General features: G+C 45.8%; 3 protein-coding genes across 8 annotated transcripts in view; 1 reads left to right on the plus strand and 2 right to left on the minus strand.

Annotated features, from left to right (window-relative positions):
- The window catches only part of tars1 (threonyl-tRNA synthetase 1), a 155,328-nt gene extending 138,261 nt beyond the window's left edge, over positions 1-17,067 (minus strand). The window contains exons 1-4 of the mRNA XM_055918669.1: positions 16,898-17,067; positions 15,561-15,632; positions 15,031-15,221; positions 683-806 (exon numbers count right to left, since the gene is read on the minus strand). Of these exons, the coding sequence (XP_055774644.1) occupies positions 683-806; positions 15,031-15,221; positions 15,561-15,632; positions 16,898-16,957 (447 nt within the window). The 5' untranslated portion in view covers positions 16,958-17,067. The remainder of the gene's footprint in view (positions 1-682; positions 807-15,030; positions 15,222-15,560; positions 15,633-16,897) is intronic.
- An 8,589-nt stretch (positions 17,068-25,656) lies between these two features.
- Positions 25,657-105,894, minus strand: LOC129853033 (protein RUFY3-like). 6 transcript variants are annotated; one of them, XM_055918672.1, is made up of 13 exons: positions 97,435-98,019; positions 94,867-94,890; positions 90,570-90,743; positions 84,273-84,390; positions 78,106-78,331; positions 77,457-77,518; positions 73,864-73,999; positions 73,447-73,539; positions 71,569-71,655; positions 69,167-69,334; positions 44,236-44,333; positions 27,075-27,194; positions 25,657-26,292 (listed from the first exon to the last, which is right to left on the minus strand). In XM_055918672.1, the coding sequence occupies exons 1-13, from the start codon at positions 97,610-97,612 to the stop codon at positions 26,181-26,183; spliced, it is 1,596 nt and encodes a 531-aa protein (XP_055774647.1). In that variant the 5' UTR covers positions 97,613-98,019; the 3' UTR covers positions 25,657-26,180. The 6 variants fall into 6 exon arrangements, with proteins under 6 accessions (XP_055774647.1, XP_055774645.1, XP_055774649.1 ...); XM_055918670.1 differs by lacking the exons at positions 94,867-94,890; positions 97,435-98,019 and adding an exon at positions 105,390-105,894; XM_055918674.1 differs by lacking the exon at positions 94,867-94,890 and having other exon boundaries at positions 97,435-98,017.
- Positions 105,895-127,761: 21,867 nt separating this feature from the next.
- Positions 127,762-144,179, plus strand: part of LOC129853034 (mitogen-activated protein kinase 1) — a 115,178-nt gene continuing 98,760 nt past the window's right edge. The window contains exon 1 of the mRNA XM_055918677.1: positions 127,762-128,335. Coding sequence (XP_055774652.1) covers positions 128,190-128,335 — 146 coding nt within the window. The 5' untranslated portion in view covers positions 127,762-128,189. The remainder of the gene's footprint in view (positions 128,336-144,179) is intronic.

The following is a 144,179-nucleotide window of genomic DNA, read 5'->3' on the forward strand; positions in this document are numbered from 1 at the left end:
GGGAGGATGGCGAGGGGAAGAGAGCGGGGGAGGATGGCGAGGGGAAGAGAGCGGGGGAGGATGGCGAGGGGGAGAGCGGGGGAGGATGGCGAGGGAAGAGAGTGGGGAGGATGACGAGGGGAAGAGAGCGGGGAGGATGGCGAGGGAAGAGAGTGGAGAGGATGGCGAGGGAAGAGAGTGGGGAGGATGGCGAGGGAGGATGGCGGGGGAAGAGAGTGGGGAGGATGGCGAGGGAAGAGAGTGGGGAGGATGGCGAGGGAGGATGGCGAGGGAGGATGGCGAGGGAAGAGAGTGGGGAGGATGGCGAGGGAGGATGGCGAGGGAGGATGGCGAGGGAAGAGAGTGGGGAGGATGGCGAGGGAGGATGGCGAGGGAAGAGAGTGGGGAGGATGGCGAGGGAGGATGGCGAGGAAAGATATATTGGTTTCAAAGTTCTACTGTGTAGGACTTAAAACATAGTTTGTCATTATTTGCAAATGAACAAACTTGGCTCTAACTAACTACATTTTATAATCTCAGTTACAAATCACTAGCTAGGTTAGCTAAATTAGCATCTTTATCTAGAAGGTTTAATCCATATAGCGTTATTTTAGAGACTTATAGGGCCAGTTTCCCAGACATTGATTAAACCCAGGAGAAACTGTCCGTGTAAGTCTTTAAAAGACCTGGAGGTTGTACTTACAGCTTTAGCCTCGTCGTCATCAAACTTGAGTAGCTGCAGACTGCAGTTTTCCTCTAGAGGTCGGTCCAGGTCCCACACAGAGCTGTTCACCTTCGCTATCACCGTGGCGTCAGCTAGACCCTGACTATGAGACACACATTATAAAGTTATAACTACTCAAATTAATCTGTTATAATAGAGGCCTGTCCAGGTTGTCTGCAAGAGCCTAAATACAGGGATAGCTGTGTTATTAGAGTCATCATTAGAATATAGGGATAGCTGTGTTATTACAGAATCATTAGAATACAGGGATAGCTGTGTTATTACAGAGTCATCATTAGAATACAGAGAGAGCTGTGTTATTACAGAGTCATTAGAATATAGGGATAGCTGTGTTATTACAGAGTCATTAGAATATAGGGATAGCTGTGTTATTAGAGTCATCATTAGAATACAGAGAGAGCTGTGTTATTACAGAGTCATCATTAGAATATAGGGATAGCTGTGTTATTAGAGTCATCATTAGAATACAGAGAGAGCTGTGTTATTACAGAGTCATTAGAATATAGGGATAGCTGTGTTATTACAGAGTCATTAGAATATAGGGATAGCTGTGTTATTACAGAGTCATTAGAATATAGGGATAGCTGTGTTATTACAGAGTCATTAGAATACAGGGATAGCTGTGTTATTACAGAGTCATTAGAATACAGGGATAGCTGTGTTATTACAGAGTCATCATTAGAATATAGGGATAGCTGTGTTATTACAGAGTCATCATTAGAATACAGGGATAGCTGTGTTATTACAGAGTCATCATTAGAATACAGAGATAGCTGTGTTATTACAGAGTCATTAGAATACAGGGATAGCTGTGTTATTACAGAGTCATCATTAGAATATAGGGATAGCTGTGTTATTACAGAGTCATCATTAGAATACAGGGATAGCTGTGTTATTACAGAGTCATCATTAGAATACAGAGATAGCTGTGTTATTACAGAGTCATTAGAATACAGGGATAGCTGTGTTATTACAGAGTCATCATTAGAATATAGGGATAGCTGTGTTATTACAGAGTCATCATTAGAATATAGGGATAGCTGTGTTATTACAGAGTCATCATTAGAATACAGAGAGAGCTGTGTTATTAGAGTCATCATTAGAATATAGGGATAGCTGTGTTATTACAGAGTCATTAGAATACAGGGATAGCTGTGTTATTACAGAGTCATCATTAGAATACAGAGAGAGCTGTGTTATTACAGAGTCATCATTAGAATATAGGGATAGCTGTGTTATTACAGAGTCATCATTAGAATATAGGGATAGCTGTGTTATTACAGAGTCATCATTAGAATACAGGGATAGCTGTGTTATCATTAGAATACAGAGATAGCTGTGTTATTACAGAGTCATCATTAGAATACAGAGATAGCTGTGTTATTACAGAGTCATCATTAGAATACAGAGATAGCTGTGTTATTACAGAGTCATCATTAGAATACAGTGATAGCTGTGTTATTACAGAGTCATCATTAGAATACAGTGATAGCTGTGTTATTACAGAGTCATCATTAGAATACAGGGATAGCTTAGTGATCCTTCAGGATCGGTGGGTACCCCACGGGGCGGTTGAGCTAACGTAGGCTAATGCGATTAGCATGAGGTTGTAAGTAACAAAAACATTTCCCAGGACATAGACATATCTGATGTTGGCAGAAAGATTAAATTCTTGTTAATCTAACTGCACTGTCCAATTTACAGTAGCTATTACAGTGAAATAATACCATGCTATTGTTTGAGGAGAGTGCACAGTTATGAACTTGAAAATGTATTAATGAACCAATTAGGCACATTTGGGCAGTCTTGATACAACATTTTTGAACAGAAATACAATGGTTCATGGATCAGTCTAAAACTTTGCACATACACTGCTGCCACCTAGTGGCCAAAATTTAAATTGCACCTGGAATAATAATTTATGGCATCTTGCATTTCAATGATGGTACATTTGTTTTTACCGAGGAACGGTTGGTTTTGTATCATCTTTTACCAGATCTATTGTGTTATATTCTCCCACATTAACTGAACATTTCCACAAACTTCAAAGTGTTTCCTTTCAAATGGTATCAAGAATATGCATATCCTTGCTTCAGGTCCTGAGCTACAGGCAGTTAGATTTGGGTATGTCATATTAGAAAACAGAGACAGCTTCGTGTTATTACAGTGGCAGTATTATAAACAGATGCATCAGACACGCACATTTAAATTGACACCCCAACACACACACACACACACACAATATGCCAGTCCTTAAAGATTACAAGCAGACCCATCACATGATGCAGTCACCACAATGCTTGGAATATTGGAGAATGGTACTCAGTAATGTGTTGTATTTGTCCCAAACATAACACTGTGTATTCAGGACATAAAGTGAATTGCTTTGCCACATTTTGTGGAGTATTACTTAAGTGTCTTGTATGCCTCTGTGGAGGGCGTGGCGTCCAGATGTTATTGGATAGCCATTTGAAAGGAAATGATTGGCTGAACACCGTCATTTTTACTTTAGACCCTCCACAGGGGCCGTTCTGGACGCCACGCCGTCCACAGAGGCCGTTCTGGACGTCACGCCCTCAACAGAGGCATAAATCCCAGGACGAGAAGGATGGTATGAACATTGAGTACCGCCCAGCCTACTGAATAGCATACCATGCCAGTCACAACACGAACTTCTGGGTACCGCCCATCCTACTGAATTGCATACCAGGCCAGTCACCACACCCTATATTTTTTTCACATTATATCAAAATGAACTTTTACCAGTTGAATGTAGACAAACATAATATTTTTCTATTATAAACAACTTTGCAAATGAGTCCTGTTGCGTATTAAAGTATGTTGAGTAATGTCGCGCAACTGATTACGGATAGAAGTAGTAGGCTACCTGGCTCAACTGATTACAGATAGTAGTAGTAGGCTACCTGGCCCGCGCTCAACTGATTACAGATAGAAGTAGTAGGCTACCTGGCCCAACTGATTACAGATAGAAGTAGTAGGCTACCTGGCCCAACTGATTACAGATAGAAGTAGTAGGCTACCTGGCCCAACTGATTACGGATAGTAGTAGTAGGCTACCTGGCCCAACTGATTACAGATAGAAGTAGTAGGCTACCTGGCCCAACTGATTACAGATAGTAGTAGTAGGCTACCTGGCCCAACTGATTACGGATAGTAGTAGTAGGCTACCTGGCCCAACTGATTACAGATAGAAGTAGTAGGCTACCTGGCCCAACTGATTACAGATAGTAGTAGTAGGCTACCTGGCCCAACTGATTACAGATAGTAGTAGTAGGCTACCTGGCCCAACTGATTACAGATAGAAGTAGTAGGCTACCTGGCCCAACTGATTACGGATAGTAGTAGTAGGCTACCTGGCCCAACTGATTACAGATAGTAGTAGTAGGCTACCTGGCCCAACTGATTACAGATAGAAGTAGTAGGCTACCTGGCCCAACTGATTACGGATAGTAGTAGTAGGCTACCTGGCCCAACTGATTACAGATAGAAGTAGTAGGCTACCTGGCCCAACTGATTACAGATAGTAGTAGTAGGCTACCTGGCCCAACTGATTACGGATAGTAGTAGTAGACTACCTGGCTCAACTGATTACAGATAGAAGTAGTAGGCTACCTAGCCCAACTGATTACAGATAGTAGTAGTAGGCTACCTGGCCCAACTGATTACGAATAGTAGTAGTAGGCTACCTGGCCCAACTGATTACAGATAGTAGTAGTAGGCTACCTGGCCCACGCTCAACTGATTACAGATAGTAGTAGTAGGCTACCTGGCTCAACTGATTACAGATAGTAGTAGTAGGCTACCTGGCCCGTGCTCAACTGATTACAGATAGAAGTAGTAGGCTACCTGGCTCAACTGATTACAGATAGAAGTAGTAGGCTACCTGGCCCAACTGATTACAGATAGAAGTAGTAGGCTACCTGGCCCAACTGATTACAGATAGAAGTAGTAGGCTACCTGGCCCAACTGATTACAGATAGTAGTAGTAGGCTACCTAGCCCAACTGATTACAGATAGTAGTAGTAGGCTACCTGGCCCAACTGATTACAGATAGTAGTAGTAGGCTACCTGGCCCAACTGATTACAGATAGTAGTAGTAGGCTAACTTGCCCAACTGATTACAGATAGAAGTAGTAGGCTACCTGGGTCAACTGATTACGGATAGAAGTAGTAGGCTACCTGACTCAACTGATTACAGATAGTAGTAGTAGGCTACCTGGCCCAACTGATTACAGATAGAAGTAGTAGGCTACCTGGCCCGCGCTCAACTGATTACAGATAGTAGTAGTAGGCTACCTGGCCCAACTGATTACAGATAGAAGTAGTAGGCTACCTGGCCCGCGCTCAACTGATTACAGATAGTAGTAGTAGGCTACCTGGCCCGCGCTCAACTGATTACAGATAGAAGTAGTAGGCTACCTGGCTCAACTGATTACAGATAGTAGTAGTAGGCTACCTGGCCCGCGCTCAACTGATTACAGATAGAAGTAGTAGGCTACCTGGCTCAACTGATTACAGATAGTAGTAGTAGGCTACCTGGCCCACGCTCAACTGATTACAGATAGTAGTAGTAGGCTACCTGGCTCAACTGATTACAGATAGTAGTAGTAGGCTACCTGGCCCGCGCTCAACTGATTACAGATAGAAGTAGTAGGCTACCTGGCTCAACTGATTACAGATAGAAGTAGTAGGCTACCTGGCCCAACTGATTACAGATAGAAGTAGTAGGCTACCTGGCCCAACTGATTACAGATAGAAGTAGTAGGCTACCTGGCCCAACTGATTACAGATAGTAGTAGTAGGCTACCTAGCCCAACTGATTACAGATAGTAGTAGTAGGCTACCTGGCCCAACTGATTACAGATAGTAGTAGTAGGCTACCTGGCCCAACTGATTACAGATAGTAGTAGTAGGCTAACTTGCCCAACTGATTACAGATAGAAGTAGTAGGCTACCTGGCTCAACTGATTACGGATAGAAGTAGTAGGCTACCTGACTCAACTGATTACAGATAGTAGTAGTAGGCTACCTGGCCCAACTGATTACAGATAGAAGTAGTAGGCTACCTGGCCCGCGCTCAACTGATTACAGATAGTAGTAGTAGGCTACCTGGCCCAACTGATTACAGATAGAAGTAGTAGGCTACCTGGCCCGCGCTCAACTGATTACAGATAGTAGTAGTAGGCTACCTGGCCCGCGCTCAACTGATTACAGATAGAAGTAGTAGGCTACCTGGCTCAACTGATTACAGATAGTAGTAGTAGGCTACCTGGCCCGCGCTCAACTGATTACAGATAGAAGTAGTAGGCTACCTGGCTCAACTGATTACAGATAGTAGTAGTAGGCTACCTGGCCCGCACGCAACTGATTACAGATAGAAGTAGTAGGCTACCTGACCCGCGCTCAACTGATTACAGATAGTAGTAGTAGGCTACCTAGCCCAACTGATTACAGATAGTAGTAGTAGGCTACCTGGCCCAACTCAAATCAAATTTATTAGTCACATACACATGGTTAGCAGCTGTTAATGCGAGTGTAGTGAAATGCTTGTGCTTCTAGTTCCGACAATGCAGTAATAACAACAAGTAATCTAACCTAACAATTCCACAACTACTACCTTATACACGCAAGTGTAAAGGGATAAAGAATATGTACATAAAGATATATGAATGAGTGATGGTACAGGACGGCATAGGCAAGATGCAGTAGATGGTATAGAGTACAGTATATACATATGAGATGAGTACTGTAGGGTATGTAAACATAAAGTGGCATAGTATAAAGTGGCTAGTGGTCCATGTATTACATAAGATGGCAAGATGCAGTAGATGATATAGAGTACAGTATATACATATACATAAGAGATGTGTAATGTAGGGTATGTAAACATTATATTAGGTGGCATTGTTTAAAGTGGCTGGTGGTACGTTTTTACATAATTTCCATCAACTCCCATTTTTAAAGTGGCTGGAGTTGAGTCAGTATGTTGGCAGCGGCCGCTAAATGTTAGTGGTGGCTGTTCAACAGTCTGATGGCCTTGAGATAGAAGCTGTTTTTCAGTCTCTCGGTCCCTGCTTGGATGCACCTGTACTGACCTCGCCTTCTGGATGATAGCGGGGTGAACAGGCAGTGGCTTGGGTGGTTGTTGTCCTTGATGATCTTTATGGCCTTCCTGTGACATCGGGTGGTGTAGGTGTCCTGGAGGGCAGGTAGTTTGCCCCGGGTGATGCGTTCTGCAGACCTCACTACCCTCTGGAGAGCCTTACGGTTGTGGGCGGAGCAGTTGCCGTACCAGGCGGTGATACAGCCCGACAGGATGCTCTCGATTGTGCATCTGTAGAAGTTTGTGAGTGCTTTTGGTGACAAGCCGAATTTCTTCAGCCTCCTGAGGTTGAAGAGGCGCTGCTGCGCCTACTTCACAACGCTGTCTGTGTGGGTGGACCAATTCAGTTTGTCCGTGATGTGTACACCGAGGAACTTAAAACTTTCCACCTTCTCCACTACTGACCCGTCGATGTGGATAGGGGGGTGCTCCCTCTGCTGTTTCCTGAAGTCCACAATCATCTCCTTTGTTTTGTTGACGTTGAGTGTGAGGTTATTTTCCTGACACCACACTCCGAGGGCCCTCACCTCCTCCCTGTAGGCCGTCTCGTCGTTGTTGGTAATCAAGCCTACCACTGTAGTGTCGTCCGCAAACTTGATGATTGAGTTGGAGGCGTGCATGGCCACGCAGTCGTGGGTGAACAGGGAGTACAGGAGAGGGCTCAGAACGCACCCTTGTGGGGCCCCAGTGTTGAGGATCAGCGGGGTGGAGATGTTGTTACCTACCCTCACCACCTGGGGGCGGCCCGTCAGGAAGTCCAGGACCCAGTTGCACAGGGCGGGGTCGAGACCCAGGGTCTCGAGCTTGATGACGAGTTTGGAGGGTACTATGGTGTTAAATGCTGAGCTGTAGTCGATGAACAGCATTCTCACATAGGTATTCCTCTTGTCCAGATGGGTTAGGGCAGTGTGCAGTGTGGTTGCGATTGCGTCGTCTGTGGACCTATTGGGTCGGTAAGCAAATTGGAGTGGGTCTAGGGTGTCCGGTAGGGTGGAGGTGATATGGTCCTTGACTAGTCTCTCAAAGCACTTCATGATGACGGAAGTGAGTGCTACGGGGCGGTAGTCGTTTAGCTCAGTTACCTTAGCTTTCTTGGGAACAGGAACAATGGTGGCCCTCTTGAAGCATGTGGGAACAGCAGACTGGGATAAGGATTGATTGAATATGTCCGTAAACACACCAGCCAGCTGGTCTGCGCATGCTCTGAGGACGCGGCTGGGAATGCCGTCTGGGCCTGCAGCCTTGCGAGGGTTAACACGTATAAATGTTTTACTCACCTCGGCTGCAGTGAAGGAGAGCCCGCAGGTTTTGGTAGCGGGCCGTGTCAGTGGCACTGTATTGTCCTCAAAGCGGGCAAAAAAGATATTTAGCCTGTCTGGGAGCAAGACATCCTGGTCCGCAACGGGGCTGGTTTTCTTTTTGTAATCCGTGATAGACTGTAGACCCTGCCACATACCTCTTGTGTCTGAGCTGTTGAATTGCGATTCTATTTTGTCTCTGTACTGGGACTTTGCCTGTTTGATAGCCTTGCGGAGAGAATAGCTACACTGTGTGTATTCGGTCATGTTTCCGGTCACCTTGCCCTGGTTAAAAGCAGTGGTTCGCGCTTTCAGTTTCACGCGAATGCTGCCGTCAATCCACGGTTTCTGGTTTGGGAATGTTTTAATCGTTGCTGTGGGTACGACATCGTCAATGCACTTCCTAATGAACTCGCTCACCGAATCAGCATATTCTTCAATGTTGTTGTTGGACGCAATGCGGAACATATTCCAATCCGCGTGATCGAAGCAGTCTTGAAGCGTGGAATCAGATTGGTCGGACCAGCGTTGAACAGACCTGAGTGCGGGAGCTTGTTGTTTTAATTTCTGTTTGTAGGCTGGAATCAACAAAATGGAGTCGTGGTCAGTTTTTCCGAAAGGGGGGCGGGGGAGGGCCTTATATGCGTCGCGGAAGTTAGTATAACAGTGATCCAGAGTTTTGCCAGCCCTGGTAGGACAATCGATGTGCTGATAGAATTTAGGGAGTTTTGTTTTTAGATTAGCCTTGTTAAAATCCCCAGCTACGATGAATGCAGCCTCAACTGATTACAGATAGTAGTAGTAGGCTACCTGGCGCGCGCTCAATTAATTACAGATAGTAGTAGTAGGCTACCTGGCCCGCGCTCAACTGATTACAGATAGAAGTAGCAGGCTACCTAGCCCAACTGATTACAGATAGTAGTAGTAGCCTACCTAGCCCAACTGATTACACATAGTAGTAGTAGGCTACCTGGCCCGCGCTCAACTGATTACAGATAGAAGTAGTAGGCTACCTGGCCCACGCTCAACTGATTAAAGATAGTAGTAGTAGGCTACCTGGCTCAACTGATTACAGATAGAAGTAGTAGGTTACCTGGCCCGCACACAACTGATTACAGATAGTAGTAGTAGGCTACCTGGCTCAACTGATTACAGATAGTAGTAGTAGGCTACCTGGCTCAACTGATTACAGATAGAAGTAGTAGGCTACCTGGCCCAACTGATTACAGATAGTAGTAGTAGGCTACCCGGCCCGCGCTCAACTGATTACAGATAGAAGTAGTAGGCTACCTGGCCCGCGCTCAACTGATTAAAGGTAGTAGTAGTAGGCTACCTGGCTCAACTGATTACAGATAGTAGTAGTAGACTACCTGGCCCGTGCTCAACTGATTACAGATAGAAGTAGTAGGCTACCTAGCCCAAATGATTACAGATAGAAGTAGTAGGCTACCTGTCCCGCGCTCAACTGATTACAGATAGTAGTAGTAGGCTACCTGGCCCGCGCTCAACTGATTACAGATAGTAGTATTAGGCTACCTGGCCCGCGCTCAACTTATTACAGATAGAAGTAGTAGGCTACCTGGCCCGCGCTCAACTGATTACAGATAGAAGTAGTAGGCTACCTGTCCCGCTCAACTGATTACAGGTAGTAGTAGTAGGCTACCTGGCTAAACTGATTACAGATATGAGTAGCAGGCTACCTGGCCCAACTGATTACAGATAGAAGTAGTAGGCTACCTGGCCCGCGCTCAACTGATTACAGATAGTAGTAGTAGGCTACCTGGCCCGCGCTCAACTGATTACAGATAGAAGTAGTAGGCTACCTGGCCCGCTCAACTGATTACAGGTAGTAGTAGTAGGCTGCCTGGCTCAACTGATTAGAGATAGTAGTAGTAGGCTACCTGGCTAAACTGATTACAGATAGAAGTAGTAGGCTACCTAGCCCAACTGATTACAGATAGTAGTAGTAGGCTACCTGGCCTGCGCTCAACTGATTACAGATAGTAGTAGAAGGCTACCTGGCCCGCACTCAACTGATTACAGATAGTAGTAGTAGGCTACCTGGCCCGCGCTCAACTGATTACAGATAGTAGTAGTAGGCTACCTGGCTCAACTGATTACAGATAGTAGTAGTAGGCTACCTGGCCCGCGCTCAATTAATTACAGATAGTAGTAGTAGGCTACCTGGCCCGCGCTCAACTGATTACAGATAGAAGTAGCAGGCTACCTAGCCCAACTGATTACAGATAGTAGTAGTAGCCTACCTAGCCCAACTGATTACACATAGTAGTAGTAGGCTACCTGGCCCGCGCTCAACTGATTACAGATAGAAGTAGTAGGCTACCTGGCCCACGCTCAACTGATTAAAGATAGTAGTAGTAGGCTACCTGGCTCAACTGATTACAGATAGAAGTAGTAGATTACCTGGCCCGCACACAACTGATTACAGATAGTAGTAGTAGGCTACCTGGCTCAACTGATTACAGATAGTAGTAGTAGGCTACCTGGCTCAACTGATTACAGATAGAAGTAGTAGGCTACCTGGCCCAACTGATTACAGATAGAAGTAGTAGGCTACCTGGCCCGCGCTCAACTGATTAAAGATAGTAGTAGTAGGCTACCTGGCTCAACTGATTACAGATAGTAGTAGTAGGCTACCTGGCCCGTGCTCAACTGATTACAGATAGAAGTAGTAGGCTACCTGGCCCGCGCTCAACTGATTACAGATAGAAGTAGTAGGCTACCTGGCTCAACTGATTACAGATAGAAGTAGTAGGCTACCTGGCCCAACTGATTACAGATAGAAGTAGTAGGCTACCTGGCCCAACTGATTACAGATAGTAGTAGTAGGCTACCTGGCCCGCGCTCAACTGATTACAGATAGTAGTATTAGGCTACCTGGCCCGCGCTCAACTGATTACAGATAGACATAGTAGGCTACCTGGCCCGCGCTCAACTGATTACAGATAGAAGTAGTAGGCTACCTGGTTCAACTGATTACAGATAGTAGTAGTAGGCTACCTGGCTCAACTGATTACAGATAGTAGTAGTAGGCTACCTGGCTCAACTGATTACAGATAGAAGTAGTAGGCTACCTGGCCCAACCGATTACAGATAGTAGTAGTAGGCTACATGGCCCAACTGATTACAGATAGTAGTAGTAGGCTACCTGGCCCAACTGATTACACATAGTAGTAGTAGGCTACCTAGCCCAACTGATTACAGATAGAAGTAGTAGGCTACCTGGCTCAACTGATTACAGATAGAAGTAGTAGGCTACCTGGCTCAACTGATTACAGATAGAAGTAGTAGGCTACCTGGCCCAACTGATTACAGATAGCAGTAGTAGGCTACATGGCCCGCGCTAAACTGATTACGGATAGAAGTAGTACGCTACCTGGCCCAACTGATTACAGATAGTAGTAGTAGCCTACCTGGCCTGCGCTCAACTGATTACAGATAGTAGTAGTAGGCTACCTGGCCCGCGCTCAACTGATTACAGATAGTAGTAGTAGGCTACCTGGCTCAACTGATTACAGATAGTAGTAGTAGGCTACCTGGCCCGCGCTCAATTAATTACAGATAGTAGTAGTAGGCTACCTGGCCCGCGCTCAACTGATTACAGATAGAAGTAGCAGGCTCCCTAGCCCAACTGATTACAGATAGTAGTAGTAGGCTACCTGGCCCAACTGATTACAGATAGTAGTAGTAGGCTACCTGGCCCAACTGATTACAGATAGTAGTAGTAGGCTACCTGGCCCAACTGATTACAGATAGAAGTAGTAGGCTACCTGGACCAACTGATTACAGATAGTAGTAGTAGGCTACCTGGCCCAACTGATTACAGATAGAAGTAGTAAGCTACCTGGCCCAACTGATTACAGATAGAAGTAGTAGACTACCTGGCCCGCTCAACTGATTACAGATAGAAGTAGTAGGCTACCTGGCTCAACTGATTACAGATAGAAGTAGTAGGCTACCTGGCTCAACTGATTACAGATAGTAGGAGTAGGCTACCTGACCCGCGCGTAACCGATTACAGACAGTAGTAGTAGGCTACCTGGCCCACGCTCAACTGATTACAGATAGTAGTAGTATGCTACCTAGCCCAACTGATTACAGATAGAAGTAGTAGGCTACCTGGCCCAACTGATTACAGATAGTAGTAGTAGGCTACCTGGCCCAACTGATTACAGATAGTAGTAGTAGGCTACCTGGCCCAACTGATTACAGATAGAAGTAGTAGGCTACATGGCCCAACTGATTACAGATAGTAGTAGGCTACCTGGCCCAACTGATTACAGATAGTAGTAGTAGGCTACCTGACCCGCGCGTAACCGATTACAGACAGTAGTAGTAGGCTACCTGGCCCACGCTCAACTGATTACAGATAGTAGTAGTATGCTACCTAGCCCAACTGATTACAGATAGAAGTAGTAGGCTACCTGGCCCAACTGATTACAGATAGTAGTAGTAGGCTACCTGGCCCAACTGATTACAGATAGTAGTAGTAGGCTACCTGGCCCAACTGATTACAGATAGAAGTAGTAGGCTACCTGGCCCAACTGATTACAGATAGAAGTAGTAGGCTACCTGGCCCAACTGATTACAGATAGTAGTAGTAGGCTACCTGGCCCAACTGATTACAGATAGTAGTAGTAGGCTACCTGGCCCAACTGATTACAGATAGAAGTAGTAGGCTACCTGGCCCAACTGATTACAGATAGAAGTAGTAGGCTACCTGGCCCAACTGATTACAGATAGTAGTAGTAGGCTACCTGGCTCAACTGATTACAGATAGTAGTAGTAGGCTACCTGGCTCAACTGATTACAGATAGTAGTAGTAGGCTACCTGGCCCAACTGATTACAGATAGTAGTAGTAGGCTACCTGGCCCAACTGATTACAGATAGTAGTAGTAGGCTACCTGACCCAACTGATTACAGATAGTAGTAGTAGGCTACCTGACCCAACTGATTACAGATAGTAGTAGTAGGCTACCTGGCCCAACTGATTACAGATAGTAGTAGTAGGCTACCTGGCCCAACTGATTACAGATAGAAGTAGTAGGCTACCTGGCCCAACTGATTACAGATAGTAGTAGTAGGCTACCTGGCCCAACTGATTACAGATAGAAGTAGGCCTAGGCTACCTGGCCCGCGCGCAAATGAATGTGTCCATTTGGGATGTCTGATCGGTAAGACAATCAAATAATCACCACCACTAATGAACCGTGGAGCTTCTCAATGTATTTTATTCTTCACCTCAAATCAAGTAAACAAAGTCTATTTTTTTTTTTTTTTTTTACATCCAATGAGAATGACAATAGTTACTCAATGAAGTTGAAAAATTGTTCAAGCTCTCTCCCTTTTGATAACCACCGATACCACCGAGGCTCATAAAATACCCGATTCATTTGTATCCCTTGTGGAAATCCAGCTGTTTCTGTCCAGAGCTCACTGGTGCCTGAGGGGCCAGAACAGTTGGTACAATGCTGCAAGTTTGTTGGCAAGTTTTATTTGTTGGCAAGTTTTATTTGTTGGCAAGTTTTATTTGTTGGCAAGTTTTATTTGTTGGCTATATGTTGGATATTTTTACCTAGTTGGCAATAGAACAATAGCACGTTATAATTTAAATGAAATTGTAAGAAATGGTAAATTGGCACTCCACATTTAAAAGGTTGCAGACCCTGGTTGTAGCCTATTACCGGCAACGTCAGGAGCATAATAACAGAATCGGCGAAGGCCAGCAGGTGAAAGATTATTTCAACAAACACTGTGCTTAAAGCATTAGACAAGCTCAGTGCATATAGCTGATTTTATTCAAACACATTCATTAAAATGTTTTAGCAGGATGTTCCAAATACCTGTATAGCAAGAATCAAGTTACTTTTTTGGGGTCTCGTCGCCTTGGCTCCTCCTGCCACTCACAGACAAACCCCAAGCCCCTCCTCCTGCCACTCACAGACAGACCCCAAGCCCCTCCTGCCACTCACAGACAGGCCCCTCCTCCTGCCACTCACAGACAGACCCCAGGCCCCTCCTCCTGCCACTCACAGACCCCAGGCCCCTCCTCCTGCCACTCACAGACCCCAGGCCCCTCCTCCTGCCACTCACAGACCCCAGGCCCCTCCTCCTGCCACTCACAGACACCAGACCCCTCCTCCTGCCACTCACAGACACCAGACCCCTCCTCCTGCCACTCACAGACAGACCCCAGGCCCCTCCTCCTGCCACTCACAGACAGACCCCAGGCCCCTCCTCCTGCCACTCACAGACAGACCCCAGGCCCCTCCTCCTGCCACTCAGACAGACCCCAGGCCCCTCCTCCTGCCACTCACAGACAGACCCCAGGCCCCTCCTCCTGCCACTCACAGACAGACCCCAGGCCCCTCCTGCCACCCTCAGACAGACCCCAAGCCCCTCCTCCTGCCACTCACAGAGATTAAATATCACTTCACAGCAAGCAGTTTCAACTCGCTTTATGCAGTTGAGGTTTGAACCAACAGAATCAGTCGATGTGCATGGATCTGGTTAAATTTGTATCCAAAAAGGGCATTTTGATATACAGACTTGAAAACCACATCAGTGATTGCAAAAATACAGGTCAACTATTTTGATCAAATAATTAGATTATTTATGGGTCTTGTGGTTGTGGAAGGAGTATATTTATACAGGTATGAATACAAGCGCTCAATTCACTGGATTATTTGTGACTATATTTGTGTATTGATCTTTAATTGTGCAACAAAATGTATTTAGAGACATTTTCAAAAACTTGAGATATCAAGAAAAGCCCATAGGTTTGAAGAAATGGAGATATCATTTTTAGGCCATATAGCCCTGCCCTATGGTAGGGTTTAGGTAGGTAAGGGGACTGTCTCACCTGATGCCAGCAGCCACCTGGTAGGGTGTGGTCTTCCAGGACTCAGCCTCCACCACCTTCCCATCTGGCAGAGTCACCTTGATGGCTTTACTGTCCTTCTCTGCCCTCTCGGCCATCAGAGCATCATGCTCCTCCTTCAGTTTAGTGTACAGGGACAGACGCTCCTCCATGTACCCAGGAGGAGGGGACAGCTAGAGGGGGAAGAATGAAGAGAGTGAATCCTTCAGTCTGGTGAACACAGAGAGATGCTCCGCTATCCACAGGAGAGGAGGGGAGAGCTAGAGGGGGAGAGTGAGAACGGACAGGGGGGGTGGAGAGAAGTGAGAGACCGTAAGTGAACGGACGGACGGGAATGATAAGAGTGTAAGTGAACACACGGGTGGGGGGAGAGAGTATAAGTGAGTGAACAGACAGCTAGAGGGGAAAGGAGAGAAGTCTTGAGCTGTGTCTATCAAGACAGCTAGAGGAAGGAGGAGAGATGGACAGAAGGAGAGATTGAGACAGTGACTGCCATCTACTCCGCCACTTACCTCTGTCTTCCCACCAGCGTCTCCCGCTGCAGCCTTCCTCTTCTTCTTCTCTCCATCTTTGCCTCCTCCTCCCTGAACAAAAGTCAGATAATGGGTGTGGTTAACTTCTGAATAAACATTGACCATAACTGCATTAGTCATAAGTAACCAATTATATTTATTTCACCTTTATTTAACCAGGTAGACCAGTTGAGAACAAGTTCTCATTTACAACTGCGACCTGGCCAAGATAAAGCAGTGCGACACAAACAACACAGAGTTACAGTGCATTTAACTAATGATCTAGGCCACACAGAGCAGCCAAACCTGCTGTGCAAACAAGGTTGAGACTGTTGTTGACACAACTAGTTAGGATGGCGAGCATTATAGAACATAGCGCCCAAACTCTAGGCCGCATTCTAACAAAGGTACGTTCATTATGAACGTCGCCAAAGGCATGGAGCCGAGATCAGGCTTTGTGGAAACTACCTCCGACTACAACGACTAGCCAAAGGTCAATACTTCAAAACATTTAAATTATGAAATGCCCACGTTGCACCTGTGTTTGTCCTTTGTAGTTGCGGATCTTTCTTTGCTGAAATCTCTAGTTTTTCAATCAACGTTAATCAAATACAACCACCGACCGTTTTCTCATTGCTGTTACGCTAAAACGGCAACTCAGCGCATGTGCCCGTTTAATTCAACAAGGAAAGTCGGTAGTGGTATTTGATCAACGTTTATTGAATAACTCTGTTTCAGCAAACAGATAAAAATACACGCAACTAGAGGTCAAACATAGGTAAAAGGTGGGCCTTTCGTAATTATATATATTTGAAGTATTGATGTAGTAGGAGCTAGATTCCACAATGCCTGGTCTCGGCTCCACGCCGTTAGTGAAGTTCATCAGAAACTACTTTCACCAAGACGCCTTCGTCCAACAACTTAGCTATGTGTAACGGAAATGTGTCATGATCAAGGGCTAAATAGAGTATACATAGAACAAATGGAATTAGGGCATCAATACAGAATACGATACAATAATAGTAAAACAATTAAATTCACACGAGACATTAGACAGTACTATAGCTAGCTACTGTAACTAACGCTGCAATCAATAGCCTAACAAAGTATAGCTAGCTAATTCGAAGAGAGTATTACATACCTAACTGGAATGTTTAAGATAAAGAATATTATTTGAAAAGTCGTTATTATATATTGAGGAGTAAAGCCCTTGCTAACGATAGCTAGCTGTCATATGTATCAGATTGGCTATCTAGTTAGCTTAGCATCAGGTCAACAATGATGACAGCATGCATGCGTGATGGTACGCAAAGGGACTTAGCCAATAGCCACGCTACCTTTTTCCCTTCGTCAACTTTCAACTCCTTCATTTGCTCCGCCATGCTCTTTTCCGACATTATACGATTACTATACCCGTAAATATATATTGTATATGGTGTTAACTGAATCAGTTCAGCCAGCTCACCGGCAAGATCGTGTCCCGGATATTGCGTGATACTGTCGTCACTAACTGATGCAATCATTGCTGATTTGATTGACAGCAGCGTTGAGCCAATTATGGCTCGCGTCGTGGATTTGTGGCGGTCGTCAGAAGTTAACCACAGCCACAAAGTCATACACCCCGCCTATTTCTACCATTTCGCTTTGTCTAAAATCTGTTTCTAAACTTAACCACACTGCTAAAATTATGCCTAACCCGAACCTTTAATGAAGACCAAAAAACACATTTTGTGTAAATGAATTTTTACCATAAATTCCATTTCGACTTTGTGGCTGTGGTAACTAATGGAAACAGTTGGTTGCAGTAATTTTATGCTGTGGTGGGGAGAAGAAAAAAAAATCTGTAAAACATGATTCACAAATTTCAGAAGAAATTTGAATGCTGTTCATAGACTAAGGCTCAGCATTTAACACCATAATGCCCTCTAAGCTAAGGTCCCTAGGACTGAACACCTCCCTCTGTATCTGTATCCTGGACTTCCTGACGGGCCGCCCCAGATGGTGAGGGTAGGCAACAACACATCCGCAACGCTGACCCTCAACACTGGAGTCCCTCAAATGTTTTTAAATTATGCACAATTTCTTCCAGAAAACTGTTGAAATGAAAAGACATTTTTGTATCCACATATGTATGTCCTCAGGGCTCGCGAGTGGCGCAGCGGTCTAAGGCACTGCATCTCAGTGTAAGAGGCGTCACTGCAGTCCCTGGTTCGTATCCAAGCTGCATCACATCTGGCCGTGATTGGGGGTCCCATAGAGTGGTGCACAATTGGCCCAGTGTCGGCCGGGGTAGGCCGCCATTATCAATAAAAAAATAAAATAAATGTCTTCAGTGTACCGTTGAACAAAACAAAAATCTGAATAATTTACTAAATGTTAGCTTATTCCACAAAGAAATCCTAAAATGGCCTGGCTGATATTATTGGCACCTTCTAGAAGTAGCTTTAAACCTCTTATGGCTGAGATCGGCTAAGATCCCGTTAACGGGAACAATTTGACAACAGCCAGTGAAAGTGCAGGGCGCCAAATTCAAAACAACAGAAATCCCATAATTAAAATTTCTCAAACATAGAAGTATTTTACACCATTTTAAAGATAAACTTGTTATTAATCCCACCACAGTGTCCGATTTCAAAAAGGCTTTACGACGAAAGCACACCAAAAGATGATGTTAGGTCAGCACCTATTCACAGAAAAACACAGCCATTTTCTAGCCAAAGAGAGGAGTCACAAAAAGCAGAAAGAGATAAAATTAATCACTAACCTTTGATGATCTTCATCAGATGACACTCATAGGACTTCATGTAAGATAAAGTGCATATTTATATCCAAAAATATCAGTTTACATTGGCGCGTTACGTTCAGTAATGTTTTGCTTCCAAAACATCCGGTGATTTTGCAGAGAGCCACATCAATTTACAGAAATAGTCATCATAAACTTCAATATAAGATACAAGTGTTATGCACAGAATTAGAGATATACTTCTCCTTAATGCAACCGCTGTATCAGATTACAAAAAAAATTACGGAAAAAGCAAACCATGCAATAATCTGGGTACAGCGCTCAGACAACAAAACCAGCCATACAGATATCCGCCATGTTGGAGTCAACAGAAGTCAGAACTAGCGTTATAAATATTCACTTACCTTTGATGATCTTCATCAGAATGCACTCCCAGGAATCCCAGTTCCACAATAAATGTTTGATTTGTTCCATAAAGTCCATCATTTATGTCCAAATTGCGCGTTTAGCCCAGTAATCCAAATTCATGAGGCGCGAGCAGACAAAAAGTCCAAAAGTTCCGTTACAGTCCGTAGAAACATGTCAAACGATGTATAGAATCAATCTTTAGGATGTTTTTTATCATAAATCTACAATAATGTTTCAACCGGAGAATTCCTTTGTCTTCAGAAATGCAATGGAACGCAAGCTAACTCTCATGTGAATGCGCTTGGTCAGCTCGTGGCACTCTGCCAGACCCCTGACACAAAGAGCCCTCATTCCCCCCTCCTTCACAGTAGAAGCATCAACCAAGGTTCTAAAGACTGTTGACATCTAGTGGAAGCCCTAGGAAGTGCAATATGACCCCATCTCCACTGTATCTTGGATAAGCAAAGAGTTGAAAAACTAAAAACCTCAGATTTCCCACTTCCTGGTTGGATTTTTTTCTCAGGTTTTCGCCTGCCATATGAGTTCTGTTATACTCACAGACATCATTCAAACAGTTTTAGAAACTTCAGAGTGTTTTCTATCTACATATATCAATAATATGCATATCTTAGCTTCTGGGACTGAGTAGCAGGAAGTTTACTCTGGGCACCTTATTCATCCAAGCTACTCAATACTGCCCCCAGCCATAAGAAGTTTTAACACGCTTTTTATCCATTAAAACACTTCTTCATTTCCTGCACTGTGTTATCATTTACACACTGTCATTTTTCTTTTGTCTTAGCCTCTATTTAAAAAATAATCACTTTTCCTTGACTGAATAATAATTCTCCCTTGACTGTGCATTTTTCCGTCAGTTCTTACTTTCACCACTATCGGCTGATTGTTGACTGTTTTTGTGCTTGCCAGTTAGCTAGCAGTTCTCAGCTATTAGCAGCCAATGGCTAGCAGTTCTCAGCTATTAGCAGCCAATGGCTAGCAGTTCTCAGCTATTAGCAGACAATGGCTAGCAGTTCTCAGCTATTAGCAGCCAATGGCTAGCAGTTCTCAGCTATTAGCAGCCAATGGCTAGCAGTTTCTCTTCTGCCGATTAAAAACGGATGATTGCCATTATTCTTTCAATTCGTTACTGAATTATTTAATGTAACAAATCAAACATTAAACCTTGTAAACGATTCATGGTAATTCTTGGTTACCTCGTAAACAATTAATTTAGACCTGCCGTTTATTTAAAACAGCCATTTATTTACTGAAATGTGTGCTGTTGCCTGGCTATTAAAAGGGACAGGTAGCTATTTGAGAAGTTTTACTATATGCATTTATATACGAGACCACGCCCACATGAATGTTTATTGGTCCGTATTGTTTGATGTTGTTTGAGATGCTGTCGTGGAAAAACTATTTGAGAGCTTGGTCCATAGACGCCATGTATCAAGTTTTGTGCAGACGGGTAATTCTGTGCCAGAGGAGTAGTGTTTGAAGTGTAGCAAGTCCCAACCTTATGGGTTCTTGAGGGAAATGTGTTCCTTGTGAGGAGAGGGACCTTATCACCCAGGAATCAGATGGGGTGCGGGGGCTGATCTTTCAAAGTTAGCATTTTCAATTGCTTGTTATAGTGCCACAATGTGGCCAATTGGCATGGTATTGCATGAGAGGGTGTGGCCCTTGGTCCTTAACCATTATGCATGAGAGGGTGTGGCCCTTGGCCCTTAACCATCATGCATGGGAGGGTGTGGCCCTTAACCATCATGAGGGTGTGGCCCTTGGCCCTTTACCATCATGAGAGGGTGTGGCCCTTGGCCCTTAACCATCATGAGAGGGTGTGGCCCTTGGCCCTTAACCATCATGCATGAGAGGGCGTGGCCCTTATCCATCATGAGGGTGTGGCCCTTGGCCCTTTACCATCATGCATGAGAGGGTGTGGCCCTTGGCCCTTTACCATCATGCATGAGAGGGTGTGGCCCTTGGCCCTTTACCATCATGCATGAGAGGGTGTGGCCCTTGACCCTTAACCATCATGAGAGGGTGTGGCCCTTAACCATCATGAGAGGGTGTGGCCCTTGACCCTTAACCATCAAGCATGAGAGGGTGTGGCCCTTGACCCTTAACCATCATGAGAGGGTGTGGCCCTTAACCATCATGAGAGGGTGTGGCCCTTGACCCTTAACCATCATGCATGAGAGGGTGTGGCCCTTGACCCTTAACCATCATGCATGAGAGGGTGTGGCCCTTGACCCTTAACCATCATGCATGAGAGGGTGTGGCCCTTGACCCTTAACCATCATGCATGAGAGGGTGTGGCCCTTGACCCTTAACCATCATGCACGAGAGGGTGTGGCCCTTGACCCTTAACCATCATGCATGAGAGGGTGTGGCCCTTAACCTTCATGAGAGGGTGTGGCCCTTGACCCTTAACCATCATGCATGAGAGGGTGTGGCCCTTGACCCTTAACCATCATGAGAGGGTGTGGCCCTTGACCCTTAACCATCATGCATGAGAGGGTGTGGCCCTTGACCCTTAACCATCATGCACGAGAGGGTGTGGCCCTTGACCCTTAACCATCATGAGAGGGTGTGGCCCTTGACCCTTAACCATCATGAGAGGGTGTGGCCCTTGACCCTTAGCCATCATGCATGAGAGGGTGTGGCCCTTGACCCTTTACCATCATGCATGAGAGGGCGTGGCCCTTATCCATCATGAGGGTGTGGCCCTTGGCCCTTTACCATCATGCATGAGAGGGTGTGGCCCTTATCCATCATGCATGAGAGGGTGTGGCCCTTGGCTTTTAACCATCATGCATGAGAGGGTGTGGCCCTTGGCTTTTAACCATCATGCATGAGAGGGTGTGACCCTTGGCTTTTAACCATCATGCATGAGAGGGTGTGGCCCTTGGCCCTTAACCATCATGCATGAGAGGGTGTGGCCCTTGACCATCATGCATGAGAGGGTGTGGCCCTTATCCATCATGCATGAGAGGGTGTGGCCCTTGGCTTTTAACCATCATGCATGAGAGGGTGTGGCCCTTGGCTTTTAACCATCATGCATGAGAGGGTGTGACCCTTGGCTTTTAACCATCATGCATGAGAGGGTGTGGCCCTTGGCCCTTAACCATCATGCATGAGAGGGTGTGGCCCTTGACCATCATGCATGAGAGGGTGTGGCCCTTATCCATCATGCATGAGAGGGTGTGGCCCTTGGCTTTTAACCATCATGCATGAGAGGGTGTGGCCCTTGGCTTTTAACCATCATGCATGAGAGGGTGTGGCCCTTGGCCCTTAACCATCATGCATGAGAGGGTGTGGCCCTTGACCATCATGCATGAGAGGGTGTGGCCCTTATCCATCATGCATGAGAGGGTGTGGCCCTTATCCATCATGCATGAGAGGGTGTGGCCCTTGGCTTTTAACCATCATGCATGAGAGGGTGTGGCCCTTGGCTTTTAACCATCATGCATGAGAGGGTGTGACCCTTGGCTTTTAACCATCATGCATGAGAGGGTGTGGCCCTTGGCCCTTAACCATCATGCATGAGAGGGTGTGGCCCTTGGCCATCATGCATGAGAGGGTGTGGCCCTTGACCCTTTATCATCATGCATGAGAGGGTGTGGCCCTTGGCCCTTAACCATCATGCATGAGAGGGTGTGGCCCTTGACCATCATGCATGAGAGAGTGTGGCCCTTATCCATCATGCATGAGAGGGTGTGGCCCTTGGCTTTTAACCATCATGCATGAGAGGGTGTGGCCCTTGGCTTTTAACCATCATGCATGAGAGGGTGTGACCCTTGGCTTTTAACCATCATGCATGAGAGGGTGTGGCCCTTGGCCCTTAACCATCATGCATGAGAGGGTGTGGCCCTTGGCCCTTTACCATCATGAGAGGGTGTGGCCCTTGGCCCTTAACCATCATGAGAGGGTGTGGCCCTTGGCCCTTAACCATCATGCATGAGAGGGTGTGGCCCTTATCCATCATGCATGAGAGGGTGTGGCCCTTGGCTTTTAACCATCATGCATGAGAGGGTGTGGCCCTTGGCTTTTAACCATCATGCATGAGAGGGTGTGACCCTTGGCTTTTAACCATCATGCATGAGAGGGTGTGGCCCTTGGCCCTTAACCATCATGCATGAGAGGGTGTGGCCCTTGACCCTTTATCATCATGCATGAGAGGGTGTGGCCCTTGGCCCTTTATCATCATGCATGAGAGGGTGTGGCCCTTGGCCCTTAACCTTCATGAGAGGGTGTGGCCCTTGACCCTTAACCTTCATGAGAGGGTGTGGCCCTTAACCGTCATGAGAGGGTGTGGCCCTTGGCCCTTTACCATCATGCAGCCTGCTCTTTACCATCTCAAGGGAATTTACATTTATTCATTTATTCACTAATCAGCAGGAGAAGGAAATTAATAACCAACTGCAACAAATACAATAGCATTTGGCTGCTGAACCCCTAATGATAATAAATATACAGTAGCTGAAAGCAGCGATGAGGTCCAAGCCTTTTCGCCCATTCCACCTTTCAAATATTATTTTACAAGTCGTAACATTTTGTTCCACTTCACTGGGCAGCAAGTAGCCTGGCGGTTAAGCACATTGGGCCAGTAACCGTAAGGTCGCTGGTTCAAATCCCCAAGCCGACTATGTGAAAAATCTGCTGATGTGCCCTTGTTGAACCAATAATTGCTCCTTTAAGTGGCTCTGGATCAGAGAGTCTGCTGAATGACTCACTACTGTAGTGGCTGGATAAGAGAATCTGCTGAATGACTCACTACTGTAGTCTCTCTGGATAAGAGAGTCTGCTGAATGACTCACTACTGTAGTGGCTCTGGATCAGAGAGTCTGCTAAATGACTCACTACTGTAGTGGCTCTGGATCAGAGAGTCTGCTAAATGACTCACTACTGTAGTGGCTCTGGATCAGAGAGTCTGCTAAATGACTCACTACTGTATTGACTCTGGATCAGAGAGTCTGTTAAATGACTCACTAATGTAATGGCTCTGGATCAGAGAGTCTGCTAAATGACTCACTACTGTAGTGGCTCTGGATCAGAGAGTCTGCTAAATGACTCACTACTGTAGTGGCTCTGGATCAGAGAGTCTGCTAAATGACTCACTACTGTAGTGGCTCTGGACCAGTCTGTTTAATGACTCTGAGTATAGATCCTATGTAGATGTATAGATCCTATGTAGATGTATAGATCCTATGTAGATGTATAGATCTGAGTATAGATCCTATGTAGATGTATAGATCTGAGTATAGATCCTATGTAGATGTATAGATCTGAGTATAGATCCTATGTAGATGTATATATCCTATATAGATGTATAGATCTGAGTATAGATCCTATGTAGATGTATATATCCTATATAGATGTATAGATCTGAGTATAGATCCTATGTAGGTGTATAGATCTGAGTATAGATCCTATATAGGTGTATAGATCTGAGTATAGATCCTATATAGATGTATAGATCTGAGTATAGATCCTATGTAGATGTATAGATCCTATGTAGATGTATATATCCTATATAGATGTATAGATCTGAGTATAGATCCTATGTAGGTGTATAGATCTAATTATAGATCCTATATAGATGTATAGATCTGAGTATAGATCCTATGTAGATGTATAGATCCTATGTAGATGTATAGATCTGAGTATAGATCCTATGTAGATGTATAGATCTGAGTATAGATCCTATGTAGATGTATAGATCCTATGTAGATGTATAGATCCTATGTAGATGTATAGATCCTATGTAGATGTATAGATCCTATGTAGATGTATAGATCCTATGTAGATGTATAGATCTGAGTATAGATCCTATGTAGATGTATAGATCTGAGTATAGATCCTATGTAGATGTATAGATCCTATGTAGATGTATAGATCTGAGTATAGATCCTATGTAGATGTATAGATCTGAGTATAGATCCTATGTAGATGTATAGATCTGAGTATAGATCCTATGTAGATGTATAGATCCTATGTAGATGTATAGATCTGAGTATAGATCCTATGTAGATGTATAGATCTGAGTATAGATCCTATGTAGATGTATAGATCTGAGTATAGATCCTATGTAGATGTATAGATCCTATGTAGATGTATAGATCCTATGTAGATGTATAGATCTGAGTATAGATCCTATGTAGATGTATAGATCCTATGTAGATGTATAGATCTGAGTATAGATCCTATGTAGGTGTATAGATTTGAGTATAGATCCTATGTAGGTGTATAGATCTGAGTATAGATCCTATGTAGGTGTATAGATCTGAGTATAGATCCTATGTAGATGTATAGATCCTATGTAGATGTATAGATCTGAGTATAGATCCTATGTAGATGTATAGATCCTATGTAGATGTATAGATCTGAGTATAGATCCTATGTAGATGTATAGATCCTATGTAGATGTATAGATCTGAGTATAGATCCTATGTAGGTGTATAGATTTGAGTATAGATCCTATGTAGGTGTATAGATCTGAGTATAGATCCTATGTAGGTGTATAGATCTGAGTATAGATCCTATGTAGGTGTATAGATCTGAGTATAGATCCTATATAGATGTATAGATCTGAGTATAGATCCTATGTAGATGTATAGATCCTATGTAGATGTATAGATCCTATGTAGATGTATAGATCTGAGTATAGATCCTATATAGATGTATAGATCTGAGTATAGATCCTATGTAGATGTATAGATCCTATGTAGATGTATAGATCTGAGTATAGATCCTATGTAGATGTATAGATCCTATGTAGATGTATAGATCTGAGTATAGATCCTATGTAGATGTATAGATCTGAGTATAGATCCTATGTAGATGTATAGATCCTATGTAGATGTATAGATCTGAGTATAGATCCTATGTAGATGTATTAAGACTTTTACACTGATTAACTGTTATTTAGCAAGGCAATGAGACTTTTACACTGATTAAACTTTTATTGAGCAAGGCAATGAGACTTTTACACAGCAAGGCAATGAGACTTTTACACAGCAAGGCAATGATACTTTTACACTGATTAACTGTTATTTAGCAAGGCAATGAGACTTTTACACTGATTAACTGTTATTTAGCAAGGCAATGATACTTTTACACTGATTAACTGTTATTGAGCAAGGCAATGAGACTTTTACACTGATTAACTGGACTAAACTTTACTCAACCGTGCACTAATACATTGTACAAGTTAAACCTAACTAAACCATTACCTACATGTTGGACCCTGGCCTGCTCGTGTCATCTACCACAGTACATAGTTGATGATTCTCCTTCTTCGCTGCCTCCACTTCCGATAACAAACATCATTATTAGTGAGGGGGACTTCGAACATGTTCAGACCAGCTTGAAAACATGATTGTTCCAGATGTTTTTTTTACAGTTTAAATTCCCTGTGAAGGAGCTAGGAGCAGGGTGCTGTACCTTCTGGATGTCGCCCAGGTGTTTCAGGTCTCTCTGGGGGGGGCTGAGGTCATCTTCTCCCCAGACACAGGGTCTATGTACTGGCTACCTCCACCACCACCCCTCCCTCTCCTCAGCTCCAGCTCCAAACATGACCTGACACCACACACAATAAGAGAGTTGCTATAGCGATAGCCTGGAGGATACAGAACTGCACACACAATAAGAGTTGCTATGGCGATAGCCTGGAGGATACAGAACAGCACACACAATAAGAGTTGCTATAGCGATAGCCTGGAGGATACATAACTGCACACACAATAAGAGTTGCTATGGCGATAGCCTGGAGGATACAGAACTGCACACACAATAAGAGTTGCTATAGCGATAGCCTGGAGGATACAGAACTGCACACACAATAAGAGTTGCTATGGCGATAGCCTGGAGGATACAGAACTGCACACACAATAAGAGTTGCTATAGCGATAGCCTGGAGGATACAGAACAGCACACACAATAAGAGTTGCTATAGCGATAGCCTGGAGGATACAGAACAGCACACACAATAAGAGTTGCTATGGCGATAGCCTGGAGGATACAGAACTGCACACACAATAAGAGTTGCTATGGCGATAGCCTGGAGGATACAGAACTGCACACACAATAAGAGTTGCTATGGCGATAGCCTGGAGGATACAGAACTGCACACACAATAAGAGTTGCTATGGCGATAGCCTGGAGGATACAGAACAGCACACACAATAAGAGTTGCTATGGCAATAGCCTGGAGGATACAGAACAGCACACACAATAAGAGTTGCTATGGCGATAGCCTGGAGGATACAGAACAGCACACACAATAAGAGTTGCTATAGCGATAGCCTGGAGGATACAGAACACCAGAGTGGGCCAGTCTTGTGTCACCCCCCCTTAGTTACCTGTGTTTCCTGAGCTGTTCCACCTCCAGCTGTAGAGCGTCCATCTTGTCTCCAAACTCCTGTTTGAACATTCTGTTGTCCTCCCCTGCCTGGTCCCTCTCCGTCTCCGCCTGACGGGATCTGAACCGGGGGGGAGGGGTGGGGGGATGAAAACTACAGAAGACTTGAATGAACTAAAGATAAAATGAACAGTAAAGGACAGGGAGAGACCTTTTTTTCAACAGAAGATAAACAGGGAAAACAAAGCTAGGATGAACATAAAAAGAATGAAAGACGCTCCCCTCCAATCATCCAGGAGAACGACAGACGCTCCCCCTCCAATCATCCAGGAGAACGACAGACGCTCCCCCTCCATTCATCCAGGAGAACGACAGACGCTCCCCCTCCAATCATCCAGGAGAACGACAGACGCTCCCCCTCCAATCATCCAGGAGAACGACAGACGCTCCCCCTCCAATCATCCAGGAGAACGACAGACGCTCCCCCTCCATTCATCCAGGAGAACGACAGACGCTCCCCCTCCAATCATCCAGGAGAACGACAGACGCTCCCCCTCCATTCATCCAGGAGAACGACAGACGCTCCCCCTCCAATCACCCAGGAGAACGACAGACGCTCCCCCTCCAATCACCCAGGAGAACGACAGACGCTCCCCCTCCAATCATCCAGGAGAACGACAGACGCTCCCCCTCCAATCATCCAGGAGAACGACAGACGCTCCCCCTCCAATCATCCAGGAGAACGACAGACGCTCCCCCTCCAATCATCCAGGAGAACGACAGACGCTCCCCTCCAATCATCCAGGAGAACGACAGACGCTCCCCCTCCAATCATCCAGGAGAAGCAGACCAGTAGAAGAAGTTTGATTTAATAGTTTTTATTATGCTAGTATTGACTACAGGTGACGTCCACAGACAGGTCATGTTATTTAGCCTTGCTATGCTCTGGGACTGCTTTATTGTCATGCTGACCTGGACTGACTCTTCACATTTTCAGTAAAAAGCATCTAGACATTATCTCCCATTTCTTTTAAACTAGCAATTGGTTTTCAACAGTGCAACATTGTTTCAATATTGAAATTCCATCTCCAGCTGTCCCATTGTAATGAAAGTGTAGGGGTTGGGACTCATGAATCAGCTGTCCCATTGTAATGAAAGTGTAGGGGTTGGGACTCATGAATCAGCTGTCCCATTGTAATGAAAGTGTAGGGGTCGGGACTCATGAATCAGCTGTCCCATTGTAATGAAAGTGTAGGGGTTGGGACTCATGAATCAGCTGTCCCATTGTAATGAAAGTGTAGGGGTCGGGACTCATGAATCAGCTGTCCCATTGTAATGAAAGTGTAGGGGTCGGGACTCAGCCAGTCCAAGTCATGAATCAGCTGTCCCATTGTGATGAAAGTGTAGGGGTCGGGACTCATGAATCAGCAGTCCCATTGTAATGAAAGTGTAGGGGTTGGGACTCATGAATCAGCTGTCCCATTGTAATGAAAGTGTAGGGGTTGGGACTCAGCCAGTCCAAGTCATGAATCAGCTGTCCCATTGTAATGAAAGTGTAGGGGTCGGGACTCATGAATCAGCTGTCCCATTGTAATGAAAGTGTAGGGGTTGGGACTCAGCCAGTCCAAGTCATGAATCAGCTGTCCCGTTGTAATGAAAGTGTAGGGGTCGGGACTCATGAATCAGCTGTCCCATTGTAATGAAAGTGTAGGGGTTGGGACTCATGAATCAGCTGTCCCATTGTAATGAAAGTGTAGGGGTTGGGACTCAGCCAGTCCAAGTCATGAATCAGCTGTCCCGTTGTAATGAAAGTGTAGGGGTCGGGACTCAGCCAGTCCAAGTCATGAATCAGCTGTCCCATTGTAATGAAAGTGTAGGGGTTGGGACTCATGAATCAGCTGTCCCATTGTAATGAAAGTGTAGGGGTTGGGACTCAGCCAGTCCAAGTCATGAATCAGCTGTCCCATTGTAATGAAAGTGTAGGGGTCGGGACTCAGCCAGTCCAAGTCATGAATCAGCTGTCCCGTTGTAATGAAAGTGTAGGGGTCGGGACTCATGAATCAGCTGTCCCATTGTAATGAAAGTGTAGGGGTCGGGACTCAGCCAGTCCAAGTCATGAATCAGCTGTCCCATTGTGATGAAAGTGTAGGGGTCGGGACTCAGCCAGTCCAAGTCATGAATCAGCTGTCCCGTTGTAATGAAAGTGTAGGGGTCGGGACTCAGCCAGTCCAAGTCATGAATCAGCTGTCCCATTGTAATGAAAGTGTAGGGGTTGGGACACAGCCAGTCCAAGTCATGAATCAGCTGTCCCATTGTGATGAAAGTGTAGGGGTCGGGACTCAGCCAGTCCAAGTCATGAATTAGCTGTCCCATTGTAATGAAAGTGTAGGGGTTGGGACTCAGCCAGTCCAAGTCATGAATCAGCTGTCCCATTGTAATGAAAGTGTAGGGGTTGGGACTCAGCCAGTCCAAGTCATGAATCAGCTGTCCCGTTGTAATGAAAGTGTAGGGGTTGGGACTCAGCCAGTCCAAGTCATGAATCAGCTGTCCCGTTGTAATGAAAGTGTAGGGGTTGGGACTCAGCCAGTCCAAGTCATGAATCAGCTGTCCCGTTGTAATGAAAGTGTAGGGGTTGGGACTCAGCCAGTCCAAGTCATGAATCAGCTGTCCCATTGTAATGAAAGTGTAGGGGTTGGGACTCAGCCAGTCCAAGACATGAATCAGCTGTCCCATTGTAATGAAAGTGTAGGGGTCGGGACTCAGCCAGTCCAAGTCATGAATCAGCTGTCCCATTGTAATGAAAGTGTAGGGGTCGGGACTCAGCCAGTCCAAGTCATGAATCAGCTGTCCCATTGTAATGAAAGTGTAGGGGTCGGGACTCAGCCAGTCCAAGTCATGAATCAGCTGTCCCATTGTAATGAAAGTGTAGGGGTCGGGACTCGGCCAGTCCAAGTCATGAATCAGCTGTCCCATTGTAATGAAAGTGTAGGGGTCGGGACTCGGCCAGTCCAAGTCATGAATCAGCTGTCCCATTGTAATGAAAGTGTAGGGGTCGGGACTCGGCCAGTCCAAGTCATGAATCAGCTGTCCCATTGTAATGAAAGTGTAGGGGTCGGGACTCGGCCAGTCCAAGTCATGAATCAGCTGTCCCATTGTAATGAAAGTGTAGGGGTCGGGACTCGGCCAGTCCAAGTCATGAATCAGCTGTCCCATTGTAATGAAAGTGTAGGGGTCGGGACTCAGCCAGTCCAAGTCATGAATCGGCTGTCCCATTGTAATGAAAGTGTAGGGGTCGGGACTCAGCCAGTCCAAGTCATGAATCGGCTGTCCCATTGTAATGAAAGTGTAGGGGTCGGGACTCAGCCAGTCCAAGTCATGAATCGGCTGTCCCATTGTAATGAAAGTGTAGGGGTCGGGACTCAGCCAGTCCAAGTCATGAATCAGCTGTCCCATTGTAATGAAAGTGTAGGGGTCGGGACTCAGCCAGTCCAAGTCATGAATCAGCTGTCCCATTGTAATGAAAGTGTAGGGGTCGGGACTCAGCCAGTCCAAGTCATGAATCAGCTGTCCCATTGTAATGAAAGTGTAGGGGTCGGGACTCAGCCAGTCCAAGTCATGAATCAGCTGTCCCGTTGTAATGAAAGTGTAGGGGTCGGGACTCAGCCAGTCCAAGTCATGAATCAGCTGTCCCGTTGTAATGAAAGTGTAGGGGTCGGGACTCAGCCAGTCCAAGTCATGAATCAGCTGTCCCATTGTAATGAAAGTGTAGGGGTCGGGACTCAGCCAGTCCAAGTCATGAATCAGCTGTCCCGTTGTAATGAAAGTGTAGGGGTCGGGACTCAGCCAGTCCAAGTCATGAATCAGCTGTCCCATTGTAATGAAAGTGTAGGGGTCGGGACTCAGCCAGTCCAAGTCATGAATCGGCTGTCCCATTGTAATGAAAGTGTAGGGGTCGGGACTCAGCCAGTCCAAGTCATGAATCAGCTGTCCCATTGTAATGAAAGTGTAGGGGTCGGGACTCAGCCAGTCCAAGTCATGAATCAGCTGTCCCATTGTGATGAAAGTGTAGGGGTCGGGACTCAGCCAGTCCAAGTCATGAATCGGCATAATTCTTATGGATACAAACAAATGTTAATATAAAAAGGGTGAAACGAAGTGCAGCTAGTTTGCAGTATTTCTAGCTTCAGTTGTAAGGGATTATGTTAGCTGTGTTTTTGGCTCTTCTGAACAACAGTGTCCTGACGACTGAGCACATTTTCCTTGCCAGGCGAAATCACACTTCTTATGAATGTATACAAACAAATGTCACTAGAAAACAGCTGAAACAAATGCAAATACAGCTATTTTGCTGTTATCTGGCTGCACTTTTTGACGTGACTAAGTTAGCCGTAGTTGGCTAGCTAGCAAGCAAGGGATAAGAACGTTACCTGCCAGTATGGCAATGGAACATTTAGAACGAACGACTGGGTCGCGTCCCATAGATACAGAACAAAAAGACTGAATGACTGGGTCGAGTCTCTGGTAACCGAACCAATAGAACGAACGACCAGCCGGCTTGGGTAGCGACCCTCGATTTGTGTAAAGACTATATCTTGTGGAAAGATGAAGCGGTATGAATACATTTATCAAAATAAAGCTAATGAAAATGTCAATCATTATTTGAATATGTCGGTAACCTGTTGTATAAAAGTGCCTGAGAAGCCCGTGATTGGAGGATATATTGGCACGGTTTGCGTCAACTTCCTCTCAGGCCTCACAACACCCGTGCCAATATGTCCTGCAAACACGGGATTCTCAGGCATTATCACTTAACGGTGCAGGAGGCCAGAGAGAGGGCTGCTCAGTGGCTGGTTAAGCACGTGTGTATGTAGTGCTGGTCTAAGGACAGGCGGTACGTAGCATTGGGCTTGTCTAAGGACCTACGGTATGCCACTGTTGGAGGGCGTCTGGGTGTGTTGATGTACAAGAAATACCAGCATCTATTTTGATTTTTCAGAACAGTAACCTCTCTCTTACTAAAATGGCAGACATCCCAAACCTCTTATGAGGGAACATTCATTGCAACTGTGGGTCTGATATCTTTATTAACACAGAAAGATGTAGTACTGTGAGAGGAGTTACCTTGCACTGCTAGTCCAACAGAACGATAGTCTATCTGGCGCCCTCTAGCCTGTCTCTATCTGGCGCCCTCTAGTCTGTCTCAGTCCAACAGAAAGATAGTCTATCTGGCGCCCTCTAGCCTGTCTCAGTCCAACAGAAAGATAGTCTCTATCTGGCGCCCTCTAGTCTGTCTCAGTCCAACAGAAAGATAGTCTATCTGGTGCCCTCTAGCCTGTCTCAGTCCAACAGAAAGATAGTCTATATCTGGCGGCCTCTAGTCTGTCTCAGTCCAACAGAAAGATAGTCTCTATCTGGTGCCCTCTAGCCTGTCTCAGTCCAACAGAAAGATAGTCTATATCTGGCGGCCTCTAGTCTGTCTCAGTCCAACAGAAAGATAGTCTCTATCTGGCGCCCTCTAGCCTGTCTCAGTCCAACAGAAAGATAGTCTATCTGGTGCCCTCTAGCCTGTCTCAGTCCAACAGAAAGATAGTCTATATCTGGCGCCCTCTAGCCTGTCTCAGTCCAACAGAAAGATAGTCTCTATCTGGTGCCCTCTAGCCTGTCTCAGTCCAACAGAAAGATAGTCTCTATCTGGTGCCCTCTAGTCTGTCTCAGTCCAACAGAAAGATAGTCTCTATCTGGTGCCCTCTAGTCTGTCTCAGTCCAACAGAACGATAGTCTATCTGGCGCCCTCTAGCCTGTCTCTATCTGGTGCCCTCTAGTCTGTCTCAGTCCAACAGAAAGATAGTCTATCTGGCGCCCTCTAGTCTGTCTCAGTCCAACAGAAAGATAGTCTCTATCTGGTGCCCTCTAGTCTGTCTCAGTCCAACAGAACGATAGTCTATCTGGCGCCCTCTAGTCTGTCTCAGTCCAACAGAAAGATAGTCTCTATCTGGCGACCTCTAGCCTGTCTCAGTCCATGCTGCTAATCAAAGTAATGCTGTCGGGAAAGCTGTTTAAGGAGTTTAGTTTAGGAAATAAAAGATTGTTTAACAGTTAGAAATTAAAGGTTTAACCGCAACACATATACAGTAATATCAAAATAAATACCCTAGTTTAGTCATTTCTATATTATGCAAAGGTTGGTCTTATGTTTTGATTGGGAATCAGATTTCTGAAACTATGATGTGGGTGTCATTGTGGGGGGCGAAGGGGAAGAGAGGAGAGTCCTATAGTTGCTTCTGAAGCAGTTTCCCCGCGTTGGAACTCAAGCTTCTGGCCTGCTTCACACAGTCTTTCTCACTGAGAGGAAGAGAACCAAGAAATGAAAGAAATGGAGAGATAGAAGGACAGAAAAAAGAAGAAGAGGAAGACAGTAGTTATTGCAGGGAATGTATCTTGCTGTAACTCCCTGTGAAGAGAAACTTATTGTGAAACACATTGGACTGAGCTTTATTAGACAGACCTGATAAACACACTGGACTGAGGTTTATTAGACAGACCTGATAAACACACTGGACTGAGGTTTATTAGACAGACCTGATAAACACACTGGACTGAGGTTTATTAGACAGACTAGACCTGATACACACACTGGACTGAGGTTTATTAGACAGACTAGACCTGATAAACACACTGGACTGAGGTTTATTAGACAGACCTGATAAACACACTGGACTGAGGTTTATTAGACAGACCTGATAAACACACTGGACTGAGGTTTATTAGACAGACTAGACCTGATACACACACTGGACTGAGGTTTATTAGACAGACTAGACCTGATACACACACTGGACTGAGGTTTATTAGACAGACTAGACCTGATACACACACTGGACTGAGGTTTATTAGACAGACTAGACCTGATACACACACTGGACTGAGGTTTATTAGACAGACTAGACCTGATACACACACTGGACTGAGGTTTATTAGACAGACTAGACCTGATACACACACTGGTCTGAGGTTTATTAGACAGACTAAACCTGATACACACACTGGACTGAGGTTTATTAGACAGACTAGACCTGATACACACACTGGACTGAGGTTTATTAGACAGACCTGATAAACACACTGGACTGAGGTTTATTAGACAGACTAGACCTGATACACACACTGGACTGAGGTTTATTACAGACTAGACCTGATAAACACACTGGACTGAGGTTTATTAGACAGACTAGACCTGATACACACACTGGACTGAGGTTTATTAGACAGACTAGACCTGATAAACACACTGGACTGAGGTTTATTAGACAGACTAGACCTGATAAACACACTGGACTGAGGTTTATTAGACAGACTAGACCTGATACACACACTGGACTGAGGTTTATTAGACAGACTAGACCTGATACACACACTGGACTGAGGTTTATTAGAGACTAGACCTGATAAACACACTGGACTGAGGTTTATTAGAGACTAGACCTGATACACACACTGGACTGAGGTTTATTAGACAGACTAGACCTGATACACACACTGGACTGAGGTTTATTAGACAGACCTGATAAACACACTGGACTGAGGTTTATTAGACAGACTAGACCTGATACACACACTGGACTGAGGTTTATTAGACAGACCTGATAAACACACTGGACTGAGGTTTATTAGACAGACTAGACCTGATACACACACTGGACTGAGGTTTATTAGACAGACTAGACCTGATACACACACTGGACTGAGGTTTATTAGACAGACTAGACCTGATAAACACACTGGACTGAGGTTTATTAGACAGACTAGACCTGATAAACACACTGGACTGAGGTTTATTACAGACTAGACCTGATAAACACACTGGACTGAGGTTTATTAGAGACTAGACCTGATACACACACTGGACTGAGGTTTATTAGACAGACTAGACCTGATAAACACACTGGACTGAGGTTTATTAGACAGACTAGACCTGATACACACACTGGACTGAGGTTTATTAGACAGACTAGACCTGATAAACACACTGGTCTGAGGTTTATTAGACAGACTAGACCTGATACACACACTGGACTGAGGTTTATTAGACAGACTAGACCTGATACACACACTGGACTGAGGTTTATTAGACAGACCTGATACACACACTGGACTGAGGTTTATTAGACAGACTAGACCTGATAAACACATTGGACTGAGGTTTATTAGACAGACTAGACCTGATACACACACTGGACTGAGGTTTATTAGACAGACCTGATACACACACTGGACTGAGGTTTATTACAGACTAGACCTGATAAACACACTGGACTGAGGTTTATTAGACAGACTAGACCTGATACACACACTGGACTGAGGTTTATTAGACAGACCTGATACACACACTGGACTGAGGTTTATTAGACAGACTAGACCTGATACACACACTGGACTGAGGTTTATTAGACAGACTAGACCTGATAAACACACTGGACTGAGGTTTATTAGACAGACTAGACCTGATAAACACACTGGACTGAGGTTTATTAGACAGACTAGACCTGATAAACACACTGGACTGAGGTTTATTAGACAGACTAGACCTGATAAACACACTGGACTGAGGTTTATTAGACAGACTAGACCTGATAAACACACTGGACTGAGGTTTATTAGACAGACCTGATACACACACTGGACTGAGGTTTATTAGACAGACTAGACCTGATAAACACACTGGACTGAGGTTTATTAGACAGACTAGACCTGATACACACACTGGACTGAGGTTTATTAGACAGACTAGACCTGATACACACACTGGACTGAGGTTTATTAGACAGACTAGACCTGATACACACACTGGACTGAGGTTTATTAGACAGACTAGACCTGATAAACACACTGGACTGAGGTTTATTAGAGACTAGACCTGATACACACACTGGACTGAGGTTTATTAGACAGACTAGACCTGATAAACACACTGGACTGAGGTTTATTACAGACTAGACCTGATACACACACTGGACTGAGGTTTATTAGACAGACTAGACCTGATAAACACACTGGACTGAGGTTTATTAGACAGACTAGACCTGATACACACACTGGACTGAGGTTTATTAGACAGACTAGACCTGATAAACACACTGGACTGAGGTTTATTAGACAGACTAGACCTGATAAACACACTGGACTGAGGTTTATTAGAGACTAGACCTGATACACACACTGGACTGAGGTTTATTAGACAGACTAGACCTGATACACACACTGGACTGAGGTTTATTAGACAGACTAGACCTGATACACACACTGGACTGAGGTTTATTAGACAGACTAGACCTGATACACACACTGGACTGAGGTTTATTAGACAGACTAGACCTGATAAACACACTGGACTGAGGTTTATTACAGACTAGACCTGATAAACACATTGGACTGAGGTTGTCAAGAGCTCTGTTTTAGTGGGATCTAAAACAGAACACAGCCTGAAAGCCTAATTCACTCAGGGCCGGTTCCTGGGACTCAGATAAAAGATTAAGACTGACAACAGGGCAGGTTCCTGGCACTCAGATAAAAGATTAAAACTGACAAAAAAGCCTAAAAAAGTAGATGAAGAATCCCAAAGACAGAGTTGCTTTTAAGTCCTGGAAAGCAGTTGTGAATGCTTGGTAAACTCATGCGTCCTGTTCTAATCTACTGCGGAAGTGCGGTTTATTGACGTGTATAGACAAGTTAGCTTTACAACGTCCGCTAAACGATGAGCACACTTCAAATGGGGCAGAAGTGTGTGTGTTGTTGTGATTCTGGGCAGTCAGATAGCTAGCAACAATGACAGGAAGCTGCCATGTGGGGAATCGTAGGTAGTTGTTGTGATTCTGGCCAGTCAGATAACTAGCAACAATAGTCCCTCCCTCCTACCAGGCTGTTTATAGTCCCTCCCTCCTACCAGGCTGTTTATAGTCCCTCCCTCCTATCAGGCTGTTTATAGTCCCTCCCTCCTACCAGGCTGTTTATAGTCCCTCCCTCCTACCAGGCTGTTTATAGTCCCTCCCTCCTACCAGGCTGTTTATAGTCCCTCCCTCCTACCAGGCTGTTTATAGTCCCTCCCTCTACCAGGCTGTTTATTGTCCCTCCCTCCTACCAGGCTGTTTATAGTCCCTCCCTCCTACCAGGCTGTTTATAGTCCCTCCCTCCTACCAGGCTGTTTATAGTCCCTCCCTCCTACCAGGCTGTTTATAGTCCCCCCCTCCTACCAGGCTGTTTATAGTCCCTCCCTCCTACCAGGCTGTTTATAGTCCCTCCCCTCTACCAGGCTGTTTATAGTCCCTCCCCTCTACCAGGCTGTTTATAGTCCCTCCCTCCTACCAGGCTGTTTATAGTCCCTCCCTCCTACCAGGCTGTTTATAGTCCCTCCCTCCTACCAGGCTGTTTATAGTCCCTCCCTCCTACCAGGCTGTTTATAGTCCCTCCCTCCTACCAGGCTGTTTATAGTCCCCCCCTCCTACCAGGCTGTTTATAGTCCCTCCCTCCTACCAGGCTGTTTATAGTCCCTCCCTCCTACCAGGCTGTTTATAGTCCCTCCCTCCTACCAGGCTGTTTATAGTCCCTCCCTCCTACCAGGCTGTTTATAGTCCCTCCCCTCTACCAGGCTGTTTATAGTCCCTCCCTCCTACCAGGCTGTTTATAGTCCCTCCCTCCTACCAGGCTGTTTATAGTCCCTCCCTCCTACCAGGCTGTTTATAGTCCCTCCCTCCTACCAGGCTGTTTATAGTCCCTCCCTCCTACCAGGCTGTTTATAGTCCCTCCCTCCTACCAGGCTGTTTATAGTCCCTCCCTCCTACCAGGCTGTTTATAGTCCCTCCCTCCTACCAGGCTGTTTATAGTCCCTCCCTCCTACCTGGCTGTTTATAGTCCCTCCCCTCTACCAGGCTGTTTATAGTCCCTCCCTCCTACCAGGCTGTTTATAGTCCCTCCCTCCTACCAGGCTGTTTATAGTCCCCCCCTCCTACCAGGCTGTTTATAGTCCCTCCCTCCTACCTGGCTGTTTATAGTCCCTCCCCTCTACCAGGCTGTTTATAGTCCCTCCCTCCTACCAGGCTGTTTATAGTCCCTCCCTCCTACCAGGCTGTTTATAGTCCCTCCCTCCTACCAGGCTGTTTATAGTCCCTCCCTCCTACCAGGCTGTTTATAGTCCCTCCCTCCTACCAGGCTGTTTATAGTCCCTCCCTCCTACCAGGCTGTTTATAGTCCCTCCCTCCTACCAGGCTGTTTATTGTCCCTCCCCTCTACCAGGCTGTTTATAGTCCCTCCCCTCCTACCAGGCTGTTTATAGTCCCTCCCTCCTACCAGGCTGTTTATAGTCCCTCCCCTCCTACCAGGCTGTTTATAGTCCCTCCCTCCTACCAGGCTGTTTATAGTCCCTCCCTCCTACCAGGCTGTTTATAGTCCCTCCCCTCTACCAGGCTGTTTATAGTCCCTCCCCTCTACCAGGCTGTTTATAGTCCCTCCCCTCCTACCAGGCTGTTTATAGTCCCTCCCTCCTACCAGGCTGTTTATAGTCCCTCCCCTCTACCAGGCTGTTTATAGTCCCTCCCCTCTACCAGGCTGTTTATAGTCCCTCCCCTCTACCAGGCTGTTTATAGTCCCTCCCCTCTACCAGGCTGTTTATAGTCCCCCCCTCCTACCAGGCTGTTTATAGTCCCTCCCTCCTACCAGGCTGTTTATAGTCCCTCCCCTCTACCAGGCTGTTTATAGTCCCTCCCTCCTACCAGGCTGTTTATAGTCCCTCCCTCCTACCAGGCTGTTTATAGTCCCTCCCTCCTACCAGGCTGTTTATAGTCCCTCCCTCCTACCAGGCTGTTTATAGTCCCTCCCTCCTACCAGGCTGTTTATAGTCCCTCCCTCCTACCAGGCTGTTTATAGTCCCTCCCTCCTACCAGGCTGTTTATAGTCCCTCCCTCCTACCAGGCTGTTTATAGTCCCTCCCTCCTACCAGGCTGTTTATAGTCCCTCCCTCCTACCAGGCTGTTTATAGTCCCTCCCTCCTACCAGGCTGTTTATAGTCCCTCCCTCCTACCAGGCTGTTTATAGTCCCTCCCTCCTACCAGGCTGTTTATAGTCCCTCCCTCCTACCAGGCTGTTTATAGTCCCTCCCTCCTACCAGGCTGTTTATAGTCCCTCCCCTCTACCAGGCTGTTTATAGTCCCCCCCTCCTACCAGGCTGTTTATAGTCCCTCCCTCCTACCAGGCTGTTTATAGTCCCTCCCTCCTACCAGGCTGTTTATAGTCCCTCCCTCCTACCAGGCTGTTTATAGTCCCTCCCCTCTACCAGGCTGTTTATAGTCCCTCCCCTCTACCAGGCTGTTTATAGTCCCTCCCCTCTACCAGGCTGTTTATAGTCCCCCCCTCCTACCAGGCTGTTTATAGTCCCCCCCTCCTACCAGGCTGTTTATAGTCCCTCCCTCCTACCAGGCTGTTTATAGTCCCCCCCTCCTACCAGGCTGTTTATAGTCCCCCCCTCCTACCAGGCTGTTTATAGTCCCTCCCTCCTACCAGGCTGTTTATAGTCCCTCCCTCCTACCAGGCTGTTTATAGTCCCTCCCTCCTACCAGGCTGTTTATAGTCCCTCCCTCCTACCAGGCTGTTTATAGTCCCTCCCTCCTACCAGGCTGTTTATAGTCCCTCCCTCCTACCAGGCTGTTTATAGTCCCTCCCTCCTACCAGGCTGTTTATAGTCCCTCCCTCCTACCAGGCTGTTTATAGTCCCTCCCTCCTACCAGGCTGTTTATAGTCCCTCCCTCCTACCAGGCTGTTTATAGTCCCTCCCTCCTACCAGGCTGTTTATAGTCCCTCCCCTCTACCAGGCTGTTTATAGTCCCTCCCTCCTACCAGGCTGTTTATAGTCCCTCCCTCCTACCAGGCTGTTTATAGTCCCTCCCTCCTACCAGGCTGTTTATAGTCCCTCCCCTCTACCAGGCTGTTTATAGTCCCTCCCTCCTACCAGGCTGTTTATAGTCCCTCCCTCCTACCAGGCTGTTTATAGTCCCTCCCTCCTACCAGGCTGTTTATAGTCCCTCCCTCCTACCAGGCTGTTTATAGTCCCTCCCTCCTACCAGGCTGTTTATAGTCCCTCCCTCCTACCAGGCTGTTTATAGTCCCTCCCTGCTACCAGGCTGTTTATAGTCCCTCCCTCCTACCAGGCTGTTTATAGTCCCTCCCTCCTACCAGGCTGTTTATAGTCCCTCCCACCTACCAGGCTGTTTATAGTCCCTCCCTCCTACCAGGCTGTTTATAGTCCCTCCCTCCTACCAGGCTGTTTATAGTCCCTCCCCTCTACCAGGCTGTTTATAGTCCCTCCCTCCTACCAGGCTGTTTATAGTCCCTCCCTCCTACCAGGCTGTTTATAGTCCCTCCCTCCTACCAGGCTGTTTATAGTCCCTCCCCTCTACCAGGCTGTTTATAGTCCCTCCCTCCTACCAGGCTGTTTATAGTCCCTCCCTCCTACCAGGCTGTTTATAGTCCCTCCCTCCTACCTGGCTGTTTATAGTCCCTCCCCTCTACCAGTCTGTTTATAGTCCCTCCCTCCTACCAGTCTGTTTATAGTCCCTCCCTCCTACCAGGCTGTTTATAGTCCCTCCCTCCTACCAGGCTGTTTATAGTCCCTCCCCTCTACCAGGCTGTTTATAGTCCCTCCCTCCTACCAGGCTGTTTATAGTCCCTCCCCTCTACCAGGCTGTTTATAGTCCCTCCCTCCTACCAGGCTGTTTATAGTCCCTCCCTCCTACCAGGCTGTTTATAGTCCCTCCCTCCTACCAGGCTGTTTATAGTCCCTCCCTCCTACCAGGCTGTTTATAGTCCCTCCCTCCTACCAGGCTGTTTATAGTCCCTCCCTCCTACCAGGCTGTTTATAGTCCCTCCCCTCTACCAGGCTGTTTATAGTCCCTCCCTCCTACCAGGCTGTTTATAGTCCCTCCCTCCTACCAGGCTGTTTATAGTCCCTCCCTCCTACCAGGCTGTTTATAGTCCCTCCCTCCTACCAGGCTGTTTATAGTCCCTCCCTCCTACCAGGCTGTTTATAGTCCCTCCCTCCTACCAGGCTGTTTATAGTCCCTCCCTCCTACCAGGCTGTTTATAGTCCCTCCCTCCTACCAGGCTGTTTATAGTCCCTCCCTCCTACCAGGCTGTTTATAGTCCCTCCCTCCTACCAGGCTGTTTATAGTCCCTCCCCTCTACCAGGCTGTTTATAGTCCCTCCCCTCTACCAGGCTGTTTATAGTCCCTCCCCTCTACCAGGCTGTTTATAGTCCCTCCCTCCTACCAGGCTGTTTATAGTCCCCCCCTCCTACCAGGCTGTTTATAGTCCCTCCCCTCTACCAGGCTGTTTATAGTCCCTCCCTCCTACCAGGCTGTTTATAGTCCCTCCCTCCTACCAGGCTGTTTATAGTCCCTCCCCTCTACCAGGCTGTTTATAGTCCCTCCCTCCTACCAGGCTGTTTATAGTCCCTCCCTCCTACCAGGCTGTTTATAGTCCCTCCCCTCTACCAGGCTGTTTATAGTCCCTCCCTCCTACCAGGCTGTTTAAAGTCCCTCCCTCCTACCTGGCTGTTTATAGTCCCTCCCTCCTACCAGGCTGTTTATAGTCCCTCCCTCCTACCAGGCTGTTTATAGTCCCTCCCTCCTACCAGGCTGTTTATAGCCCCTCCCTCCTACCAGGCTGTTTATAGTCCCTCCCTCCTACCAGGCTGTTTATAGTCCCTCCCCTCTACCAGGCTGTTTATAGTCCCTCCCTCCTACCAGGCTGTTTATAGTCCCTCCCTCCTACCAGGCTGTTTATAGTCCCTCCCCTCTACCAGGCTGTTTATAGTCCCTCCCTCCTACCAGGCTGTTTATAGTCCCTCCCTCCTACCTGGCTGTTTATAGTCCCTCCCTCCTACCAGGCTGTTTATAGTCCCTCCCTCCTACCTGGCTGTTTATAGTCCCTCCCTCCTACCAGGCTGTTTATAGTCCCTCCCCTCTACCAGGCTGTTTATAGTCCCTCCCTCCTACCAGGCTGTTTATAGTCCCTCCCTCTACCAGGCTGTTTATAGTCCCTCCCTCCTACCAGGCTGTTTATAGTCCCTCCCCTCTACCAGGCTGTTTATAGTCCCTCCCTCCTACCAGGCTGTTTATAGTCCCTCCCTCCTACCAGGCTGTTTATAGTCCCTCCCTCCTACCAGGCTGTTTATAGTCCCTCCCCTCTACCAGGCTGTTTATAGTCCCTCCCTCCTACCAGGCTGTTTATAGTCCCTCCCTCTACCAGGCTGTTTATAGTCCCTCCCTCCTACCAGGCTGTTTATAGTCCCTCCCTCCTACCAGGCTGTTTATAGTCCCTCCCTCCTACCAGGCTGTTTATAGTCCCTCCCTCCTACCAGGCTGTTTATAGTCCCCCCCTCCTACCAGGCTGTTTATAGTCCCCCCCTCCTACCAGGCTGTTTATAGTCCCTCCCTCCTACCAGGCTGTTTATAGTCCCTCCCTCCTACCAGGCTGTTTATAGTCCCTCCCTCCTACCAGGCTGTTTATAGTCCCTCCCTCCTACCAGGCTGTTTATAGTCCCTCCCTTCTACCAGGCTGTTTATAGTCCCTCCCTCCTACCAGGCTGTTTATAGTCCCTCCCTCCTACCAGGCTGTTTATAGTCCCTCCCTCCTACCAGGCTGTTTATAGTCCCTCCCTCCTACCTGGCTGTTTATAGTCCCTCCCTCCTACCAGGCTGTTTATAGTCCCTCCCTCTACCAGGCTGTTTATAGTCCCTCCCTCCTACCAGGCTGTTTATAGTCCCTCCCTCCTACCAGGCTGTTTATAGTCCCTCCCTCCTACCAGGCTGTTTATAGTCCCTCCCTCCTACCAGGCTGTTTATAGTCCCTCCCTCCTACCAGGCTGTTTATAGTCCCTCCCTCCTACCAGGCTGTTTATAGTCCCTCCCTCCTACCAGGCTGTTTATAGTCCCTCCCTCCTACCAGGCTGTTTATAGTCCCTCCCTCCTACCAGGCTGTTTATAGTCCCTCCCTCCTACCAGGCTGTTTATAGTCCCTCCCTCCTACCAGGCTGTTTATAGTCCCTCCCTCCTACCAGGCTGTTTATAGTCCCTCCCTCCTACCAGGCTGTTTATAGTCCCTCCCTCCTACCAGGCTGTTTATAGTCCCTCCCTCCTACCTGGCTGTTTATAGTCCCTCCCTCTACCAGGCTGTTTATAGTCCCTCCCCTCTACCAGGCTGTTTATAGTCCCTCCCTCCTACCAGGCTGTTTATAGTCCCTCCCTCCTACCAGGCTGTTTATAGTCCCTCCCTCCTACCAGGCTGTTTATAGTCCCTCCCTCCTACCAGGCTGTTTATAGTCCCTCCCTCCTACCAGGCTGTTTATAGTCCCTCCCTCCTACCAGGCTGTTTATAGTCCCTCCCTCCTACCAGGCTGTTTATAGTCCCTCCCTCCTACCAGGCTGTTTATAGTCCCTCCCTCCTACCAGGCTGTTTATAGTCCCTCCCTCCTACCTGGCTGTTTATAGTCCCTCCCTCCTACCAGGCTGTTTATAGTCCCTCCCTCCTACCAGGCTGTTTATAGTCCCTCCCTCCTACCAGGCTGTTTATAGTCCCTCCCTCCTACCAGGCTGTTTATAGTCCCTCCCTCCTACCAGGCTGTTTATAGTCCCTCCCTCCTACCAGGCTGTTTATAGTCCCTCCCTCCTACCTGGCTGTTTATAGTCCCTCCCTCTACCAGGCTGTTTATAGTCCCTCCCCTCTACCAGGCTGTTTATAGTCCCTCCCTCCTACCAGGCTGTTTATAGTCCCTCCCTCCTACCAGGCTGTTTATAGTCCCCCCCTCCTACCAGGCTGTTTATAGTCCCTCCCCTCTACCAGGCTGTTTATAGTCCCTCCCTCCTACCAGGCTGTTTATAGTCCCTCCCTCCTACCAGGCTGTTTATAGTCCCTCCCTCCTACCAGGCTGTTTATAGTCCCTCCCTCCTACCAGGCTGTTTATAGTCCCTCCCTCCTACCAGGCTGTTTATAGTCCCTCCCTCCTACCTGGCTGTTTATAGTCCCTCCCTCCTACCTGGCTGTTTATAGTCCCTCCCTCCTACCAGGCTGTTTATAGTCCCTCCCTCCTACCAGGCTGTTTATAGTCCCTCCCCTCCTACCTGCTCTCCAGCTGTTTTATAGTTCCAGCCATCTGATTAGTCTTCTCCTCCAGGCGACTGATGACCTCACTCTTCTGCTTGGCGCCCGCCTCCAAGTTCTGTGGACACATGTCAAACCAAGACCACATTTCAAACCAAGACCACATATCAAACCAAGACCACATATCAAACCAAGACCACATATCAAACCAAGACCCTTTAGCTGTGTGAGAGCGCACGTTTGTTTAAAGACCCTTTAGCTGTGTGAGAGCGCACGTTTGTTTAAAGACCCTTTAGCTGTGTGAGAGCGCACGTTTGTTTAAAGACCCTTTAGCTGTGTGAGAGCGCACGTTTGTTTAAAGACCCTTTAGCTGTGTGAGCGCACGTTTGTTTAAAGACCCTTTAGCTGTGTGAGCGCACGTTTGTTTAAAGACCCTTTAGCTGTGTGAGAGCGCACGTTTGTTTAAAGACCCTTTAGCTGTGTGAGCGCACGTTTGTTTAAAGACCCTTTAGCTGTGTGAGAGCGCACGTGTGTTTAAAGACCCTTTAGCTGTGTGAGAGCGCACGTTTGTTTAAAGACCCTTTAGCTGTGTGAGAGCGCACGTGTGTTTAAAGACCCTTTAGCTGTGTGAGAGCGCACGTGTGTTTAAAGACCCTTTAGCTGTGTGAGAGCGCACGTGTGTTTAAAGACCCTTTAGCTGTGTGAGAGCGCACGTGTGTTTAAAGACCCTTTAGCTGTGTGAGAGCGCACGTGTGTTTAAAGACCCTTTAGCTGTGTGAGAGCGCACGTGTGTTTAAAGACCCTTTAGCTGTGTGAGAGCGCACGTTTGTTTAAAGCTATTTACTATTTACTACTACCACCACTACTACAACTATCATCCGGCACTACTACTACTACCAACACCACTACTACTACCACCACTACTACTACCACCACTACTACTACCAGCACTACTACTACTACCACCACTACTACTACCAGCACTACTACTACCAGCACTACTACTACTACCACCACTACTACTACCAGCACTACTACTACCACCACCACTACTACTACCATCACTACTACCAGCATTACTACTACTATCATCCGGCACTAATACTACTAGCACCACTACTACTACCAACACCACTACTACTACTACCATCACTACTACTACCACCACTACTACTACCAGCACTACTACTACTACCACCACTACTACTACCATCACTACTACTACCATCACTACTACTACCAGCACTACTACTACTACCACCACTATTACTACCATCACTACTACTACTACCACCATCACTACTACCAGCACCACTACTACTACCAGCACTACTACTACTACCACCACTACTACAACTATCATCCGGCACTACTACTACTAGCACCACTACTACTACCAACACCACTACTACTACCACCACCACTACTACTACCATCACTACTACCAGCATTACTACAACTATCATCCGGCACTACTACTACTACCACCACTACTACAACTATCATCCGGCACTACTACTACTACCACCACTACTACTACCATCACTACTACTACTACCACCACTACTACTACCAGCACTACTACTACTACCACCACTACTACTACCATCACTACTACTACTACCACCATCACTACTACCAGCACCACTACTACTACCAGCACTACTACTACTACCACCACTACTACAACTATCATCCGGCACTACTACTACTAGCACCACTACTACTACCAACACCACTACTACTACCACCATCACATCTACCAGCACTACTACTACCAGCACTACTACTACTACCAACACCACTACTACTACTACCATCACTACTACCAGCACTACTACTACCAGCACCACTACTACTACTACCAGCACTACTACTACTACTACCATCACTACTACCAGCACTACTACTACTACCACCAGCACTACTACTACTACCATCAGCACTACTACTACTACTACTACCAGCACTACTACTACTACTACCATCACTACTACTACTACCATCAGCACTACTACTACTACTACCATCACTACTACCAGCACTACTACAACCAGCACCACTACTACTACTACCATCACTACTACCAGCACTACTACTACCAGCACCACTACTACTACTACCAGCACTACTACTACTACTACCATCACTACTACCAGCACTACTACTACTACCACCAGCACTACTACTACTACCACCAGCACTACTACTACTACTACCAGCACCATTACTACTACTACCAGCACTACTACTACTACTACCAGCACTACTACTACCAACACCACTACTACTACTACCATCACTACTATCAGCACTACTACTACCAGCACCACTACTACTACTACCAGCCCAGCACTACTACTACTACTACCAGCACTACTACTACTACTACTACTACCATCACTACTACCAGCACCACTACTACTACTACTACCATCACTACTACCAGCACCACTACTACTACCAGCACTACTACTACTACCACCACTACTACAACTATCATCCGGCACTACTACTACTAGCACCACTACTACTACCAGCACCACTACTACTACTACCATCACTACTACCAGCATTACTACTACTACCAGCATTACTACCACTACCAGCATTACTACCACTACTACTACCAGCATTACTACTACTACTACTACCAGCAATACTACTACTACTAACATCAGCACTACTACTACTACTACTATCACCAGCACTACTACTACTACTACTACCAGCATTACTACTACTACCAGCACTACTACTACCACTACTACTACTACCAGCACTACTACTACTACTACCAGCACTACTACTACCAACACCACTACTACTACTACCATCACTACTATCAGCACTACTACTACCAGCACCACTACTACTACTACCAGCCCAGCACTACTACTACTACTACCATCACTACTACCAGCACTACTACTACTACTACTACCATCACTACTACCAGCACCACTACTACTACCAGCACTACTACTACTACCACCACTACTACTACCAGCATTACTACCACTACTACTACCAGCATTACTACTACTACTACTACCAGCAATACTACTACTACTATCACCAGCACTACTATTACTACTACTATCACCAGCACTACTACTACTACTACTACTACCAGCATTACTACTACTACTACTACCAGCACTACTACTACTACTACTACCAGCACTACTACTACTACTACTACTACTACCAGCACTACTACTACTACTACTACAAGCATTACTACTACTACTACTACTACTACTACTACTACTACTACCACTACCAGCATTACTACTACTACTACTAGCATTACCACTACCAGCACCACTACTACTACTACTACCAGCATTACTACTACTACTACTACTACCAGCAACACTACTACTACTACTACTACCAGCATTACCACTACCAGCACCACTACTACTACTACTACCAGCATTACTACTAATACTACCAGCACCACTACTACTACTACTACTACCAGCACTACTACTACTACCAGCATTACTACTACTACTACCAGCACTACTACTACCAGCATTACTACTACTACTACCTGCATTACTACTACCAGCACTACTACTACTACTACTACTACTACCAGCACTACTACTACTACTACCACCACTACTACTACTACTACCAGCATTACTACTACTACTACCAGCACCACTACTACTACTACTAACAGCACTACTACTACTACCAGCATTACTACTACTACTACCAGCACTACTACTACCAGCATTACTACTACTACTACCTGCATTACTACTACTACTACTACTACTACCAGCACTACTACTACCAGCACTACTACTACTACCAGCACTACTACTACTACTACCAGCACTACTACTACTACTACCAGCACTACTACTACTACTACCAGCACTACTACTACTACTACCAGCACTATTACTACTACCACTACCAGCATTACTACTACTACTTCTATCATCAGCATTACTACTACTACTACCAGCACTACTACTACTACTACCAGCAATACTACTACTACTATCACCAGCACTACTACTACTACTACTACTACTACTACTACTATCACCAGCACTACTACTACTACTACTACTACTACTACTACTACCAGCATTACTACTACTACTACTACCAGCACTACTACTACTACTACTACCAGCACTACTACTACTACTACTAAAAGCATTACTACTACTACTACTACTACTACCACTACCAGCATTACTACTACTACTACTAGCATTACCACTACCAGCACCACTACTACTACTACTACCAGCATTACTACTACTACTACCAGCACCACTACTACTACTACTACTACCAGCACCACTACTACTACTACTACTACTACCAGCATTACTACTACTACTACCAGCACCACTACCAGCACCACTACTACTACTACTACTACTGCCAGCACCACTACTACTACCAGCACCACTACTACTACTACTACTACCAGCACCACTACTACTACTACTACCAGCACCACTACTACTACTACTACTACCAGCACTACTACTACTACCAGCACTACTACTACTACTACTACAAGCATTACTAATACTACTACTACTACCAGCACTACTACTACTACAAGCATTACTACTACTACTACTACTACCACTACCAGCATTACTACTACTACTACCAGCATTACCACTACAGCACCACTACTACTACTACTACCAGCATTACTACTACTACTACCAGCACCACTACTACTACTACTACCAGCACTACTACTACTACCAGCATTACTACTACTACTACCAGCACTACTACTACTACTACCTGCATTACTACTACTACTACTACTACTACTACTACCAGCACTACTACTACTACTACCACCACTACTACTACTACTACTAACAGCATTACTACTACTACTACCAACACCACTACTACTACTACTACCAGCACTACTACTACTACCAGCATTACTACTACTACTACTACCAGCACTACTACTACCAGCATTACTACTACTACTACCTGCATTACTACTACTACTACTACTACTACCAGCACTACTACTACTACTACTACTACTACCAGCACTACTACTACTACTACTACAAGCATTACTACTACTACTACTACTACTACTACTACTACCACTACCAGCATTACTACTACTACTACTAGCATTACCACTACCAGCACCACTACTACTACTACTACCAGCATTACTACTACTACTACTACTACCAGCAACACTACTACTACTACTACTACCAGCATTACCACTACCAGCACCACTACTACTACTACTACCAGCATTACTACTAATACTACCAGCACCACTACTACTACTACTACCAGCACTACTACTACTACCAGCATTACTACTACTACTACCAGCACTACTACTACCAGCATTACTACTACTACTACCTGCATTACTACTACCAGCACTACTACTACTACTACTACTACTACCAGCACTACTACTTCTACTACCACCACTACTACTACTACTACCAGCATTACTACTACTACTACCAGCACCACTACTACTACTACTAACAGCACTACTACTACTACCAGCATTACTACTACTACTACCAGCACTACTACTACCAGCATTACTACTACTACTACCTGCATTACTACTACTACTACTACTACTACCAGCACTACTACTACTACTACTACTACTACTACCAGCACTACTACTACTACTACCAGCACTACTACTACTACTACCAGCACTACTACTACTACTACCAGCACTACTACTACTACTACCAGCACTATTACTACTACCACTACCAGCATTACTACTACTACTTCTATCATCAGCATTACTACTACTACTACCAGCACTACTACTACTACTACCAGCAATACTACTACTACTATCACCAGCACTACTACTACTACTACTACCACCAGCACTACTACTACTACTACTACCAGCACTACTACTACTACTACTACCAGCACTACTACTACTACTACTACTACCAGCACTACTACTACTACTACTACTAAAAGCATTACTACTACTACTACTACTACTACTACCACTACCAGCATTACTACTACTACTACTAGCATTACCACTACCAGCACCACTACTACTACTACTACCAGCATTACTACTACTACTACCAGCACCACTACTACTACCAGCACCACTACTACTACTACTACTAATACCAGCATTACTACTACTACTACCAGCACCACTACTACTACTACTACTACTGCCAGCACCACTACTACTACCAGCACCACTACTACTACTACTACTACTACCAGCACCACTACTACTACTACTACCAGCACCACTACTACTACTACTATTACCAGCACTACTACTACTACCAGCACTACTACTACTACTACTACAAGCATTACTAATACTACTACTACTACCAGCACTACTACTACTACAAGCATTACTACTACTACTACTACCACTACCAGCATTACTACTACTACTACCAGCATTACCACTACAGCGCCACTACTACTACTACTACCAGCATTACTACTACTACTACCAGCACCACTACTACTACTACTACCAGCACTACTACTACTACCAGCATTACTACTACTACTACCAGCACTACTACTACTACTACCTGCATTACTACTACTACTACTACTACTACTACTACCAGCACTACTACTACTACTACCACCACTACTACTACTACTACTACTACTACCAGCATTACTACTACTACTACCAACACCACTACTACTACTACTACCAGCACTACTACTACTACCAGCATTACTACTACTACTACCAGCACTACTACTACCAGCATTACTACTACTACTACCTGCATTACTACTACTACTACTACTACTACCAGCACTACTACTACTACTACTACTACCAGCACTACTACTACTACTACTACCAGCACTACTACTACCAGCACTACTACTACTACTACCAGCACTACTACTACTACTACCAGCACTACTACTACTACTACCAGCACTATTACTACTACTACCAGCACTATTACTACTACTTCTATCATCAGCACTACTACTAACACCACCAGCATCACTACTACTACCACCACCAGCACTACTACCACCACCAGCACTACTACCACCACCACCACCAGCACTACTACCACCACCAGCACTACTACTAATACCACCACCACCACTACTAATACCAGCATTACTACTACTACTACCAGCACTACTACTACTACTACTACCACCACTACTAATACCACCACCACCACCACCAGCACTACTACTACCAGCACCACTACTACCAGCACTACTACTACCACCACCAGCACTACTACCACCACCAGCACTACTACTACTACTACCATCAGCACTACTACCACCACCAGCACTACTACTACTACTACCACCAGCACTACTACCACCACCAGCACAACTACTACTACTACTACCAGCACCACTACTACTACCAGCACCACTACTACTACCAGCACTACTACTACCAGCATTACTACTACTACTACCTGCATTACTACTACTACTACTACCACCACCAGCACTACTACTACCACCACCACCACTACTACTACCACCACCACCACTACTACTACTACCAGCACCACTACTACTACCAGCACTACTACTACCACCACCAGCACCACTACTACTACCAGCACCACTACTACTACTACTACTACTACCAGCACTACTACTACTGCTACCAGCACCACTACTACTACTACCAGCACCACTACTACTACTACCAGCACCACTACTACTACTACTAGCATTACCACTACCAGCGCCACTACTACTACTACTACCAGCATTACTACTACTACTACCAGCACCACTACCAGCACCACTACTACTACTACTACTGCCAGCACCACTACTACTACCAGCACCACTACTACTACCAGCACCACTACTACTACTACTACTACTACTACCAGCACCACTACTACTACTACTACCAGCACCACTACTACTACCAGCACTACTACTACCAGCATTACTACTACTACTACCAGCACTACTACTACTACTACTACTACCAGCACTACTACTACTACTACTACTACTACAAGCATTACTAATACTACTACTACTACCAGCACTACTACTACTACTACTACAAGCATTACTACTACTACTACTACTACCACTACCAGCATTACTACTACTACTACCAGCATTACCACTACCAGCACCACTACTACTACTACTACCAGCATTACTACTACTACTACCAGCACCACTACTACTACTACTACCAGCACTACTACTACTACCAGCATTACTACTACTACTACCAGCACTACTACTACCAGCATTACTACTACCTGCATTACTACTACTACTACTACTACTACTACCAGCACTACTACTACTACTACTACTACTACCAGCACCACTACTACTACTACTACCAGCACTACTACTACTACTACCAGCACTACTACTACTACTACCAGCACTATTACTACTACTTCTCACATCAGCATTACTACTACTACTACCAGCACTACTACTACTACTACCAGCACCACTACTACTACTACCACTACTACTACTACCAGCATTACTACTACTACTACTACTACTACTACCAGCAATACTACTACTACTACCAGCACCACTACTACTACTACCACTACTACTACTACCAGCACTACTACAACTACTACCAGCACTACTACTACTACTACCAGCACTATTACTACTACTTCTATCATCAGCATTACTACTACTACTACCAGCACTATTACTCCTACTACCAGCATTACTACTACTACTTCTATCATCAGCACTACTACTAACACCACCATAATCACTACTACTACCACCACCAGCACTACTACCACCACCACCACCAGCACTACTACCACCACCAGCACTACTACTACTACTACCACCACCACTACTAATACCACCACCACCACTACTACTACTACTACCAGCACTACTACTACTACCACCACCACCACTACTACTACTACCACCACCACCACTACTAATACCACCACCACCACTACTACCACCACCACCACCACTACTAATACCACCACCACCACTACTACTACTACTACCAGCACTACTACTACTACTACTACTACTACCAGCACTACTACTACTACTACTACTACTACAAGCATTACTAATACTACTACTACTACCAGCACTACTACTACTACTACTACAAGCATTACTACTACTACTACTACTACTACCACTACCAGCATTACTACTACTACTACCAGCATTACCACTACCAGCACCACTACTACTACTACTACCAGCATTACTACTACTACTACCAGCACCACTACTACTACTACTACCAGCACTACTACTACTACCAGCATTACTACTACTACTACCAGCACTACTACTACCAGCATTACTACTACCTGCATTACTACTACTACTACTACTACTACTACCAGCACTACTACTACTACTACTACTACTACCAGCACCACTACTACTACTACTACCAGCACTACTACTACTACTACCAGCACTACTACTACTACTACCAGCACTATTACTACTACTTCTCACATCAGCATTACTACTACTACTACCAGCACTACTACTACTACTACCAGCACCACTACTACTACTACCACTACTACTACTACCAGCATTACTACTACTACTACTACTACTACTACCAGCAATACTACTACTACTACCAGCACCACTACTACTACTACCACTACTACTACTACCAGCACTACTACAACTACTACCAGCACTACTACTACTACTACCAGCACTATTACTACTACTTCTATCATCAGCATTACTACTACTACTACCAGCACTATTACTCCTACTACCAGCATTACTACTACTACTTCTATCATCAGCACTACTACTAACACCACCATAATCACTACTACTACCACCACCAGCACTACTACCACCACCACCACCAGCACTACTACCACCACCAGCACTACTACTACTACTACCACCACCACTACTAATACCACCACCACCACTACTACTACTACTACCAGCACTACTACTACTACCACCACCACCACTACTACTACTACCACCACCACCACTACTAATACCACCACCACCACTACTACCACCACCACCACCACTACTAATACCACCACCACCACTACTACTACTACTACCAGCACTACTACTACTACTACTACTACTACCAGCACTACTACTACTACTACTACTACTACAAGCATTACTAATACTACTACTACTACCAGCACTACTACTACTACTACTACAAGCATTACTACTACTACTACTACTACTACCACTACCAGCATTACTACTACTACTACCAGCATTACCACTACCAGCACCACTACTACTACTACTACCAGCATTACTACTACTACTACCAGCACCACTACTACTACTACTACCAGCACTTCTACTACTACCAGCACTACTACTACTACTCCCAGCACTACTACTACCAGCATTACTACTACCTGCATTACTACTACTACTACTACTACTACCAGCACTACTACTACTACTACTACTACCAGCACCACTACTACTACTACTACCAGCACTACTACTACTACTACCAGCACTACTACTACTACTACCAGCACTATTACTACTACTTCTCACATCAGCATTACTACTACTACTACCAGCACTACTACTACTACTACCAGCACCACTACTACTACTACCACTACTACTACTACCAGCATTACTACTACTACTACTACTACTACTACTACCAGCAATACTACTACTACTACCAGCACCACTACTACTACTACCACTACTACTACTACCAGCACTACTACAACTACTACCAGCACTACTACTACTACTACCAGCACTATTACTACTACTTCTATCATCAGCATTACTACTACTACTACCAGCACTATTACTCCTACTACCAGCATTACTACTACTACTTCTATCATCAGCACTACTACTAACACCACCAGCATCACTACTACTACTACCACCAGCACTACTACCACCACCACCACCAGCACTACTACCACCACCAGCACTACTACTACTACTACCACCACCACTACTAATACCACCACCACCACTACTACTACTACTACCAGCACTACTACTACTACCACCACCACCACTACTACTGCTACTACTACCACCACCACCACCACCACTACTACCACCACCACCACCACTACTAATACCACCACCACCACTACTACTACTACTACCAGCACTATTACTACTACTACCAGCATTACTACTACTACTTCTATCATCAGCACTACTACTAACACCACCAGCATCACTACTACTACCACCACCAGCACTACTACCACCACCACCACCAGCACTACTACCACCACCAGCACTACTACTACTACTACCACCACCACTACTAATACCTACACCACCACTACTACTACCAGCACTACTACTACTACCACCACTACTAATACCACCACCACCACCAGCACTACTACCACCACCAGCACTACTACCACCACCAGCACTACTACTACTACTACTACTACCACCACTACCACCACCAGCACTACTACCACCACCAGCACTACTACTACTACCACCACCAGCACTACTACCACCACCAGCACTACTACTACTACTACCACCAGCACTACTACTACTACTACCACCACCAGCACTACTACTACTACTACCACCAGCACTACTACCACCACCAGCACTACTACTACTACTACCACCAGCACTACTACTACTACTACCACCACCAGCACTACTACTACTACTACCACCAGCACTACTACCACCACCAGCACAACTACTACTACTACTACCAGCACCACTACTACTACCACCACCACCACTACTAATACCACCACCACCACTACTACCACCACCACCACCACTACTAATACCACCACCACCACTACTACTACTACTACCAGCACTACTACTACTACTACTACTACCAGCACTACTACTACTACTACTACTACAAGCATTACTAATACTACTACTACTACCAGCACTACTACTACTACTACTACAAGCATTACTACTACTACTACTACTACCACTACCAGCATTACTACTACTACTACCAGCATTACCACTACCAGCACCACTACTACTACTACTACCAGCATTACTACTACTACTACCAGCACCACTACTACTACTACTACCAGCACCACTACTACTACTACTACTACTACCAGCATTACTACTACTACTACCAGCACCACTACTACTACTACTACTACCAGCATTACTACTACTACTACCAGCACTACTACTACCAGCATTACTACTACCTGCATTACTACTACTACTACTACTACTACTACTACCAGCACTACTACTACTACTACTACTACCAGCACCACTACTACTACTACTACCAGCACTACTACTACTACTACCAGCACTACTACTACTACTACCAGCACTATTACTACTACTTCTCACATCAGCATTACTACTACTACTACCAGCACTACTACTACTACTACCAGCACCACTACTACTACTACCACTACTACTACTACCAGCATTACTACTACTACTACTACTACTACTACCAGCAATACTACTACTACTACCAGCACCACTACTACTACTACCACTACTACTACTACCAGCACTACTACAACTACTACCAGCACTACTACTACTACTACCAGCACTATTACTACTACTACTATCACCAGCATTACTACTACTACTACTACTACCAGCAATACTACTACTACTACCAGCACCACTACTACTACTACCACTACTACTACTACCAGCACTACTACAACTACTACCAGCACTACTACTACTACTACCAGCACTATTACTACTACTTCTATCATCAGCATTACTACTACTACTACCAGCACTATTACTCCTACTACCAGCATTACTACTACTACTTCTATCATCAGCACTACTACTAACACCACCAGCATCACTACTACTACTACCACCAGCACTACTACCACCACCACCACCAGCACTACTACCACCACCAGCACTACTACTACTACTACCACCACCACTACTAATACCACCACCACCACTACTACTACTACTACCAGCACTACTACTACTACCACCACCACCACCACCACCACTACTACCACCACCACCACCACTACTACCACCACCACCACCACTACTAATACCACCACCACCACTACTACTACTACTACCAGCACTATTACTACTACTACCAGCATTACTACTACTACTTCTATCATCAGCACTACTACTAACACCACCAGCATCACTACTACTACCACCACCAGCACTACTACCACCACCACCACTACTACTACTACTACCACCACCACTACTAATACCTACACCACCACTACTACTACCAGCACTACTACTACTACCACCACTACTACTACCACCACCACCACCAGCACTACTACCACCACCAGCACTACTACTACTACTACTACTACCACCACTACCACCACCAGCACTACTACCACCACCAGCACTACTACTACTACCACCACCAGCACTACTACCACCACCAGCACTACTACTACTACTACCACCACCAGCACTACTACTACTACTACCACCACCAGCACTACTACTACTACTACCACCAGCACTACTACCACCACCAGCACTACTACTACTACTACCACCAGCACTACTACCACCACCAGCACAACTACTACTACTACTACTACTACCAGCACTACTACTACCAGCATTACTACTACTACTACCTGCATTACTACTACTACTACTACCACTACTACTACCACCACCAGCACTACTACTACCACCACCACCACTACTACTACCACCACCACCACCACTACTACTACTACCAGCACCACTACTACTACCAGCACTACTACTACCACCACCAGCACCACTACTACTACTACTACCAGCACCACTACTACTACTACTACTACCAGCACTACTACTACTACTACTACCAGCACCACTACTACTACTACTACCAGCACCACTACTACTACTACCAGCACCACTGCTACTACTACTAGCATTACCACTACCAGCACCACTACTACTACTACTACTACCAGCATTACTACTACTACTACCAGCACCACTACCAGCACCACTACTACTACTACTACCGCCAGCACCACTACTACTACCAGCACCACTACTACTACTACTACTACTACTACTACCAGCACCACTACTACTACTACTACCAGCACCACTACTACTACTACTACCAGCACTACTACTACTGCCAGCATTACTACTACTACTACCAGCACTACTACTACTACTACTACTACTACTACCAGCACTACTACTACTACCAGCACTACTACTACTACTACTACTACTACTACAAGCATTACTAATACTACTACTACTACCAGCACTACTACTACTACTACTACAAGCATTACTACTACTACTACTACTACTACCACTACCAGCATTACTACTACTACTACCAGCATTACCACTACCAGCACCACTACTACTACTACTACCAGCACCACTACTACTACTACTACCAGCACCACTACTACTACTACTACCAGCACTACTACTACTACCAGCATTACTACTACTACTACCAGCACTACTACTACCAGCATTACTGCTACTACTACCTGCATTACTACTACTACTACTACTACTACCAGCACTACTACTACTACTACCAGCACTACTACTACTACTACTACCAGCACCACTACTACTACTACTACCAGCACCACTACTACTACTACCAGCACCACTGCTACTACTACTAGCATTACCACTACCAGCACCACTACTACTTCTACTACCAGCATTACTACTACTACTACCAGCACCACTACCAGCACCACTACTACTACTACTACTGCCAGCACCACTACTACCAGCACCACTACTACTACTACTACTACTACCAGCACCACTACTACTACTACTACCAGCACCACTACTACTACTACTACCAGCACTACTACTACTGCCAGCATTACTACTACTACTACCAGCACTACTACTACTACTACTACTACTACCAGCACTACTACTACTACTACTACTACAAGCATTACTAATACTACTACTACTACCAGCACTACTACTACAAGCATTACTACTACTACTACTACTACCACTACCAGCATTACTACTACTACTACCAGCATTACCACTACCAGCACCACTACTACTACTACTACCAGCACCACTACTACTACTACTACCAGCACCACTACTACTACTACTACCAGCACTACTACTACTACCAGCATTACTACTACTACTACCAGCACTACTACTACCAGCATTACTACTACTACTACCTGCATTACTACTACTACTACTACTACTACTACTACTACTACCAGCACTACTACTACTACTACTACTACCAGCACCACTACTACTACTACTACCAGCATTACTACTACTACTACCAGCACTACTACTACTACTACCAGCACCACTACTACTACTACCACTACTACTACTACCAGCATTACTACTACTACTACCAGCACTACTACTACTACTACCAGCACCACTACTACTACTACCACTACTACTACTACCAGCACTACTACTACTACTACCAGCACTACTACTACTACTACCAGCACTATTACTACTACTTCTATCATCAGCATTACTACTACTACTACCAGCACTATTACTCCTACTACCAGCATTACTACTACTACTTCTATCATCAGCACTACTACTAACACCACCAGCATCACTACTACTACCACCACCAGCACTACTACCACCACCAGCACTACTACTACTACTACCAGCACTACTACTACCAGCAGTACTACTACTACTACCTGCATTACTACTACTACTACTACTACTACTACTACCAGCACTACTACTACTACTACTACTACTACTACCAGCACCACTACTACTACTACTACCAGCACTACTACTACTACTACCAGCACTATTACTACTACTTCTATCATCAGCATTACTACTACTACTACCAGCACTACTACTACTACTACCAGCACCACTACTACTACTACCACTACTACTACTACCAGCATTACTACTACTACTACCAGCACTACTACTACTACTACCAGCACCACTACTACTACTACCACTACTACTACTACCAGCACTACTACTACTACTACCAGCACTACTACTACTACTACCAGCACTATTACTACTACTTCTATCATCAGCATTACTACTACTACTACCAGCACTATTACTCCTACTACCAGCATTACTACTACTACTTCTATCATCAGCACTACTACTAACACCACCAGCATCACTACTACTACTACCACCAGCACTACTACCACCACCAGCACTACTACTACTACTACCACCACCACTACTACTAATACCACCACCACCACTACTACTACTACTACCAGCACTACTACTACTACCACCACCACCACTACTACTACTACTACCACCACCACTACTACTAATACCACCACCACCACTACTACCACCACCACCATCACTACTAATACCACCACCACCACTACTACTACTACTACCAGCACTACTACTACTACCACCACCACCACTACTACTACTACTACTACCACCACCAGCACTACTACCACCACCAGCACTACTACTACTACTACCACCACCACTACTAATACCACCACCACCACTACTACTACTACTACCAGCACCACTACTACTACTACTACCAGCACTACTACTACTACTACTACAACCACTACTAATACCACCACCACCACCAGCACTACTACTACCAGCACCACTACTACCACCACCACCACCAGCACTACTAGTACCACCACCAGCACTACTACTACTACTACCACCAGCACTACTACCACCACCAGCACTACTACTACTACCACCACCAGCACTACTACTACCACCAGCACTACTACTACTACTACCAGCACCACTACTACCACCACCACCACCAGCACTACTACCACCACCAGCACTACTACTACTACCAGCACCACTACCAGCACCACTACTACTACCAGCACTACTACTACCAGCATTACTACTACTACTACCTGCATTACTACTACTACTACTACCACCACCAGCACTACTACTACCACCCCCACCACTACTACTACTACCAGCACCACTACTACTACCAGCACTACTACTACTACCACCAGCACCACTACTACTACTACCACCAGCACTACTACTACTACTACTACCAGCACCACTACTACTACTACTACTACTACCAGCACAACTACTACTACTACCAGCACCACTACTACTACTACCAGCACCACTACTACTACTACTACCAGCACCACTACTACTACTACTACCAGCACTACTACTACTGCCAGCATTACTACTACTACTACCAGCACTACTACTACTACTACTACTACTACCAGCACTACTACTACTACTACTACTACTACTACAAGCATTACTAATACTACTACTACTACCAGCACTACTACTACAAGCATTACTACTACTACTACTACTACTACTACCACTACCAGCATTACTACTACTACTACCAGCATTACCACTACCAGCACCACTACTACTACTACTACCAGCACCACTACTACTACTACTACCAGCACCACTACTACTACTACTACCAGCACTACTACTACTACCAGCATTACTACTACTACTACCAGCACTACTACTACCAGCATTACTACTACTACTACCTGCATTACTACTACTACTACTACTACTACTACTACCAGCACCACTACTACTACTACTACTACCAGCACCACTACTACTACTACTACCAGCACTACTACTACTACTACCAGCACAATTACTACTACTTCTATCATCAGCATTACTACTACTACTACCAGCACTACTACTACTACTACCAGCACCACTACTACTACTACCACTACTACTACTACCAGCATTACTACTACTACTACCAGCACTACTACTACTACTACCAGCACCACTACTACTACTACCACTACTACTACTACCAGCACTACTACTACTACTACCAGCACTACTACTACTACTACCAGCACTATTACTACTACTTCTATCATCAGCATTACTACTACTACTACCAGCACTATTACTCCTACTACCAGCATTACTACTACTACTTCTATCATCAGCACTACTACTAACACCACCAGCATCACTACTACTACCACCACCAGCACTACTACCACCACCAGCACTACTACTACTACTACCAGCACTACTACTACCAGCATTACTACTACTACTACCTGCATTACTACTACTACTACTACTACTACTACCAGCACTACTACTACTACTACTACCAGCACCACTACTACTACTACTACCAGCACTACTACTACTACTACCAGCACTATTACTACTACTTCTATCATCAGCATTACTACTACTACTACCAGCACTACTACTACTACTACCAGCACCACTACTACTACTACCACTACTACTACTACCAGCATTACTACTACTACTACCAGCACTACTACTACTACTACCAGCACCACTACTACTACTACCACTACTACTACTACCAGCACTACTACTACTACTACCAGCACTACTACTACTACTACCAGCACTATTACTACTACTTCTATCATCAGCATTACTACTACTACTACCAGCACTATTACTCCTACTACCAGCATTACTACTACTACTTCTATCATCAGCACTACTACTAACACCACCAGCATCACTACTACTACTACCACCAGCACTACTACCACCACCAGCACTACTACTACTACTACCACCACCACTACTAATACCACCACCACCACTACTACTACTACTACCAGCACTACTACTACTACCACCACCACCACTACTACTACTACTACCACCACCACTACTACTAATACCACCACCACCACTACTACCACCACCACCATCACTACTAATACCACCACCACCACTACTACTACTACTACCAGCACTACTACTACTACCACCACCACCACTACTACTACTACTACTACCACCACCAGCACTACTACCACCACCAGCACTACTACTACTACTACCACCACCACTACTAATACCACCACCACCACTACTACTACTACTACCAGCACCACTACTACTACTACTACCAGCACTACTACTACTACTACTACAACCACTACTAATACCACCACCACCACCAGCACTACTACTACCAGCACCACTACTACCACCACCACCACCAGCACTACTACTACCACCACCAGCACTACTACTACTACTACCACCAGCACTACTACCACCACCAGCACTACTACTACTACCACCACCAGCACTACTACTACCACCAGCACTACTACTACTACTACCAGCACCACTACTACCACCACCACCACCAGCACTACTACCACCACCAGCACTACTACTACTACCAGCACCACTACCAGCACCACTACTACTACCAGCACTACTACTACCAGCATTACTACTACTACTACCTGCATTACTACTACTACTACTACTACTACCACCACCAGCACTACTACTACCACCCCCACCACTACTACTACTACCAGCACCACTACTACTACCAGCACTACTACTACTACCACCAGCACCACTACTACTACTACCACCAGCACTACTACTACTACTACTACCAGCACCACTACTACTACTACTACCAGCACACCTACTACTACTACCAGCACCACTACTACTACTACCAGCACCACTACTACTACTACCACCACCAGCACCACTACTACCACTACCAGCGCCACTACTCCTACTACCAGCACCACTACTACTACTACCAGCACCACTACTACTACCACCAGCACCACTACTACCAGCACCACTACTATTACTACCAGCACCACCACTACTACCACCAGCACCACTACTACCAGCACTACTACTACTACCGCCAGCACCACTACTACTACCACCAGCACCACTACTACTACTACCAGCACCACTACTACTACTACCAACACCACTACTACTACTACTACCAGCACCACTACTACTACTACCTCCACCACCACTACTACCACCAGCACCACTACTACTACTACCAGCACCACTACTACTACTAACAACAGCACCACTACTACTACTACCAGCACCACTACTACTACTACCAGCACCACTACTACTACCACCAGCACCACTACTACTACTACCACCAGCACCACTACTGCTACTACCACCACCACCACTACTACCACCAGCACCACTACTACCACCAGCACCACTACTACCACCAGCACCACTACTACTACTACTACTACCAGCACCACTACTACTACTACCAGCACCACTACTACCGTCACCAGCACCACTACTACCGTCACCAGCACCACTACTACCACCAGCACCACTACTACTACTACTACTACCAGCACCACTACTACTACCACCAGCACCACTACTACTACTACCACCACCACCACTGCTACCACCAGCACCACTACTAATACTGGAGGGGTAGAGGAGTCAAGTCACTATGATACTGGAGGGGCAGAGGAGTCAAGTCACTATGATACTGGAGGGGTAGAGGAGTCAAGTCACTATGATACTGGAGGGCCAGAGTAGTCAAGTCACTGGGATATACACTATGATACTGGAGGGGCAGAGGAGTCAAGTCACTATGATACTGGAGGGGCAGAGGAGTCAAGTCATTATGATACTGGAGGGGCAGAGGAGTCAAGTCACTGGGATACTGGAGGGGCAGAGGAGTCAAGTCACTATGATACTGGAGGGGCAGAGGAGTCAAGTCACTGGGATATACACTATGATACTGGAGGGGCAGAGGAGTCAAGTCACTATGATACTGGAGGGGCAGAGGAGTCAAGTCACTGTGATACTGGAGGGGCAGAGGAGTCAACTCCAACTCCATTGACAACTCCATTGTGTCCTCCTCCCAGAGCGCTAAGAACCTCGGCGTGATCCTGGACAACACCCTGTCGTTCTCCACCAACATCAAGGCGGTGGCCCGTTCCTGTAGGTTCATGCTCTACAACATCCGCAGAGTACGACCCTGCCTCACACAGGAAGCGGCGCAGGTCCTAATCCAGGCACTTGTCATCTCCCGTCTGGATTACTGCAACTCGCTGCTGGCTGGGCTCCCTGCCTGTGCCATTAAACCCCTACAACTCATCCAGAACGCCGCAGCCCGTCTGGTGTTCAACCTTCCCAAGTTCTCTCACGTCACCCCGCTCCTCCGCTCTCTCCACTGGCTTCCAGTTGAAGCTCGCATCCGCTACAAGACCATGGTGCTTGCCTACGGAGCTGTGAGGGGAACGGCACCTCAGTACCTTCAGGCTCTGATCAGGCCCTACACCCAAACAAGGGCACTGCGTTCATCCACCTCTGGCCTGCTCGCCTCCCTACCACTGAGGAAGTACAGTTCCCGCTCAGCCCAGTCAAAACTGTTCGCTGCTCTGGCACCCCAATGGTGGAACAAACTCCCTCACGACGCCAGGACAGCGGAGTCAATCACCACCTTCCGGAGACACCTGAAACCCCACCTCTTCAAGGAATACCTAGGATAGGATAAAGCAATCCTTCTGCCCCCCCTTAAAAGATTTAGATGCACTATTGTAAAGTGGCTGTTCCACTGGATGTCATTAGGTGAATGCACCAATTTGTAAGTCGCTCTGGATAAGAGCGTCTGCTAAATGACTAAAATGTAAAATGTAAATGTGAGTCAAGTCACTATGATACTGGAGGGGTAGAGGAGTCAAGTCACTATGATACTGGAGGGGTAGAGGAGTCAAGTCACTGGGATATACACTATGATACTGGAGGGGCAGAGGAGTCAAGTCACTATGATACTGGAGAGGTAGAGGAGTCAAGTCACTGTGATACTGGAGGGACAGAGGAGTCAAGTCACTATGATACTGGAGGGGCAGAGGAGTCAAGTCACTATGATACTGGAGGGGTAGAGGAGTCAAGTCACTATGATACTGGAGGGGCAGAGGAGTCAAGTCACTGGGACATACACTATGATACTGGAGGGGCAGAGGAGTCAAGTCATTATGATACTGGAGGGGTAGAGGAGTCAAGTCACTATGATACTGGAGGGGCAGAGGAGTCAAGTCACTATGATACTGGAGGGGTAGAGGAATCAAGTCACTGGGATATACACTATGATACTGGAGGGGTAGAGGAGTCAAGTCACTATGATACTGGAGGGGTAGAGGAGTCAAGTCACTATGATACTGGAGGGGTAGAGGAGTCAAGTCACTGGGATATACACTATGATACTGGAGGGGCAGAGGAGTCAAGTCATTTTGATACTGGAGGGGCAGAGGAGTCAAGTCATTATGATACTGGAGGGGCAGAGGAGTCAAGTCATTATGATACTGGAGGGGCAGAGGAGTCAAGTCATTATGATACTGGAGGGGTAGAGGAGTCAAGTCACTATGATACTGGAGGGGCAGAGGAGTCAAGTCACTGGGACATACACTATGATACTGGAGGGGCAGAGGAGTCAAGTCATTATGATACTGGAGGGGTAGAGGAGTCAAGTCACTATGATACTGGAGGGGCAGAGGAGTCAAGTCATTATGATACTGGAGGGGTAGAGGAATCAAGTCACTGGGATATACACTATGATACTGGAGGGGTAGAGGAGTCAAGTCACTATGATACTGGAGGGGTAGAGGAGTCAAGTCACTATGATACTGGAGGGGTAGAGGAGTCAAGTCACTGGGATATACACTATGATACTGGAGGGGCAGAAGAGTCAAGTCATTTTGATACTGGAGGGGCAGAGGAGTCAAGTCATTATGATACTGGAGGGGCAGAGGAGTCAAGTCATTATGATACTGGAGGGGCAGAGGAGTCAAGTCATTATGATACTGGAGGGGCAGAGGAGTCAAGTCACTATGATACTGGAGGGACAGAGGAGTCAAGTCACTATGATACTGGAGGGGCAGAGGAGTCAAGTCACTATGATACTGGAGGGGCAGAGGAGTCAAGTCACTATGATACTGGAGGGGTAGAGGAGTCAAGTCACTGGGATATACACTATGATACTGGAGGGGCAGAGGAGAAGTCACTATGATACAGGAGAGGTAGAGGAGTCAAGTCACTGTGATACTGGAGGGACAGAGGAGTCAAATCACTATGATACTGGAGGGGCAGAGGAGTCAAGTCACTATGATACTGGAGGGACAGAGGAGTCACGTCACTATGATACTGGAGGGACAGAGGAGTCAAGACATTATGATACTGGAGGGGCAGAGGAGTCAAATCACTATGATACTGGAGGGGCAGAGGAGTCAAGTCACTATGATACTGGAGGGACAGAGGAGTCAAGTCACTATGATACTGGAGGGGCAGAGGAGTCAAGTCACTATGATACTGGAGGGGCAGAGGAGTCAAGTCACTATGATACTGGAGGGGTAGAGGAGTCAAGTCACTGGGATATACACTATGATACTGGAGGGGCAGAGGAGTCAAGTCACTATGATACTGGAGAGGTAGAGGAGTCAAGTCACTGTGATACTGGAGGGACAGAGGAGTCAAATCACTATGATACTGGAGGGGCAGAGGAGTCAAGTCACTATGATACTGGAGGGGCAGAGGAGTCAAGTCACTATGATACTGGAGGGACAGAGGAGTCAAGTCAATATTATACTGGAGGGGCAGAGGAGTCAAGTCACTATGATACTGGAGAGGCAGAGGAGTCAAGTCACTATGATACTGGAGGGGCAGAGGAGTCAAGTCACTATGATACTGGAGGGTCAGAGGAGTCAAGTCACTGGTCACTATGATACTGGAGGGGCAGAGGAGTCAAGTCACTATGATACTGGAGGGGCAGAGGAGTCAAGTCACTATGATACTGGAGGGGCAGAGGAGTCAAGTCGCTATGATACTGGAGGGGCAGAGGAGTCAAGTCACTATGATACTGGAGGGGCAGAGGAGTCAAGTCACTATGATACTGGAGGGGCAGAGGAGTCAAGTCACTATGATACTGGAGGGGTAGAGGAGTCAAGTCACTATGATACTGGAGGGGCAGAGGAGTCAGGTCACTATGATACTGGAGGGGTAGAGGAGTCAAGTCACTATGATACTGGAGGGCCAGAGTAGTCAAGTCACTGGGATATACACTATGATACTGGAGGGGCAGAGGAGTCAAGTCACTATGATACTGGAGGGGCAGAGGAGTCAAGTCATTATGATACTGGAGGGGCAGAGGAGTCAAGTCACTGGGATACTGGAGGGGCAGAGCAGTCAAGTCACTATGATACTGGAGGGGCAGAGGAGTCAAGTCACTGGGATATACACTATGATACTGGAGGGGCAGAGGAGTCACGTCACTATGATACTGGAGGGGCAGAGGAGTCAAGTCACTATGATACTGGAGGGGCAGAGGAGTCAAGTCACTATGATACTGGAGGGTCAGAGGAGTCAAGTCACTGGTCACTATGATACTGGAGGGGCAGAGGAGTCAAGTCACTATGATACTGGAGGGGCAGAGGAGTCAAGTCACTATGATACTGGAGGGGCAGAGGAGTCAAGTCACTATGATACTGGAGGGGCAGAGGAGTCAAGTCACTATGATACTGGAGGGGCAGAGGAGTCAAGTCACTATGATACTGGAGGGGCAGAGGAGTCAAGTCACTATGATACTGGAGGGGTAGAGGAGTCAAGTCACTATGATACTGGAGGGGCAGAGGAGTCAAGTCACTATGATACTGGAGGGGTAGAGGAGTCAAGTCACTATGATACTGGAGGGCCAGAGTAGTCAAGTCACTGGGATATACACTATGATACTGGAGGGGCAGAGGAGTCAAGTCACTATGATACTGGAGGGGCAGAGCAGTCAAGTCACTATGATACTGGAGGGGCAGAGGAGTCAAGTCACTGGTCACTATGATACTGGAGGGGCAGAGGAGTCAAGTCACTATGATACTGGAGGGGCAGAGGAGTCAAGTCACTATGATACTTGAGGGGCAGAGGAGTCAAGTCACTGGGATATACACTATGATACTGGAGGGGTAGAGGAGTCAAGTCACTATGATACTGGAGGGGCAGAGGAGCCAAGTCACTATGATAAAGACAGTGTGTTTCTAGGCCTACCTGGGACTTCTGTGCTAGCTGCTGGTTGAGGGCCCTGAGGTCTTCTAGCTGTTGTCGTAGTTCCACCAGAGCGTCCTGTTTGTCACACATATCTGTCTCTAACATCTTCATAGACAGCTCCATCTCCTGCTTCATACCAATCTGAACCTCCAACTCCTTCTCTACATCCTAGAGACAGAGAGAGAGAGAGACAGAGAGAAACAGTGAGAGAGTGACAGAGACAGTGAGAGAGAGAGAGACACGAGAAAGAGACACACGAGAGAGAGAAGAGACACACGAGAGAGACACACGAGAGAGAGAAGACACGAGAGAGAGACACAAGAGAGACGCACGAGAGAGAGAAGAGACACACAAGAGAGACACACGAGAGAGAGAAGAGACACGAGAGAGAGACACAAGAGAGACACACGAGAGAGACACACGAGTGAGAGAAGAGACACGAGAGAGAGAAGAGACACAAGAGAGAGACACACGAGAGAGAGAAGAGACGAGAGAGAGACACGAGAGAGACACACGAGAGAGACACACGAGTGAGAGAAGAGACACGAGAGAGACACACGAGAGAGAGAAGAGACACGAGAGAGAGACACACGAGAGAGAGAAGAGACACGAGAGAGAGACACAAGAGAGACACACGAGAGAGACACACGAGAGAGACACGAGTGAGATAAGAGACACGAGAGAGACACACGAGAGAGAGAAGAGACACGAGAGAGAGACACAAGAGAGAGATACACGAGAGAGAAGAGACACGAGAGAGACAGATTAATACAGGAGGGAGGGGGGGTGGTTAATACAGAAGGGAGGGGTGGTGTCATGACGTTGCCCTCTTTGGACACAGCGAGCACCATCCCCCTACCTCTGCACCATCTCTGTCTTCTACACCCAGGCTGCTGTGATCAGAGAGGTCGTAAATTCCTGGAGGAGATGATCTCCTCATGGCCAGAGTATAGAGAGAGAGTGAGTTTTCATCGAGAGAACAAAGGAACTTCTTCCACCTCACAGAACTGGAGGTCCGAACAATATTCATGTTATGGAGAATGTATAAACGGTCGGTGAAGTAGCCAGCTACGAACTGGTCCGTTTGGTACGATTCTGTGAAACTCATGAGAGACAATACGGCCACATTACCATAACTCTGTTTATACAATAGCCTCAGTTATGAGGCTTACATCTAATTGTTGTACAAAATGAATGAGTAAAGATGATACTATTTGTGAAATGACAGATTCTATGTAATGATGTTAATGTGAGAGAATTGTATTTCTGTTTAAAGTTTCACTAAGTCATTGGCCCGCCCCCAGGGGCACAGGCAGGACCTGGCGTCATGAGACGGCCCTTTTCTATGTTCCGAATAAAACCCCACCTGTGTTTTCTATCACCAGACCGAGCTTACCTCAATAACGAGAGGGCTAAGGGTTGAGACGAGACCAGTCCCTCTATCACAGAGTGAAATAAGGTTTAAGGTGATGGCTGAATATTTTAACCATCCCACGTGGTTAAACTCTTAGACTATCGATACCGACAGAATAAGAACAAATCTTTGATATTAATTACTAGTCTGCAGCTAGGAATTCGGTATCAGTGAACGCGAAGACCGACAACCGCCGAAACATCTATTCTATAACGACATGAATGAATGTCACTCTGAACTATCCATTCTAACCACGACAGAGAGAGAGGGCGGACAAACTCTCCAACAGAAACTAACTTTTCAACAGAGATTCCGACGACAAACTGAGCGTAAATATATATATTGATTGCAATTATTCCCGAATGAGTGAGCGTTCATGTGCAAAGGATTGTCATAATTATCAACTCTGTAGTGTCTCATCTCAGGTGACCCCCACTTCCCTTTGGCCTAACAAGCCGCCATGCCGGTTTAGCCCACTAGGGCACATTCTCCATTTCATTTCTTGTAACCATATTTACTTTGTTTGTTTGTGTTATGCATTTCTGTGAATTACTTAGTTAGTAAATAAATGATTTTAAGACAACTGATGTATGGATGACTCATAGTGAAGACTGGGTTCGTGCAGATAAACCAACAATTTACGACGTTTGGAATGAGACTAACGTGAGGTAAATAATAATTCATTAATCAGAAGACTAAATGATCAGATATTAAAATATCTGAAAGTTCTATTAGGAAAATTATAACTTTGTAATCTGAATATTTTCCTTGGTGCCCCCGACTTTCTAGTTATTTACAGTTACATGATTAATCCATTTAAATCGCGTAATAATAATTACAGAGAGTTATTTGATAAATAAGTCTTCAGTTTAATGATGCCAAAGACACGACACGGTCGACCAGGATTAATACAAGATGGATGTATTAAGGAGAGATGGAGGGATATGATATTTCTCAGAGATAAAGCGAGAGAGAATTAGAAACTGACCAATCGTAGCTGAGTTTCCTCCTTGAGTTGTTTGCGTGCCTCCCCCAGCACCTGGCCGTCCGCCAAGCCGTCCCCTGACCGCGACGCCTGGGGAAGTCGTCACAATTACTACACCCTAACATGTCAGGCCTCGTCTACACTTGGCATGCGACTTCTGCGATCAGAATACGAAGATGGCATTGAATAGACAGGTCGCGTTGCGGTCTGATTGGGTTCAGAAGGTGGTCAGGGACACGTTTGATTTCTCCTCAGTATGGACCTATCAGGCTACCGGTTACACACACAGTGGGTGATGTCATCAGCAGTCTCCAGAAAACGTGTGTTTTGGGAGCGAGAGGCACCTTTCTATGTTCCTCACACGCTAAGAACATGTGACGTTGGAGGAAATACGTTCCTAGGAGTGAGGAACATGTTTGTTGGCCTCAAATGCTAGTCAGCTAGCATTTGAGCTCTGCTAACCTCCTTAGCATTGCTTGCTAGCTAGTTACTAAGGCTGGTCAATATGGTCAAAATATCACATCACTGTAACCAGCAGGTAGCCTAGTGGTTAGAGTGGAGTGTTGGGCCAGTAACCAGCAGGTAGCCTAGTGGTTAGAGCGTTGGGCCAGTAACCAGCAGGTAGCCTAGTGGTTAGAGCGTTGGGCCAGTAACCAGCAGGTAGCCTAGTGGTTAGAGTGTTGGGCCAGTAACCAGCAGGTAGCCTAGTGGTTAGAGCGTTGGGCCAGTAACCAGCAGGTAGCCTAGTGGTTAGAGCGTTGGGCCAGTAACCAGCAGGTAGCCTAGTGGTCAGAGTGTTGGGCCAGTAACCAGCAGGTAGCCTAGTGGTTAGAGCGTTGGACTAGTAACCAGCATGTAGCCTAGTGGTTAGAGTGTTGGGCCAGTAACCAGCAGGTAGTCTAGTGGTTAGAGCGTTGGGCCAGTAACCAGCAGGTAGCCTAGTGGTTAGAGCGTTGGACTAGTAACCAGCAGGTAGCCTAGTGGTTAGAGCGTTGGGCCAGTAACCAGCAGGTAGCCTAGTGGTTAGAGCGTTGGACTAGTAACCAGCAGGTAGCCTAGTGGTTAGAGTGTTGGGCCAGTAACCAGCAGGTAGCCTAGTGGTTAGAGCGTTGGGCCAGTAACCAGCAGGTAGCCTAGTGGTTAGAGCGTTGGGCCAGTAACCAGCAGGTAGCCTAGTGGTTAGAGCGTTGGGCCAGTAACCAGCAGGTAGCCTAGTGGTTAGAGCGTTGGGCCAGTAACCAGCAGGTAGCCTAGTGGTCAGAGTGTTGGGCCAGTAACCAGCAGGTAGCCTAGTGGTTAGAGCGTTGGGCCAGTAACCAGCAGGTAGCCTAGTGGTTAGAGTGTTGGGTCAGTAACCAGCAGGTAGCCTAGTGGTTGGAGTGTTGGGCCAGTAACCAGCAGGTAGCCTAGTGGTTAGAGTGTTGGGCCAGTAACCAGCAGGTAGCCTAGTGGTTAGAGCGTTGGGCCAGTAACCAGCAGGTAGCCTAGTGGTTAGAGCGTTGGACTAGTAACCAGCAGGTAGCCTAGTGGTTAGAGCGTTGGACTAGTAACCAGCATGTAGCCTAGTGGTTAGAGCATTGGGCCAGTAACCAGCAGGTAGCCTAGTGGTTAGAGCGTTGGGCCAGTAACCAGCAGGTAGCCTAGTGGTTAGAGCGTTGGGCCAGTAACCAGCAGGTAGCCTAGTGGTTAGAGCGTTGGGCCAGTAACCGATAGGTTGCTAGATCGAATCCCAGAGCTGACAAGCTGTCGTTCTGCCCCCCCTGAACAAGGCAGTTAACCCACTGTTCCTAGGCCGTCATGTAAATAAGAATTTGTTCTTAACTGACGTGCCGAGTTTAAATAAAGGTTAAATACTTCAAATGAACAGTGGTTGTGTTTTACCTTGCGACTGGACTCCAGCTGGTAGGAGCTCTCCTCCTTGACTCGTTCTACGTCCTCTTGTAGGGTGATGATCCTGTTGTTGGCTACTGCAAGCTGGACAGACAACACACCAGGTCAGAGTGTATTTGAGCTTTATTTATACAGGTTTGTCTCATTGAGATAAAAAAAAATCTATTTTGCAAGAGAAACCTGTAAAATGTTCCACACCAGTGGAGAAATATCAGATTTACTTTCAGACAACCAAAGCTATTGATTACTGCATTGTTGGGTTTAGAGCTTGAAAGAAAGGCATTTCACTTGACATTAAGACCACAACGTTCTATTAACCTCTACACAACCTCTACACAACCTCTACACAACCCAGTTGTAGAATAGCATGTTAAATCCAACTGTGGTCAAATAAAATAATAAGCCTACCTCTTCAGTGAGCTTGGTGTTGGACTTCTCCATAGCGTCTACTTTGGCCTGCAGGTTGTTGACTGAAGCACTGAGGTGTCTGTTGAGCTCCTCAACATAGTTCTTCTGGTCCAGAATGGCTGTGATCTGGCCATCCCTTGTGGGGGAGGGGGAGAGAATTGAGAAAGACTTAGAAGCAAAAGACAGCTCATCTCACACTAGTGCTGCGAGGGCACGACACTAGGGCTGGGAGGGCACGACACTAGGGCTGGGAGGGCACGACACTAGGGCTGGGAGGGCACGACACTAGGGCTGGGAGGGCACGACACTAGGGTTGCGAGGGCACGACACTAGGGCTGGGAGGGCACGACACTAGGGCTGGGAGGGCACGACACTAGGGCTGGGAGGGCACGACACTAGGGCTGGGAGGGCACGACACTAGGGCTGCGAGGGCACGACACTAGGGCTGGGAGGGCACGACACTAGGGCTGCGAGGGCACGACACTAGGGCTGGGAGGGCACGACACTAGGTCTGGGAGGGCACGACACTAGGTCTGGGAGGGCACGACACTAGGGCTGGGAGGGCACGACACTAGGGCTGGGAGGGCACGACACTAGGGCTGGGAGGGCACGACACTAGGGCTGGGAGGGCACGACACTAGGGCTGGGAGGGCACGACACTAGGGTTGCGAGGGCACGACACTAGGGCTGGGAGGGCACGACACTAGGACTGCGAGGGCACGACACTAGGGCTGCGAGGGCACGACACTAGGGCTGCGAGGGCACGACACTAGGGCTGCGAGGGCACGACACTAGGGCTGCGAGGGCACGACACTAGGGCTGGGAGGGCACGACACTAGGGTTGCGAGGGCACGACACTAGGGCTGGGAGGGCACGACACTAGGGCTGGGAGGGCACGACACTAGGGCTGGGAGGGCACGACACTAGGGCTGGGAGGGCACGACACTAGGGCTGGGAGGGCACGACACTAGGGCTGGGAGGGCACGACACTAGGGCTGGGAGGGCACGACACTAGGGCTGGGAGGGCACGACACTAGGGTTGCGAGGGCACGACACTAGGGCTGCGAGGGCACGACACTAGGGCTGCGAGGGCACGACACTAGGGCTGGGAGGGCACGACACTAGGGCAGAGAAATTGAGTGTTTTTCCTGAAGAGAAAGACGGGATAAAAGTGGGGTTAAAGGTGAGGGGCTAGCGTTGCTAAGGTGAGGGGCTAGCGTTGCTAAGGTGAGGGGCTAGCGTTGCTAAGGTGAGGGGCTAGCGTTGCTAAGGTGAGGGGCTAGCGTTGCTAAGGTGAGGGGCTAGCGTTGCTAAGGTGAGGGGCTAGCGTTGTTAAGGTGAGGGGCTAGCATTATTAAGGTGAGGGGCTAGCGTTGCTAAGGTGAGGGGCTAGCGTTGTTAAGGTGAGGGGCTAGCGTTATTAAGGTGAGGGGCTAGCGTTGCTAAGGTGAGGGGCTAGCGTTGCTAAGGTGAGGGGCTAGCGTTGCTAAGGTGAGGGGCTAGCGTTGTTAAGGTGAGGGGCTAGCGTTGCTAAGGTGAGGGGCTAGCGTTGTTAAGGTGAGGGGCTAGCGTTGTTAAGGTGAGGGGCTAGCGTTGCTAAGGTGAGGGGCTAGCGTTGCTAAGGTGAGGGGCTAGCGTTGTTAAGGTGAGAGGCTAGCGTTGCTAAGGTGAGGGGCTAGCGTTGTTAAGGTGAGGGGCTAGCGTTGCTAAGGTGAGGGGCTAGCGTTGCTAAGGTGAGGGGCTAGCGTTGCTAAGGTGAGGGGCTAGCGTTGCTAAGTTGAGAAGCTAGCGTTGCTAAGGTGAGCGGCTAGCGTTGCTAAGGTGAGGGGCTAGCGTTGCTAAGGTGAGGGGCTAGCGTTGCTAAGGTGAGGGGCTAGCGTTGCTAAGGTGAGGGGCTAGCGTTGCTAAGGTGAGGGGCTAGCGTTGCTAAGGTGAGGGGCTAGCGTTGTTAAGGTGAGGGGCTAGCGTTGCTAAGGTGAGGGGCTAGCGTTGTTAAGGTGAGGGGCTAGCGTTGCTAAGGTGAGGGGCTAGCGTTGTTAAGGTGAGGGGCTAGCGTTGTTAAGGTGAGGGGCTAGCGTTGCTAAGGTGAGGGGCTAGCGTTGCTAAGGTGAGGGGCTAGCGTTGCTAAGGTGAGGGGCTAGCGTTGCTAAGGTGAGGGGCTAGCGTTGCTAAGGTGAGGGGCTAACGTTGCTAAGTTGAGGGGCTAGCGTTGCTAAGGTGAGGGGCTAGCGTTGCTAAGGTGAAAGGCTAGCGTTGCTAAGGTGAGAGGATAGCGTTGCTAAGGTGAGGGGCTAGCGTTGCTAAAGTGAGAGGCTAGCATTGCTAAGGTGAGGGGCTAGCGTTGCTAAGGTGAGAGGCTAGCGTTGCTAAGGTGAGAGGCTAGCGTTGCTAAGGTGAGGGGCTAGCGTTGCTAAGGTGAGGGGCTAGCGTTGCTAAGGTGAGAGGCTAGCAATGCTAAGGTGAGGGGCTAGCGTTGCTAAGGTGAGAGGCTAGCGTTGTTAAGGTGAGGGGCTAGCGTTGCTAAGGTGAGAGGCTAGCGTTGCTAAGGTGAGAGGCTAGCGTTGCTAAGGTGAGAGGCTAGCGTTGCTAAGGTGAGGGGCTAGCGTTGCTAAGGTGAGAGGCTAGCGTTGCTACGGTGAGGGGCTAGCGTTGCTAAGGTGAGGGGCTAGCGTTGCTAAGGTGAGAGGCTAGCGTTGCTAAGGTGAGGGGCTAGCGTTGCTAAGGTGAGAGGCTAGCGTTGCTAAGGTGAGGGGCTAGCGTTGCTAAGGTGAGAGGCTAGCGTTGCTAAGGTGAGGGGCTAGCGTTGCTAAGGTGAGGGGCTAGCGTTGCTACGGTGAGGGGCTAGCGTTGCTAAGGTGAGGGGCTAGCGTTGCTAAGGTGAGGGGCTAGCGTTGCTAAGGTGAGGGGCTAGCGTTGCTAAGGTGAGGGGCTAGCGTTGCTAAGGTGAGAGGCTAGCGTTGCTAAGGTGAGGGGCTAGCGTTGCTAAGGTGAGAGGCTAGCGTTGCTACGGTGAGGGGCTAGCGTTGCTAAGGTGAGAGGCTAGCGTTGCTAAGGTGAGGGGCTAGCGTTGCTAAGGTGAGAGGCTAGCGTTGCTACGGTGAGGGGCTAGCGTTGCTAAGGTGAGGGGCTAGCGTTGCTAAGGTGAGAGGCTAGCGTTGCTACGGTGAGGGGCTAGCGTTGCTAAGGTGAGAGGCTAGCGTTGCTACGGTGAGGGGCTAGCGTTGCTAAGGTGAGGGGCTAGCGTTGTTAAGGTGAGGGGCTAGCGTTGCTAAGGTGAGGGGCTAGCGTTGCTAAGGTGAGGGGCTAGCGTTGTTAAGGTGAGGGGCTAGCGTTGCTAAGGTGAGGGGCTAGCGTTGTTAAGGTGAGGAGCTAGCGTTGCTAAGGTGAGAGGCTAGCGTTGCTAAGGTGAGAGGCTAGCGTTGCTAAGGTGAGGGGCTAGCGTTGCTAAGGTGAGGGGCTAGCGTTGCTAAGGTGAGGGGCTAGCGTTGCTAAGGTGAGAGGCTAGCGTTGCTAAGGTGAGGGGCTAGCGTTGCTAAGGTGAGAGGCTAGCGTTGCTAAGGTGAGGGGCTAGCGTTATTAATAGAGGAACGCACCCTTCTGCCGTCTTGCTGCTTTGACCATCCTTAAGATACATGGAGAAATCTATCACCCCGACCTGCACAGGAAATACAACACAGACTTACTTGTATGACCACTTCCTGTCTGAAGAGCATAACAGAATAACTGCTGCCACAGTGATGAAAACATTGTGTCAGACAGAGAAGAGACTTTATTTACAATAGCAGCTGGTTAAATGCTCAACTGTACTGTAAATGTGTACTGGGGGCCACTGTAAATGTGTACTGGGGGCCACTGTAAATGTGTACCGGGGGCCACTGTAAATGTGTACTGGGGGCCACTGTAAATGTGTACTGAGGCCCACTGTAAATGTGTACCGGGGGCCACTGTAAATGTGTACTGGGGGCCACTGTAAATGTGTACCGGGGGCCACTGTAAATGTGTACTGGGGCCACTGTAAATGTGTACTGGGGGCCACTGTAAATGCGTACTGGGGGCCACTGTAAATGCGTACTGGGGGCCACTGTAAATGTGTACTGGGGGCCACTGTAAATGTGTACTGGGGGCCACTGTAAATGTGTACTGGGGGCCACTGTAAATGCGTACTGGGGGCCACTGTAAATGCGTACTGGGGGCCACTGTAAATGCGTACTGGGGGCCACATATATATTCTATGGTACTAACCTGTGAGTCCAGGTCTTCTCCCTTCATACAGAGATTAGCATCGATGACGTTCAACCCAACCAGCAGTCCGGCGATCACGGCTCCTTCCTCCTCCATCATGAGAGCGTTGGACTCGTAGAACTCGCTGAGCAGGTCCTTCCTGTTGATGATGGTCTTCATGTAGTCTGACAGCTTCTTCTGCATCAGGGCCAATCGCAGCCAGGCCCGCCCTCTTCCTAACGGGGTTCTGGTGACGGACGGACGGGTTACACCAATCACATAACTGAACTGGTGAACAAGGGGCTTAGGCCAATTATGTATCAACTACACAGCGTGTGACATGTTTACACCAATCAGAGACCAAGTGATCCGTGTGCGAGTCAGTCGACCATCGTCATCAGACCACACAGTGTTACTCCACCTAGTAGTGGAGAGGCTTACGCCAACGGAACCTTCATTTAACCAGTCAGTTACCAACAAATTATTATTTACAATGACGGCCTAGCCCGGACGACGCTGGGCCAATTGTGCGCCGTCCTATGGGACTCCCAATCACGGACGGATTTGATATCGCCTGGATTCGAACCAGGGACTGTAGTGACGCCTTTAGCACTGAGATGTAGTGCCTCGGACCGCTGTGATACAGCCTGGAATGGAACCAGGGTCTGTAGTGACGCCTCTAGCACTGAGATGTAGTGCCTCGGACCGCTGTGATACAGCCTGGAATGGAACCAGGGTCTGTAGTGACGCCTCTAGCACTGAGATGCAGTGCCTTAGACCGCTGTGATACAGCCTGGATTCGAACCAGGGTCTGTAGTGACGCCTCTAGCACTGAGATGTAGTGCCTTAGACCGCTGTGATACAGCCTGGAATGGAACCAGGGACTGTAGTGACGCCTCTAGCACTGAGATGCAGTGCCTCGGACCGCTGTGATACAGCCTGGATTCGAACCAGGGTCTGTAGTGACGCCTCTAGCAGTGAGATGCAGTGCCTTAGACCGCTGCGCCACTCGGGAGCAAAGATACACAGGTAACTGCCAAAATAAAGGAAACACTTCAGTAAACGAGGGATACAAAGCATATTAAACGCAGATGCTTCCACACAGGTGTGGTTCCTGAGTTAATTAAACATCTAAAACATCCCATCATGCTTTGGGACGCTCCTGTATTAAAATGCCCAGCTGCCCATTATGTTGGCTACCATGGATAGAAGATCTCAGTGACTTTCAACGACGGATCTCAAAAGGAGCAGAGGGAGTTTCAAAACCCTACAATTCCCCCCCCCCCCCCCCCCCATGATATTAACAAAACAAAATCTGTCAGTTTAAGCCAGAGAAATATATTTTTTTGGTCTGGGCTGTCTCTCAATCCACCGCATCCGCTGATGTCGCCCTTCGGCATCTGCTGTGGAAGGTGGCAGAGATACGGCGATCCTGAAAATGGGTCTTCTCCCAAAAAACGTCTGTAGCGTTTCAACGGTTTGGCCTATTATGCTATGTTTGGCCTCTGCTCCTCCTCTTGAAAGATGAGACTATCCTCTTTGCTCTACGACCCCCCCCCCCCCCCCCCCCCCCCCATGCGTCACAGAACTGGTTCTGTGAAGGTTCTGGTACTAGTTATAATAAACTGATTGGAAGTATATATGGTGATAGTTGTGCCTAAAATACGGGGATAATTATGTTTCCTGATCTCTCTTCTATCTCTCAGAGAACAGACACTTTCACAGCAAACTTCCTTCACATTTGATTTCATGACCATCTGTTGTTCCATGAGGTGAATCTGTTATTCAACGTATTTCATTGGCTAAGAGCAGTAATGCCAAATATGTATCATTCCCCCCCAAAAATGTTTATACCTTGAGGGGTCTTAAACTTAAATGATCCATGGTATGCCCATCTTACAACAAGTCCATATGTCAGTTTAGAACCCCCCCCCCCACAGACTGTGTGTTTCTGGTTTTACTATCCTTGTGGGGACCAGACCTCAAACCTATATAATAACACTTGAGACAGCACTTTACACCACCATCAACAAAACAAAGGATTTCATTTCTCACGGAGGAATGGTGATGCATCTCTCCAATAGAGCTCAGACCCTTGATTTAGTGGGAAGAGAGGATAGGACATTAGGGACGGCGTCAGTCAGACGGGAAGAGGACATTAGGGACGGCGTCAGTCAGATGGGAAGAGGACATTAGGGGACGGCGTCAGTCAGACGGGAAGAGGACATTAGGGGACGGCGTCAGTCAGACGGGAAGAGGACATTAGGGGACGGCGTCAGTCAGACGGGAAGAGGACATTAGGGACGGCGTCAGTCAGACGGGAAGAGGACATTAGGGACGGCGTCAGTCAGACGGGAAGAGGACATTAGGAATGGCGTCAGTCAGACGGGAAGAGGACATTAGGGACGGCGTCAGTCAGACGGGAAGAGGACATTAGGGGACGGCGTCAGTCAGACGGGAAGAGGACATTAGGGACGGCGTCAGTCAGACGGGAAGAGGACATTAGGGACGGCGTCAGTCAGACGGGAAGAGGACATTAGGAACGGCGTCAGTCAGACGGGAAGAGGACATTAGGGACGGCGTCAGTCAGACGGGAAGAGGACATTAGGGACGGCGTCAGTCAGACGGGAAGAGGACATTAGGGACGGCGTCAGTCAGACGGGAAGAGGACATTAGGGACGGCGTCAGACAGACGGGAAGAGGACATTAGGGACGGCGTCAGTCAGACGGGAAGAGGACATTAGGGACGGCGTCAGTCAGACGGGAAGAGGACATTAGGAACGGCGTCAGTCAGACGGGAAGAGGACATTAGGGACGGCGTCAGTCAGACGGGAAGAGGACATTAGGAACGGCGTCAGTCAGACGGGAAGAGGACATTAGGGACGGCGTCAGTCAGACGGGAAGAGGACATTAGGGACGGCGTCAGACAGACGGGAAGAGGACATTAGGGACGGCGTCAGTCAGACGGGAAGAGGACATTAGGGACGGCGTCAGACAGACGGGAAGAGGACATTAGGGACGGCGTCAGTCAGACGGGAAGAGGACATTAGGAACGGCGTCAGTCAGACGGGAAGAGGACATTAGGGGACGGCGTCAGTCAGACGGGAAGAGGACATTAGGGACGGCGTCAGTCAGACGGGAAGAGGACATTAGGGACGGCGTCAGTCAGACGGGAAGAGGACATTAGGAACGGCGTCAGTCAGACGGGAAGAGGACATTAGGGACGGCGTCAGTCAGACGGGAAGAGGACATTAGGAACGGCGTCAGTCAGACGGGAAGAGGACATTAGGGACGGCGTCAGTCAGACGGGAAGAGGACATTAGGGACGGCGTCAGTCAGACGGGAAGAGGACATTAGGGACGGCGTCAGACAGACGGGAAGAGGACATTAGGGACGGCGTCAGTCAGACGGGAAGAGGACATTAGGGACGGCGTCAGTCAGACGGGAAGAGGACATTAGGGACGGCGTCAGTCAGACGGGAAGAGGACATTAGGGACGGCGTCAGTCAGACGGGAAGAGGACATTAGGGACGGCGTCAGTCAGACGGGAAGAGGACATTAGGGACGGCGTCAGTCAGACGGGAAGAGGACATTAGGAACGGCGTCAGTCAGACGGGAAGAGGACATTAGGGACGGCGTCAGTCAGACGGGAAGAGGACATTAGGAACGGCGTCAGTCAGACGGGAAGAGGACATTAGGGACGGCGTCAGTCAGACGGGAAGAGGACATTAGGGACGGCGTCAGTCAGACGGGAAGAGGACATTAGGGATGGCGTCAGTCAGACGGGAAGAGGACATTAGGAACGGCGTCAGTCAGACGGGAAGAGGACATTAGGGGACGGCGTCAGTCAGACGGGAAGAGGACATTAGGGGACGGCGTCAGTCAGATGGGAAGAGGACATTAGGGACGGCGTCAGTCAGACGGGAAGAGGACATTAGGGGACGGCGTCAGTCAGACGGGAAGAGGACATTAGGGGACGGCGTCAGTCAGACGGGAAGAGGACATTAGGGGACGGCGTCAGTCAGATGGGAAGAGGACATTAGGGGACGGCGTCAGTCAGACGGGAAGAGGACATTAGGAACGGCGTCAGTCAGACGGGAAGAGGACATTAGGGGACGGCGTCAGTCAGATGGGAAGAGGACATTAGGGGACGGCGTCAGTCAGACGGGAAGAGGACATTAGGGGACGGCGTCAGTCAGACGGGAAGAGGACATTAGGAACGGCGTCAGTCAGACGGGAAGAGGACATTAGGGACGGCGTCAGTCAGACGGGAAGAGGACATTAGGGACGGCGTCAGTCAGACGGGAAGAGGACATTAGGGACGGCGTCAGTCAGACGGGAAGAGGACATTAGGGACGGCGTCAGTCAGACGGGAAGAGGACATTAGGGACGGCGTCAGACAGACGGGAAGAGGACATTAGGGACGGCGTCAGTCAGACGGGAAGAGGACATTAGGAACGGCGTCAGTCAGACGGGAAGAGGACATTAGGGGACGGCGTCAGTCAGACGGGAAGAGGACATTAGGGACGGCGTCAGTCAGACGGGAAGAGGACATTAGGGACGGCGTCAGTCAGACGGGAAGAGGACATTAGGAACGGCGTCAGTCAGACGGGAAGAGGACATTAGGGACGGCGTCAGTCAGACGGGAAGAGGACATTAGGAACGGCGTCAGTCAGACGGGAAGAGGACATTAGGGACGGCGTCAGTCAGACGGGAAGAGGACATTAGGGACGGCGTCAGTCAGACGGGAAGAGGACATTAGGGACGGCGTCAGACAGACGGGAAGAGGACATTAGGGACGGCGTCAGTCAGACGGGAAGAGGACATTAGGGACGGCGTCAGTCAGACGGGAAGAGGACATTAGGGACGGCGTCAGTCAGACGGGAAGAGGACATTAGGAACGGCGTCAGTCAGACGGGAAGAGGACATTAGGGACGGCGTCAGTCAGACGGGAAGAGGACATTAGGAACGGCGTCAGTCAGACGGGAAGAGGACATTAGGGACGGCGTCAGTCAGACGGGAAGAGGACATTAGGGACGGCGTCAGTCAGACGGGAAGAGGACATTAGGAACGGCGTCAGTCAGGCGGGAAGAGGACATTAGGGACGGCGTCAGTCAGACGGGAAGAGGACATTAGGGATGGCGTCAGTCAGACGGGAAGAGGACATTAGGGACGGCGTCAGTCAGACGGGAAGAGGACATTAGGGACGGCGTCAGTCAGATGGGAAGAGGACATTAGGGATGGCGTCAGTCAGACGGGAAGAGGACATTAGGGATGGCGTCAGTCAGACGGGAAGAGGACATTAGGGATGGCGTCAGTCAGACGGGAAGAGGACATTAGGGGACGGCGTCAGTCAGACGGGAAGAGGACATTAGGGACGGCGTCAGTCAGACGGGAAGAGGACATTAGGGGACGGCGTCAGTCAGACGGGAAGAGGACATTAGGGACGGCGTCAGTCAGACGGGAAGAGGACATTAGGGACGGCGTCAGTCAGACGGGAAGAGGACATTAGGGACGGCGTCAGTCAGACGGGAAGAGGACATTAGGGACGGCGTCAGTCAGACGGGAAGAGGACATTAGGGACGGCGTCAGTCAGACGGGAAGAGGACATTAGGGGACGGCGTCAGTCAGACGGGAAGAGGACATTAGGGGACGGCCTCAGTCAGACGGGAAGAGGACATTAGGGACGGCGTCAGTCAGACGGGAAGAGGACATTAGTGACGGCGTCAGTCAGACGGGAAGAGGACATTAGGGATGGCGTCAGTCAGACGGGAAGAGGACATTAGGGACGGCGTCAGTCAGACGGGAAGAGGACATTAGGGACGGCGTCAGTCAGACGGGAAGAGGACATTAGGGACGGCGTCAGTCAGAAGGGAAGAGGACATTAGGGACGGCGTCAGTCAGACGGGAAGAGGACATTAGGGACGGCGTCAGTCAGACGGGAAGAGGACATTAGGGACGGCGTCAGTCAGACGGGAAGAGGACATTAGGGACGGCGTCAGTCAGGCGGGAAGAGGACATTAGGGACGGCGTCAGTCAGACGGGAAGAGGACATTAGGGACGGCGTCAGTCAGACGGGAAGAGGACATTAGGGACGGCGTCAGTCAGAAGGGAAGAGGACATTAGGGATGGCGTCAGTCAGACGGGAAGAGGACATTAGGGATGGCGTCAGACAGGCGAAGGTCTTACTTGAGTCCTGGCAGGTCTTTGACGCTGGCAGTGATCTCTCCAGCCTCAGGGGTGAGTTTCTCCACCAGCTCCAAGGCCCCCCAGAAAGACTTGTTCTGCCCCAGGAACGTCTTCTTGGCTGAGGGGGTAGGTAGAGGAAACGTTAGGCCAACAATACTTCACAACACCAATGCTAAGATCATCCTGACAGGGCACTTCTAAGCATCCTGAATGTACAGCATAAGTAGGTTATAAATCTAATGTCACACTTACATCGTTATAATCAGATTCAGAGTGTTTAACAGTCACATGTACAGGGACGAAGGAGTGATTGCAGGGTTACAGTGAAACGGTTAGGGTTCCGAGCTCCAACATACAGGACTAGTGAAACGAAATAATGACAAATGGCCATAAAACTACAGAATAATTACACTATATACACATAACAACTGTAGCAGGGATGAATAATGACATGTTCATTGGGGGTAGAGGCAGAGTAAAGGGGGAGTAGCAGGGAGGAAAGGGTTGCAGGTAGCTGACTAGTGGGGGCTATTCAGCAGCCTGATGGTCTGAGGGTAGAAACTAACGGCCAGTCCTTCCAGTTTGTCCCATGATGCTCCTTTGCTGCCCCCGTCTGAGTGATTTAAGATGGGAGAGCTGCCCCCGTCTGAGTGATTGAAGAGGGGAGAACAGGGCATGGCTTGGTGGCTGGGGTCCCTGATGATCTTCTTGGCCTTCCTGCGACACCTGGTGTTGTAGGTGTCCTGCAGGGCAGGCAGTGGGCACCCAATAGTGTGTTAGGCTGCATCACCCTCTGAAGCAGCTTGCGGTCCGCGGCTGAGTTTCCTTAACAGGCTGGGATGCAGACCAACAGTATGCTCTCGAAGGAAATCCTGTAGAACACAAAGCCCTCTGGGACATGCAACATTTCTTCAGAATATTGAAGAGTCCCTGTCGTGCCTTCACTACGGTGTCCGTGTGGTTAGACCATTTCAGATTCTCTGAGGAATTTGAAGTTATTGACCGTCTCCATGGAGACCCCGTTGATGAGCAAGTATCCAGCCTGATTCCTCCTGAAGTCCACAACTTTTATTAATATATTATTATTTAACCTTTATTTAACCAGGTAGGCCGGTTGAGAACAAGTTCTCATTTACAAATGCGGCCTGGCCGAGATAAAGCAAAGCAGTGCGACAAAAAAAACAAGTCAATAACACAATAGAAAATAAAAATCTATGTACAGCATGTGCAAATGTAGAAGAGTAGGGAGGTAATAAATAGGCCCTAGAGGTGAAAATAATTACAATTTAGCATTAATACTGGAGTGATATATGATGATGTGCAAGTATAGATACTGGGGTGCAAAAGAGCAAGAGGGTAAGTAATAATATGGGGATGAGGTAGTCGGGTGTGCTATTTACAGATGGGCTGTGTACAGGTACAGTGATCGGTAAGCTGCTCTGACAGCTGATGCTTAAAGTTAGAGAGGGTCTCCAAGTCTCCAGCTTCAGAGATCATTGGCAGCGGAGAACTGAAAGGAAAGTAGGAATTGGCTTTGGGGATGACCAGTGAGATATACCCGCAGGAGCACGTGCTACGGGTGGGTGCTGCTATGGTGACCCGTGAGCTGAGATAAGGCGGGGCTTTACCTAGCAAAGACTTATAGATGACCTGGAGCCAGTGGGTTTGGCGACGGATATGTAGTGAGGACCACCCAATGAGAGCATACAGGTCACAGTGGTGGGTATATATGGGGCTTTGGTGACAAAACAGATGGCACTGTGATAGACTGCATCCAATTTGCTGAGTAGAGTGTTGGAGACTATTTTGTAAATGACATCGCCAAAGTCGAGGATTGGTAATCAGTTTTACGGGGGGTATGATTGGCGGCATGAGTGAAGGAGGCTTTGTTGGAAGCCAAGTCTAGATTTAATTTTGGATTGGAGATGCTTCATGTGAGTCTAGAAGGAGTGTTTAGAGTCTAACCAGACACCTAGATAGGTAGTCAGGCGGAAAGGTGCGGCAGCGATCGGTGCAGCGAACGGTTGAAGAGCATGCATTTAGTTTTGCTTGCATTTAAGAGCAGTTGGAGGCCACGGAAGGAGTGTTATATGACAGTGAAGCTCTTTTGGAGGTTTGTTAACACAGTGTCCAAAGAAGGGCCAGAAGTATATAGAATGGTGTCGTCTGCGTAGAGGTGGATCAGAGACTCACCAGCAGCAAGAGCAATATTGATCTATACAGAGAAAAGAGTCGGCCGGAGAATTGAACCCTGTGGCACCCCCATAGAGACTGGCAGAGGTCCGGACAACAGGCCCTCCGATTTGACACAATGAACTCTGTCAGAGAAGTAGTTGGTGAACCAGGCGAGGCAGTCATTTGAGAAACCAAGGCTATGGAGTCTGCCGATGATAATGCGGTGATTGACAGAGTCGAAAGCCTTGGCCAGGTCGATGAAGACGGCTGCACAGTACTGTCTTCTATCTATAGCGGTTATGATATCGTTCAGGACCTTGAGCGTGGCTGAGGTACACCCATGACCGGCTCGGAAACCAGATTGCATAGCGGAGAAGGTACGGTGGGATTAAAAATGGTCGGTGATCTGTTTATTAACTTGGCTTTCAAAGATTTTAGAAAGGCAGGGCAGGATAGATATAATTCTGTAGCAGTTTGGTTCTAGAGTGTCACCGAACGCGGCAGCTTTCCAATCTTTGGAGATCTCAGACGATACAAAAGAGAGGTTGAACAGGCTAGTTTAGGGTTGCAATAATTTCGGTGGATAATTTTAGGCAGAGAAGGTTCAGATTGTCTAGCCCAGCTGATTTGTACAGGGTCCAGATTTTGCAGCTCTTTCAGAACATCAGCTATCTGGATTTGGGTGAAGAGAAATAGGGGAGGCTTGGGCAGGTTGCTGTGGGGGGGTGCATGGCTGTTGACCGGTAGGGGTAGCCAGGTGGAAAGCATGGCCAGCCGTGGAAAAATGCTTATTGAAATGATCAATTATCGTAGATTTATCGGTAGTGACCATGTCGCCTAGCCTCAGTGCAGTGGGCAGCTGGGATGTGGTGCTCTTATTCTCCATGGAATTTACAGTGTCCCAAAACGTTTGGGAATTAGTGCTACAGGAAGCAAATTTCTGTTTGAAAAAGCTAGCCTTAGCTTTCCTAACTGACTGAGTATATTGGTTCCTGTCACAGGATGTCTTTGTGCTGGTGAAGGGCAGTGAAGTCTGGGGTGAACCAAGGGCTGTTTATCTGTTCTTAGTTCTACATTTTTTTGAACGTGGCTTATTTAAGATGGAGAGGAAAGTACTTTTAAAAGAATAACCAGGCATCCTCAACTGACGGGATGAGGTCAATATCCTTCCAGGATACCCGGGCCAGGTCGATTAGAAAGGCCTGCTCGCTGAAGTGTTTTAGGGAGCGTTTGACAGTGATGGTCAATTGACCGTGGACCCATTACGCACGCAGGCAATGAGGCAGTGATCGCTGAGATCCTGGTTGAAGACAGCAGAGATGTATTTAGAGGGCAAGTTGGTCAGGATGATATCTATGAGGGTGCCCATGGTTACAGATTTTGGGTTGTACCTGGTAGGTTCCTTGATAATTTGTGTGAGATTGAGCTTAGATTGTAGGACGACTAGGTTAGATTGTAGGACGGCCGGGGTATTAAGCATGTCCCAGTTTAGGTCACCCAACAGAACGAACTCTGAAGATAGATGGGGGGCAATCAATTCACATATGGTGTCCAGGGCACAGCTGAGAGCTGAAGGGGGTCTATAACAAGCGGCAACGGTGAGAGACTTATTTCTGGAAAGGTGGATTTTTAAAAGTAGAAGCTTGAATTGTTTGGGCACAGACCTGGATAGTATGACAGAACTCTGCAGGCTATCTCTGCAGTAGATTGCAACTCCGCCCCCTTTGGCAGTTCTATCTTGACGGAAAATGTTATAGTTAGGGATGGAAATGTCATGATTTTTGGTGGCCTTCCTAAGCCAGGATTCAGACACGGCAAGGACATGTCCTTGGGTTGGTGGAGTGTGCTAAAGCAGTGAATAAAACAAACTTAGGGAGGAGGCTTCTGATGTTAACATGCAAGAAACCAATGCTTTTACGGTTACAGAAGTCAACAAATGAGAGCGCCTGGGGAATGGAAGTGATGCTGGGGGCTGCAGGGCCTGGGTTAACCTCTACATCACCAGAGGAACAAAGTAGGAGTAGGATAAGGGAACGGCTAAAGGCTATAAGAACTGGTCGTCTAGTGCGTTCTGAACAGAGAGTAAAGGGGGCAGGTTTCTGGGCGCGGAAGGATAGATTCAAGGCATAATGTACAGACAAGGGTATGGTAGGATGTGAGTACATTGGAGGTAAGCCTAGGCATTGAGTAACGATGAGAGGTTTTGTCTCCAGAGGCACCATTTAAGCCATGTGCGGTCACCGCATGTGTGGGGGGTGGAACATAAGGGCTAGCTAAGGCATATTCGAGCAGGGCTGGAGGCTCTACAGTGAAATAAGACAAAAATTACTAACCAAAGCAGCAATAGACAAGGCATATCGACATTAGGGAGAGGCATGTGTAGCCGAGTAATCAAAGGGTCCAGTGAGTAGCTAGGCGAGCTGGAGGCACGGAGATTCAGACAGCTAGCAGGCCGGGGCTAGCAGATGGGCCTCAGGGGAGCGTCGCAACGGGGGAGCCTGTTGAAACCCGTTGGCAGACTAGTCGTGATAGATCGCGGGGCTCCGTGTCGGCAGCAAACGGTCCAGGCCAATTGGCAAAAGAGGTATTGAAGCCCAGGGATTATCTAATGAATTTCTTCAGGCTAGCCGGGAGATGGGCCTAGCTCGAGGCTAACTCCAGGCTAACTGGTGCAGAAACACGGTGTTTCGGGACAGAAACACCCCTCGGACGGTGACGTTGGTAGACCAGTCGTGATGGATCGGTGGGGCTCCGTGTCGGCAGCAAAGGGTCCAGGCCAACTGGCAAAAGAGGTAATTGAAGCCTCCGGCCACTAGGAGCGCTGCCTCTGGGTGAGTGGTTTCCTGTTTACTCATTTCCTTATACAGCTGACTGAGTGCGGTCTTAGTGCCAGCATCTGTCTGTGGTGGTAAATAAACAGCCACGAAAAGTATAGCTGAGAACTCTCTAGGCAAATAGTGTGGCCTGCCATTTATCACAATATACTCTACTTCAGGCGAGCAAAATCTAGAGACTTCCTTAGATTTCGTGCACCAGCTGATGTTTACAAATATGCACAGACGTCTTACGTGTGCTGTTCTATCTTGCCGGTGCAGCGTATATCCCGCTAGCTGAATATCCATGTCGTCATTCAGCCACGATTCCGTGAAACATAGGACATTACATTTGACGTCCCGTTGGTAGGATATTCGTGATCGTACCTCGTCTAATTTATTGTCCAATGATTGTACGTTGGCGAGTAATATTGACGGTAATGGCAGCTTTCGCCTTCTGTGGGTCCTAACAAGGCATCCCGCTCGGTATCCTCTGTACCCGCGTCTCTTCCTCTTGCAAATAACTGGGATGTTGGCCCTGTGGGGTGTTCGGAGAATGTCCTGTGCGTCCTGCTTATTGAAGAAAAACATCTTTGTCTAATCCGAGGTGAGTGATCACTGTTCAGATATCCAGAAGCTCTTTTTTTGCCGTAAAATATGGTTGCAGAAACATTATGTACAAAATAAGTTACAAATAACGCGAAAAAAAAACCAAATAGCACAATTGGTTGGGCCCCCGTAAAACTGCTGCCATTTCTTCCGGCGCCATTTTAATTTAATCTGGTGACAGAGTCGGCTTATTCATTGATGTTAATCTCCTGAGGTGACCGGGAACACATTTCAATCCACGTGATCAAAACAGTCATGGAGCCAGAATTCTGATTGGTCGGACGAAAGCTGCACAGACCTGACCACCAGCACTTCCCTCTCGAGTCTTTGTTTATAGGCAGGGAGAAGCAAGATGGAGTCATGGTCGAATTTGCCGAAAGGAGGACGAGAGAAGGCCTTATACCCTGTGTCCAAAAGGCGTGTAGCAATGGTCAAGAGTAGAATTTCCATGAGTAAGACAGTCGATGTGTTGGTAATAATTTGGGAGCACGGTTCTCAAATTATTATTATCAAAGATATGACTGAGGATTCTTGTTACACCAGAGAAACAAGCCTACATCTATACAAACATGTCCCAGATCTGTTTTGGCAACCAACTCCTATGGTCAATGTCAAGTTTGGTGAAACAAGACCGCACAAACAGATATGGGACGAGGCAAGAACAAACAATAACATAGGTAGGTAGCCGACGTCTCTGTACTTTTGAGTCCGTGTTTGAGGCAGTGCTCCATGACCACGAAGAACTGCTGTAGCGGAGCGTAGTCCGAGTCCAGGGTTCTGCCCAGGTTCAGGGCCGACTCAATCAGACCCTTGATACTCAGCTTAGCCATGTTCATCAGGTTCAACCGCTCGATGGCTATAGGGTCCTTCGGATCTGGAGAGAGAGGGACAGAGTAGAGGAAGAAATAGAGGGGCAGGCGAAGAAGATAAAGGACAGAGGGAAGAGGGAGAAAGAAGAGATGTCAACAAACAAACCCTGGTACAATATAGTCACCATGTCAGCAACTAGTGTTGCTGAATGGTACTCTGAAGTATTCATTCTAACCACGAAAAGACTTCAGGGAAGCAGAGAGACGCTCGGTCGAACTCTCCAACAGAAGGACTGACGATTCCAACAGAGATCGCGACGACACACTGGGCGTAAATATATATTGATTGCAATTATCAACGGTGTAGTGACTCCTTTTGTCTTTTCCGCCCTTTTTATTCCACACCCACTTCCCTTTGTCCACCAAGCCTTCATATCGGTTTAGCCCACTAGGGAACCTCCTCATTTCCTTGTAACTATAACTGTTGTTTGCATTTCTATGGTTATTTAGTTAGTTAGTAAATAAATGATGAAGACAATTGGTGTATGGATGATTCATAGTAAAGGCTGGGTTCATGCAGATAACCAACAATTTACCATGTTTTGAATGAGACTAATGTGAGGTAAAGAATAATTCATTAATTAGAAGACTAATTGATCAGATATTAAAATATCTGATTAATTAGAAGACTAATTGATCAGATATTAAAATATCTGAAGAGTTAAATTAGGAAAATTATAACTTTGTAATCTGAAGATTTTCCCTAGTTGATATATTGAAGAAACATCTCTGTTTCTTCAATCAATGACTCCAAGCATACTTCCAAAGTTGTGGCAAAAATAGCTCAATGACAACAAAGTCAAGGTATTGGAGTGAACACCACAAAGCCCTGACCTCAATCCTATAGAAAATGTGGGCAGAACTGAAAAAGCATGTGCGAGCAAGGAGACCTATATAAACCTGACTCAGTTACACCAGCTCTGTCAGGAGGAATGGGCCAAAATTTACCCAACTTATTGTGGGAAGCTTGTGGAAGGCTAACCGAAACGTTTGACCCAAGTTAAACAATTTAAAAGGCAATACACTCAATTAGTATTTGGTAGCATGTAAACTTCTGACCCACTGGGAATGTGTTGAAAGAAATAAAAGCTGAAATAAATCATTCTCTCTACTATTATTCTGACATTTCACATTCTTAAAATAAAGTGGTGATCCTAACTGACCTAAGACAGGGATTTTTTACTAAGATTAAATGTCAGGAATTGTGAAAAACTGAGTTTAAATGTATTTGGCTAAGGTGTATGTAAACTTCCGACTTCAACTGTATTGAATCCACAATTTCGATCTTGTCTCATCACTGCAACTCTCCAACGGGAGGCGAAGTTCGAGTCATGCGTCCTCCGAAACATGACCCGTCAAAACCGTGCTTCTTAACACCCGCCCGCTTAACCCGGAAGCCGGCCGAACCAATGTGTCGGAGGAAATACCATTCAACTGACGACCAAAATCAGCCTGCAGGCGCCTGGCCCGCCACAAGGAGTCGCAAGAGTGCGATGAGCCAAGTAAAGCTCCAAACCCAAACCCAAACCCAAACCTAACCCGGACAACGCTTGGGCCAAACGTGCGCCACCCTATGGGACTCAGCCGGTTGTGACACAGCCTGGGATCGAACCCGGTTCTGTAGTGACGCCACCAAGCACTGCGATACATTTCCTGAGACCGCTGCGCCCTGAAACAGGATGGTTTCATCTCTGACCAATCACACTGCTAACTTCTCTCTTTAGAAATTAAACTGCTCTCCAACTTCGTAGCAAACCAGCCACAGAAACACTATGGTCGCTGCTTACATAAAGTGCAAATCATTTACTGAACAAATATAAGCACAACATGCAACATTTTTACTATTTTACTGAGTTATAATTCATGTAAGGAAATCAATCAACTGAAATAAATTAATTAGGCCCTAATCTATAGTATTTTCACATGACTGAGTATGGGAGGGCAAAGGCCAATCCACTTGGGAAACTGGCCAATCAGAATGAGCCCACAAAAAGGGCTTTATTACAGACAGAAATACTCCTCAGCACCCCGCCCCCAATGACAATCCCAAAGGTGAAGAAGCTGTGGAGGTCCTGAGCAGGAGTGGTTACACGTGGTCTGCGTTTGTGAGACCAATTAGTCATACTGCACAATAATCTAAAACGATGTTGGAGGCGGCTTATGGTAGAGAAATACATATTCAATTATCTGGCACCATCTCTGGTGGACATTCCTGCAGTCAGCAAGCCAAATGCACACTCCCTCAAAACTTCAGACATCTGTGACATTGAGTTGTGTGACAAAACTGCATATTTTAGAGTGATATTATTGTCCCCAGCACAAGGTGCACCTGTGTAGTGATCATGCTGTTTAATCAGATTCTTGATATGCCACATCTGTCAGGTGGATGGATTATCTTGGCAAAGGAGAAATGCTCACTAACAGGGATGTAAACAAATTTAAGCACAAAATTTGAGAGAAATAAGCTTTGTTCGTATGGAACATTTCTGGGATCTTTTATTTCAGCTCATGAAACACGGGACCAACACTTTACATGTTGCGTTTGTATTTTTGTTGAGTGTAGACAGGCTATAGGATAACTGCAGAGCAGCACACCTGTAAACTATTTACAGATCCTATGAACAGGAAAGTTCTGGTGCATTTTTCCAAAGCCAGTGGATGGAAGAGGTTTTGCAGCTCAACTGCAGTGAGGTTAAACTGGCACCGAGCACCGAGCACCGAGCACCGAGCACCGAGCACCGAGCACCGAGCACCGAGCACCGAGCACCGAGCACCGAGCACCGAGCACCGAGCACCGAGCACCGAGCACCGAGCACCGAGCACCGAGCACCGAGCACCGAGCACCGAGCACCGAGCACCGAGCACCGAGCACCGAGCACCGAGCACCGAGCACCGAGCTCCACCCAACAGGCCGAGCAGCAGCAGTGTATTTGCCAGGAAACCCAGGAAACAAAAAGGGACTGAAGCAACAGAACAGGTTCCTGGAATATCAACCACACAGAAGAGGGGAGTCAGGAAGAAGGTGGCAAAATGGAAGGAGCAGCAGTCATGTTGAGGTGTCATGTTGTGTTGCACAGGCCAATCCATGCTGTTGATTGGATGGCCACACAGCCACAGGCCAATCCATGCTGTAGATTGGATGGCCACACAGCCACAAGCCAATCCATGCTGTAGATTGGATGGCCACACAGCCACAGGCCAATCCATGCTGTAGATTGGATGATGGCCACACAGACAGCCAGGGTGGGTAAATTGAACAGATGGCCATGCCAAACACACCAGTGTGGCAAAAAGCTTTGAGATCACCGCAAAGCAGGGCCACACAACCGATTAGTAATCAGAACCCTTCCCCATTGGGCCTGTGGAAGCGATATGGTGAACAGGGTCACCACTATACTGCTTATATCTAAAAACACTGAAGGGTCCAAGGGGAACGCAGTGAACTGGGACCAGATGTCAAGGTGGTGAGAAATGAGCCCAGGAGGATGAAGGTGAAGGTTTGGGAGGATGAAGGTTTGGGAGGATGAAGGTTTGGGAGGATGAAGGTGCAGGTTTGGGAGGATGATGGTGCAGGTTTGGGAGGATGGAGGTTTGGGAGGATGGAGGTTTGGGAGGATGATGGTGCAGGTTTGGGAGGATGAAGGTTTGGGAGGATGATGGTGCAGGTTTGGGAGGATGAAGGTTTGGGAGGATGGAGGTTTGGGAGGATGATGGTGCAGGTTTGGGAGGATGAAGGTTTGGGAGGATGGAGGTTTGGGAGGATGAAGGTGCAGGTTTGGGAGGATGCTGGTGCAGGTTTGGGAGGATGCTGGTGCAGGTTTGGGAGGATGATGGTGCAGGTTTGGGAGGATGAAGGTGCAGGTTTGGGAGGATGATGGTGAAGGTTTGGGAGGATGATGGTGCAGGTTTGGGAGGATGAAGGTGCAGGTTTGGGAGGATGATGGTGCAGGTTTGGGAGGATGATGGTGCAGGTTTGGGAGGATGATGGTGCAGGTTTGGGAGGATGAAGGTTTGGGAGGATGAAGGTGCAGGTTTGGGAGGATGATGGTGCAGGTTTGGGAGGATGATGGTTTGGGAGGATGAAGGTTTGGGAGGATGGAGGTTTGGGAGGATGAGGGGGTACTTCACCAAATCTATGAAATCCTCCTGAGTCTTCGTTTGCGATGGAAAAGAAAGAGAAGAGGGATACTGTCGTCATGCATACTAATACCATGGTAACCAAAGTAACATCAAGGAAGGGTAAACAAGGACATAAGCCTCAATGTTAAGACTTCCTTGAACTAAAATAGCGCTACCTAGCCAAACGATTACCTTATAATTGTCTATGGGCTGAAAATAAATACACAATGACATGGTTTATTTTGCATCAATCAAGGTTGACAGGAATATTAGGCTACAATCATACAGGGCAGCTTCCTGCTTTACAAAAATCAACAAAAAAAATGGAATCCAAAATCTGCCAAGACTCGACTCAATTATCACACTACAGTTGTAAAAGGTAACGAAAGAAGATCATTCTTCTCATTTCTGTCTGCTAATAAGGCTGAACGTCAACAGAGTAGCACATTATTGAATATTAAATGAACGCTACAAATAAATTTAAATAAATTTAAAAGTTGCCAATTTGGGTTCAATCAATTAGCTTAATAGAAAGAGAAGAATATATTTGAACAAAATGTTCCCCAGAAAGCTTATCTTATGTTTCTAACTACGGAAACAATTTCAGTACAATCTGAGATGGTTGGTGTCATAACATGGACCCGTCTGATCAAGTAGATGTTGTATTTAGGCCAACATTGCAGTGAAAAGCTCCCAATGCAAAGACCAGCGAATGATAATGCATTTGGGTTTATAAATGTGAAAAAAAGTCAAGAAACCTGACAGCTTTCCACTCAGCCAGATATTTACAGTACCAGCCAAGAGACACACCTACTCATTCCAGGGTTTTTCTTTATTTTTACTATTTTCTACATTGTAGAATAATAGTGAAGACATCAAAACTATGAAATAACACATATGGAATCATATAGTAAGCAAAAAAGTGTTAAACAAATCAAAATATATTTGAGAAGAAAGATTTCTTCAACGTAGCCACCCTTGGCCTTGATGACAGCTTCGGACACTATTCAGGCTGGGTTTCTGCACTTTGAACTGGAACATACTGTCGTACACGTCGATCCAGAGCATCTCAAACAGTTGAAACCGGGATTCATCTGTGAACAGCAGTGCCAATGTGCCAACAGCAGTGCCAATGCGCCAACAGCAGTGCCAATGTGCCAACAGCAGTGCCAATGTGCCAACAGCAGTGCCAATGCGCCAGCAGATCCAGTGTGCCAATGGCCATCGAGGTGAGCATTTGCCCACTGGAGTCAGTTACGATGCTGAACTACAGTCAGGTCAAGACGACGAGCTTCCCTAGTACGGCTTCTGACACTTTGTGCAGACATTCTTCAGTTGTGCAAACCCACAGTGTCACCAGCTGTCCGCGTGGGTGTCTGGTCTCAGACAAACCCACAGTGTCACCAGCTGTCCGCGTGGGTGTCTGGTCTCAGACAAACCCACAGTGTCATCAGCTGTCCGCGTGGGTGTCTGGTCTCAGACAAACCCACAGTGTCATCAGCTGTCCGCGTGGGTGTCTGGTCTCAGACAAACCCACAGTGTCACCAGCTGTCTGGGTGGGTGGATGGTCTCAGACAAACCCACAGTGTCACCAGCTGTCCACGTGGGTGTCTGGTCTCAGACGATCCCGCAGGTGAAGAAACTGGATGTGCAGGTCCTGGGCTGGCGTGGTTGTGGGGCCGGTTGGCCATACAGCCACATTCTCTAAAACGACAGCGCACAATTGGCCCAGCGTCGTCCAGGTTTGGACGTCATCGTAAATAAGAATTTGTTCTTAACTGACTTGCCTAGTTAAAGAAAGATTAAATAAAATAAATAAACAGCTCTGGTGGACATTTCTGTAGTCAGCATGCCAATTGCACACTCCCTCAAAACTTCAGACATCTGTGAAATTGTGTTGTGTCAAAACTGCACATTTTAGAGTGGCCTTTTATTGTCCCCAGCACAAGGTGCACCTGTGTAACGATCATGCTGTTTAATCAGATTCTTGATACCACACCTGTCAGGTGGATGGATTATCTTGGCAAAGGAGAAATGCTCACTAACAGGGATGTAAAACACATTTGTGCACAAAATTTGAGAGAAATAAGCTTTTTGTGCGTCTGGAACATTTCTGGGATATTTTATTCAGCTCATGTAACTTTACATGTTACGTTTATATTTTTATTCAGTATAAAGTTAATATTTCAACTATTCTATGGTGTTGTCTGATTTGTCTAGTCATTACTCCTTTTGTTTGTAGAGGAAAAGTAGAATGTGGACTGTTCTAGCATCTTCAAAGTGTGCCGTGGCGTAGTGCCACAGCTAAACGACTGCGTCGAAAACACTGGCCTGCGCCGTTACTGTATGGAGGCAGGATGGGAGAGAGGATATCCTGAGTGTCTACATCACAGCCCTCCTCCCTGCTAGACACTCTTGTAATCATTGAGTTAAAATCAGTGGGTTACCAAGCGCTGAGAACCAATGATGTAACTACATTACCACAGCATCCTCCTGAACAGGGCTCCAATCCACCCACCCCCCCCCCCCGACGCTCCCCATCCTCCTAGACTAGGTCAGCCTCGGCCCTATCTGTACCTTCGTGGGCTGGCTCTGGGTCTGGGGTGAGGGAGATGTCGTTCAGCTCCCTGAGACAGAGCCATTCTCCGTCCACCGACACGCGGAAGTTACACAGGTAGATGGTCTCCCGGGCGGCCTGCGTGATCTTGTCGCTGGTGGGAGTCGGGGCGTCGGTCTGGGCCATCAGCTCTGCCATGATGACTCAGCGAATAGGAGGGCTGAGAGACGAATGGAAACGGCGCAGCTCTCTTCAGAAAGGCAACGCAAAAGCCCGTCTCTATGTGCTGAAAACAAAAGAGAGAAAAGAGGAGACTGGATGGATGCTGGGTTTGTTATTCCTCCCCCTTCACGCTCTCCTCCCTTTACAGATGAGTAAGGGAAAAAACCACCGTGTATCTGTCTCAACAAAGGCTGCAGCCCTGCCCTCTCCTCTGTCTATTGCAGCGCGGTGCGGTCTGGGTACTGGGATAACCACGCTCTCCTCTGATGGGCTCTGCCTCTCCTCTCGCTCGGCTAGCTCAGAGTAGGCTGTGAGCAGGCAGTGAGTCGCTGCTCCTATGACAGACACCAAGATGGCTGCCTGATAAAGAGCTTGCTGGGTAACAGATCAGCCTCACGTGACCAGATGGTGCATGCGTTAAAAAAAAATGTTGCTTTGTTGCAGGGAGGGAGAGCTTCATCTTTCTTTCTGGCATCAGCCGGATTTCCTGGTTGGGAAGGAATACTAATCAAAACACTGAACTGAGAACCACCACTTAACAGGCACTACAACTCCCCTGTAGTAAAGCACTGAACATTAACTATTTATTCAATCAGCCTACAACAGCTAATGTTTTTAGGACAAGGATTGAAACATTGGTATCTCTTGGTAATTTGTTCAGTAAAATAAGTTGTTCTCAATGTCGTACCTAGTTAAATAAAAAATAACACGTGCATTGTTGTACACAGCAGGAAAATTAAGTAATAATAGTAATAATTGAGTAATAATACTATAATAATAATGACAATAATGAACCCAGATCTGCGAGTCACAAAACAATTACCCTGCTGAGTAAAAGCCTAGGCATTAAGCTCATTTAGAGCATTTCTAGTTCTTTATTATACCTCGTAGTCCTGCCACACCATTCAGTTCTTTATTTTACCTCATAGTGCTGCCACACCATTCAGTTCTTTATTTTACCTCATAGTGCTGCCACACCATTCAGTTCTTTATTTTACCTCATAGTGCTGCCACACCATTCAGTTCTTTATTTTACCTCAGTGCTGCCACACCATTCAGTTCTTTATTTTACCTCATAGTGCTGCCACACCATTCAGTTCTTTATTTTACCTCATAATGCTGCCACACCATTCAGTTCTTTATTTTACCTCATAGTGCTGCCACACCATTCAGTTCTTTATTTTACCTCATAGTGCTGCCATACCATTCAGTTCTATATTTTATATAATACAGGGATGCATTGCTGAGGGACCAAAAAGGTGACACTTTTTTTTGTTGCACTGAGTGCTGAAGAGAGATGGTTGTCCTTCTGGAAGGTTCTCCCATCTCCACAGAGGAACTTTAGAGCTCGGTCAGACCATCCAGCTACATTCTAGCCTGTACCAAAACAACCAAACCAAAACTACACCACCGGTCAAAAGGTTTAGAACACCTCATTACTTTTTTCTACATTGTTGAATAATAGTGAAGACATCAAAACTATGAAATAACACATATGGAATCATGTAGTAACCAAAAAAGTGTAGATTCTTTCCCTTGATGACAGCTTTGCAAACTCTTGGCATTCTCTCCACCAGCTTCATGAGGAATAGTTTTCCAACAGTCTTGAAGGAGTTCCCACATATGCTGAGCACTTGTTAGCTGCTTTTCCTTCAGTCCACGGTCCAACTCATCCCAAACCATCTCAATTCAAATCAAATGTTATTGGTCACATACACGTGTTGAGCAGATGTTATTGCCGGTGTAGCGAAATGCTTGTGTTTCTAGCTCCAACAGTGCAGTAGTATCTAACAAGTAATATCTAACAATTTCACAACAATACACACAATATAAAGTAAAGGGTACTAAAATATTTCTGCAGCATTGAAGGTCCCCAAGAATACAGCGGCCTCCATCATTCTTAAATGAATGTTTGGAACCACCAAGATTCTTCCTAGAGCTGGTTGCCAGGCCAAACTGAGCAACCGAGTCACTCTGACAGAGCTCCAGAGTTCCTCTGTGGGTATGGGAGAACCTTCCAGAAGGACAACCATCTCTGCAACACCAATCAGGCCTTTATGGTAGAGTGGCCAGATGGAAGCCACTCCTCAGTGAAAAAGGCCCAACAGCCCACTTGTAGTTTACCTAAAGGATTCAAACCATGAGAAACAAGATTGAACTCTTTGGCCTGATTGCCAAGTGTTACGTCTGGAGGAAACCTGGCAACATCCCAACGGTGAAGCATGGTGGTGGCAGCATCATGCTGTGGGGATGTTTTTCAGCGGCAAGGACTGGGAGACTAGTCAGGATCGAGGGAAAGATTAATGGAAAAAAGTACAGAGATCCTTGATGAAAACCTGCTCAAGACTGCTCAGGACCTCACGACCCTAAAAACACAGCCAAGACAACGCAGAACTGGCTTCAGGACAAGTCTCTGAATGTCCTTGAGTGGCCCAGCCAGAGCCCGGACTTGAACCTGATCGAACATCTCTGGAGAGACCTGAAAATAGCTGCGCAGCGAAGCTCCCCATCCAACCTGACAGAGCTTGAGAGGATCTGCAGAGAAGAATGGGAGAAACTCCCCAAATACAGGTGTGCCAAGCTTGTAGCGTCATACCCAAGAAGAATCAAGGCTTTAATCACTGCCAAAGGTGTGTCAACAAAGTACTAAGTAAAGGGTCTGAATACTTATGTAAATTTAATATTTCCGTTTAAAAAAAAATAATATAAATGATCAAAAATGTCTAAAAACCTGTTTTTGCTTTGTCATTATGGGGTAGTGTGTGTAGAACGATTAGGGGGGGAAACAAAATGTAATCAATTTTAGAATAAGGCTGTAACGTAACAAAATGTGGAAAAAGTCAAGGGGTCTGAATACTTTCGAATCTACACTGGACAAAAATATAAACACAGCATGTAAAGCACAGGTGTCAAACTCATTCCACGGGGGGCCGAGTGTCTGCGGGTTTTCGCTCCTCCCTTGTACTTGATTGATGAATTAACATCACTAATTAGTTAGGAACTCCCCACACCTGGTTGTCTAGGGCTTTATTGAAAGGAAAAACCAAAAACCTGCAGACACTAGGCCCTCCGTGGAATGAGTTTGACACCCCTGATGTAAAGTGTTGGTCCCATGTTTCAATTTTTTTGAGAAATTTGTTAACATCCCTGTTAGTGAGCTTTTCTCCTTTGCCAAGATAATCCATCCACCTGATAGGTGTGGCATTTCAAGAAGCTGATTAAACAGCATGATCATTACACGGGTGCAACTTGTGCTGGGGACAATAAAAGGGAGGTAAAATGTGCAGTTTTGTCACAACACAATGCCACAGATGTCTCAAGTTGCGGGAGTGTGCAATTGGCATGCTGACTGCAGGAACATTTGCCAGAGAATTGAATGTTAATTGCTCTACCATAAGCCACCTCCAACGTCAAGTAAAGAATTTGGCAGAACGTCCAAAAGCCTCACAACCACAGAAGCACGTGTAACCACGCCAGCCCAGGACCTCCACATCCAGCTTCTTCACCTGCGAGATTGTCTGAGACCAGCCACCCAGACAGCTGACGAAAATGTGGGCTTGCACAACCAAATCATTTCTGCACAAACTGTCAGAAACCGTCTCAGGGAAGCTCATCCGCGTGCTCGTTGTCCTCACCAGGGTCTTGACCTGACTGCAGTTTGGCGACGTAACCGACTTCAGTGGGCAAATGCTCACCGTCGATGGTCACTGGCACTCTTTACGGATGAAGGCTCATTCTGACATGACCCTCCAGCATGACAATACCACCAGCCATACTGCTCGTTCTGTGCGTGATTTCCTGCAAGACCGGAATGTCAGTGTTCTGCAATGGCCAGCGAAGAGCCCGGATCTCAATCCCATTGAGCACGTTTGGGACCTGTTGGATCAGAGGGTGAGGGCTAGGGCCATTCTCCCCAGAAATGTCCGGGAACTTGCACGTGCCTTGGTGGAAGAGTGTGGTAACATCTCACAGCAAGAACTGGCAAATCTTGTGCAGTCCATGAGGAGGAGATACACTGCAGTACTTAATGCAGCTGGTGGCCACACCAGATACTTATTGTTACTTTTGATTTTGACTCCCCCTTTGTTCAGACACACATTATTCAATTTCTGTTAGTCACATGTCTGTGGAACTTGTTCAGTTTATGTCTCAGTTGTTGAATCTTGTAATGTTCATTCAAATATTTACACATGTTAAGTTTGCTGAAAACAAACACAGTTGAAAGTGAAAGGACCTGTCTTTTTTTGCTGAGTTTACATGTTATTCAATAATTTCATCCAAACTGGTCAAGAGCGCCTGCGTGGCCAGGCGCTAATATACATTATTTTTGACGCATGACGCGCTGCAAGTCCCGCCTCTTCCATCTCATTGGTTTTCAGGAGAATATACCCACATGGGTGATTGAAAGATGAACTAACCCGTCCTCCCGGGTGGCGCAGTGGTCTAGGGCACTGGCAACGGCCCTCTGGCAACGGCCCTCTGGCAACGGCCCTCTGGCAACGGCCCTCTGGCAACGGCCCTCTGGCAACGGCCCTCTGGCAACGGCCCTCTGGCAACGGCCCTCTGGCAACGGCCCTCTGGCAACGGCCCTCTGGCAACGGCCCTCTGGCAACGGCCCTCTGGCAACGGCCCTCTGGCAACGGCCCTCTGGCAACGGCCCTCTGGCAACGGCCCACTGGCAACGGCCCACTGGCACACCCGCCAGTCATGCACACAGGGGACGGATTCTCATTCATTACCAAAAATGTGCTTCAACTGAGCAATAACTCACTAGCAATTATTAGCAAAACGTGGTCCTCTTCGATCTCAAAAACGCCTCTGAGGCTGAAATCGGATCAGCCATTCAGGAATGGAGCTCACCTACTCTGTAAATATTATCCATGACATGTATTGTTCCTTTACATTATACACATAAGGTATGCAAACAACCAGCATAGACAACAAGCTAGCGACCATGACTACCTAGCTAACCAGCTACATCGAGCATCAAAACACCAACTGCTGACGTGGTGACACAGAATTAGCTGACCAGAGGTGTTCATCAATCACCTGACTCTAGGTAACCTAGCCGTCTGCAGACTCTAGGTAACCTAGCCGTCTGCAGACTCTAGGTAACCTAGCCGTCTGCAGACTCTAGGTAACCTAGCCGTCTGCAGACTCTAGGTAACCTAGCCCTCTGCAGACTCTAGGTAACCTAGCCCTCTGCAGACTCTAGGTAACCTAGCCCTCTGCAGACTCTAGGTAACCTAGCCCTCTGCAGACTCTAGGTAACCTAGCCCTCTGCAGACTCTAGGTAACCTAGCCCTCTGCAGACTCTAGGTAACCATAGCCCTCTGCAGACTCTAGGTAACCATAGCCCTCTGCAGACTCTAGGTAACCTAGCCCTCTGCAGACTCTAGGTAACCTAGCCCTCTGCAGACTCTAGGTAACCTAGCCCTCTGCAGACTCTAGGTAACCTAGCCCTCTGCAGACTCTAGGTAACCTAGCCCTCTGCAGACTCTAGGTAACCTAGCCCTCTGCAGACTCTAGGTAACCTAGCCCTCTGCAGACTCTAGGTAACCTAGCCCTCTGCAGACTCTAGGTAACCTAGCCCTCTGCAGACTCTAGGTAACCTAGCCCTCTGCAGACTCTAGGTAACCTAGCCCTCTGCAGACTCTAGGTAACCTAGCCCTCTGCAGACTCTAGGTAACCTAGCCCTCTGCAGACTCTAGGTAACCTAGCCCTCTGCAGACTCTAGGTAACCTAGCCCTCTGCAGACTCTAGGTAACCTAGCCCTCTGCAGACTCTAGGTAACCTAGCCCTCTGCAGACTCTAGGTAACCTAGCCCTCTGCAGACTCTAGGTAACCTAGCCCTCTGCAGACTCTAGGTAACCTAGCCCTCTGCAGACTCTAGGTAACCTAGCCCTCTGCAGACTCTAGGTAACCTAGCCCTCTGCAGACTCTAGGTAACCTAGCCCTCTGCAGACTCTAGGTAACCTAGCCATGTACAGACTCTAGGTAACCTAGCCATCTACAGACTCTAGGTAACCTAGCCATGTACAGACTCTAGGTAACCTAGCCATCTACAGACTCTAGGTAACCTAGCCATGTACAGACTCTAGGTAACCTAGCCATCTACAGACTCTAGGTAACCTAGCCATCTACAGACTCTAGGTAACCTAGCCATCTACAGACTCTAGGTAACCTAGCCATCTACAGACTCTAGGTAACCTAGCCATCTACAGACTCTAGGTAACCTAGCCATCTGTAGACTCTAGGTAACCTAGCCATCTACAGACTCTAGGTAACCTAGCCATCTGTAGACTCTAGGTAACCTAGCCATCTACAGACTCTAGGTAACCTAGCCATCTGCAGACTCTAGGTAACCTAGCCATCTGCAGACTCTAGGTAACCTAGCCATCTGCAGACTCTAGGTAACCTAGCCATCTGCAGACTCTAGGTAACCTAGCCATCTGCAGACTCTAGGTAACCTAGCCATCTGCAGACTCTAGGTAACCTAGCCATCTGCAGACTCTAGGTAACCTAGCCATCTGCAGACTCTAGGTAACCTAGCCATCTGCAGACTCTAGGTAACCTAGCCATCTGCAGACTCTAGGTAACCTAGCCATCTGCAGACTCTAGGTAACCTAGCCATCTGCAGACTCTAGGTAACCTAGCCATCTGCAGACTCTAGGTAACCTAGCCATCTGCAGACTCTAGGTAACCTAGCCATCTGCAGACTCTAGGTAACCTAGCCATCTGCAGACTCTAGGTAACCTAGCCATCTGCAGACTCTAGGTAACCTAGCCATCTGCAGACTCTAGGTAACCTAGCCATCTGCAGACTCTAGGTAACCTAGCCATCTGCAGACTCTAGGTAACCTAGCCATCTGCAGACTCTAGGTAACCTAGCCATCTGCAGACTCTAGGTAACCTAGCCATCTGCAGACTCTAGGTAACCTAGCCATCTGCAGACTCTAGGTAACCTAGCCATCTGCAGACTCTAGGTAACCTAGCCCTCTGCAGACTCTAGGTAACCTAGCCATCTGCAGACTCTAGGTAACCTAGCCATCTGCAGACTCTAGGTAACCTAGCCATCTGCAGACTCTAGGTAACCTAGCCATCTACAGACTCTAGGTAACCTAGCCATCTACATACTCTAGGTAACCTAGCCATCTTCAGACTCTAGGTAACCTAGCCATCTTCAGACTCTAGGTAACCTAGCCATCTACAGACTCTAGGTAACCTAGCCATCTACAGACTCTAGGTAACCTAGCCATGTATAGACTCTAGGTAACCTAGCCATGTATAGACTCTAGGTAACCTAGCCATCTCCAGACTCTAGGTAACCTAGCCATCTATAGACTCTAGGTAACCTAGCCATCTGTAGACTCTAGGTAACCTAGACATCTACAGACTCTAGGTAACCTAGCCATCTATAGACTCTAGGTAACCTAGCCATGTATAGACTCTAGGTAACCTAGCCATCTACAGACTCTAGGTAACCTAGCCATCTACAGACTCTAGGTAACCTAGCCATCTACAGACTCTAGGTAACCTAGCCATCTACAGACTCTAGGTAACCTAGCCATCTACAGACTCTAGGTAACCTAGCCATGTATAGACTCTAGGTAACCTAGCCATCTATAGACTCTAGGTAACCTAGCCATCTCCAGACTCTAGGTAACCTAGCCATGTGTAGACTCTAGGTAACCTAGCCATCTACATACTCTATGGCCATCTATACCCAAATGATTAAATTTATTGAAACTCACTTTTCGTTTTATTGGACATTCTTTCGATATTGAACTCATATTGAACAGGAGTGGGAGATGACAGTCCAGTCTTTGCAAATCGGATGTTCGCTGAACTGAGCGCCTCTTTAAAATAGATGACCGACGTCGGAGAGAAAGACTCATCCGGAGTGCCAGCAACATGTCGGTTTTTAGCTTGAATATGTATTCTGTCCGAGTCCCCCGTGGCGTCCAAACTTTGTGAAAGTTGTGGATCCTGAAAAGGGTACGGTGATATTGACAGCCTCCCCTCGGCCATCTTCACTGCAAACTCATTTGACTCGTTTCCAAAAAGCAGTGCCAAAGCAATATAGTAGCAACCTATTAGCGCATGACGGATATACACTTAGTTCGTTCACTTCTTTCTTACACGAAAGATTTAATAGATAACTTATTTTCTGCAACTTCCTGTTTGTCTTTATAATTTTGCAGTCTACTCTCCACAAAATCCGTATCTGGAGAACTTCAGAGAATCGCAGTGCAGGCTATGACGTAGACAAAACGTGACGCATAACTGTCATAAAGAAACCTTCTCATTGCCAAAACATTTTACACCAACAAAATGCATTAAAACACAACGTTATTCGGGGTTATATGTGTTTATGTAATAAAAAATATATATTTTTAAAAAAGGAGGCCTGTATAATGCCGAGAATATATATATTTTACATATAGGAGCAGATCAGAGTACACAGTAGTTAGGATACTTATTTACGTAAGAACATGACTTATTATATAATTAAAGAAAAAAAATTGGCGTTATTCATCTTAAAATTTCAATACAATAACATTTGATGCAGCTGAGATTGTTTTTCATAGTTTGATATTTTAGCGCCCTCTGCTGACAAGCAGCGCACTATAGGCCTTCATGGATGCTTTTACACCATTAGTTTACACGGGCAGCCCAATTCTGATAATTTTTTTCACTAATTGGTCTTTTAACAATCAGATCAGGATTGAAAAAAAGCGCTGCTGTGAAAAGATCTTATGTGATTGATCGAAAGACTAATTAAAACATCAGAATTGGGCTGCCTGTGTAAAATGCAGCCGTGAGATCCCAAGGTCTCTCTATAGGGGAGAATCTCAATTAGTTTTGCTCGACTCCTCAAGTCCTCCTCCGTTGTGGAAACAAATGTACTGGTATGAAATGAGACTCTCATTAGGTAAATTACGTTTACACGCGTGGAATTCGCCTACCTACGAATTTCACACTCTTCACCCATTCGACCACTTTCCTGACTTACGGGGGCGAACAGAAGACGATCAACAAACAGACACGCACTCCAGACATCACTCACAGGAAGGCCAAGAAGATCCTCAAGGACCTCAGCCACCCGAGTGTAACGGATGTGAAATGGCTAGCTAGTTAGCGGGTACGCGCTAGTAGCGTTTCAATCAGTTACGTCACTTGCTCTGAAACCTAGATGTAGTGTTGCCCCTTGCTCTGCAAGGGCCGCGGCCTTTGTGGAGCGATGGGTAACGATGCTTCGTGGGCGACCGTTGTTGATGTGTGCCGAAGGTCCCTGGTTCCGGGCGAGGGGACGGTTTAAAGTTATACTGTTACACGAGCAACGGTCTGTTCTCCCAGTACCTTCAGAAGGCAGAGGCAGTACAGGTGAATCGAAGCTGGGATCGAGAGGCTGAAAAATAGCTTCAATCTCCAGGCCATCAGACTGTTAAATAGTCAGCACTATCCAGCCTCCACCCAGTAACCTGTCCTGAACTTTAGACACTGTTACTAGCCGGCTACCACCCAGAACTCTACCCTGCACCTTAGAGGCTGCCGCACTATATACATACTCATTAAACACTGGTCACTTAAATAATGTTTACATACTGTTTTACCCACTTCATATGTATAATACTGTATTCTAGTCCTGGTTCATCCTATATAACTACTGCTGTCCACTTCATACTGTATTCTAGTTCTGGTTCATCCTATATAACTACTGCTGTCCACTTCATATGTATAATACTGTATTCTAGTCCTGGTTCATCCTATATAACTACTGCTGTCCACTTCATACTGTATTCTAGTCCTGGTTCATCCTATATAACTACTGCTGTCCACTTCATATGTATAATACTGTATTCTAGTCCTGGTTCATCCTATATAACTACTGCTGTCCACTTCATACTGTATTCTAGTCCTGGTTCATCCTATATAACTACTGCTGTCCTCTTCATACTGTATTCTAGTCCTGGTTCATCCTATATAACTACTGCTGTCCACTTCATACTGGATTCTAGTCCTGGTTCATCCTATATAACTACTGCTGTCCACTTCATACTGTATTCTAGTCCAGGTTCATCCTATATAACTACTGCTGTCCACTTCATACTGTATTCTAGTCCAGGTTCATCCTACATAACTACTGCTGTCCACTTCATATGTATAATACTGTATTCTAGTCCTGATTCATCCTATATAACTACTGCTGTCCACTTCATACTGTATTCTAGTCCTGGTTCATCCTATATAACTACTGCTGTCCACTTCATACTGTATTCTAGTCCTGGTTCATCCTATATAACTACTGCTGTCCACTTCATACTGTATTCTAGTCCTGGTTCATCCTATATAACTACTGCTGTCCACTTCATACTGTATTCTAGTCCTGGTTCATCCTATATAACTACTGCTGTCCACTTCATACTGTATTCTAGTCCTGGTTCATCCTATATAACTACTGCTGTCCACTTCATACTGTATTCTAGTCCTGGTTCATCCTATATAACTACTGCTGTCCACTTCATACTGTATTCTAGTCCTGGTTCATCCTATATAATGTGAGGGGCCCACCAGAGGGCAGGCTGGGCTCAAGGATGGTAGCCCAACAAGGCATGGGAGACAAGTGAACCAGAGGCAATTAAGCACAGCTGACACTACTAATGAGATATTCTCCTTCCCCTATAAGAGAGAGTATGGAACCAGCAAGAAGGGGAACTATCTCTGGAAGATGGCCACCGAGACAGAGGAGCTATCTAGGAAGAACCATTAAGACGGTGACAATGTCGTGACTTTTTGTTGTAATTTAAAGACAATCGTATTGTGTTCCTGTTTTGCTCTGGAGAAGAAGATATATGTTTTATTCCTTTGGAGAGTTTCATTGATTCTGTTGGAGTGTTTGTGTTGTCCAAATGCCCTCAATATAGAACTTTGTTCAATCAAGAAAACCTACTCCTGACTCGTTTGTTCCACCTTCCCGCTTTAGAGTGAAGCCCAATTACTTGGTCCGCTCACATTGGTGGAGAATGTGGGCACTAGGTGGACGAGTGACACAAGGATAAGTGAGTAAATCAAGATTCTTCCAGTAGACCAGGAGGAACCATTCAAGTACGATGGATAACGCCCTACTACAACAATTGATCACGGCACAGCATACAACCATAGAACTCCTGCAACAACAGCTGAGCCGGCGAGAAGAACCTAGAGTTAAGCCAAGAGCGGCTGCTCACGCCATCTTATCTCGTCTCTCCAAGGAGGATGATATTGAGGCCTTCCTCATGACCTTCGAAAGGACGGCCACCTTGGAAGAGTGGCCGCCCACAGAATGGGCAAGCGCATTAGCCCCTCTTTTGACCGGGGTGGCTCAGGAAGCCTATTTTGACCTGGATGCCCGCGAAGCTGCAGACTATGGGCGACTAAAAACCGAGATCCTATCCCGGTACCAGCTGACTGCCAGAGATAGGGCCGTAAAGTTCCATCAATGGACCTACACAGCTGACAAACCCGTCCGTTCCCAGATTTTTGCATTAATACGACTGACGAAACAGTGGCTAGAACCTGAAAAGGGAGTAGGACAGGTGATAGAGACTCTTGTAGTGGACAAGATATTGAGGGAATTACCCAGTGACTTAAAAAGGGTTGTGGGGCAAGCCAACCCGTTGTCAGCCGATGACATAGCACAGGCGGTGGAAACATATCGGTCTACAGGGGAGTTGTTAAAAAGTGACAAGGAGGAACGGAAGGATTCTTCCGATCCCGTACCCCGACTCACGCCGGCGCGTCCGCCACCGAAACGTCCAAACCCCCTCCGGAGGTGGGAGAAATCATCCCCCACACAGCAGGGTCGGTGTTATAAATGTCAGTCTCCCAACCATTATGCCCCACAATGTCCTAGCAAGGACGAGCCCATGGTCACAGAGTCATCACTGCCCACCCCCACACCTCTCAGTTTGAGGGGGCAGGGTCAACACTGTTGGTTAGCAGAAATAGCTCCAGCCCCAGAGATTCCAGTTCAAGTCGAAGGACAAGATGTGGTAGCCATTCTCGACTCGGGAAGTATGGTTACGTTAGTAGAGGAGCGGCTGGTGACCTCCGCAACACTGCTACCAGACAAAGTAGCCGTATCCTGTATCCATGGAGACACCCACTATTACCCCACTGTGAATCTGCCGATTCTCACTCCAAAAGGAAGGTGTACAGTCAGGGCAGGGAAAGTGCCCCAGCTGAAGGTACCATTATTGATCGGGAGAGACTGTCCCTTATATAAGGACCTTCGGCAGATGACGTTATGCGTGGAAAGAAGGGGGACAGGAAAGAAGAGAAAATCCAAGCCCGAGGTAGTAGTCCTACAAGGAGACGTAGCTACGTCCTCGTCCTCTGCAGCAGAGGAAGAAATAGCAACCCAACGTTTACGACAGATATTCCAGGAAACCACCGATGAAGACACTTGTGAAGGGTTATACACTACACAGGAAGGAAGGAGCAACCAGACGCTAAGGGATATATTTGAAGCTCCATCCGAGGAGGGAACCTGGAAGGGGTTCTCATCGGTCACCCCTGAGGGGGATGGGGAACATCCTCCACATCCCTCTACCGAGGTTGATCTGCCCCAGGAATTAAAGGGACAGTTCGGCACCTCGCAGCATAGAGACCCAGACCTAAGGGAGGCCATGAGGAAGGTGAAGGTGATCGACGGGAGGAACGTCGACGGATCAGGTGAGCCCCCTCTTCCTTACTATGCAATCAGGCGGGGTCTCTTATACTGGGTCGTACGACGAAGGGGGGAAAACCTGGAATTACTAATGGTGCCTAGACCATACAGGGATACAGTTCTACAGTTAGCCCATTCCCACGTCCTAGGAGGACACCTGGCACGAGACAAGACTATTGACAGAATCATGCAGAGATTCTATTGGCCCCGGGTCACCCGGGATGTGGCCAGGTATTGTAGGACGTGTGATCAATGTCAACGTACAGCTCCACGGCCACACCTGCGTAACCCTTTGATTCCTCTCCCCATCATAGAGACTCCCTTTGAACGCATAGCTATGGACCTCGTAGGACCCCTCCCAAAATCCGCCAGAGGACACGAGTACATCCTAGTGGTCATAGATTACGCTACCAAGTTCCCGGAGGCCATACCCCTGCGTAACATGTCGTCAAAGGGAATTGCCAAGGAATTATTCATGATGTTCTCTCGGGTGGGCCTCCCCAAGACGATCTTAACTGATCAGGGAACCCCATTCATGTCGCGGTTGATGAAGGACTTGTGTCGGTTGTATCAGGTTCAACAGATACGTACAAGCATATTCCACCCTCAAACAGACGGGTTGTGTGAACGCTTGAACAAAACGATTAAAAGCATGTTGAGAAGAGTGGTGTCCCGAGACGGGAAAAACTGGGACATGCTTCTCCCACACTTAATGTTTGCCCTGCGAGAAGTACCCCAAGCATCCACTGGATTCTCTCCGTTTGAATTGCTCTATGGCAGACCCTGTCGAGGGATCCTCGACTTAGCCAAGGAGACCTGGGAGACCCAACCATGCCCCTTTCGATCCACAATAGAACATATTACCCTGATGAGAGACCGCCTGTCAGCAGTGTGGCCCATAGTCAAGGAGCATATGGAGAAGGCACAAAGGACCCAAGGCCGGGCCTATGATAAGTCCGCGACCCCCCGTGAGTTCACCGTGGGAGAGAAAGTGATGGTGCTCGTGCCCACGGCCGAACATCGCTTGCTGGCACAGTGGAGGGGACCCTACGAGGTAATGAAAAGGGTCTCACCGGTCAATTACCTCATCAAGCAACCTGATAGAAGGAAGAAGGTCCAACTCTATCACATAAACCTGTTAAAGCCGTACCATGGAAGAGAGGAGGAGGTGGCTTTGATGGCCATGGAGGGAAAAGGAAAAGAGGAGGCTCTACCACCGGTGCGCCGTGGTCAAACTCTCCTGCCGGAGCAGTCAAGACAGCTAGACAAGCTGATTATGAACTTCGGTCGAATATTCTCTCCATTCCCAGGACAAACAGATGTCCTGTTCCACCATATCCACACTGAACCCGGCCAGAAGGTGCATATCCGCCCTTACAGGATTCCTGAGGCTCGCCGAGTCATCGCTAAGAACGAGGTAAGGGAGATGTTGAGGATGGGTGTGATCGAGCCATCGACGAGTGAGTGGTCCAGTCCCATAGTCCTGGTCCCCAAATCCGATGGTAGTATGAGACTCTGCAACGATTTTAGGGCCGTGAATGCCATCTCTACATTCGATGCGTATCCCATGCCCCGCGTGGATGAACTCTTGGAGCGCTTAGGAAAGGCCAAGTTCATCACCACCCTGGATTTGACGAAGGGATATTGGCAAGTGCCGGTGGCTCCGGAGGATCGCCCAAAGACTGCCTTCGCCACACCAGAGGGGCTTTTCCAGTATGTGAGGATGCCCTTCGGACTGCATGGTGCCGCTGCAACTTTCCAACGCCTCATGGATGCCATTCTACGGCCCCATCAAGAGTATGCAGCGGCGTACATAGACGATGTGGTTATCCACAGCGAGGACTGGGATAGTCACCTCCTGCGATTACGGGCGGTGCTCGTGAGTTTGGAAGCCACAGGGTTGACGGCCAATCCAAATAAATGCTGCCTGGGTCTGTCCGAAGCGGAATACCTGGGGTACACCGTGGGGAATGGGAAAATACGCCCACAGGCAGAGAAGACCAGGGCAATTCGAGACTGGCCGCGACCCCGGACCAAGCGGGACGTTCGGGCCTTCTTAGGGATAACGGGATATTATCGCCGTTTTATCCCGGGATATGCAACCATTGCCAATCCCCTCACAAACCTCATCAAGAAAAACTTGCCAAACCAGGTAGAGTGGAACGACGAGACGGAAGAGGCCTTTCAATCGCTAAAAGATGGCCTGTGTTCTGATCCCGTCCTACAGGCTCCGGACTTCTCACAAGAGTTCATTGTGCAGGTCGACGCCTGGGATACAGGGCTCGGGGCCGTACTAGCTCAGGGTAAAGGCGAAGCAGAGAAGCCGATTCTCTTCATAAGTAGGAAGCTCAGCGATCGGGAACAGAGGTATGCTACCGTAGAGAAAGAGGCCTTAGCCATTAAGTGGGCCCTCGATTATCTCCGGTACTACCTACTGGGTCGGAGGTTTGCTTTAGTTACGGACCATGCGCCCCTCACGTGGATGGCTGGTAAGAGGAACAATAACAACAGAATAGCCAGATGGTTTTTGTCTTTACAGCCGTTCTCTTTCCATGTCATCCACAGGGCCGGATCGAGGAACGAGAATGCAGACGCGCTGTCCCGACGCGACCAAGACGGTGCGTCTGGCGCCCGACCCTCCGGTTCGGTCCTGAGGGGGGAGGTATGTGGAAGGACCACCAGAGGGCAGGCTGGGCTCACGGATGGTAGCCCAACAAGGCATGGGAGACAAGTGAACCAGAGGCAATTAAGCACAGCTGACACTACTAATGAGATATTCTCCTTCCCCTATAAGAGAGAGTATGGAACCAGCAAGAAGGGGAACTATCTCTGGAAGATGGCCACCGAGACAGAGGAGCTATCTAGGAAGAACCATTAAGACGGTGACAATGTCGTGACTTTTTGTTGTAATTTAAAGACAATCGTATTGTGTTCCTGTTTTGCTCTGGAGAAGAAGATATATGTTTTATTCCTTTGGAGAGTTTCATTGATTCTGTTGGAGTGTTTGTGTTGTCCAAATGCCCTCAATATAGAACTTTGTTCAATCAAGAAAACCTACTCCTGACTAGTTTGTTCCACCTTCCCGCTTTAGAGTGAAGCCCAATTACTTGGTCCGCTCACAATAACTACTGCTGTCCACTTCATACTGTATTCTAGTCCTGGTTCATCCTATATAATTACTTTATAAATACTGCTGTCCACTTCATATGTATAATACTGTGTTCTAGTCCTGGTTCATCCTATATATCTACTGCTGTCCACTTCATACTGTATTCTAGTCCTGGTTCATCCTATATAACTACTGCTGTCCACTTCATATGTATAATACTGTATTCTAGTCCTGGTTCATCCTATATAACTACTGCTGTCCACTTCATACTGTATTCTAGTCCTGGTTCATCCTATATAACTACTGCTGTCCACTTCATACTGTATTCTAGTCCTGGTTCATCCTATATAACTACTGCTGTCCACTTCATACTGTATTCTAGTCCTGGTTCATCCTATATAACTACTGCTGTCCACTTCATACTGTATTCTAGTCCTGGTTCATCCTATATAACTACTGCTGTCCACTTCATATGTATAATATTGTATTCTAGTCCTGGTTCATCCTATATAACTACTGCTGTCCACTTCATACTGTATTCTAGTCCTGGTTCATCCTATATAACTACTGCTGTCCACTTCATACTGTATTCTAGTCCTGGTTCATCCTATATAACTACTGCTGTCCACTTCATACTGTATTCTAGTCCTGGTTCATCCTATATAACTACTGCTGTCCACTTCATACTGTATTCTAGTCCTGGTTCATCCTATATAACTACTGCTGTCCACTTCATATGTATAATACTGTATTCTAGTCCTGGTTCATCCTATATAACTACTGCTGTCCACTTCATACTGTATTCTAGTCATGGTTCATCCTATATAACTACTGCTGTCCACTTCATATGTATATACTGTATTCTAGTCCTGGTTCATCCTATATAACTACTGCTGTCCACTTCATACTGTATTCTAGTCCTGGTTCATCCTATATAACTACTGCTGTCCACTTCATATGTATAATACTGTATTCTAGTCCTGGTTCATCCTATATAACTACTGCTGTCCACTTCATACTGTATTCTAGTCCTGGTTCATCCTATATAACTACTGCTGTCCACTTCATACTGTATTCTAGTCCTGGTTTATCCTATATAACTACTGCTGTCCACTTCATATGTATAATACTGTATTCTAGTCCTGGTTCATCCTATATAACTACTGCTGTCCACTTCATACTGTATTCTAGTCCTGGATCATCCTATATAACTACTGCTGTCCACTTCATACTGTATTCTAGTCCTGGTTCATCCTATATAACTACTGCTGTCCACTTCATACTGTATTCTAGTCCTGGTTCATCCTATATAACTACTGCTGTCCACTTCATACTGTATTCTAGTCCTGGATCATCCTATATAACTACTGCTGTCCACTTCATACTGTATTCTAGTCCTGGTTCATCCTATATAACTACTGCTGTCCACTTCATACTGTATTCTAGTCCTGGTTCATCCTATATAACTACTGCTGTCCACTTCATACTGTATTCTAGTCCTGGTTCATCCTATATAACTACTGCTGTCCACTTCATACTGTATTCTAGTCCTGGATCATCCTATATAACTACTGCTGTCCACTTCATATGTATAATACTGTATTCTAGTCATGGTTCATCCTATATAACTACTGCTGTCCACTTCATACTGTATTCTAGTCCTGGTTCATCCTATATAACTACTGCTGTCCACTTCATATGTATAATATTGTATTCTAGTCCTGGGTCATCCTATATAACTACTGCTGTCCACTTCATACTGTATTCTAGTCCTGGTTCATCCTATATAACTACTGCTGTCCACTTCATACTGTATTCTAGTCCTGGTTCATCCTATATAACTACTGCTGTCCACTTCATACTGCATTCTAGTCCTGGTTCATCCTATATAACTACTGCTGTCCACTTCATACTGTATTCTAGTCCTGGTTCATCCTATATAACTACTGCTGTCCACTTCATACTGTATTCTAGTCCTGGTTCATCCTATATAACTACTGCTGTCCACTTCATACTGTATTCTAGTCCTGGTTCATCCTATATAACTACTGCTGTCCACTTCATACTGTATTCTAGTCCTGGTTCATCCTATATAACTACTGCTGTCCACTTCATATGTATAATATTGTATTCTAGTCCTGGTTCATCCTATATAACTACTGCTGTCCACTTCATACTGTATTCTAGTCCTGGTTCATCCTATATAACTACTGCTGTCCACTTCATACTGTATTCTAGTCCTGGTTCATCCTATATAACTACTGCTGTCCACTTCATACTGTATTCTAGTCCTGGTTCATCCTATATAACTACTGCTGTCCACTTCATACTGTATTCTAGTCCTGGTTCATCCTATATAACTACTGCTGTCCACTTCATATGTATAATACTGTATTCTAGTCCTGGTTCATCCTATATAACTACTGCTGTCCACTTCATACTGTATTCTAGTCATGGTTCATCCTATATAACTACTGCTGTCCACTTCATATGTATATACTGTATTCTAGTCCTGGTTCATCCTATATAACTACTGCTGTCCACTTCATACTGTATTCTAGTCCTGGTTCATCCTATATAACTACTGCTGTCCACTTCATATGTATAATACTGTATTCTAGTCCTGGTTCATCCTATATAACTACTGCTGTCCACTTCATACTGTATTCTAGTCCTGGTTCATCCTATATAACTACTGCTGTCCACTTCATACTGTATTCTAGTCCTGGTTTATCCTATATAACTACTGCTGTCCACTTCATATGTATAATACTGTATTCTAGTCCTGGTTCATCCTATATAACTACTGCTGTCCACTTCATACTGTATTCTAGTCCTGGTTCATCCTATATAACTACTGCTGTCCACTTCATACTGTATTCTAGTCCTGGATCATCCTATATAACTACTGCTGTCCACTTCATACTGTATTCTAGTCCTGGTTCATCCTATATAACTACTGCTGTCCACTTCATACTGTATTCTAGTCCTGGTTCATCCTATATAACTACTGCTGTCCACTTCATACTGTATTCTAGTCCTGGATCATCCTATATAACTACTGCTGTCCACTTCATACTGTATTCTAGTCCTGGTTCATCCTATATAACTACTGCTGTCCACTTCATACTGTATTCTAGGCCTGGTTCATCCTATATAACTACTGCTGTCCACTTCATACTGTATTCTAGTCCTGGTTCATCCTATATAACTACTGCTGTCCACTTCATATGTATAATACTGTATTCTAGTCCTGGATCATCCTATATAACTACTGCTGTCCACACCTGTCTATTCATATACTGTCTTTACACACCATGCTATATAACTACTGTCTATACTGTCTGTACACACCATCCTATATAACTACTGTCTATAAACACCATCCTATATAACTACTGTCTATACACACCGTCCTATATAACTACTGTCTATACTGTCTATACACACTATCCTATATAACTACTGTCTATACTGTCTATACACACCATCCTATATAACTACTGTCTATACACACCATCCTATATAACTACTGTCTATACACACCATCCTATATAACTACTGTCTATACAGACCATCCTATATAACTACTGTCTATACTGTCTATACACACCATCCTATATAACTACTGTCTATACACACCATCCTATATAACTACTGTCTATACACACCATCCTATATAACTACTGTCTATACACACCATCCTATATAACTACTGTCTATACACACCATCCTATATAACTACTGTCTATACACACCATCCTATATAACTACTGTCTATACTGTCTATACACACCATCCTATATAACTACTGTCTATACACACCATCCTATATAACTACTGTCTATACACACCATCCTATATAACTACTGTCTATACACACCATCCTATATAACTACTGTCTATACACACCATCCTATATAACTACTGTCTATACTGTCTATACACACCATCCTATATAACTACTGTCTATACACACCATCCTATATAACTACTGTCTGTACACACCATCCTATTAAACTACTGTCTGTACACACCATCCTATTAAACTACTGTCTATACACACCATCCTATTAAACTACTGTCTATACACACCATCCTATATAACTACTGTCTATACACACCATCCTATATAACTACTGTCTATACACACCATCCTATATAACTACTGTCTATACACACCATCCTATATAACTACTGTCTATACACACCATCCTATATAACTACTGTCTATACACACCATCCTATATAACTACTGTCTATACACACCATCCTATATAACTACTGTCTATACACACCATCCTATATAACTACTGTCTATACACACCATCCTATATAACTACTGTCTATACACACCATCCTATATAACTACTGTCTATACTGTCTATACACACCATCCTATATAACTACTGTCTATACACACCATCCTATATAACCACTGTCTATACACACCATCCTATATAACTACTGTCTATACACACCATCCTATATAACTACTGTCTATACACACCATCCTATATAACTACTGTCTATACACACCATCCTATATAACTACTGTCTATACACACCATCCTATATAACTACTGTCTATACACACCATCCTATATAACTACTGTCTATACACACCATCCTATATAACTACTGTCTATACACACCATCCTATATAACTACTGTCTATACACACCATCCTATATAACTACTGTCTATACACACCATCCTATATAACTACTGTCTATACTGGCTATACACACCATCCTATATAACTACTGTCTATACACACCATCCTATATAACTACTGTCTATACACACCATCCTATATAACTACTGGCTATACACACCATCCTATATAACTACTGTCTATACTGGCTATACACACCATCCTATATAACTACTGTCTATACACACCATCCTATATAACTACTGTCTATACACACCATCCTATATAACTACTGTCTATACACACCATCCTATATAACTACTGTCTATAAACACCATCCTATATAACTACTGTCTATACACACCATCCTATATAACTACTGTCTATACACACCATCCTATATAACTACTGGCTATACACACCATCCTATATAACTACTGTCTATACACACCATCCTATATAACTACTGTCTATACACACCATCCTATATAACTACTGTCTATACACACCATCCTATATAACTACTGTCTATACACACCATCCTATATAACTACTGTCTATACACACCATCCTATATAACTACTGTCTATACACACCATCCTATATAACTACTGTCTATACACACCATCCTATATAACTACTGTCTATACTGTCTATACACACCATCCTATATAACTACTGTCTATACTGTCTATACACACCATCCTATATAACTACTGTCTATACTGTCTATACACACCATCCTATATAACTACTGTCTATACTGGCTATACACACCATCCTATATAACTACTGTCTATACACACCATCCTATATAACTACTGTCTATACACACCATCCTATATAACTACTGTCTATACACACCATCCTATATAACTACTGTCTATACACACCATCCTATATAACTACTGTCTATACACACCATCCTATATAACTACTGTCTATAAACACCATCCTATATAACTACTGTCTATACACACCATCCTATATAACTACTGTCTATACACACCATCCTATATAACTACTGTCTATACTGTCTATACACACCATCCTATATAACTACTGGCTATACACACCATCCTATATAACTACTGTCTATACACACCATCCTATATAACTACTGTCTATACACACCATCCTATATAACTACTGTCTATACACACCATCCTATATAACTACTGTCTATACACACCATCCTATATAACTACTGTCTATACACACCATCCTATATAACTACTGTCTATACACACCATCCTATATAACTACTGTCTATACACACTATCCTATATAACTACTGTCTATACACACCATCCTATATAACTACTGTCTATACACACCATCCTATATAACTACTGTCTATACACACCATCCTATATAACTACTGTCTATACACACCATCCTATATAACTACTGTCTATACTGTCTATACACACCATCCTATATAACTACTGTCTATACTGTCTATACACACCATCCTATATAACTACTGTCTATACACACCATCCTATATAACTACTGTCTATACACACCATCCTATATAACTACTGTCTATACACACCATCCTATATAACTACTGTCTATACACACCATCCTATATAACTACTGTCTATACACACCATCCTATATAACTACTGTCTATACTGTCTATACACACCATCCTATATAACTACTGTCTATACACACCATCCTATATAACTACTGTCTATAAACACCATCCTATATAACTACTGTCTATACACACCATCCTATATAACTACTGTCTATACTGTCTATACACACCATCCTATATAACTACTGTCTATACACACCATCCTATATAACTACTGTCTATACACACCATCCTATATAACTACTGTCTATACACACCATCCTATATAACTACTGTCTATACACACCATCCTATATAACTACTGTCTATACACACCATCCTATATAACTACTGTCTATACACACCATCCTATATAACTACTGTCTGTACACACCATCCTATATACAGTTGAAGTCAGAAGTTTACATACACTTAGGTTGGAGTCAATAAAACTTGTTTTTCAACCACTCCACAAATTTCTTGTGAACAAACTATAGTTTTGGCAAGTCGGTTAGGACATCTACTTTGTGCATGACACAAGTTATTTTTCTAATAATTGTTTACAGACAGATTATTTCACTTGTAATTCACTGTATCACAATTCCAGTGGGTGAGAAGTTTACATACACTAAGTTGACTGTGCCTTTAAACAGCTTGGAAAATTCCAGAAAATGATGTCATGACTTTAGAAGCTTCTGATAGGCTAATTGACATCATTTGAGTCAATTGGAGGTGTACCTGCGGATGTCTTTCAAGGCATACCTTCAAACTCAGTGCCCCTTTGCTTGACATCATGGGGAAATCAAAAGAAATCAGTCAAGACCTCAGAAAATAAATTGTAGACCTCCACAAGTCTGGTTCATCCTTGGGAGCAATTTCCAAACACATGAAGGTACCACGTTCATCTGTACAAACAATAGTACGCAAGTATAAACACCATGGGACCACGCAGCCGTCATACCACTCAGGAAGGACAGGCGTTCTGTCTCCTAGAGATTAATTTACTTTGGTGCGAAAAGTGCAAATCAATCCCAGAACAACAACAAAGGACCTTGTGAAGATGCTGGAGGAAACAGGTACAAAAGTATCTATATCCACAGTAAAACGAGTCTTATATCGACTTAACCTGAAAGGCCGCTCAGCAAGGAAGAAGCCACTGCTCCAAAACCACCATAAAAAAGCCAGACTATGGTTTGCAACTGCACATGGGGACAAAGATCGTACTTTTTGGAGAAATGTCCTCTGGTCTGATGAAACAAGAATATAACTGTTTGGCCATAATGACCATCGCACAACCAACCACACTACCTGTGACTTTGACCACATTCATTCTTCTACCTGTATGTTTGTTTTCCAATTTAGTCGCAGACAGCACAAAATGCCACATTTTCTCTGTGACCACTATACTGTTCAGACAACTATAGACCCTTCCTAGGTACTGGTAGATCTGAGACCACTATACTGTTCAGACAACTATAGACCCTTCCTAGGTACTGGTAGATCTGAGACCCAGCCTAGGACCTAGATAGTGGTAGATCTGAGACCCAGCCTAGGTCCTAGATAGTGGTAGATCTGAGACCCAGCCTAGGACCTAGATAGTGGTAGATCTGAGACCCAGCCTAGGACCTAGATAGTGGTAGATCTGAGACCCTGCCTAGGTCCTAGATAGTGGTAGATCTGAGACGCAGCCTAGGTCCTAGATAGTGGTAGATCTGAGACGCAGCCTAGGACCTAGATAGTGGTAGATCTGAGACCCAGCCTAGGTCCTAGATAGTGGTAGATCTGAGACGCAGCCTAGGTCCTAGATAGTGGTAGATCTGAGACCCAGCCTAGGACCTAGATAGTGGTAGATCTGAGACGCAGCCTAGGTCCTAGATAGTGGTAGATCTGAGACCCAGCCTAGGACCTAGATAGTGGTAGATCTGAGACCCAGCCTAGGACCTAGATAGTGGTAGATCTGAGACCCTGCCTAGGTCCTAGATAGTGGTAGATCTGAGACCCAGCCTAGGACCTAGATAGTGGTAGATCTGAGACCCAGCTTAGGTCCTAGATAGTGGTAGATCTGAGACCCAGCCTAGGTCCTAGATAGTGGTAGAGACCCTGCCTAGGACCTAGATAGTGGTAGATCTGAGACCCTGCCTAGGTCCTAGATAGTGGTAGATCTGAGACCCAGCCTAGGACCTAGATAGTGGTAGATCTGAGACCCAGCCTAGGTCCTAGATAGTGGTAGATCTGAGACCCAGCCTAGGTCCTAGATAGTGGTAGATCTGAGACCCTGCCTAGGACCTAGATAGTGGTAGATCTGAGACCCTGCCTAGGTCCTAGATAGTGGTAGAGACCCTGCCTAGGTCCTAGATAGTGGTAGATCTGAGACCCAGCCTAGGTCCTAGATAGTGGTAGATCTGAGACCCTGCCTAGGTCCTAGATAGTGGTAGATCTGAGACCCAGCCTAGGTCCTAGATAGTGGTAGAGACCCAGCCTAGGACCTAGATAGTGGTAGATCTGAGACCCAGCCTAGGACCTAGATAGTGGTAGATCTGAGACGCAGCCTAGGTCCTAGATAGTGGTAGATCTGAGACCCAGCCTAGGACCTAGATAGTGGTAGATCTGAGACCCAGCCTAGGACCTAGATAGTGGTAGATCTGAGACCCTGCCTAGGTCCTAGATAGTGGTAGATCTGAGACCCAGCCTAGGACCTAGATAGTGGTAGATCTGAGACCCTGCCTAGGTCCTAGATAGTGGTAGAGACCCAGCCTAGGTCCTAGATAGTGGTAGATCTGAGACCCAGCCTAGGTCCTAGATAGTGGTAGAGACCCTGCCTAGGTCTTAGATAGTGGTAGATCTGAGACCCTGCCTAGGTCCTAGATAGTGGTAGATCTGAGACCCAGCCTAGGACCTAGATAGTGGTAGATCTGAGACCCAGCCTAGGTTCTAGATAGTGGTAGATCTGAGACCCTGCCTAGGTCCTAGATAGTGGTAGATCTGAGACCCTGCCTAGGTCCTAGATAGTGGTAGATCTGAGACCCTGCCTAGGTCCTAGATAGTGGTAGATCTGAGACCCAGCCTAGGTCCTAGATAGTGGTAGAGACCCTGCCTAGGTCCTAGATAGTGGTAGAGACCCTGCCTAGGTCCTAGATAGTGGTAGAGACCCTGCCTAGGTCCTAGATAGTGGTAGATCTGAGACCCTGCCTAGGACCTAGATAGTGGTAGATCTGAGACCCTGCCTAGGTCCTAGATAGTGGTAGATCTGAGACCCAGCCTAGGTCCTAGATAGTGGTAGATCTGAGACCCAGCCTAGGTCCTAGATAGTGGTAGATCTGAGACCCTGCCTAGGTCCTAGATAGTGGTAGAGACCCTGCCTAGGTCCTAGATAGTGGTAGATCTGAGACCCAGCCTAGGTCCTAGATAGTGGTAGATCTGAGACCCAGCCTAGGTCCTAGATAGTGGTAGATCTGAGACCCTGCCTAGGTCCTAGATAGTGGTAGAGACCCTGCCTAGGTTCTAGATAGTGGTAGATCTGAGACCCTGCCTAGGTCCTAGATAGTGGTAGATCTGAGACCCAGCCTAGGTCCTAGATAGTGGTAGATCTGAGACCCTGCCTAGGTCCTAGATAGTGGTAGATCTGAGACCCAGCCTAGGTCCTAGATAGTGGTAGATCTGAGACCCAGCCTAGGTCCTAGATAGTGGTAGATCTGAGACCCTGCCTAGGTCCTAGATAGTGGTAGATCTGAGACCCAGCCTAGGTCCTAGATAGTGGTAGATCTGAGACCCTGCCTAGGTCCTAGATAGTGGTAGAGACCCTGCCTAGGTCTTAGATAGTGGTAGATCTGAGACCCAGCCTAGGTCCTAGATAGTGGTAGATCTGAGACCCTGCCTAGGTCCTAGATAGTGGTAGATCTGAGACCCTGCCTAGGTCCTAGATAGTGGTAGAGACCCTGCCTAGGTCCTAGATAGTGGTAGATCTGAGACCCTGCCTAGGTCCTAGATAGTGGTAGAGACCCAGCCTAGGTCCTAGATAGTGGTAGATCTGAGACCCAGCCTAGGTCCTAGATAGTGGTAGATCTGAGACCCTGCCTAGGTCCTAGATAGTGGTAGATCTGAGACCCTGCCTAGGTCCTAGATAGTGGTAGAGACCCTGCCTAGGTCCTAGATAGTGGTAGATCTGAGACCCTGCCTAGGTCCTAGATAGTGGTAGAGACCCAGCCTAGGTCCTAGATAGTGGTAGATCTGAGACCCAGCCTAGGTCCTAGATAGTGGTAGATCTGAGACCCTGCCTAGGTCCTAGATAGTGGTAGATCTGAGACCCTGCCTAGGTCCTAGATAGTGGTAGATCTGAGACCCTGCCTAGGTCCTAGATAGTGGTAGATCTGAGACCCAGCCTAGGTCCTAGATAGTGGTAGAGACCCTGCCTAGGTCCTAGATAGTGGTAGATCTGAGACCCTGCCTAGGTCCTAGATAGTGGTAGATCTGAGACCCAGCCTAGGTCCTAGATAGTGGTAGATCTGAGACCCTGCCTAGGTCCTAGATAGTGGTAGATCTGAGACCCTGCCTAGGTCCTAGATAGTGGTAGATCTGAGACCCTGCCTAGGTCCTAGATAGTGGTAGATCTGAGACCCTGCCTAGGTCCTAGATAGTGGTAGATCTGAGACCCTGCCTAGGTCCTAGATAGTGGTAGATCTGAGACCCTGCCTAGGTCTTAGATAGTGGTAGATCTGAGACGCAGCCTAGGTCCTAGATAGTGGTAGATCTGAGACCCTGCCTAGGTCCTAGATAGTGGTAGAGACCCTGCCTAGGTCCTAGATAGTGGTAGATCTGAGACCCAGCCTAGGTCCTAGATAGTGGTAGATCTGAGACCCAGCCTAGGTCCTAGATAGTGGTAGAGACCCTGCCTAGGTCCTAGATAGTGGTAGATCTGAGACCCTGCCTAGGTCCTAGATAGTGGTAGATCTGAGACCCAGCCTAGGTCCTAGATAGTGGTAGAGACCCTGCCTAGGTCCTAGATAGTGGTAGAGACCCTGCCTAGGTCCTAGATAGTGATAGAGACCCTGCCTAGGTCCTAGATAGTGGTAGATCTGAGACCCTGCCTAGGTCCTAGATAGTGGTAGATCTGAGACCCTGCCTAGGACCTAGATAGTGGTAGATCTGAGACCCAGCCTAGGTCCTAGATAGTGGTAGATCTGAGACCCTGCCTAGGTCCTAGATAGTGGTAGATCTGAGACCCTGCCTAGGTCCTAGATAGTGGTAGATCTGAGACCCTGCCTAGGTCCTAGATAGTGATAGATCTGAGAGAATAATAAGCACTATGGCAGAACTTCCACCGTGTGGGGCTACATCCGTGTTTGTTATACCTGTCCAATCCTCTCAAGTAGGCGTACCTAGGTGCTGTTTCTGGGTCATTCATTTGGGTTGAAGTGGTAATAGTTTTCCCTCTGAGATCTGTAAGAAAAAAGATCAATGCCCAATCAAAATCAAATGTAATGTGTCACATGTTTAGCAGATGTTAATGCAGGTGTAACAAAATGCTTGTTTTTCAAGCAGTAATATGTAACAATTTCACAACAATACACACACATCTAAGTAAAGGATTAGAATTTAGAATATATAAATATATGTGTTTCTATCTCCGACAGTGCAGTAATATCTAACAAGTAATATCTAACAAATTACACATAATATACCCAATACACACACATCTAAGTAAAGGAATGATGAATTTAGAATATATAAATATATGGACGAACATTGTCGGAGCGCCATAGACTAAAATACAGTAGAATAGAGTATATACATATGAGATTGTAATGCAACATTATTAAAGTGACCAGTGATTTCAAACCTCTAATGTGCTAGTGATGGCTGTTTAACAGTCTGGTGGCCTTGAGATAGAAGCTGTTTTTCAGTCTCTCGTTCCCAGTTTTGATGCACCTGTACTGACCTCGCCTTCTGGATGATGGCGGGGTGAACAGGCAGTGGCTCGGGTGGTTGTTGTCCTTGATGATCTTTTTGGCCTTCCTGTGACATCGGGTGCTGTAGGTGTGCTGGAGGGCAGGTAGTTTGCCACCGGGTATGAGTTGGACAGTTGCCGTACCAGACGGTAATATAGCCCGACAGGATGCTCTCAATTGTGCATCTGTAAAAGTTTGTGAGGGTTTTAGGTGCCAAGACAAATTTCTTCAGCCTCCTGAGGCTGTTGCGCCTTCTTCACCACAGCGTTTGTGTGGGTGGACCATTTCAGTTTGTCAGTGATGTGTACACAGAGGAATTGTAAGCTTTCCACTTTCTCCACTGCGGTCCGGTCGATGTACATAGGGGGTGCACCCTCTGCTGTTTCCTGAAGTCCACGATCAGCTCCTTTGTTTTGTTGACGTTGAGTGAGAGGTTATTTTCCTGGCACCGCACTCCAGGAACTGCCAACTGCCTCAACCTGAAGATTGGAGATTAATCCCTCATAATGATTCAATAATCTCAGATTATCATGATGATAATCCACAATAATACATACTCAGATTATCATCATGATAATCCAGAATAATACATACTCAGATTATCATGATGATAATCCACAATAATACATACTCAGATTATCATGATGATAATCCACAATAATACATACTCTGATTATCATCATGGTAATCCACAATAATACATACTCAGATTATCATCATGGTAATCCACCATAATACATACTCAGATTATCATCATGGTAATCCACAGTAATACATACTCAGATTATCATCATGGTAATCCACCACAATACATACTCAGATTATCATCATGGTAATCCACAATAATACATACTCAGATTATCATCATGGTAATCCACAATAATACATACTCAGATTATCATCATGATAATCCACAATAATACATACTCAGATTATCATCATGATAATCCACAATAATACATACTCAGAGTATCATCATGGTAATCCACAATAATACATACTCAGATTATCATCATGGTAATCCACAATAATACATACTCAGATTATCATCATGGTAATCCACAATAATACATACTCAGATTATCATCATGGTAATCCACAATAATACATACTCAGATTATCATCATGATAATCCACAATAATACATACTCAGATTATCATCATGATAATCCACAATAATACATACTCAGATTATCATCATGGTAATCCACAATAATACATACTCAGATTATCATCATGGTAATCCACAATAATACATACTCAGATTATCATCATGGTAATCCACAATAATACATACTCAGATTATCATCATGATAATCCACAATAATACATACTCAGATTATCATCATGATAATCCACAATAATACATACTCAGATTATCATCATGATAATCCACAATAATACATACTCAGATTATCATCATGGTAATCCACAATAATACATACTCAGATTATCATCATGGTAATCCACAATAATACATACTCAGATTATCATCATGGTAATCCACAATAATACATACTCAGATTATCATCATGGTAATCCACAATAATACATACTCAGATTATCATCATGGTAATCCACAATAATACATACTCAGATTATCATCATGGTAATCCACAATAATACATACTCAGATTATCATCATGGTAATCCACAATAATACATACTCAGATTATCATCATGGTAATCCACAATAATACATACTCAGATTATCATCATGGTAATCCACAATAATACATACTCAGATTATCATCATGGTAATCCACAATAATACATACTCAGATTATCATCATGGTAATCCACAATAATACATACTCATTGTGGACAACAGTGGTTGTAGGCAAATCATGTCAATCTATACTTTGCAGTCATGCAATAAATATAGACCTGCATGTAAGAATATCTGATATTATCCTAAAGGGTTGTGCCTAGTAATCTTCATCCCCATGGGCCTAATCTGTAGACAAAGGTAATTGGTGTTATAATGAGTTTGATTCATCCAGGTGATGTTGAAGATCTTCTCACAGCGAGGTTGTCGATCTTGTCTTGCCTCCTTGATCACATGACGCACTCCGTTATTTCCTGCAGCAGCCGGGCCCAGCTCTGTGTGTTCATTACGTCTTGCAACGGAAACCGTTTACCGTGTAAGAAGCACACAGAGCAAACGGAAAGAAACGGGGAGGGGCATACCTGACTTTGTCAAATAGAAGCTCTCGTTTTCGTTGCAAAACGTTTTGCGTTGGGATAAACGCTTTCTGTTGCAAAGGGTTTTGCAACAGACCAAACATTTCGCAACAGAATCAGCGTAAATGAACACACCCATGCTCTTGCAGTAGCTAGCAAACTGCAGTCAGTGGAATCAGGCTTTGAACACGTTATATCGCCGAGGAGCGGACTAATTACTTTTCTTACTATCTTTCGCCATTACTGAGGACTTCATAAAGTCTCACTGTGTTGTATAACGTTATTACAGCGGTGACTTTTCGGATTTTCCCTTTCTTTCTGGCTGTGGAGAACGTGTAAAAATACAGCTAGTTTTCACAATGGCGACAGCAGCAGTATCTGCCAGTGCTGGCAGCGGCCCCAACCCCGGATCTGGCGCTGAGTTAGTCCGAGGACAGGCCTTCGATGTCGGCCCTCGCTACCACAATCTCTCCTATATTGGCGAAGGCGCTTATGGAATGGTGTGGTAAGAAATATTTCCATAGCTGCCATAACGGCAGAAATGTTGCCTCATCGTTACTGATGTTCATAAACCAGGGTTGGTTACTTTGTAGACTACCTAGAATTATCCGACACACTCATATCTTTACTGCCACATTGTAACATGGAATCTCTGTTTTTGATACATCTGTTGCTGTGTTGATATTGCGCCTTCTAGTCCAGTGAGTGAAGCCTCTTGCTACTTCTAGTCCAGTGAGTGAAGGCTCTTACTACTTCTAGTCCAGTGAGTGAAGCCTCTTGCTACTTGTAGTCCAGTGAGTGAAGCCTCTTACTACTTCTAGTCCAGTGAGTGAAGGCTCTTACTACTTGTAGTCCAGTGAGTGAAGGCTCTTGCTACTTCTAGTCCAGTGAGTGAAGGCTCTTGCTACTTGTAGTCCAGTGAGTGAAGGCTCTTGCTACTTCTAGTCCAGTGAGTGAAGGCTCTTGCTACTTCTAGTCCAGTGAGTGAAGGCTCTTGCTACTTCTAGTCCAGTGAGTGAAGGCTCTTGCTACTTCTAGTCCAGTGAGTGAAGGCTCTTGCAACTTCTAGTCCAGTGAGTGAAGGCTCTTGCTACTTGTAGTCCAGTGAGTGAAGGCTCTTGCTACTTGTAGTCCAGTGAGTGTAGGCTCTTGCTACTTGTAGTCCAGTGAGTGAAGGCTCTTGCTACTTCTAGTCCAGTGAGTGAAGGCTCTTGCTACTTCTAGTCCAGTGAGTGAAGGCTCTTGCTACTTCTAGTCCAGTGAGTGAAGGCTCTTGCTACTTCTAGTCCAGTGAGTGAAGGCTCTTGCTACTTCTAGTCCAGTGAGTGAAGGCTCTTGCTACTTGTAGTCCAGTGAGTGAAGGCTCTTGCTACTTGTAGTCCAGTGAGTGAAGGCTCTTGCTACTTGTAGTCCAGTGAGTGAAGCCTCTTGCTACTTCTAGTCCAGTGAGTGAAGGCTCTTGCTACTTCTAGTCCAGTGAGTGAAGGCTCTTGCTACTTGTAGTCCAGTGAGTGAAGGCTCTTGCTACTTCTAGTCCAGTGAGTGAAGGCTCTTGCTACTTCTAGTCCAGTGAGTGAAGGCTCTTGCTACTTCTAGTCCAGTGAGTGAAGGCTCTTGCTACTTCTAGTCCAGTGAGTGAAGGCTGCTGCTACTTCTAGTCCAGTGAGTGAAGGCTGCTGCTACTTCTAGTCCAGTGAGTGAAGGCTGCTGCTACTTCTAGTCCAGTGAGTGAAGGCTGCTGCTACTTCTAGTCCAGTGAGTGAAGGCTCTTGCTACTTCTAGTCCAGTGAGTGAAGGCTCTTGCTACTTCTAGTCCAGTGAGTGAAGGCTCTTGCTACTTCTAGTCCAGTGAGTGAAGGCTCTTGCTACTTCTAGTCCAGTGAGTGAAGGCTCTTGCTACTTCTAGTCCAGTGAGTGAAGGCTCTTGCAACTTCTAGTCCAGTGAGTGAAGGCTCTTGCTACTTCTAGTCCAGTGAGTGAAGGCTCTTGCTACTTCTAGTCCAGTGAGTGAAGGCTCTTGCTACTTCTAGTCCAGTGAGTGAAGGCTCTTGCTACTTCTAGTCCAGTGAGTGAAGGCTCTTGCTACTTCTAGTCCAGTGAGTGAAGGCTCTTGCTACTTCTAGTCCAGTGAGTGAAGGCTCTTGCTACTTCTAGTCCAGTGAGTGAAGGCTCTTTCTACTTCTAGTCCAGTGAGTGAAGGCTCTTGCTACATGTTGATCTTGGGTCAACTGTAGGATTTGCCAACTCGGAACGCCGATACATTTCATATTCTATTAACACAGCGCCCTCTGTCCTCAACAGGTTAACTAACAGTGTTTCATACATTTCATATTCCATTAACTAACAGTGTTTCATCAGTATTTCATATTCCATTAACTAATCAGTATTATCAGTATTATTAGTATCAGTATTATCAGTATTATTAGTATCAGTATTATCAGTATTATTAGTATCAGTATTATCAGTATTATTAGTATCAGTATTATCAGTATTATTAGTATCAGTATTATCAGTACTATTAGTATCAGTATTATCAGTACTATTAGTATCAGTATTATTAGTACTATTAGTATCAGTATTATCAGTACTATTAGTATCAGTACTATTAGTATCAGTATTATCAGTATTATCAGTACTATTAGTATCAGTATTATCAGTACTATTAGTATCAGTATTATCAGTACTATTAGTATCAGTATTATCAGTATTATCAGTACTATTAGTGTCAGTAGTATCAGTACTATTAGTATCAGTATTATCAGTATTATCAGTACTATTAGTATCAGTATTATCAGTACTATTAGTGTCAGTATTATCAGTACTATTAGTGTCAGTATTATCAGTACTATTAGTATCAGTATTATTAGTACTATTAGTATCAGTATTATCAGTACTATTAGTATCAGTATTATTAGTACTATTAGTATCAGTATTATCAGTATTATCAGTACTATTAGTATCAGTATTATCAGTATTATCAGTACTATTAGTATCAGTATTATCAGTACTATTAGTATCAGTATTATCAGTACTATTAGTATCAGTATTATCAGTACTATTAGTATCAGTATTATCAGTACTATTAGTATCAGTATTATCAGTACTATTAGTATCAGTATTATCAGTATTATTAGTATCAGTATTATCAGTACTATTAGTATCAGTATTATCAGTACTATTAGTGTCAGTATTATTAGTATCAGTATTATCAGTACTATTAGTGTCAGTATTGTCAGTATTATCAGTATTATCAGTACTATTAGTATCAGTATTATCAGTACTATTAGTATCAGTATTATCAGTACTATTAGTATCAGTAGTATCAGTATTATTAGTATCAGTAGTATCAGTATTATTAGTATCAGTAGTATCAGTATTATCAGTACTATTAGTATCAGTATTATCAGTATTATCAGTATTATTAGTATCAGTAGTATCAGTAGTATCAGTATTATCAGTACTATTAGTATCAGTAGTATCAGTATTATCAGTATTATCAGTACTATTAGTATCAGTAGTATCAGTATTATCAGTATTATTAGTATCGGTATTATCAGTATTATCAGTATTATCAGTACTATTAGTATCAGTATTATCAGTATTATCAGTATTATCAGTACTATTAGTATCAGTATTATCAGTACTATTAGTATCAGTATTTCGGTCACCCAATTATGTCACCCAATTTTTATAAATATAGCCTATCATTTTGACTCGAACAAATAATGTATCTTTTAATTTGATAAACTTTTCATTAAACCAACATGTCGGTGATGTCCATCACTAAGTGATTTACCAAAATAACCACAGCTCAAACTGATACTGGCTAACTGCCTCTGAAGAAAATATATACACACTCAACGTCTCTGTGCTTCTTTCAAAACCTCAAATCAAATGTCCTAATCTGTCACTAGGCCGGTTCTGGCCGGTAACTAGTTCTAAAGAAAAGTCTAAACATTGTTTCAGAGTTATCGGTAAGCTGGTTTCGGTAAAACACACTGCGGAATTCACAGTCGTTGCCGTTATCTTGACATGGATTGTAGATAATGATCAGGGTGCTGATGCGACAGAGCGTTTGTACAGGGGCGGTCTAGGAGACAATGTAATGATTCGGCTGAAAGTGTGGAGCCCTAATGGAGGGTGTGACGCAACCGCGTTGCCAGATTGAGCTCCGTACCTTCTCCTTCCATCGGATGCCAACCGCAGTTAAACCCCAAGTTAATGCACTTCTCTCTCCTCCACTAGACTCCAGTTGTAAACTACAGTAGGACTAGTGATACTAGTTCTCCTCCACTAGACTCCAGTTGTAAACTACAGTAGGACTAGTGATACTAGTTATCTCTCCTCCACTAGACTCCAGTTGTAAACTACAGTAGGACTAGTGATACTAGTTCTCCTCCACTAGACTCCAGTTGTAAACTACAGTAGGACTAGTGATACTAGTTATCTCTCCTCCACTAGACTCCAGTTGTAAACTACAGTAGGACTAGTGATACTAGTTCTCCTCCACTAGACTCCAGTTGTAAACTACAGTAGGACTAGTGATACTAGTTATCTCTCCTCCACTAGACTCCAGTTGTAAACTACAGTAGGACTAGTGATACTAGTTCTCCTCCACTAGACTCCAGTTGTAAACTACAGTAGGACTAGTGATACTAGTTCTCCTCCACTAGACTCCAGTTGTAAACTACAGTAGGACTAGTCATACTAGTTCTCTCTCCTCCACTAGACTCCAGTTGTAAACTACAGTAGGACTAGTGATACTAGTTCTCCTCCACTAGACTCCAGTTGTAAACTACAGTAGGACTAGTGATACTAGTTCTCCTCCACTAGACTCCAGTTGTAAACTACAGTAGGACTAGTGATACTAGTTCTCCTCCACTAGACTCCAGTTGTAAACTACAGTAGGACTAGTGATACTAGTTCCCTCTCCTCCACTAGACTCCAGTTGTAAACTACAGTAGGACTAGTGATACTAGTTCTCCTCCACTAGACTCCAGTTGTAAACTACAGTAGGACTAGTGATACTAGTTCTCCTCCACTAGACTCCAGTTGTAAACTACAGTAGGACTAGTGATACTAGTTCTCCTCCACTAGACTCCAGTTGTAAACTACAGTAGGACTAGTGATACTAGTTCTCCTCCACTAGACTCCAGTTGTAAACTACAGTAGGACTAGTGATACTAGTTCCCTCTCCTCCACTAGACTCCAGTTGTAAACTACAGTAGGACTAGTGATACTAGTTCCCTCTCCTCCACTAGACTCCAGTTGTAAACTACAGTAGGACTAGTGATACTAGTTCCCTCTCCTCCACTAGACTCCAGTTGTAAACTACAGTAGGACTAGTGATACTAGTTCTCTCTCCTCCACTAGACTCCAGTTGTAAACTACAGTAGGACTAGTGATACTAGTTCTCTCTCCTCCACTAGACTCCAGTTGTAAACTACAGTAGGACTAGTGATACTAGTTCTCTCTCCTCCACTAGACTCCAGTTGTAAACTACAGTAGGACTAGTGATACTAGTTCTCTCTCCTCCACTAGACTCCAGTTGTAAACTACAGTAGGACTAGTGATACTAGTTCTCTCTCCTCCACTAGACTCCAGTTGTAAACTACAGTAGGACTAGTGATACTAGTTCTCCTCCACTAGACTCCAGTTGTAAACTACAGTAGGACTAGTGATACTAGTTCTCCGCCACTAGACTCCAGTTGTAAACTACAGTAGGACTAGTGATACTAGTTCTCCGCCACTAGACTCCAGTTGTAAACTACAGTAGGACTAGTGATACTAGTTCTCTCTCCTCCACTAGACTCCAGTTGTAAACTACAGTAGGACTAGTGATACTAGTTCTCCTCCACTAGACTCCAGTTGTAAACTACAGTAGGACTAGTGATACTAGTTCCCTCTCCTCCACTAGACTCCAGTTGTAAACTACAGTAGGACTAGTGATACTAGTTCTCCTCCACTAGACTCCAGTTGTAAACTACAGTAGGACTAGTGATACTAGTTCTCCTCCACTAGACTCCAGTTGTAAACTACAGTAGGACTAGTGATACTAGTTCTCCTCCACTAGACTCCAGTTGTAAACTACAGTAGGACTAGTGATACTAGTTCTCCTCCACTAGACTCCAGTTGTAAACTACAGTAGGACTAGTGATACTAGTTCCCTCTCCTCCACTAGACTCCAGTTGTAAACTACAGTAGGACTAGTGATACTAGTTCCCTCTCCTCCACTAGACTCCAGTTGTAAACTACAGTAGGACTAGTGATACTAGTTCCCTCTCCTCCACTAGACTCCAGTTGTAAACTACAGTAGGACTAGTGATACTAGTTCTCTCTCCTCCACTAGACTCCAGTTGTAAACTACAGTAGGACTAGTGATACTAGTTCTCTCTCCTCCACTAGACTCCAGTTGTAAACTACAGTAGGACTAGTGATACTAGTTCTCTCTCCTCCACTAGACTCCAGTTGTAAACTACAGTAGGACTAGTGATACTAGTTCTCTCTCCTCCACTAGACTCCAGTTGTAAACTACAGTAGGACTAGTGATACTAGTTCTCCTCCACTAGACTCCAGTTGTAAACTACAGTAGGACTAGTGATACTAGTTCTCCGCCACTAGACTCCAGTTGTAAACTACAGTAGGACTAGTGATACTAGTTCTCCGCCACTAGACTCCAGTTGTAAACTACAGTAGGACTAGTGATACTAGTTCTCTCTCCTCCACTAGACTCCAGTTGTAAACTACAGTAGGACTAGTGATACTAGTTCTCCTCCACTAGACTCCAGTTGTAAACTACAGTAGGACTAGTGATACTAGTTCTCTCTCCTCCACTAGACTCCAGTTGTAAACTACAGTAGGACTAGTGATACTAGTTCTCCTCCACTAGACTCCAGTTGTAAACTACAGTAGGACTAGTGATACTAGTTCTCCTCCACTAGACTCCAGTTGTAAACTACAGTAGGACTAGTGATACTAGTTCTCCTCCACTAGACTCCAGTTGTAAACTACAGTAGGACTAGTCATACTAGTTCTCTCTCCTCCACTAGACTCCAGTTGTAAACTACAGTAGGACTAGTGATACTAGTTCTCCGCCACTAGACTCCAGTTGTAAACTACAGTAGGACTAGTGATACTAGTTCTCTCTCCTCCACTAGACTCCAGTTGTAAACTACAGTAGGACTAGTGATACTAGTTCTCCTCCACTAGACTCCAGTTGTAAACTACAGTAGTGATAATTGATAATAGAATATTGTCTTCATGCTTTCCCATATCACCATTGTGTATCACCATTGTGTATCACCATTGTGTATCACCATTGTGTATCACCATTTAGAATAGATAGTGGATAGTCCAGTATTACATCACACTGAGAATCTGCTTCCTGCGTGTCCAGTCGGCAGAGTGATGTTCATAATTACTTGTTGGTTATTACTGCATTGTCGGAACTAGAAGCACAAGCATTTCGCTACACTCGCATTAACATCTGATAACCATGTGTATGTGACAAAGAACATTTGATTTGATAAAGGTGTTATTCAATAACTTTTCAAAAGCATTAGTGACACTGTAATATACTACCTGCTTTGTGACATCACATCTACTGTAAATAGAATCTCTCTCAATAGCAGTCTACATGTGTCGTCTACTGTAAATAGAATCTCTCTCTCTCAATAGCAGTCTACATGTGTCGTCTACTGTAAATAGAATCTCTCTCTCAATAGCAGTCTACGTGTGTCTACTGTAAATAGAATCTCTCTCTCAATAGCAGTCTACATGTGTTGTCTACTGTAAATAGAATCTCTCTCTCTCAATAGCAGTCTACATGTGTCGTCTACTGTAAATAGAATCTCTCTCTCTCAATAGCAGTCTACGTGTCGTCTACTGTAAATAGAATCTCTCTCTCAATAGCAGTCTACATGTGTCGTCTACTGTAAATAGAATCTCTCTCTCAATAGCAGTCTACATGTGTCAACTACTGTAAATAGAATCTCTCTCTCAATAGCAGTCTACATGTGTTGTCTACTGTAAATAGAATCTCTCTCTCTCAATAGCAGTCTACATGTGTCGTCTACTGTAAATAGAATCTCTCTCTCAATAGCAGTCTACATGTGTCGTCTACTGTAAATAGAATCTCTCTCTCTCAATAGCAGTCTACATGTGTCGTCTACTGTAAATAGAATCTCTCTCTCTCAATAGCAGTCTACATGTGTCGTCTACTGTAAATAGAATCTCTCTCTCTCAATAGCAGTCTACATGTGTCGTCTACTGTAAATAGAATCTCTCTCTCTCAATAGCAGTCTACATGTGTCGTCTACTGTAAATAGAATCTCTCTCTCTCAATAGCAGTCTACATGTGTCGTCTACTGTAAATAGAATCTCTCTCTCTCAATAGCAGTCTACATGTGTCGTCTACTGTAAATAGAATCTCTCTCTCTCAATAGCAGTCTACATGTGTCGTCTACTGTAAATAGAATCTCTCTCTCTCAATAGCAGTCTACATGTGTCGTCTACTGTAAATAGAATCTCTCTCTCTCAATAGCAGTCTACATGTGTCGTCTACTGTAAATAGAATCTCTCTCTCTCAATACCAGTCTACATGTGTCGTCTACTGTAAATAGAATCTCTCTCTCTCAATACCAGTCTACATGTGTCGTCTACTGTAAATAGAATCTCTCTCTCTCAATACCAGTCTACATGAGTCGTCTACTGTAAATAGAATCTCTCTCTCTCAATAGCAGTCTACATGTGTCGTCTGCTGTAAATAGAATCTCTCTCTCTCAATAGCAGTCTACATGTGTCGTCTGCTGTAAATAGAATCTCTCTCTCTCAATAGCAGTCTACATGTGTCATCTACTGTAAATAGAATCTCTCTCTCTCAATAGCAGTCTACATGTGTCGTCTACTGTAAATAGAATATCTCACTCAATAGCAGTCTACATGTGTCGTCTACTGTAAATAGAATATCTCACTCAATAGCAGTCTACATGTGTCGTCTACTGTAAATAGAATATCTCACTCAATAGCAGTCTACATGTGTCGTCTACTGTAAATAGAATATCTCACTCAATAGCAGTCTACATGTGTCGTCTACTGTAAATAGAATATCTCACTCAATAGCAGTCTACATGTGTCGTCTACTGTAAATAGAATCTCTCACTCAATAGCAGTCTACATGTGTCGTCTGCTGTAAATATCTCTCTCTCAATAGCAGTCTACATGTGTCGTCTGCTGTAAATAGAATCTCTCTCTCTCATTAGCAGTCTACGTGTGTCTACTGTAAATAGAATCTCTCTCACTCATTAGCAGTCTACGTGTGTCTACTGTAAATAGAATCTCTCACTCAATAGCAGTCTACATGTGTCGTCTGCTGTAAATAGAATCTCTCTCTCAATAGCAGTCTACATGTGTCGTCTGCTGTAAATAGAATCTCTCTCTCTCAATAGCAGTCTACATGTGTCGTCTACTGTAAATAGAATCTCTCACTCAATAGCAGTCTACATGTGTCGTCTGCTGTAAATAGAATCTCTCACTCAATAGCAGTCTACATGTGTCGTCTGCTGTAAATAGAATCTCTCACTCAATAGCAGTCTACATGTGTCGTCTGCTGTAAATATCTCTCTCTCAATAGCAGTCTACACTTGTCATCTACTGTAAATAGAATCTCTCACTCAATAGCAGTCTACATGTGTCGTCTGCTGTAAATAGAATCTCTCTCTCAATAGCAGTCTACATGTGTCGTCTGCTGTAAGTAGAATCTCTCAATAGCAGTCTACATGTGTCGTCTACTGTAAATAGAATCTCACTCAATAGCAGTCTACATGTGTCATCTACTGTAAATAGAATCTCTCACTCAATAGCAGTCTACATGTGTTGTCTACTGTAAATAGAATCTCTCTCTCTCAATAGCAGTCTACATGTGTCGTCTACTGTAAATATAATCTCTCACTCAATAGCAGTCTACATGTGTCATCTACTGTAAATAGAATCTCTCACTCAATAGCAGTCTACATTTGTCATCTACTGTAAATAGAATCTCTCACTCAATAGCAGTCTACATGTGTCGTCTGCTGTAAATAGAATCTCTCTCTCAATAGCAGTCTACATGTGTCATCTACTGTAAATAGAATCTCACTCAATAGCAGTCTACATGTGTCGTCTACTGTAAATAGAATATCTCACTCAATAGCAGTCTACATGTGTCGTCTACTGTAAATATAATCTCTCACTCAATAGCAGTCTACATGTGTCATCTACTGTAAATAGAATCTCTCTCAATAGCAGTCTACACTTGTCATCTACTGTAAATAGAATCTCTCACTCAATAGCAGTCTACACGTGTCGTCTGCTGTAAATAGAATCTCTCTCTCAATAGCAGTCTACATGTGTCTACTGTAAATAGAATCTCTCTCTCAATAGCAGTCTACGTGTGTCGTCTGCTGTAAATAGAATCTCTCTCTCAATAGCAGTCTACGTGTGTCTACTGTAAATAGAATCTCTCTCTCTCAATAGCAGTCTACGTGTGTCTACTGTAAATAGAATCTCTCACTCAATAGCAGTCTACGTGTGTCTACTGTAAATAGAATCTCTCACTCAATAGCAGTCTACATGTGTCGTCTACTGTAAATAGAATCTCTCACTCAATAGCAGTCTACATGTGTCGTCTGCTGTAAATAGAATCTCTCACTCAATAGCAGTCTACATGTGTCGTCTGCTGTAAATAGAATCTCTCTCTCTCAATAGCAGTCTACGTGTGTCTACTGTAAATAGAATCTCTCACTCAATAGCAGTCTACGTGTGTCTACTGTAAATAGAATCTCTCACTCAATAGCAGTCTACATGTGTCGTCTACTGTAAATAGAATCTCTCACTCAATAGCAGTCTACATGTGTCGTCTGCTGTAAATAGAATCTCTCACTGAATAGCAGTCTACATGTGTCTACTGTAAATAGAATCTCTCACTGAATAGCAGTCTGTCTCTCTCTCACACACTTTGTGGTTGTGTACGTTTTAGCTCATTGAGAAATAGTGGGAGGTGTCGGCAAATGGAGTCTCGGGTACCGTGAGGTCCATCTGTTCTTCTAGTCCCAGGTACCGTGAGGAGGTCCATCTGTTCTTCTAGTCCCAGGTACCTTGAGGAGGTCCATCTGTTCTTCTAGTCCCAGGTACCGTGAGGAGGTCCATCTGTTCTTCTAGTCCCAGGTACCGTGAGGAAGTCCGTCTGTTCTTCTAGTCTCAGGTACCGTGAGGAGGTCCATCTGTTCTTCTAGTCCCAGGTACCGTGAGGAGGTCCATCTGTTCTTCTAGTCTCAGGTACCGTGAGGAGGTCCATCTGTTCTTCTAGTCTCAGGTACCGTGAGGAGGTTCTTCTAGTCTCAGGTACCGTGAGGAGGTCCATCTGTTCTTCTAGTCTCAGGTACCGTGAGGAGGTCCATCTGTTCTTCTAGTCCCAGGTACCGTGAGGAGGTTCTTCTAGTCCCAGGTACCGTGAGGAGGTCCATCTGTTCTTCTAGTCTCAGGTACCGTGAGGAGGTCCATCTGTTCTTCTAGTCTCGGGTACCGTGAGGAGGTCCATCTGTTCTTCTAGTCCCAGGTACCGTGAGGAGGTCCATCTGTTCTTCTAGTCCCAGGTACCGTGAGGAGGTCCATCTGTTCTTCTAGTCCCAGGTACCGTGAGGAGGTCCATCTGTTCTTCTAGTCTCGGGTACCGTGAGGAGGTCCATCTGTTCTTCTAGTCTCAGGTACCGTGAGGAAGTCCATCTGTTCTTCTAGTCTCAGGTACCGTGAGGAGGTCCATCTGTTCTTCTAGTCCCAGGTACCGTGAGGAAGTCCATCTGTTCTTCTAGTCTCAGGTACCGTGAGGAAGTCCATCTGTTCTTCTAGTCTCAGGTACCGTGAGGAAGTCCATCTGTTCTTCTAGTCCCAGGTACCGTGAGGAGGTTCTTCTAGTCCCAGGTACCGTGAGGAGGTCTATCTGTTCTTCTAGTCCCAGGTACCGTGAGGTCCATCTGTTCTTCTAGTCTCAGGTACCGTGAGGAGGTCCATCTGTTCTTCTAGTCCCAGGTACCGTGAGGAGGTCCATCTGTTCTTCTAGTCTCAGGTACCGTGAGGAGGTCCATCTGTTCTTCTAGTCCCAGGTACCGTGAGGAGGTCCATCTGTTCTTCTAGTCTCAGGTACCGTGAGGAGGTCCATCTGTTCTTCTAGTCCCAGGTACCGTGAGGAGGTTCTTCTAGTCCCAGGTACCGTGAGGAGGTCCATCTGTTCTTCTAGTCCCAGGTACCATGAGGAGGTTCTTCTAGTCCCAGGTACCGTAAGGAGGTTCTTCTAGTCTCAGGTACCGTGAGGAGGTCCATCTGTTCTTCTAGTTTCTGTTACAAGGGAGGAAAGGGTACAGATTGAATTGAGAGAAGGTATATAAACGGAAGGGAGGGAGAAAGAGGGGTTGAAATGGAGAGAGCGAGAGAGAGAGGTGTTGAAATGGAGGGAGAGAGAGAGACGGGTAGAAATGGAAGGGTGCGAGGGCCCTGTCATGAAACAACCCCTGACTGTAGGTTTTAGTTGCAGGCTTCCTTGAATTCCACCCTCCTGCAGGAACAAGTGAGACGGCCAGGGTTTAGGCTATGGCTGTGCCCTATGAGCCCTGGTCAAAAGGAGTGCGCTACGTAGGGAAAAGTGTGTCATTTGGGATGGAGCCAGGCAGGCAGGGAGCAACATGACTGCACTTGGCAGACTCTCTGCATTTTCCAGCTTGCCCCTCCTAGCCTCCCTCCTGCACTGAGCAAACACACACACCCCCTAATCACTCACTCACCTTTCCCTGTGTGAACACAGAAGCAGAGTTTATTTTTTTTTTTCATACTAATTTTGGAAGGACAGAGAAGTAGACTACTGGTTTAGACTGGTCTGTACAGAGCCTTCAGGAAGGATTCACACTGGTTTAGACTGGTTTGTACTGAGCCTTCAGGAAGGATTCACACTGGTTTAGACTGGTCTGTACAGAGCCTTCAGGAAGGATTCACACTGGTTTAGACTGGTTTGTACTGAGTCTTCAGGAAGGATTCACACTGGTTTAGACTGGTTTGTACAGAGTCTTTAGGAAGGACTCACACTGGTTTAGACTGGTTTGTACAGAGTCTTTAGGAAGGACTCACACTGGTTTAGGCTGGTCTGTACAGAGTCTTCAGGAAGGATTCACACTGGTTTAGACTGGTCTGCACAGAGTCTTTAGGAAGGACTCACACTGGTTTAGGCTGGTCTGTACAGAGTCTTCAGGAAGGATTCACACTGGTTTAGACTGGTTTGTACAGAGTCTTTAGGAAGGACTCACACTGGTTTAGGCTGGTCTGCACAGAGTCTTTAGGAAGGACTCACACTGGTTTAGACTGGTCTGTACAGAGTCTTCAGGAAGGACTCACACTGGTTTAGACTGGTTTGTACAGAGTCTTTAGGAAGGACTCACACTGGTTTAGGCTGGTCTGTACAGAGTCTTCAGGAAGGATTCACACTGGTTTAGACTGGTCTGCACAGAGTCTTTAGGAAGGACTCACACTGGTTTAGGCTGGTCTGTACAGAGTCTTCAGGAAGGATTCACACTGGTTTAGACTGGTTTGTACAGAGTCTTTAGGAAGGACTCACACTGGTTTAGGCTGGTCTGCACAGAGTCTTTAGGAAGGACTCACACTGGTTTAGACTGGTCTGTACAGAGTCTTCAGGAAGGACTCACACTGGTTTAGACTGGTCTGTACAGAGTCTTTAGGAAGGACTCACACTGGTTTAGGCTGGTCCGTACAGAGTCTTCAGGAAGGACTCACACTGGTTTAGACTGGTCTGTACAGAGTCTTTAGGAAGGACTCACACTGGTTTAGGCTGGTCCGTACTGAGTCTTTAGGAAGGACTCACACTGGTTTAGACTGGTCTGCACAGAGTCTGGCCTGCGCACAATACCCCATAATATCAAATTTGAATTATTATTTTTACATTTTTACAAATTAATTACAATTTAAAAGCTGAAATGTCTTGGCTCAATAAGTATTAAACCTCTTTGTTACGACACACCTAAATATGTACAGGAGTAAAAATATGCTTAACAAATCACAATTATATGTGTGGGGTACACAGATGAGGTAGTCATTCAAAAATCATGATAAACACTATTATTGCACACAGAGTGAGTCCAATGTATTATGTGACTTGGTGCTGCTCAGTCGGGGTGAGGGGATCCCTTTGGAATCAGCGCTTTGCATTTGTGGACACCTGTAACTGCCATTTCCTGCAATCTTGAGCTTTAAATGATCATATTTAAACACAGTGAAATAGTTTTTTTTTTTAATTACAGTATTTTTCATGTAATTATCCTAGTAATTTCATTTTTCATTGGTCAACAGAACAGGGATAGCCAATAAAAAGGAAGAATACTGTTCTGTTAACTTCTTTGGGGCAGTATTGAGTAGCTTGGATAAAAAGGTGCCCAGAGTAAACTGCCTGCTACTCAGTTCTAAAAGCTAGAATATGCATATAATTAGTGGATTTGGTTAGAAAACACTCTGAAGTTTCTAAAACTGTTTGAATGTTGTCTGTGAGTATAACAGAACTCATATGGCAGGCAAAAACCTGAGAAGAAATCGAAACAGGAAGTTGGTTTGTAGTTTTTCAAGTCATTGCCTATCGAATATACAGTGTCTATAGGGTCATATTGCACTTCCTAAGGCTTCCACTAGATGTCAACAGTCTTTAGAACCTTGTTTGATGCTTCTACTGTGAAGGAGGGGGGAATGGGAGCTGTTTGAGTCAGGGGTCTGGCAGAGTGCCCTGAGCTCAGTCTCGCACGCTACCGTGAGAGTTAGCTGACTACAGACAAAGGATTTCTCCGGTTGAAACATTATTGAAGATTTATGTTAAAAACATCCTAAAGATTGATTCTTTACTTCGTTTGACATGTTTCTACGAACTGTAATATGACTTTTCGTCTGAACTTTCACCTGGACTTGCCCGCGCCTCCTGAGTGTGAATTTGTGTACTGAACGCGCAAACAAAAAGGAGGTATTTGGACATAAATGATGGACTTTATCGAACAAATAAACATGTATTGTGGACCTGGGATTCCTGAGAGTGCATTCTGATGAAGATCATCAAAGGTAAGTGAATATATATATAATGCTATTTCTGACTTCTGTGACTCCACAACATGGCGGATATCTGTATGGCTTGTTTTTGGGTCTGAGCGCCGTACTCAGATTATTGCATGGTGTGCTTTTTCCGTAAAGTTTTTTTAGAGGAGAAGTTTATCTATAATTCCATGCATAACAGTTGTATCTTTTAGCAATGTTTATTATGAGTATTCCTGTAAATTGATGTGGCTCTCTGCAAAATCACCGGATGTTTTGGAACTACTGAACAAAACACGCCAATGTAAACTCTGATTTTTGGATATAAATATGACCTTTACCGAACAAAACATACATGTATTGTGTAACATGGTGTCCTATGAGTGTCATCTGATGAAGATCATCAAAGGTTAGTGATTCATTTAATCTCTATTTCTGCTTTTTGTGACTCCTCTCTTTGGCTGGAAAAATGGCTGTGTTTTCTGTGACTTGGTGGTGACCTAACATAATCAGATGGTGTGCTTTCGTCGTAAAGCCTTATTGAAATTGAACACTGTGGCTGGATTTACAACAAGTTTATCTTTAAAATGGTGTCAAATACTTGTATGCTTGAGGAATTTTAATTATGGGATTTCTGTTGTTTTGAATTTGGTGCCCTGCACTTTCACTGGCTGTTGGCGAGGTGGGACGCTACCGTCCTGAATATCCCAGAGAGGTTAAGGAAACGTGGAAATTAGATCTGAGCTTTTTTGAAAGATTGTGAGGTGGTCGACTGTTGCTAAATTATTGCCACTGCTGCAAAAAAGTAATAAAAAAATATAATTCTGCAGAGACACTTTTAAACCTCTCTGGTACAAGTGGGACGGTAGCGTCCCACCTCAAATTGTAGGTGAAAGTGAAAGTGCAGGGCGCCAAATTCAAAACAACAGAAATCCCATCATTAAAATTCCTCAAACATACAAGTATTTACACCATTTTAAAGATACACTTGTTGTAAATCCAACCACAGTGTCCGATTTCAGAAAGGCTTTACTGCAAAAGCACACCATGCGATTATCTGAGGACAGCGCCTAGTCACAGAAAACGATACAGCCATTTTTCCAGCCAGAGAGAGGAGTCACAAAAAGCAGAAATAGTGATTAAATGAATCACTAACCTTTGATCTTCATCAGATGGCACTCATAGGACTTCATGTTACACAATACATGTATATTTTGTAAGATAAAGTTAATATTTATATTCAA

This window comes from Salvelinus fontinalis, chromosome 4 (genome assembly GCF_029448725.1).
Source record: "Salvelinus fontinalis isolate EN_2023a chromosome 4, ASM2944872v1, whole genome shotgun sequence".
NCBI classification, from domain to species: Eukaryota; Metazoa; Chordata; class Actinopteri; order Salmoniformes; family Salmonidae; genus Salvelinus; species Salvelinus fontinalis.

Coding starts and splice junctions, on each gene's coding strand:
- LOC129853033 (XM_055918670.1), bottom strand. CDS start 105,666: ATGGCCGAGGGGAGGCTGTCAATATCACCGTACCCTTTTCAGGATCCA. Junction 90,744..105,389: donor AATGTCCAATAAAACGAAAA/GTGAGTTTCAAT, acceptor CTCTCTCTCCAG/ATCCGAAGGACCCTATAGCC. Junction 44,334..69,166: donor AGCTAGCACAGAAGTCCCAG/GTAGGCCTAGAA, acceptor ATGTGTCCACAG/AACTTGGAGGCGGGCGCCAA.